The sequence below is a fragment of the Schistocerca nitens genome, chromosome 4 (genome assembly GCF_023898315.1).
Source record: "Schistocerca nitens isolate TAMUIC-IGC-003100 chromosome 4, iqSchNite1.1, whole genome shotgun sequence".
NCBI lineage: Eukaryota > Metazoa > Arthropoda > Insecta > Orthoptera > Acrididae > Schistocerca > Schistocerca nitens.
The window spans coordinates 301,413,730-301,557,908 of NC_064617.1; the positions used below are offsets into that span (position 1 = coordinate 301,413,730).

General features: G+C 40.1%; 1 protein-coding gene across 1 annotated transcript; it reads right to left on the bottom strand.

Moving 5' to 3' along the window:
- Positions 1-859: 859 nt before the first annotated feature.
- LOC126251530 (histone-lysine N-methyltransferase NSD2) lies at positions 860-116,527 on the bottom strand. Its single transcript, XM_049952024.1, has 19 exons — positions 116,243-116,527; positions 115,231-115,923; positions 108,943-109,085; positions 96,138-96,244; positions 95,916-96,057; positions 82,194-82,402; positions 69,646-70,721; positions 68,858-69,088; positions 68,644-68,775; positions 58,065-58,221; positions 57,794-57,944; positions 45,977-46,111; positions 45,753-45,898; positions 44,269-44,420; positions 43,887-44,043; positions 40,331-40,547; positions 14,110-14,281; positions 5,997-6,151; positions 860-3,356 (listed from the first exon to the last, which is right to left on the bottom strand). The coding sequence occupies exons 2-19, from the start codon at positions 115,877-115,879 to the stop codon at positions 1,785-1,787; spliced, it is 5,703 nt and encodes a 1,900-aa protein (XP_049807981.1). The 5' UTR covers positions 115,880-115,923; positions 116,243-116,527; the 3' UTR covers positions 860-1,784.
- Between the last annotated feature and the right edge of the window lie 27,652 nt (positions 116,528-144,179).

Genomic DNA, 144,179 nt, shown 5'->3' on the forward strand with positions numbered 1-144,179 from the left:
TCACTCACCCAATTAATGATCTGCTCAATGCAACTTTCCAGGAACACGTTATCTCCAACCATTCATGTCTCCACCTGATCTGAAGGCTGGTGCAACTATTGATCAAGTCTTTTTATGGATGTAGCATCTCACTGATGTCTCTGGTGCTCTCTTCCACTAACAGTGTAAGCAGTTGTTAACAATAAAATCTACATTATTCCTTTCTCTGCTGTCCGAGCACCTCTACCCAAGTCCCATTCCTAATCCATTACACATGGAAACATTTCTATATTTATTTCTTATATTCACACTGCCAGATTTGCACCTTGGGGCCAAAACTGGAATTAATTTTTTTTCCCAGTGTAAATCAGTTCCACATTAGTGCACTGCATATCTACCATGTTTTGCTGCCGTATGATAATTACAGCCCACACTTGACCTACGTGAGTAGCTGCACTTTAAATATAATCGCGTGAAACATTCGTATACCCCAGAATAAACTGCCACTTCAGTGTAACAGAATCCACAATGCTCTAAACACAATAGCATGTACGCTTCAGTTCACTAGACCCCACTGTTTCACACATTCCAGTGGGCAGGACGACATTAATACGACAACTAGTTTTACTCCCACCCAACAGGACAAACAAAATGACATCATGCAATCATTATATGGACTGAAGTATTTTATTAGGTGACATAAGCAAGAAAACTTCTTTCAATATACAGTAAATGGTTTTCGGATCGTAGTCATAGCAGCCTGATGACGTAGAAGAAACAACAAAGCTGTACCTAGGTGGATACAATAACATTTAAATAAGACACATACGAATAACACTTTCTGACATAATTTAAATGAAATGGTAAGTCAAAGACAAAATTCGGAGTGCTAAGACATTTAATCTTGTGAAGTACCTGGCATGCCAAATGACACACCAAGCAACTGGCCAAAGGCGAATGGAACAGTAAAATATGCTGTACACTAATATGTTCATGAAAATACATGACACATTTGATTCAGTAAGTATTAATAGAATTTACATAAATCAAGTAACATTAAGCAGAAATCATAGTTTCTATAACAAGTATAGCACAAAGCAAAGAATAATAAAAATCATTTTCAGAAACTTTATTTCTGTATTAATATTCAGTAGTTCATTGGAATAATATTTGTATTTGATGAAATTTTTGGCTAAAATTTCATTAAACAAATTGTGCCATATATATATGTACAACAAAAAAGAATCGAGACTAAAAAGTAATCATAACATCGCACACAAATTCATAAAAACTAAAAATTAAGAAATGTCAAATGTAAATATGTGAGATGTGTGTGGATGCTTGTAAATGATTGAAATGGAGTTGATTACAAATGATGCTAATACAAAATATAGTCACTTTTCATAAACTAATTGCACATGCAGTGATGACAGCAGAATACGAGACCAATTTTCCAATGTCAGTTTTAGCAATGGCAGTCACATATGTTTAAAATTCATTTCACACAATTTTTGGTTTCAGCTGAAAAATTGTTGAACACAACTGGAAATCTTCACACAAGGAGGTCGAAGGTAGTACGCAACTAACACATCTATAACACATGTAAATGCAAATTTAATTTTAGGTAAAAAACACACTTTTGGAAGAGGGAGAAAAAGGGATTCTAAAAACCTCTACTACTGACAGGAATGTTATCAATATCTATTCCAATTGGTTGTCAATTCTGTTGTCAAAAACAAGCCAATAACAACTACTCACACTAATATTCTCACCCATTAGTATAAAATTCACAGAGTCAATGAGATTCAACCATGTACTGGTAATAGTAACGGTGATATGCAGGTCCTGTCTACTTTGTCTACTATTGATTTGTTTTCTAAACTACTTCGTAAAACACTAGCCTCTTCTGAAATTTCTGTTTCCATGCTGCCATCTAAATTGCTTCCAACAATTTTTGCTCCCTTTTTTGATTTAAAATGTGCTTCTTTTGACCACCTCCTTCTTTGTTCCGCAGGACTGCAAGATTTTAACTGGAACCTTGTTGCTCCTTGCAATGGCTTTCTCAGTTTTGGGGTTTTCTGGGCAGGAACATCCTCAAAATCATCATAAAACCGATTTGGTATCCTGCCACGCTTTTTGGACGGGTGCTCATCACATTTATCAGGAGATACATCATTAGCAGTTACCCTAATGCCATTCTTTTTAGCAGTATTTGTCTTGGCATTGCTGGATGTTTTACTGTCATCGGATCGAGGGCTAATCAATTCTGCTGTTTCATCTTCATTAGCAATATTAGGTGATCTAACTGTTCCACTGCCTGGTAATTTCTTCCTTGCGAGATTTTTTTTTTGGTCTGCTGTTGCACCTGTTTCCACAACTTTACCTGCTACATGACTCGTCCCATTTTCAGCTGTATGGCTGTCCTTATCCTTTGCTCGCTGGCCACTTAAAGTTTCCTTTGGCTTCAAACTTTTATTCCTTGAGTCTGTTGCTTGTAAACTAACAGGAGATCGTTTTCCTTTTGCAGTTTCCTTCGATAACTTCGTAATCCCTTCACACTGCTGCTCGAGATCTGCACTGCTTATGGTAGTCAACGACACTTCTGATTCAACTGCACTCTCTGAAGCATTAAGTTTTTTTGAATCACTAGTTATTTCAGGTTTTAACAAAAACTTATCTATTGGTCCTTCCCCTGCAACATGTTTTCTTGGTCTGCCCCTTTTTCGAGGAACTGAAACTTGTTGAATAACCGTTGTATTGTTTGTAGTATGCGCACTTTTCTGAGACACATCAGAGACTCCTGGATCATTTACATTTGGTGTATTAGCTAAACTATCACTTCCTTTAGTTTGTTCCAACACCTGTTTGGAAGAACTTTTCTTACCATCACTCTCAGAAAACACTTCAGTCTCATCACCTGAGGATCCAATGCCACTTTGCCGAGTTTCCTTCTGGTTTCTTTCACTGTTATTATTGTAGCTTGTCTTCCTTGTACCAACTTGTTTGTTTAAAAAGGATGTTGAATTTTTAGTATCAATATTATTTACACCTAACAAGTTTTGTGCATTGTTGCTGTTCACTCCAATGACACTACTTGCTGAAGCCTCACTGTGTGTACCACTTTTTGAACTATCTTTTTCCACATCACTTTGAATGTTCCCAGCACACGACGAAGTGCTCTGCAATTCATGCCTTTTTACTGACTGCTGTTTGTCAACAAAACAACTCTCAGCATTTCGGTTCTTCTTGGGGTCTTCAGCTGATTTTTCACTGTTACTGGTTTGTTTCATTACTTTATTCAATGGTGACTTCTGATTAAGTTTTCCTGATGAGCTTGCTGCAGTCTTATCAACTGACTTTGATTTGGAGCTGCTGCCCTGAAATCAAGCACAGGAAATGTTTAAAACATAATTAAGAGGCATATTTCAACCAATATTAACATAATTTTTATGACTGACATGTGGCAGAAATGTGGTATTCACTAAAGGTGGCCAGTTCTGAATTATCAAAAATCTATTTTTTCAGTTGCTTCAGATAACAAATGTCGATATGATATATAGCAGTCCCTTCCAAATTGTTGAAAAGGACAATGAAAAGAAAAACACAGGGATATTTCTTATCTTTAAATGTCATGAACGAACCCTCACTTTTTCTGTGTTACATTTACGTGCTTGCATAAAACTTTGACCTCTGTAACGTGAAATTTTTCTTTAAATTTGTCTACATAATGCTTTAGACAAAGTAAAATCAAGCAATCACAACATTTCGAAATGAAGTTGCAGATAACTGACAAATTTATGAGGAGGCTAACTAACTTCTCTAAGTTTCGAGTTGTGCTATTCTTTTAAAAGGACGGGCACAAATAGTTACCCCAAAACTTTTTGGGAAGTTGTTTGTATTATCTCCTGATATTTCGCCCTTTATTCTGAGCTTTTCCTGAAGAAGACTCCAAGATTAGGATCGAAACTTCAGGAAAGAATAACAGAAGAAACAATGATGCAACATCAGTTATCAAAGTTTTATAGGAATTGAATATAATAGAGGGAAACATTCCATGTGGGAAAAATATATGTAAAAACAAAGATGATGTGACTTACCAAACGAAAGCGCTGGCAGGTCGATAGACACACAAACAAACACAAACATACACACAAAATTCTAGCTTTCGCAACCAACGGTTGCCTCGTCAGGAGAGAGGGAAGGAGAGGGAAAGACGAAAGGATGTGGGTTTTAAGGGAGAGGTTAGCTTGTGTGTGTGTGTGTGTGTGTGTGTGTGTGTGTGTGTGTGTGTGTGTGTGTGTTGTGCACACACACACACACACACACACACAAGCTAACCTCTCCCTTAAAACCCACATCCTTTCGTCTTTCCCTCTCCTTCCCTCTCTCCTGACGAGGCAACCGTTGGTTGCGAAAGCTAGAATTTTGTGTGTATGTTTGTGTGTCTATCGACCTGCCAGCGCTTTCGTTTGGTAAGTCACATCATCTTTGTTTTTACATATATTTTATAGGAATTGGTAATAAATACAAAACACGCAACTAGTCAGTGACTTCATTCTACAGTATCTCATGCATGATAAAGAAATAAGCGAACTAGTTTCAATAATTTGTATAATTGTTTTGTATCCGTAATTATTTTCTGTTTATGACAATTTTGTCATTCTCTATTTTTGATTTATGATAATTTGAATCTTTCCTATTTTAAATTATGAACAGTATAGGACTATCAGCATTATATCTCTCTTCATTTGATACAGAAAATCTGACTCCTAACTATTTCAATAAGGAAACTGGCCACTATGACACCTCTCCTCTGCTAAGTGAAGCAGAAAGCATATTAGATGACACTTATTTGTATGGAAGTGATGGGCTAGCAACTTATACTCACAGCACCATCATTTTGTATGTGTGTTCCTTTACTTTGGTCAAAATAAAATTATAGACTGTCTTCAAAAACACACATGCACTGTGAACAATGAAAAAGAGAAAAATCTGATTTGAAGAATACTAAAGAAGACTGTAAAATACTGAGAGATTTCCTTCCAGTACATTCAAATAATGCTATGCATTGAAACAGCATGCATGCACTGTGGTAATATTTTAATATTTAAGCAAGTGAAGATAAAAACTGAACCAAAAGTGAAGGTAGATTACCAATATACTTTCCGGTAAATTCATTTTTTACTTTATGTGTTTGAGCAGTGAAGATTCCTGCTTTCCACAACACACAGTAAGAGTTTTCCATTTTTAACAGTCTGATTTTTGCACAAAAAATTAAGCACACGGATTGGCAAACATGACAGGAGAAAATACTTACCACTGTTCACTACATTTTTGAATTAAAGGGCATAAGATGGTCACACATGTAAGAAAACCAAATAAACATGCCATATAGTAATATAGTTACATGAATAATTCAGTAATGTGAAGTATTCATTATTCCAAGTTTTGAAATCAGCCAATAACAACAACTTATAGTGAAACTTCCTGGCAGATTAAAACTGTGTGCCAGACCGTGACTCGAGCTTGGGACCTTTGCCTTTCGCGGGCAAATGCTCTACCAGCGGTGGTAGAGCACTTGCCCGCAAAAGGCAAAGGTCCCGAGTTCGAGTCTCAGTCCAGCACACAGTTTTAATCTGCCAGGAAGTTTCATATCAGCACACACTCCGTTGCAGAGTGAAAATCTCATTCTGAACAACTTATAGTACTATCATTTTACAACTACATCAATTTTTGAGCTCTATACGAGATAAATTAGATGTTTTAATCGATCAGCACTACTAGCAATTATGTCTAGAAGAAAGAGTGGAAATACTGTACAAATTTCAAAACATATGGGCGACTACCACCGATTTCAAATTATAAAACTTGCAAGACAAATTTTCTCTCACATGACTAAATACACCCGCCCCCCTCCCAACTATATTACAACATTACAAGCTTCTTACAAAAGCAAATTTGTTATTCTTGTACCCTGTCAATGATCTTCACATATACAACAACAATATAGTTATTACCTTATCATGATAAGGACAAAGGTAGCCTCGCTTCCCATCAGGTCGAATTCTCCCCTTAGCATGCTGTATACAAAACGAGTTTGTACACATGTTGCATTTCTGGACAGTTCGTTTGTTGCAGATGTTGCAGTAATGCCACGGACACACCCATTTCTCTGAAACAGTACATATTAGTTTGCATATCTGAAATGGCTTAAGCATTCTTTACATACAAAAAAGTACCACACACATCCTTTTACTTGTTCATAAATCATGCAAGTCCAGTGGGGTGATAAAGAGGTTGTCATGTAATGCTCTGTAGCACAAAAGGTGCAACAAAAATTGAATTTTACTACTTTACCAATCCAAAGAGACTTACATTTTTCTTGTTAGTGCAGAGCCATCAAGATGGAAATAGTGACCCAAGAAAATATGTAGGTACAACATATTTAGAACAGAGAGATCAGTGCTTTGTTCACTATGATAGTTTAAGAATATGGCGATAAGAGGCAACATCTTGTCTCAATAAGCTTCCAACACATAAAGAGGCAACAAATGCCATTCACCTACTTGAAACCATCTGCATGCTTGAACACAATCAGCTGGCTTAGTTCACAGGTACTACACTTTTGAGGCTCTAGGTTGGTTGTTGGTTGTCTTTGGGGAAGGAGACCAGACAGCGAGGTCATCGGTCTCATCGGATTAGGGAAGGAAGTCGGCCGTGCCCTTTGAAAGGAACCATCCCGGCATTTGCCTGGAGCGATTTAGGGAAATCACGGAAAACCTAAATCAGGATGGCCGGACGTGGGATTGAACCGTCGTCCTCCCGAATGCGAGTCCAGTGTCTAACCACTGCGCCACCTCGCTCGGTCTTGAGGCTCTAGGGTCTATCAAAGATTAATAAGAGAGTGGTCCACTTCAACCTGGCAGCAAAATGGGTAGTCTGACATACTATCCTGTGAAATGACTGCTGTTGGTGTGAGCTTCTGTGAATAATAAACTCTTGAGGATTTTGTACGTTACCATTCAATTTGGTACTTTGACCACCTTTGGTATTTGGAAAGATTTTGCAAATTGTCAAAAGATGTGTCCTTCTACTAGAAACCCTTCAGAAACAATAACTGACTAAACAAAAAACAGCTTCTTGTGAAATTGCACAAAGTAACATATGGAGCTGGTGAGACTGTCTATCAGTTGATTTGCGGAAGTTACTGCAACAATAAAAGCTAGAGATTGCTGTTATGCATATTTCTTGTATGGTTGCCTAAATTTTGTACACTATTTGCGGGTATAATGTTGTGAAAAGGGGTGGTGGTGGTGGTGGAAAATCACGTGCTAAGGATTAATGAGCAACTCATGGAACCCTCGCAAAGAATTTGATGATATGTGACAAGTTTACACCAAAGGGGAGATCATAAACACACAGAAAGTGCTGGAAACAGTTAATTCAGCCACTTAAAGTAACAAAACACAATACTATTCTTTGTTCCTGTTACACAAAGAAAACTGCCACACATCAATCCTGTGCTAAGTCTATGTGCAGTGAACACCAAATCAAACAACACCATCGTTCCTAACAGCAGGAAGTCAAATCATTGTGTTTCTTTTAACAAATAACATAATTTGTACTGAATAAAATAAAAGTTTGCTGTATTAAAATACACATGCACTATCATTTAAGTAATTTCTACATAATTCTGCTTAACACACAGATGTGGCAAATGTCGATTCCTGTAACGACCAAAATGACTTCTGGCTGTGAGGAAAAGCACATTAATGCAGAGAGAGTATGGACACAGCCAATATTGACACTGGTTAGGGCCTGTGGAGAGGAGAAAAAAAAATTGTGATTGTCTTGTGCTGCTTGGAAACAGAATGCAGTACTGAGTACACCAAGACTCCCTCCTCCTCAGACTCATTACCAAACAGGCTCCTCACATATGTGTAATAGATAATTCAGTTAATATAGACATTAGATATCATCTCAGTGAGACGGGAGATTTGGGGCTGGGTGTGCTTAAATAATGTTTACTGATGACTACAAATAATGAAGCAACAAGAGAAGTAAAAACACTATTTTGTGCCTTTGAATGCAGCAGCTCATCTGATTATGTTTGCCATCTTTCAACAGAACATGCTAGTATAAAGACATCAGAGATGAGAACTATTGCTTTGAGCCTTTTCCCAGTTAATGCTTGTGCATTACATGTTCCACTACAGCTCACACATCATCCTGATGGAATCTTCCACCCATTAACACCACTGCTAGGTGATGAGTAAGACCTTTTGCAAAATAATGCAATGTAAGACACAAATGTCTTAGTAACATCCTAAAACAATTTACATGAGTAATGAATCAATGCAGTTCAGAAAATGTCACAAAGTAAACATTAACTCTAGATATATCGAAACACAAAAGTACAAAAAGAAATTCTGAATCAAGTGTTCAAGGGATGAACTTCTTATCATCATCATCATCATCATCATCAAACACAACAATAACAATCATCAAACACAACAATAATAATCATCTTTCCTTGGAACCCTCTTGATTGTCTTCCCACACTACAGACAGTTTGGTGCAACATTTAATGAGTTGTTGTTCTTGTCTGGCATGTTCCATGTGCATGAGTTGTTGTTCTTGTACAGCATGTTGCATGCTCTACGTCAAAGGCTATGAGGTACTCTATTGTTGGCCTAAATATGAACCAAAGCAAACAGTACTGTACGACACTCATCTTCTAAGGCGTCTCAATATTGTAAAGTGGTAACTGGAATGCAGATAGACCCTCACTCCCCTATTAGCAGTGTATGTGGGGAAAGAGAGCACGATGATTATTTATTGAGATAACTCACCCGCTCAGTTTTAAAATATGTCTCTCTTCTGATAAGTGGATCTGTACAACTCAATCCCACACAGGTTACAGCAGTGCAACAAAGCACAGTACAATATATGCATCAAAATCCACCTTTGTATGATGGACATGGGAGCTGCAAGACGATATCAGTGAACCACCTCATCTTGGGTGCAAGGAGCTCAAAGTATAAGGAACATACTGTCTCCCTATTAAGCAGTTATAAGGGGGAAAGGTGAAACATGATACATGCTATGTTATCAAAAGTATCCGGACACACACACACACACACACACACACACACACACACACACACACAAAATTCATTTTAGGTGCATTGTGCTGCCACCTACTGCCAGGTACTCCATATCGGCAACCTCAGTAGTCATTAGACATCTTGAGAGAGCAGAATCACTGTATCAGTACTGGTTCCTACTCATACCAAAACACCAGCCTTAAAAATTTCCAGCCCTGCAAGTGGGGCATCATAATCTGGAAACAATACTTGGGCCACTGAGCTAAAATGATTATCTAAACTAGTTGCATAGACGTTATCTGTTACCTTTACTTTCAGTGTGACCATCAGACCTGAGATCACACGACCATTTCCTGAACATCAAATATGATGTGACTGACTTCCTCAAATGTTCCTAATTAGTGTAACGCTTTCTGCAGCAAGGAGACAGTAAAATTAGCCCAGCAACTCCTATTACATTTTTCCTCTGTTCAACAGGCCACTTAGTCTCCTCAGCTAACCAAGTTCCATGAAACCTGTGTGAGGAGAGGGGGAGCCCAAGTCCATGTACATTTGCACATTTACTCAAGTTCCTGTAGGTCCTGAGTCAACTTACTTGTGTTTTTAGCGGTTTATTAAACATATGCAAGTCAATAAACAATTTGTTTGGGGAGACAGTCATTGTACAGATACAGTTTAATCCATCGGTACCACTGTGTCAGTCACATCTGTGGAGGAGTTAGAGACCGATGCAATGTCGCATTTCTTTCGACAGACGAATGTTTAAGGCACAGAGCACGCTCATATTGGACGAAGCAGTAGGGGCAACACTGAAGGGGGGCATGTGGCCACAGTTGTAACACGCACTGTTGCTGCTATGGCTGTAACCGATGCTCACCCGTGCAATGCCGAGTAGGCAGTTGTACTGATGCTACAGCTTCCCCATCATCCTGAACAGCTGCACTGTGCCTAACAGGGTTTGACTGAGCAAGTTCTGATACCTCCCCCACACACCAATGCGATCGCCTTGGCCTGTGAACTTCAAATGACTGTGCTTTATTGAGCACATCCGTTACCGTCGGATTCTCACACTGAAGTGTTTTTTGTGGACTTCCCTATCCCGGGCTAGACAAGTAATAACACTGTGCACGTGATCAGTTTAAGACTTTTGATAGGTACTGTAACAAATTTACAATGGTGGCTCAACCCATGTAATTCTGCAGTCCAGGCTTTTTAAAACTCACTTGGGCCTTTCTGACAATGGGTAAAATTCTACATGCATTGCAATGACATGTGTTCTGTTGCAGTAAGAGGTCGAGAGACACTTGCACACATCATCAAACAATAAGCTGTCCAGGTCTTGGAAAGGCGCAAGTTGGCACAACTAACAAATGAGTGGTGAAAGCCAGAGAAAAAATAAAGCCCTACACAGGTGTGCATCACCCACGCAAAAAACCTGGAAATGCTGGTGTAACCGTTACTTGTAGGAGTCCCAATCTTCAGCGGATTCATCATATACCCGAAAGGGCAATGGTAGCATTGACAGGAGACTAGCCTCCCGTGAACATGAAGATGCCACTTGACAGAGCGGCTGCTGTTCTGTGAAAGCTTTCTGCTGGACAGTAACAAGTTGGAGTATTTCTTTCATCGAGATGTTTGTCAGGTGACTTAGCAATGACATTAACACATGGAGAAAATGTAACCCTCACTTGTTGCCAAGTTTGCTATAGCTAGATCAAACAAGATTTGTGGAACACAGTACTTTACAGAATAACACATAAGATACAGTGTAGTACAGGTTGTGTGTAGCACTGAAAACCTCGACTAGACAACAGTAACGCAGGTTACAGAAATAGGCCAAGCACTTGTTTGTGATTGCTTAAATAACACTGTTTCTTTGGCGGCTCACTAGAGCCCACCTGGGATCTGACCAAGGTGGCCTCTGTACGTAGATCTGTGAAGTGCATGAACGTACAATCTCTGAAACTGCATGCATCACGAGTGAAGCTACATGACAATCGCATTTTTTTCTATTTTTATTATTTTTGATCTGTACAAGCTTAAGGGGTTCTGAACAACCCGTATGAGTATCATTCCTGTGAGTTGTGTTCATGTGCTTCCATATCACATTTTATAAAAACTTCCAAAGTTGATAAATTATTACCGGCTGCATAGTAGGAGCATCCATGACAAAAAGGTCTCATCTATTATAGCTACAGTATTTAGTACTGTGACAGCATATAGACGTCATGGAAAAGTCATCTCCAAAACTTCACAGTGGAACAAAAACTGCTTGGTAGAGATACAATTGTAGTACAGAGAACTGTTACTTTTAATAAGACAATTGCTCCTATCAAAATGACAGTTCATCTAACAAACACAGTGGCAATGAAAGCAATGTGACCAGAACTGCATAAGGATAAAGCATTGTAAAACTGCTATTTCCAAACCTCCTGTAGCCAGGTGCACGTTAAGTAAGTGGCCCACTGATCAATGGAAAAATGTAACTTGAGTTGTTGGACTAACTTGACTCTCTCCTTGTTGCACAAAATGTCTTACTTATTATGAACAGCTGAGGAAGTCAGTTGCATCATCATGGATGTTCAGCAAACGGATTGGGCAGTTGCGTAATTTCAGGTCTGATTATTACACTGACAAGATAACGCCCACATAACTAGTTTTAGCTCGGTGGCCCAGGTATTGTTTCATGATGATGTTGCACCACTAATGCTCAGCCCCTGCATGTGCTTTTGCATGAAAATTTACCTTTTTCTGGTCCCCAGCTTGTGACCAAGTGTTCGCTTTGCTTAAATTTAAGCTTCAATCTGCCTCATGTCTGGCCAGTTTTCAGCTGAGTCAGCATTTTATATTGGCTACTGAAGCCTCTCAGCACGTTCTTGGTGCAGCGTTGGCGCACAAATATGAGGACGGATCTGAATGACCCACAGCTTATGCTTCTAAGACTAACTCCCGCTCAGCAGCAGTATTCTCAGAGTCAAAAGAGGGCTTAGCAATTGTGTTCACCCTCAAGAAATTGCACACATTCTTGTATGTGTTCTACATTCCACATAACAATGGATCAAAATCCTTTGGTTGTTCTTTTTAACCCTTTGGCTTCCATGCAGGACAAGGCAGTGCATAATTTGCAGCAGTGGGTTCTCTTCCTGTCCTGTTATCATTATCAGATCCAATACCAGCCCACGGTGCAAGACGCTAACACCGATACCTTACCTTGCCTTCTGACTGAACCAGACCTGGTGTTCGATCAGGACGAGTTGCTTTGTTTCTCTATAGATACTGAGAAACAGCACGTGGTCGACGGTTTTTCCCATCACTAATGCCGCCATAGCATAGGCTGTCACCATGGATTCGGTACTTAGTCAGGTGCTGTCTTTTGTGCAGCACTGTTGGCCAGAAAAACCCTCAGTCCTTGCCTCTGACCCCTTGTGTAATTACTTTTCCTTCCAGCTTTGCCTTTCAGTGTTTGATGGGGTTCTTTTGTTAGCTACAGAGGACACTCACTGCTCCCCGGGTTGCGATTCCCGCTACTTTACGCTATAATGTACTGTTGTTTCTGCATGTTTGCCACTGGAAGACCTCTTCAAAATGGTGCAAATGGCTCTGAGCACTATGGGACTCAACTGCTGTGGTCATAAGTCCCCTAGAACTTAGAACTACTTAAACCTAACTAACCTAAGGACATCACACACATCCATGCCCGAGGCAGGATTCGAACCTGCGACCGTAGCGGTCGTGCGGTTCCAGACTGTAGCGCCTTTAACCGCTCGGCCACTCCGGCCGGCCGAAGACCTCTTGCACCAAAGCTTTGGCTCACTGGCATGTATATTGGTCGGATACAGATGAAGACATTACACGGCTTCTTACCACTTGCACTCACTGTGTTCAGTAACAAGCAGCCCAATGGGCACCAGTTTCTCCCTGGCTGACGCTGCAGCTCCTATGGAAATGTCTAAATATAAATTTTGATGGGTCCTCCCAAATAAGTAATGGCTCATTTTAGTGGATGACTATTCCAAGTTTCCCTATGTGGTGTGTTGTCTGTCCATGTCCGCAGCAGCCACATTTTGCCTCTGTCTCATAAGATTTTTGCAACTGAAGGACTTCCATATACCGTGGTTACTGATAACGGTCCCCAGTTTGTTTCTCGAGAATTTGCAACTTCTTGGCAGGCTGATGGTGTTTACCATCTCACAACTCCCTCTGTTTCATCCTCAATCTAATGGTGAGGTCAAACACTTGGTTCGGACGCCTCAAACTCAGATGCAGAAGTATGTATCGAGCAGGTCCCCAAAAACTGCCATTTTTTTTTTTTTTTACCTTTTCACTCCAGTGAAGGACAAGAGCCTGCCAGAGTTGGTACATGAACACCAACCATGGAGCCTCCTTCACCTGCTGCATACAATGCTGCCCGCCACACACTGCAGCAGCCGCAATTGTCGGGCGATGAAATGGATGTCCGTGTCGTCACTAGTGTTTTCCATGGCTCATAATCTCAGTTCCTTGTAAAATCAGTGCTTTTTTCGACCGTACCTTTTTCCTGTACTGTGCATTTTTCTGTGTGCATGTAGTTTTCTCACCCCCTAGAAGGGAGGAGTGGTGTACCTTCACACATGACACATGCAATTTCAGAGATCATGTGTCCATACAGTTCCCAGACCCGATTACAGAGGCAACCTGGGTCGTTCCCCTGGAGCACCCTGGTGAGCCACCAAAAAATAGTATCATTTAAGCAATCAAAATCAGTGCCCAGCCTATTTCTGTGACCTGTGTTACTGTTGTCCAGTCAATGTCTTCAGTGCTATGCACAACCTGTACTTCACTGTATCTTATGTGTTGCTCTATAAAGTGTTATGTTTCATAAATCATGTTTGTTCTTGCTATAGCAGACTGACAGACAAGACATTATATACAACAATTTCATTGTTTTAAAAACAATCCCAACCACAATTGAGAATGTACGTATTGACATTCATTCCTGGCATTAACTACAAAAAATAATGGAGTTATTTAACTTCATACTTACTGTTATGAGGGTGAGAAAGACTGACACAGTCTTTGTGGTATGCCTTTGGACAGGTCTTGTGTTCACATACGATGAGGTCTCCAGCATCACCACAACTGAAGCAGATCTTTTCACCCCTCACTCGTTTCTCATCTGCTTTGGTTGGCCGAGGCCTCTGCTCTTCTTCTGCAGGCTGCAATTATGCAAATAATATGCATTATTATTGCAGGCTAAATCAAAATCTTATGTCTCACCATTATTCAAAAGAAGTGTCACTAAATTTTTATATTTATATATTTATTATTTACATTCATTCATTCAAAGATTTCCAAAATCAGTGTTATGTGTTAACAATAATGTATCTCCTCCACAAAGATACTGTAAATGTAACAATAACAACACTGACTCTATTGCAGCATCAGTCTCAGGCAAGCCATCACGGTTTGCAAAAGGATGACTACTGTGGGTTTAAAAGGACATTGTGATTGTATAAGTCCCTTGGTGCCCTGCAAATTCATGTAGAACCACGTTGAATGAAAAAGAATTGTCAGCTCCAGGGTATGTGATTTTGTCATCGAGGTTGACAATTTGGGTGACAGCAACTAAAGTCAGATGGTTACAAGTGAGATAAAACCCAGGTAGCTAAGAACTATAGCCGGTCACTGAAGTATAATGCAAGAAGAGTCATCATAGTCAGTACCACTAAAATGGGGAAAGAAAATAAAGACTGTATAAACTAGTTACCCAGTAACTTAAACTGTTAGATAAATAAAACACATACTTAAAAATTTAAAAATGCATGACAATGCAGAAGTAGAAAGTAGCTGGAGGCTACTCAGAGCACTTCTATGGTGAGAGGACAGCCACCACGAAATTCAGAAGTTTGGCACTAAAATAAAGCTGACATAGCATTCTGCAATGCAACATTCCACAGTAGCAGTGAACTAGATAATAACATGTTGTAACACAATTGTGCACTTCAGTGGCCAACTACATGTCACAACACAACTGCCTGGAGCAAGTATAAATGCTTTCCATTCGGCCATTAGCAGTACTTGTACTTCTGACTAAAGCCAACATTGTAACATTCTCCAGGCCAGTCACCGGTCAACTGTTTGGCCAAGCAGATACAGCTGCATCAAGCAGCAGCATCGAACTGGCACCACTGAGTCGAGGTCATCCCCCAGATGCCATAGCCTGACACCCCAGCCAGCCTCTGAGCGTCCTGGGTTCTATGTGGAACATATGCGTGTCTTTGCCAGCCAGTTGCGGCTGCCTGCAGTATAAACAATTCCGGCCCCAAGCTTGCGAGCTGCTGAGCTGACTCCAGTCTTGCATCTGCAAGGCGATGCACGCCACTGTTATACTGCTGTATCATTCTGTTGCGTAAGCCTACCCACATGCTGCCTACTTGCCACAGCAGGCTCCTAGAAGCAGTGATACACTTCCTGTATGTACCCAATGATTACTAAAGGATGTTGTACGCACATCAAAAAAAGTTTTGCATCACCCTGGTTCCCAGAGCTCCTGAAGATAGATGTTGACTGTGGATATTGTACCACAGACATAGTCCCTTTGACTGTACAGAGATGTCACTAAACCTGCCCAAAGATGTAAACAACCATGCATGAGCAGCACATGGAGGTGGTCCGACAGCCGATCAGTTCCAGTCATTCCACCAGGAAGAAGGTACACGGCTCGTGTTGTCTGTAGTTCAACCATGCCTAGACAGTCAATACCACAGTTCAATTGTGTCCGCATTGTTACTTTGTGCCAGGAAGGGCTCTCAATAAGGGAAGTGTCAAGGCATCTCAGAGTGAACCAAAGCAATGTTGTTTGAACATTGACGAGAGACAGGACCTGTCGAGGGCAAGCCTCGCTCAGGCTGCCCAAGGGCTACTACTGCCTTGGATGACTGCTACCTATATATTATGGCTCGGAGGAACACTGACAGCAACGTCGCCATGTTGAATAATGCTTTTCATGCAGCCACAGGTCATCGTGTTACGACTCCAACTGTGCACAATAGGCTGCTTGGTGCGCAACTTCACTCCCGACGTCCATGGGAAAGCCCATCTTTGCAACCACACCACCACGCAGTGTGGTACACATGGACCCAACAACATGCCAAATGGACTGCACAGTATTGGCATCACGTTCTCTTCGCCAATGAGTGTCACATATGCCTTCAACCAGACAATTGCCGGAGACGTATTTGAAGCAACCCGGCCAGGCTGAATGCCTCAGACACACTGTCCAGCGAGTGCTCCAAGGTGGAGGTTCCCTGATGTTTTGGGGTGGTATTATGTGGGGCCAACGAATGCCGCTGGTGGTCATGGATGGCACCATAATGGCTGTACGATATGTGAATGCTATCCTCCATCCGATAGTGCAACCATATCGGTGAAGCATTCGTCTTCATGGATGACAATTCGCGCTACCATTGTGCACGTCTTGTGAATGACTTCCTTCAGGATAAAGACCTCACTCGACCAGAGTGATCAGCATGTTCTCCAGACATGAAACCTATCAAACATGCCTGGCATGGATTATAAAGGGATGTTTATGGACGATGTGACCGACCAACCACTCTGAGGGATCTACGCCGAATCGCCATTGAGGAATGGGACAATCTGGACCAACAATGTCTTGATGAACTTGTAGATAGTATGCCATGACTAATACTGGCATGCATCAATGCTAGAGGACATGCTACTGGGTATTAGAGGTACTGGTGTGTACAGCGATCTGGACCACCACCTATGAAGGTCGCAGATAGACACAACAAGAAGACTTTCACAATAAAAGCTTTCAACCATTGGCCTTTATCAACAATACACACATGCACAACTGGAGCCTCAGGCAACTGAAACCACACTGCGAGCAGCAGCACCGGCGCATGATGGCACTGGCGACTGGGTGGGGGTAAAGAGGCCGAGGTGGGGAGGGGGAGGAATGGTATGGTGACAGTGAAGTGCTACAGGTTATACGGAGGGCAGGGGAGATGTGGGGAGGGGGGCGAAGTAGCGATTAAGGAGAGAAATAAAAAGACTGGATGTGGTGGTGGTGGTGGTGGTGGAGGAATGATGGCTGTGTAGTGCTGAATGGGAACAGGGAAGGGGCCAGATGGGTGAGGACAGTGATTAACAAAGGGTGAGGCCAGGAGAGTTAGGGAACGTAAAATGTATTCCAGGGAAAGTCCCCACCTGCGCAATTCAGAAAAGCTTGTGTTGGTGGGAAGGATGAATATGGCACAGGCTGTGAATCAGTCATTGAAATGAAGGATATCATGTTTGGCAGCTTTTTCAGCAACAGGGCAGTCCACTTGTTTCTTGGCCAGAGTTTGTCAATGGCCATTCATGCAGACAGACAGCTTGTTGTTTGTCATGCCTACATAGAATGCAGCACAGTGGTTGCAGCCTCGGTTGTAGACCACATGACTGGTTTCACAGGTAGCTCTGCCTCTGATGGGAAAGGTGATGTTAGTGACTGGACTGGAGTGGGTTGTGGTGGGAGAATGTACGGACCTAGATTCAAGACCTGTCCCACACATCCTCCCACCACCATCTACTCCAGTCTCGTCACTAACATCACCTACCCCATCAAAGACAGGGCTACCTGTGGAACCAGTCATGTGGTCTACAAGCTAAGCTGCAACCACTGTGCTGCATTCTATGCAGGCATGACAAACACCAAGCTGTCAGTCCACATGAATGGCCACCGACAAAATGTGGCTAAGAAACAAGTCGACCACCCTGTTGCTGAACATGCTGCCGAACATAATATCCTTCTTTTCAATGACTGCTTTGCAGCCTGGGCCATATGGATCCTTCCCACCAACACCAGCTTTTCTGAACTGTGCAAGTAGGAACTTTCCCTGCAATACATCCTACGTTCCCAATACCCCCCTGGCCTCAACATTCATTAGTCATGTCCTCACCCATCCAGCCCCTTCCCTGCTCCCATTCGAGCACCACACAGCCGTCATTCCACCACCACACCGTGTCTTTCTCTCCTTTCCCACTGCTCCCCCCCCCCACATCACCCCTGCCCTCTGTCTAATCTGTAGCACTTTACTGTCCGCAACCCCCACCCAGTCGAGACTCCTATCGTGCACTGGTGCTGCTTTAATCGTGAAAGTCTTCTGCGACTCGGCATCTCCGCTATATGGCAAGTAGCAACTTTCCTTCTCATAATATTGTTGCATTCCATCCTGGATTTTCCATGGTTTGATTTCAGTCTACAAATGAGATTGCTTCCAAATCACTTGTGCGATCAGTTCTAGGGTACTGCTCAAGTGTGTGGGATCCGTAGCAAATAGGACTAACAGGTTTGTTTAATCCATGGGAGTGTGTCACAGAGATACTGAAGGAACTGAAATGGCAGACACTTAAAGACAGATGTAAACTATCCCGAGAAAGTCTATTAACAAAGTTTCAAGAACCAGCTTTAAAAGATTTCTCAAGGAATGTACTATAATCCCCTATGTATCGCTCACATAGCAATCGTGGAGGTAAGATTAGAATAATTACTGCATGCAAAGAGGCATTCAAACAGTCATTCTTCCCATGCTCTAGATGTGAATGGAACAGGAAGAAAGCCTAATAACTGGTACAATGGGAGGTACCCTCTGACATGCACCTCACGGTGGTTTGCAGCGTACATATGTCGATGTACAAACCCTAGTAGAAATCCTTGGACACCACATAACATTTTGAATCTGATAAAAGGAGAAAATATCAAAAAGCATAAAATGAAGCACACAAACGAGAATACAGATGTTTAAAGAAGAAGATTGACAGAATGTGCAAAATGTCTAAGCGAGCCTGTAGAAGCATATATAACTAGGGGAAGATAGATACCACCTGTATGAAAATTACAGAAAACTGGAGAAAAGAGAAGCAGTTGTATGAGTATCATGAGCTCAGATGGAAAATCGGTACTAAGCAAAGAAGGGAAATCAGAAAGATGGAAGGAATACACAGGATGTCCCTCCTAACAGTCACCAGGCGCATTTTTCTCTTGTGTTTCATTGTTTTGTCGTTTTGTTTTTGGAATGTATACCCCAAACAACTACTGCTGATCACATCTTTCACCTGATGGCCAGACACACAAAATTATTTTTAAAGTGGAATTTTTTGTGACCGTTCGATCCCAAATTACTCCCATGCAATGTGTGTTTTATCAATGCGCGTTAAAAGGGACAGTAAAACCTTAAGAATAACCATAATCCAGCAACAGCAGCTCCGCCCTGTCCTGCGCTAACTGCTACTCGCGTACAGAAGCACTGCTCAGTATTTTGCAATCCCTGTTAATACACATCGATAAAACAAATACCGGTATTACATTAGACTAATATGGGAGCACTCGATTGAATGGGCACATAAAATTCTGCTTTAAAAATAATTTTGTTTGTAACTGGAAACCAAATAATTTTGTTTGTAACTGGAAACCAAATAATTTTGTTTTTAACTGGAAACCAAATAATTTTGTTTTTAACTGGAAACCAAATAATTTTGTTTTTAACTGGAAACCAAATAATTTTGTTTTTAACTGGAAACCAAATAATTTTGTTTTTAACTGGAAACCAAATAATTTTGTTTTTAACTGGAAACCAAATAATTTTGTTTTTAACTGGAAACCAAATAATTTTGTTTTTAACTGGAAACCAAATAATTTTGTTTTTAACTGGAAACCAAATAATTTTGTTTTTAACTGGAAACCAAATAATTTTGTTTTTAACTGGAAACCAAATAATTTTGTTTTTAACTGGAAACCAAATAATTTTGTTTTTAACTGGAAACCAAATAATTTTGTTTTTAACTGGAAACCAAATAATTTTGTTTTTAACTGGAAACCAAATAATTTTGTTTTTAACTGGAAACCAAATAATTTTGTTTTTAACTGGAAACCAAATAATTTTGTTTTTAACTGGAAACCAAATAATTTTGTTTTTAACTGGAAACCAAATAATTTTGTTTTTAACTGGAAACCAAATAATTTTGTTTTTAACTGGAAACCAAATAATTTTGTTTTTAACTGGAAACCAAATAATTTTGTTTTTAACTGGAAACCAAATAATTTTGTTTTTAACTGGAAACCAAATAATTTTGTTTTTAACTGGAAACCAAATAATTTTGTTTTTAACTGGAAACCAAATAATTTTGTTTTTAACTGGAAACCAAATAATTTTGTTTTTAACTGGAAACCAAATAATTTTGTTTTTAACTGGAAACCAAATAATTTTGTTTTTAACTGGAAACCAAATAATTTTGTTTTTAACTGGAAACCAAATAATTTTGTTTTTAACTGGAAACCAAATAATTTTGTTTTTAACTGGAAACCAAATAATTTTGTTTTTAACTGGAAACCAAATAATTTTGCTTTTAACTGGAAACCAAATAATTTTGCTTTTAACTGGAAACCAAATAATTTTGCTTTTAACTGGAAACCAAATAATTTTGCTTTTAACTGGAAACCAAATAATTTTGCTTTTAACTGGAAACCAAATAATTTTGCTTTTAACTGGAAACCAAATAATTTTGCTTTTAACTGGAAACCAAATAATTTTGCTTTTAACTGGAAACCAAATAATTTTGCTTTTAACTGGAAACCAAATAATTTTGCTTTTAACTGGAAACCAAATAATTTTGCTTTTAACTGGAAACCAAATAATTTTGCTTTTAACTGGAAACCAAATAATTTTGCTTTTAACTGGAAACCAAATAATTTTGCTTTTAACTGGAAACCAAATAATTTTGTTTTTAACTGGAAACAAAATAATTTTGTTTTTAACTGGAAACAAAATAATTTTGTTTTTAACTGGAAACAAAATAATTTTGTTTTTAACTGGAAACAAAAAATTTTGTTTGTAACAGGAAACAAATCTATGTTTTCAGTCCACTCTGGACGTCGCCTGAAAGCCGCCATTCGCTTGGGCTGACACCAGCAATATACTGCACAAAACTGCAAATACCTGGCTGAACATAAGAAAAAATGAATACGAGTCAATACAAGAGCTATTAACTTGTAAGCAATATTAATAGAAAAGGATGAGGATTGTAGATGAAGATGAGATGCGAGATACAATACTGTGAGAAGAATTCGACAGAGTACTGAATGACTTAAGTCGGAACTACTGATATCCTAGGGAGAGCCAGCCATGACATAAGTATCACATCTGAAGTGCAAGATGTATGAGACAGAGGAAATACCCTCAGACTCCAAAAATACTTAATAACTCCAATTACAAAGAAATATGATGCCAACAGCTGTAAATATTAGTCAACTATCAGTTAAAAGCCATGGTTGCAAAATACCGACTCAAATTATTCACAGAAGAATGGAAAAAACTGGTAGAAGCCACCCTCAGTGAAGCTCAGTTTGGGTTCCACAGAAACTGAGGAACACATAAAGCAATATCGTCCCGATAAGTTAGCTTAGAAGATAGTTACAAAAAGGCCAACCTATGTTTATAGCATCTGTAGACTCAGAGAAAGTTTTAGACATGTTGACTGGACTACTCTTTCAAATTTTGGAGGCATTAGGGGTAAAAAAAGGGAAGGGGGAGCAAAAGGCTGCATACAAATTGTATAGCAATCTGATGGCAGTTATGAGAGTGGATAGGCATAAAACAGTGCTGAGAAGGGAGCGAGAGAGAATTTTAGCATATCCCACGTTATTCAATCTACACATTGAGCAAAATTAAAGAAAACCAAGAAGGAGAAGAAATTAAAGCTCAGGGAGAAGAAATAAAAACCCTTGTGTTTGTTGATGACACCGTAATAATAATACTATCAAAGACAGCAAAGAACTTAGAAAATCAGTTGAACAGAATTTATAGTGTCTTGGAAATAGGTTGCAAGATGAACATCAACAAAAGCTATCAGAGAATTCAGTGCATATCTTGATCTAAAAATAACTCTAATTACAGGCAGATGTGCAATACACAACCCACTATTCTGTTATAAAATGTGCCACGCCAGAATAAATCTGCCACATCAGAATAACGTAAGAATGCTTTGTACAGTTCAAGTCAAATGCTGCAGTTAAAAATCTCAGGAACTAATGTTGGTTCAAACCCAAGATCCTCTGGTCAGCATTCCAGAATGCAACCATATAGCCACCACCTGATAATGACAAACTGCCTTGCAAATGCATAGTTGTCTTCTTCACTAATGTGTGTGTGCAGTTGGCATAGCAATTTAAGAACTTTATTGGTAGTTAGGAATTTAATGTGAAATTACTGCTATTCCAGCTTATGAGAACATTTTTGTAAGTGTTCAATTGTTATTGGCTGCTGCTGAACTCTGTGTACTTAATCTTTTCACTGTAAACATTTCTTATTTCCCTTCTTATGCTTCCATTATCTATAAAACACCTTAAACCAATCACATTAATTGAAGTCATGTCCAAAAATTGTTATGTAATCAGTCATTATCTTGCACTCATTAATTACATTTATGATAACCTTATAGGTCTAAAAAAATAGTTAGAGCTTCAGAATTGTGCAAGTGACATATTCAAATATTTGCTTAAAATACTACCTTTTAACCCATATTTTAACATAACACAAGCACTGTTTTGTAATGCCACTAGGTTGTGAACTGACAATTGCAGCTGAACTTTACTTGATATGCAAACTTTTGCTGGTCAAAGATGATCCTGCTTCATGCCGACAAACTACAATTTACGTTTATAGCATGGGGATTTAAGGTTGGTCTGACGTCATTTTCTTTGTTGACACTTTTACGGTGGAGCCAAGCCTTGGACTCCAATGCGACAATGTTAATGCAGGGGTCAACTGTGTTATACAATCAGCCATAAAAATAGGAGATGGATTTTACTATTTGGGGAACAACATAAATGACAATGCCCAAAGTAAACTAGACATAAAATAGAAACTGACAATGGCAAGAAAAGCATTTCTGAAGGGAGTTGTCTGAGGCACAGCTCTGTAAGGAGATGAAACCCGAATGACAAGCAGTTCAGACATGAAGATAACAGAAGCATAACTAATGAGGGGGTACTGAAAAGCTTTGGGGAGAAAAGACATTTGTAGCATAACTTGATTAAAAGAAGGGATAAGTTGATGGGACAGGTTCAGAGACATCAGTTTAGTACAAGAAGGAAGTGGTGGGTAAAAATTGTACAGGGAGTCCAAGAGATAATCACAGTGGAGATGAAGAGGCTTGCACGAAGTAGAATAGTATGGAGAACAGCATAAAACAACAACCATCACCACCACCAACACCAACACCGACACAGACACCAACATCATCACATGCTTGGCTGTGAACTGAGTCCTGAAGTACACAAAGAAAAAAAAATCTTGTTTCCTACGCCTCGAATCAGTTGAAGAAAGCAGAAAAGAACTACTCTGCAACAGAGAAAGGGAAGCTGATTCTCATACACAGTATTATTTAATTTCAATGTTTTACATTATGAGTAGGTTCCACCAATGCATAATGGCAGAAAGCACAAGCAGCTAATGAAGATTGTACACTATTTGCAACTCAACAACAATTTATTGTCTATGACAATGTGTTAGGTAAGTAAATAAAACTCGGACCTCATATTGAGGTCCCATCTACACTGCAAAATTAAATATTAAAGCAGGTGTGTGATCACATATTAGCAGAGCATGGAGAGCACAAAACACCAAATTACACGCAGCTGAACAATACTGATAGCGGACATGTACGCAGGTCATAGGTCAATTCATAAAGAACTAAGTACTATGTGTGCAACAAGCTGAATTAACGTTCAAATTTCAGGCTTGCAGCTGGTTGTCAATTCATTGCATGATATTTTAAAATTCATACCAAGGTGAATAAATTCATCAGTGTATTTCACGGCTGAGATTACTGAAAGCTGTAAACTGTTGGAGGTTATCAAGTTGGACAACTTAGGTCCTTTTGGGTGAACGCCGATAGGGAATCTTCGTGTGTTGATGATAAACCATTTTTCACACTATGTAGAAATGACAGCCATTACAAATCAGCATACGCCATGATTACTAATCGATTATTAAAGTTCAGTACTCCAGAGACCTCGATTATGACCCAATGCAAGAATTTCATGTCGAAACTAATGAAGCACGGAATTTGTAAATTAAAAACAAGCATATTACACTCACTAGTACATGGAAGAATGGAACGAGTTCACGGGAATGATATGAAGGGTCTCAAGTCACTTTGGGAACTGCCTTCATAATGACTGGAATATGCTGTTACCTTACATTGTTGTGGTTTACAATTTGAAGATTCGTAAGAGTCTATGACTATAGAAAGTAGTGTATGTATGGAAGATGCTTCTAAAATTTGAGATATGACACCCATAGTGGTGGAAAAACAGTGCATCAGTGCAGAGTTTTGTTAAGACCTTAAGGATGATATGGCGTCAAGTGCAAAAAGTGAATACCAAGACCCTAGAATGACAGAAGCACATGTTACATAGGAAGACAAGTTACCTAAATACCATGTAGGGCAGTGGATAATGTTGACGAGCCCCTACAGCCCAAGGGGAAATATTAAAAAAAGAATGCTCATTATCAAGGCCCCTAAAAAGTGTTCAAGACGACATTGCTGGTAAACATGAAATTAAAACTCTCAACCCTTTCAGAGTATGCTGTAGGCATCCATCTCAAAAAGGGCGGAGGAGGTAAGAAAGGAAAAGTGGCATGAAGAAGTGAACAAGCCACTCCAGCAGTTGATAATACTTACTTTGCCAGGTGTGTTAAGACCTAGAGTTAGGCCAGGAGAGAGAGAGAGAGAGAGAGAGAGAGAGAGAGAGAGAGGGGGGGGGGGTGAACAATTTAAATATTTGAAAGAGACAATAACTATGTTACGAGGACGAAAGAAAATTGAATGAATGTAAGGCAGGTATCATAATAGCCCAGTCAGTGGCATTATCATTTATTAAGTGAAAAAGAGCACACTAGGATACTCTTGCTTTGTGTTACAGCTGTTCTGTACTGCCAGTGTAGCTAATTCTTGGAACACTGGAAGAGGTCAACACAAGAAATATACACCAGATATATATATATATATAATAGAGGGAAACATTCCACATGGGAAAAATATATCTAAAAACAGAGATGATGTGACTTACCAAACGAAAGTGCTGGCAGGTCGATAGACACGCAAACAAACACAAACATACACACGAAATTCAAGCTTTCGCAACAAACTGTTGCCTCATCAGGAAAGAGGGAAGGAGAGGGAAAGACGAAAGGATGTGGGTTTTAAGGGAGAGGGTGAGGAGTCATTCCAATCCCGGGAGTGGAAAGACTTACCTTAGGGGGAAAAAAGGACAGGTATACACTCGCGCGCGCGCGCGCGCGCGCGCGCGCGCGCGCGCGCGCACACACACACACACACACACACACACACACACACACACACACACACACACACACACACACACAGACACCTGTATATATATAAAAAACATGAAGGCAATGCCAACAGAATAATTTAAAGAAATGACATTCTGGGACTACATTTGTCTTGGTAACAAACGTAGGTGGTTAATGTTACAAGATCACCGATTAATGTAGGTGCGAGATTAGCCACTGCAAATGTGAAAAGCTGGTACATTAATACATGGTGTAACCACCAGAATGTTGAACGCAAGCATGAAGATGCATTGTGTTCTATAGATGCCAGATATCAGTTAGTGGAACAGTGTACCACGTCTGTTGCACTTGGTTAGTCAATACAGGAATGGTTAATGTTGTTTGTGGATGACGCTGGAGTTGTCATCCGATGAAATCCCATATGTGCTCCACTGGCACTGGAGACAGATCTGGTGAATGAGCAGGCCAAGGCAACATGTCGACACTCTGCAGAGCATGTTGGGTTTTACAGCGGTATGGGAGCAAGCACTTTGCTGTCGGAAAATACCTCCTAGAATGCTGTTCATGAGTAGCAGTACAACAGGTCAGAACCACACTTATGAACAAATCTGCAGTCAGGGTAGGTGGGATAGCCACGGAAGTGCTCCTGCTCCCCAGACCACAACTCAGGTGTAGGTCCAGTGTGTATAGCATGCACACAGTTCGGTAAAAGGCCCTCACCTCCCTCCTCCTAACCAAAACAAGGCCATCACTGGCACTGAGGCAGAACAACTTTCATCAGAAAAAACAACAGACCTCCAACCTGACTTCCAATAAGCTCTAGCTTGACAACACTGAAGTTGCAAATGGTGGTGTTTGCAGGTTAGAAGAATGCACACTCAGGGTGTATACGTGGACAAGGAAAAAAAATTCCCGGATTTCCCGGTTAAAAACACTTTCTCCCGGGTGAATACATACTTTTTCCCTGTTAACTTTATATTTTCTCTCTGAACTGTATAAGTCCTTTGAATAATTATGGTTTTATACATGGGAATAGAATTTCCCGGCGCTTTATAAAACTAAACGCAGGGGAAAAAAACGCGTTTTGGAAAGATCTTTGATGTGCAGCAACATGCACGCTGCATAAATTCGTATAACGAAAGTATAAATTCGAATTCCACCAAACACAGCATGTTACTTTCCGAAGCATTGAAATCAATATTGCGATGCGCTTTTGTAAGCCAGTCATAGCTCATGTCACATGATCTCGCCAGCTGATGACAGCGGGTATTCAGAGCTTAGGACACGTGATGTAGTCAGCCAATAGCAACATCACCGTTAAGTAGCGCAAACACACAAACAGAAAAAATTAATGGTTTAAATTAATATACATAGTGTTGCTACACGAAACATATAATATTGGTCTGTCAGATTAATACGCTGCAAGAGAAGCTATGCTTTCACATACAATGTTGGTCTTTTATGGGCGTATTACAATTTACGATATATCACACAAATGTGATCGTAAAATTTTTAATAACGACTTAAATGTCTGATCTTCTGGGCTCAAAATTCATCTAAATGGCTCGTCATCAAAGAGTTGATTTTTAAATGAGAGTCAAACACTCTGTGATTTAAGAAATTCTTCGTACATTATTGCACATAGGTCCGTTGTAACTGCCAGAATGGTACTTTGATGGTAACGCTTTTCAAACCACCATTCGGAATATTTTCCCGTGACCTGTTAGAAATAGGTTCATTTCCGCAGTTGCCAGAGAGCGACAGATGACAGGCGTCACCGCGCTTGTGCAGCTACGATGTTGCAGGGAGCCCGTATGTTCATACGTGTAAAACATTAAAAGATCATACATTATGTCATAGAAGAAACAAGACATCAGAGGATACTCCAAGAGCATCGGAATTTCGAGACCCACACTAAAATGTGCACATTTAAAGTGCACATTTGTATGTCCATATTCCCAGTTAAGTAGGCCACAACCTGATATTAAGCTTTTCAATGTGGTTTTCGGGATGTAAATTTTCTTGGAGTATCAGTACTGTGTTCTCTCATGTTTGGTTCTTTATTATGGTATAATGATATATGTGCTAGAAGTTGAAAACGTGCACCTGAAATGCAGCGAACACTGTGTGGAATTAAAAAGAAAATTTCTATAGCGAACCGACAAAAATAACTTCATTGTTCTGCAAGGCAATTAATGCTTGACTGTCAGAAAGGTGGAAATCAGAAATCTGTTTTGTTTCCTTTTGACGTGAGACCAGTAAACGAAGAGGAAACAGCAAAATCACTAAATGTAAACACGGGTCACGTGAAGACTACCCACTACCCCACTGTAACTCAGACTGCTCTGCGCATCAGCCCCGCATGTACGATATTTCCGAACCGGTGCAACACTCCGCCACTCCCTCGAGCGTTTGAGATAGGACATCAAAAATTTAAAAAAAAAAAAAAAAATCGAATTTTCAAAAATATGTTCATTTTGTAGCGCACATCTTTAAGAAGAGTCTGATGCATAAGACATGTGTTCGAGGAAATGTAAGACATGTTATTTGGTCTTAAGTGTGCCAAAGGGCAGTGCCTCGCCTCCTCACACAGCATTTTTCTATCGCACGACACTGTACTTCGCTCTGTGGAACTGAAACGTGTATATTTTGTAATGGATGCCATCAAACCACATTCAGGACAGTGGAAATTAAAATGTCCTGTGGTGCCTCTCCTGCTTACAATTGGCCGGTTTGACATCCTGCCCCCCCCCCCCCCCCCCACCCCTAAAAAAAAAAAAAAAATAAAAAAAAATTTAAAAAAAATAAAATAAAATAAAAAAACTCTTCAGAAAATTTGCACTCTTTATTCCCTATCAGCTAACAACTTGCTGCTTTGTGTGACATAAAATTAAATATAGGATACATAAACCCAGTAAAGACATGAGACAAGCAAGGCAATACACATTTCTTCAATCCTTAGATCCTAGAATTTTTTTCTCTCTAATCTTGCTACAGCTTTACATGGCGTCCTTTCCTTTCTGCGAAAGAATCTATTACCTCATCAAAGTTCGTCAAATGTTTTGCTACATGAAAAGTCGAAATGTCGTTGTCCAATACTGTAAAAGCTGTTTATGCAAATAGGACCCAAGACTGGTGTGGTTTCCCGATCTGATTACGTCTATTTTGTCACTCTCTGCTAGATAAAACAAATAGGCCTTTCTAATATTGCAACAATTGCAATACACACCAAATAAACGAGACTGTTTTCTCACAAACGGTCTTTTATGTAACGACAGAATATAATTCATAAAGTACCAATATCAAATGCATATTAGGCCTAGTACAAGCAAAAACTCTACAGTTTCTCAAGTATGAGATCGAAAAGTAGTAGTACGAAATTTTTATACAAACTTGGAATCGCCATATTGTTCAATAATTTATGTGATGTCCACGTTTCTTCTCCCTCCTCGTTCTAACAAACAGTCTTGTTATCACTAATTCTGTAGCTATTCCTGCCAATGTCAAAGCTTATTCGCAGGTTAACTCCCCTAACTCTGCCAGAATCACCTGTTTAGTTATCCCGCGATTATTCTCCGGTTAGGCGTTGCTACATGTTCGTACAACGCTTTTTCCGCGCTTCTTCCAGAATAGAATTTAAAGCGGCTGCTAGCCAGGGACTGTACAACTGGCCCTTAGTAGTATAGTGATCTGGCCAAAAATTTTCTGGCAACATTTCATTTTCTTAGACACACCGAGAAGGTAATACGTAATCTTTCTTACCTGTTATTCGTTTATTTCCACTCCCATAGTCTGAATCTATGGATTTAGCTAGTAATTATAACAACGCTCATCATTCGCTAACCCGATCAACCACACAATCAGACAACGGTTGGCATTCATCCGTTTGGCCTTACTCCGCTCAGCTCGTAGGCCTATAGCCCCTTTTGTCTGTAGGAAAGTTTGTTTCTACATGCGACGAGGATTCCCCTGACAGAGACATCATGTACACTATGCACGCATTCACAAATCAAGTTACGATTCATTCAGAAATCAACTTAGAATGTGTTCAAAAACCGACAGGGATGCGTTTCAAAGTCATATGAATAATAAAAGATTATGTGACTTACCGAACGAAAGTGTTGGCAGGTCGATAGACACACAAACAAACACAAACACACACACAAAATTCAAGCTTTCGCAACAAACTGTTGCCTCATCAGGAAAGAGGGGAAGGAGAGGGAAAGACGAAAGGATGTGGGTTTTAAGGGAGAGGGTAAGGAGTCATTCCAATCCCGGGAGCGGAAAGACTTACCTTAGGGGGAAAAAAGGACAGGTATACACTCGCACACACGCACATATCCATCCACACATATACAGGAATCCACGTGGAATGTTTCCCTCTATTATATTCATATGAATAATCGATAGACTAACATGTGCTGGATGCTAGTTGCTTTGTGAAACAAGGTTTTTTTCCCTCAATAGTATGAATTTGCCCCCCACCCACCTCCTAGAACTGGGCATGCTGCGCATGCAAGAATCTGGCAGCTTGGGCGCTCCACTAAAATTTTTCCCGGTAGCATAGAGCCACTTGCTGCGACTGCTTACACAGCCAACAGCCACATTTCTGAAGCCAGAAGTGGGAGAAGGTACTAGTCAACTGCACACGCGCATGATCCCGCTTGTAACTGCGAAAACGAATCTAATGTAAACAGTTGTGACGTCACTCTCATCGGAGGCAATTTGTTGTTACGGAACATTGCATAGTCTTCCTAAAGCCTTTGACACATTTTGCTGTTGGCAGACGCTTGTATGAGCACTGTGTTTTGTTGCTGTATATGGCGCATTTCCTTTGCAATTTAAGTTTTATTTTTGATTTTTCTCTCGTTCATGTTTTACTGTTGTAGTATTATTCTGAAATAGCGGTATACAGTAATATCCTTTGTTAGAGTATCGGTTCTTGCCAGTCAATATTACAAAAATTTAACTGAAAACAAAAACAATGAAAATTTCCCGGAATTCTAAAAAATTCCCGGGTTTTTTTCCGGTTTCCTCCCGGATGAAAAAATTCTCAGGTTTTTCCTGGATCTCCCGGTTGCCCCGGGTCGTATACACCCTGACACTACAGAACATCTGGCTTGGAGCTGTGCTTGAAATAACCAGTTTAAAACAGTTTGTCGTGTCACTGTGGTGTCAAGTGCTGCTGATATTGCTGCTACAGATACAGTACAATGAGCAAGAGCCAAATGCAAAATACAATGGTCTTCCCTCTTGGTAGTGCCACATGGCCGTCCAGAGTCTGGCCTTCTAGTGACTGTACATTCTTGTGACCATCACAGGCAGCTCGTGTACAGTGGCTAAATTCCTGACAAGTTTTTCTACAGAATCACAGAAGCAACATCCAGCTTCTCGTAACCCTATTACACGAACTCATGCAAACTCAGAGAGGTGTTGATAATTTCGCCTTAAAGACATTCTTGACTAACATCAACTCCCTATGTCCAGTCTCAAAGGTAACTAACGCCCAAAAATGTTACAGAATGTATTTAAAGCAAATCTTATTTGCCTCATCATAGTGGTGCTACTAGCACCACTTTTATGCGACTGACGTGAAATCTGAACAGATATCATCTTTCAGATGTACAAACAGGCCTATCTCAGCTCCTGCTTGGTATTGCTTTTTTTTTTTTTTTTTTTTTCCTGTAGGCGTATTTTAGATGCAGACTGTTGACACAAGGCCTATTCCATGTATTTCAGTGTAATTATGCAGGTTTTAAATTTATATGAAACACTAGAAAAAGAAAGTAACCTACAGCTGGCATGTAGTGTAGCACTGGAGAGAGAGAGAGAGAGAGAGAGGGGGGGGGTAGTTGAATGGTTTTGGTGGGCAGTGATTTTTGCACATGTTCCTTCCAGGATGGGGCAGAAAGAAAGCAGTGATCTGTGCTCTATCATTAAGATGACAGCAGAAGAGCTGCACCAATGTGGAGGGAGCAGGTATGATATTTCCCCGCCAGGTGGTCCAAATTCTCATGGGGACATGTGAGATATGACTATTTCTCGTGGATTGGTTGGTTTAAAAGGGGGGGGGGGGAAAGGGACCAAACTGCAAAGTCATCGGTCCCTTGTTCCCAGAAGAACACTTACCCATGGGAAAGAAGAAAACAAAGAAGACATATGGCGCAATAACAAGAGACAGGAAGAACAGAAGGACAACAAACACTACAATGGACAAAACAGGACAAGAAAAACCACAGACACACGCAAGAAACAGGGAGAGGAGATTAAAAACAAGAAAGCAGATTACCATGGCTGGCTGACCATGAGAATAAAAAAGGAGAAGCCAGCAACTCTGCAAAACATTAAAACCTACATCCTAAAAGTCCTAGGGTGGAGGACACAGAGGGGCAAAGGACATGTGCTAAAACTCAGATCAAATGATAAAACCCACACTCACAAATAAAACGTAAAACTAAAGCTGCTGTTGAGGCATTGTTGGAAAGATGAAAAGATGAAAGTCCACCACAGAGCGCCTAAAAGTGGGCAATCCAGCAAGAGGTGGACGACCGTCATTTGGGAGCCACAGCGACACTGAGGTGGGTCCTCGTGACGGAGGAGGTAACCATGTGTGAGCCACGTATGGCCAATGCAGAGCCGACAAAGGACAACTGATTATCAGAGACAAGCCTGCAGGAAGACTTAAACACATTCGCAGTCTCCTTAATGACATGCAGTTTGTTGTGCATACTGTTATGCCACACCGTCTCCCAGAGCCGAAAACCTGGCGGCATAAGACAGAATGCAGGTCAGTTTCAGAGATGCCCATCTCCAGGAGCGGTTTCCGGGTAGCCTGATTGGCCAGCCTGTCAGCAAGTTCATTGCCTTGGATTCTGACATGTCCTGGGGTCCACACAAACACCACTGAACGACTGTACCATTCCAGGGCAGATATGGACTCCTACATGTTCACTACCAAAGGATGCGATGGTAGCACTGGTCGATAGCTTGTAAGCTGCTCAGGGAGTAAGAACAGAGAAGAAACGACTCACCAGAACAGGAACGGATGTACTGAAGTGCACGAGATATGACCACAAGCTCTGCAATGAATACACTGCAGCCAGCGGGCGAGGAATGTTATTCAATATGGCCTCTGTGGGCATAGGTGAAGCCAACATTACCATCAGCCATCAAGCTGTCGGTGTAAACAACTTCAGAGCCCCAGAACACGTCAAGAATCGAGAGGAAGTGACAGTGGAGCGCAGCTTTACAGAGCAATTGTTCAATCCCGCCTTGACTGTGGGAGTCTGGTTTATGGTGCCCTCAGCGTTGCGTGTACTCAACCCAGTGCACCACTATGGCATTCACCTAGCAATGGGAACTTTTAGAAGGAGTCCCTCCATTTCGGATGTGATGTGCATAACTGCTCACCATTTGTGTTGCACACATTTGCAGTTCTCCTGAGAATCCGAATTACCGTCTCCTTTTCCCGCCCTTGGTACGGAATCAGTGAAGCTCTCTAAGCCAGAGAAACCCAAGGATCAGCAAGAGAAATCCAGAAAGAAGACCCCAAAAACCATGGGAATTGCAGTGGCACCCACACTGCCGCTGTCTACAAGCTCTGTGCCTGAGGATGAGGTGAAGATTCTGGTGTCTGCTGAGGACCTAGATCTTGCCAGACCCTGAGACACAATGGATATAGCCTGTTCAGGAAATATGTCAGTGGGAGCAGGTGGCCCTGAAGTGTAGACCGCCTCATTGAGTGTTTCGTAACATCCCAGTCTCACAATCACTTCTTCCTCCAGTGGAATTGTTTCGTTTTTTTCCACCACCTGGCTGAGCTACGGCAAGTGTTAAGCATTACACCTGCTTTCTGCATGGCCCTCCAGGAAACCTGGTTCCTGGCAATGTGGTCCCCTGCCCTTCACAGCTATAGGGGATATTACAGGAACTGTGGCGAATACAATAGTGTGTCAGGTGGAGTTTGCGTGTATGTCCTGAACTCGATATGTAGGAACCTGTGCCCCTTCAAACCCCTCTTGAAGCTGTGGCTGTCAGGATATGGACGACGCAGGAAATAACTGTCTGCAATGTATATTTGCCTCCAGATGGTGCAGTACTCCTGAACGCATTGGCTGCAGTGATTGATCAACTCCCTAAACCTTTCCTACTATTGGGAGATTTTAACGCCCATAACCCCTTGTGGTGTAGCACCACGCTTACTGGCCGTGGCTGAGGTGTCAAAAATTTACTGTCCCAACATGACCTCTGCCTCTTAAATACTGGGGCTGCCACACATTTCAGTGTGGCTCATGGTAGTTACTCAGCCATTGATTTATCAATTTGCAGCCCAGGACTTCTCCAATCTATCCACTGGACAGCACATAACAACCTGTGTGGTAGTGACCACTTCCCCATCTTCCTGTCACTCCCCCAGTGTCATGCCCACAGAAACCTACCCAGATGGGCTTTAAACAAGGCAGACTAGGTAGCCTTCACATCAGCTGTCACCGTTAACTCTCCCCCACATGGTGCCATCGATATTGTGATTGAGCAGGTCACTACAACAATCGTTTCCGTGGCAGAAAATGCAGTCCCTCATTCTCTAGGGTGCCCTCGGCGAAAGACAGTCCCTTGGTGGTCAAAGGACGTCACTGAGGCAATTAAAGAGTGTCGGCAAGCTCTACAGTGACATAAGTGGCACCCTTCCATAGAGCACCTAATAGCCTTTAAGCAGCTCCGTGCTCATGTCCACCTGCTCATAAAACAACAGAAACAGGAGTTTTGGGAGAGGTATGTGTCGACTATTGGGTGCCATACTTCACCTTCCCAAGTCTGGACGAAGATCAGATGTCTTTTTGGGTACCAGACCCCAACAGGTGTCCGTGGCATTAACATCAACGGCGTGCTCTCTTACGACACAGATGCGATTGCTGAGCACTATGCTCGAGCCTCTTCATCAGAGAACTACCCCCATCCTTTCGCACCCTCAAACGGATGGAAAGGCAAGTCCTGTCGTTCACTACATGCCACAGTGAACCATATAACGCCTCTTTTACAGAGTGGGAGCTCCTCAGTGCCCTTGCACATTGCCCCAATACAGCTCCTTGGCTGGATCGGATCTGCAGTCAGATGTTTCAAGATCTCTCATCTGACTACAAGCAATATCTCCTTGTCATCTACAACCGGATGTGGTGCGATGGCGTCTTTCCATCGCAATGATGGGAGGGCACCATCATTCCAGTGCTGAAACCTGGTAAAAATCTGCTTGATGTGGATAGCTATCGGCCCATCAGCCTCACCAACATTCTCTGTAAGCTGCTGGAACGTATGGTGTGTCGGCATTTGGGTTGGGTCCTGGAGTCATGTGGCATACGGGCTCCATGTCAGGATGGCTTCCAACAGGGTCGCTCTACCGCTGATAATCTTGTGTCCCTCAAGCCTGCCATCCAAACAGTCTTTTCCAGACACCAACATGTGGTTACCATCTTTTTTGACTTGCGTAAAGTGTACGACACGAACTTTCAACATGATATCCTTGCTATATTGTGTGAGTGGGGTCTCTGAGACCCGCTCCCAATTTTTATCCAAAACTTCCTGTCACTCCATACGTCCCGTGTCCAAGTTGGTGCCTCCCATAGTTCCCACGTATTCAGGAGAATGGTGTTCCGCAGGGCTCCGTATCAATTGTATCTCTATTGTTAGTGGCCATTAACGGCCTAGCAGCAGCTGTAGGGCCGTTAGTCCCCCTTCTTTGTATGCGGATGACTTCTGCATTTCGTATTGCTTCTCCAGTGCTTCAGTGAGACAAAGGAGTCCTCATCAGGATCATACTGCCTTGCATTGTATTGAGACTTGGAACACTTAGAGACTGCTGGTATTTGATCACCAACAAGTGATGACGAGGTACGCTTCATTGCGTGTCATCCACCCTGATTCCATCCACTCCGACCAGGGGCCCTTCCCACGGGTGCCACCCACTCACAGCAAAGGCCACCTGGCAGGATGGCCATTGCTGGGCGTCCCGATGCCCCAGGGTGACGGACATCTACTCCTTGGCATACATGGGGAGTTAACGCCGCAGGCATCAGCAGAGCGATCCCTGTGTAGTTAGGGGGCTACAATCAACAGGGTACATGGCGGCCCCACCACAACGGTCTCGCTACCATACTGGATATGAGGTGCAAAGCATTCCATGGTCATTGTCGGCACAGATAACGACATTGCATAGTGGGTGGAGGAAAATGCACCCAGGAAGGTGTCCTCACCCAAGAGATGGAGGATGAGCGGGACTGCAATGCCACGACGAGAAAGTGGGCTAAAGATCTCAATGCACGATGGACTCTATGCACCATGTAAGGCGCCCTTCTCCAATTGGCTCGCTCTTCAGGAAAATTTTGAAATATGGAGGTCAAACCTTACAGGGGACCGTCACACGAAGGCCGAAAGGTGTGAGATTCCTTTTAGTCACCCCTTAGAACAGGCGGGAATACCTCGGGCCTATTCTAACCCCCAGGCCTGCAGGGGGGTATTTCTCGTGGAACAGATGTGGGAGGATGCAAACTACATATCCTTACAGCCCACCTACTTATTTTCATAAAGTAGGTCCTCAGTGGCTGTGTTTATTGTATGACTCGATCCTAGTGATCACTGTCTTTTGTGAGCAAGGAAGCTCAAGGGGAACAGAACTATCTAAATTACCAAACAATGGGGTATTGTTCAACGGGACTGTGTGACATCTCGAGACAGACTTTTCGGCTTCCTGCGACAAGAGGCTATGACCCAAGACAGACTTTTCGGCTTGCTGCGACAAGAGGCTACGACCCTCAATCTAATGTGTCCTCTGCTGCATCTACCTGACAATCCTTTTTAATTGAAAGGAGGGAGGGCAGGGGAGGGACAGGGTGGCACGGAAGACAATAAAAAACCTGAATAATACAACTGATACCACTATGCTTGTTTCTCTTTGAAAGTTCATAGCTGCACTGAATGGGCGCGTCAGTGCAGAACTGGTGTCCCAGACCATGTAACAATACCATGTTATTTTAGTAGCTCACATGTTCAGCAACAGCCTGACATTCTCCAAAAGGGGGATGAAATGTTGTGGTGCAGGGTGTATACATGGTCAAGAAAACAAAATCCTGTATTTTCCCAGTTAAAAATACACTTCTTTCCCCAGGTGAAAAAACACTTTTTCTATGGTGAAAATTCACTATAACCAGAGTGAAAGTACATTTTTTTCCATGTTGAGTGACAATACACTTTCTCTTGGTGCTAAAAAACTTACAAATCCTTGAGTGATAATGATTTAATACAGCGGCGTAGAGCTTCTCACCACTTTAGGGGGGAGGGGGCGTTTTGGAAAGATCTTTTATGCATGGCAACATGTACACTGCATATCTTTGTATTAGGGAAATATAAACATGAATTCCATCAAATACAGCACGGTAACTTCTGAAGCACTGACATCGAGATTTCAATCCATTTTTATCAGCCAGTCACAACTCATGTCACATGATTTGCCAGCCAATGGCAGCAGATATTTAGAGCATAGGACATGGGATGTAGTCAGCCAGTAGCAACATCACTGTTGAGTAGCGTGAACACACGAACAGGATAAGTTAATGGTTTAAATTACTATACATACAGTATAGCTACAAGAAAAGCTAACCTTTTACATGTAATGTTGGTTGTCAATAATTTCTAGCTGTTTTTTCAGTGGGTGTGGTTAGGCTGGATCCTAATAGCACAGCTTAAACTGTAGAAGCTGAATATTTCTGACAAGCACAATTATAACTTTCACTGCCATGCATCGAACATTTAGTGGGTTACCTAGCTGAATAAATGTTCTGTCAAGCACTTCACTTCAACTTATCCTCAGAAAACCCAATTATGTGTGAAACTGCTCAAGAATTCACCTGGCACAGTTCTAAAAGTATAATTATACTTCACGCCATCATTATCGCAAATTAGTAACCTATGAAAGAACTAAAATAAATATGAAAACTAACCTTGAAGCTTGACCTCTTTTATCGCGTGATATCATTTAAGGTACACCAGACACAAATGTGCCAGCAACTTTTAAATAATGGCATAAATGGCTGGTCTTCTGGGCCCAAAATTTTTTTAAGTGGCTGGTCCTTAAAGTGTTCAGTTTAGAACGAGATTCAAATGCTTCGTTATTTGAGAAATTTGTTGCACATTCTCACACTTAACACAATTCATCTTACCTAAAAGAAAATTTACTTTGACAATGTTTCTCACACCACCACTACACTTCTCAAACCACCATTTGCAGTGTTTCCCTGCGACCTATTATAAATGTAAACAGACTTTGTTTTAAACCTTTTAACATATTTTGCTATCGGGCGATACTTGTGTGTACACTTTTGTTTAGTTGCTGCAAATGGTACATTCTCTTTGCAACTAAAGTTTTATTTTGGTCTCTTGTTTATATTTTATTGCTGCAGTAGCACACTATAGTAAATTTTTTTGTTAGATATCAGTTCTTATCAGTCAAAACTACAAAAATTTAACTGAAAACTAAAATAATGAAAAATGCCCAGAATCCTAAAAAATTTCCGGGTTTTCCTGTATGAAAAAATTTCCAGGTTTATCTCTGATTTCCTGTCTGTCCTGGAGCGTATAGATACTGTGGTGTCAGAATCTCATAAGCCATCACAATTAGCAAAGGGGTATGCAGGCTAGCCTCGTACAAAATTCAGGCATAGCATTCTGGAATGTAGTATTCCACAGTAGCAGTGGACTGGATTGTGTTTTAGCACAATGCTGAGCTTCTTTGAGCAACTAAACGACCGGAAGCAGACTCTTGTCACAACACCCCCAGATGGAGCGAATATAAATGGTTTCCATCCACCCATTAGCAACACTTGCACTAGGACTTTGACTTCCAATTTCTACTGGTTCCATGACAATATTCCATAAACTGCAAGCCACCGTACAGTCCATGGCGGAGAGTACCACCACCAGCCATTTCCTTTCCTGTTTCACATGCAAACAGAGCATGGGAAAAACAACTGTCTACAAGCCTCCATATGAGCCATACTTCCTTTCAACTTAACTTCGTGGTCTTTACGTGAAATGTATGTCAGGGGCAGTAGGATCATTCTGCAGTCAGCCTCAAATGTCAGTTCTTGGAATTTCCTCGACAGTGCCTCATGAAAAGATCATCATCTTTCCACCTGGGATTCCCATTTGATTTCACGAAGCATCTCTGTGATACTTAAGTAATGACTGAACCTACCGGTAACAAATGTAGCAGCATGCCTTTGACCTGTTTCAATTTCTTTCTTTAATCTGATCTAGCGGGAATCGCAAACAATCTAGTAGTACTTGAGAATGGTTTGCACCAGCATTCTATATGCCATTTCTCTTATAGATGAGCTACGCTGTCCCAAAATTCTTCCAATGAAATGAAGTCTACCCCTTGTCTTCCCTACTACCTTACATGCTCATTCCACTTCATATCGCTTTACATATTTAACTGATGTTACTGTGGCAAGCAGCATCCCTAATCCTGTATTCAAATGTTACAAGATCTTTTTCTCTACTCATCGACATTAATTAATATTTTTCTACATTTAGAACAAGCTGTCATTCATCCATGTGTCATTAGTCAAATGTTTGGTCAAGCTGATATAGCCGTATTGAGCAGCATTATCACCTAGGCGAAGCTGCTGGTCTACAAACTATCACAATTTCAAACTGGTACCATTGAGGTGAAGCCATCCCCTAACACTCCAGCCAGTCTGAGATTATCTTTTGAGTTTGACATGGAGCATTTGCATGCCCTTGCCGGCCACCTACAAATGAACTAGTTCAGCCATAAGCTAACAGGTTACTGAGCTGAGTCCACATCACTAACATCACCAGCCATTGTTACATCATGGCAGCACTCCATCACCTCGGCACTCGCATACAGCTCCTGCTAGCTATGGCTGGCTCTTTGATCAATCTTTGACCTCCTGTATGGAAGCAATCAATTATAAAGAATATTGTCATTGAGTAAGCATTCTTGACTCTGTGCTTGCCGTGGTACTGAAATATCCCATCCCACAGATCCTGCACATGCCATTCTGAAGCAAATATGGCCATCCTGCAAGTACTGGTGTCGGTGTTGATTCCGCATTCCCGATACCATTACAGCTTCTCATTTAATGATAAGTGCAAGTAGGACAATATAACCTTCTATGAACAGCTTTAATTAATCTGTTTTTTAATTATAAGCATTTGTGGACTATTTGTTTCCCCACAGCACAACAGTTGAATGAGGCTACCATTTGCTTTGTTGGCTTGTAGACCTTAGAAACTTTTTCAGTCGTATTGGGTGACAGAGAAAGTTGCCTCACATCGTGAAGTAGGTAATGAGTTTTGATGTGCTTGGACGAAACAGTATACTGCATACTGGTCTGAAAGACATGTTCTGTCCACTTATTTCGTAGGCATCTATCGACTATTGCAAAATTAATAGTGTCGCACATTATGTATTTGTAAATTATAAAAAGAAATTTGTCAGACAATAGATCTTTGTGCTGTAAAGAAACAAGCATTAATGTTCCTGAATGAATTCACATGGATTAAAAGTGATCTCAATATGATCATTCCACCTCTCACCACGTGTACGTGAGAGAGTACTTTATCACTTCCACAGGAAATCATGTTTTTCGTAACTTGAACTGGCAGTGTCATTTTGGTGACAATACTTTTTTTTGTGCACATACTGCTCTGTAAAACAGCAGCAATTAAAGCCCTTTTCTCAAGACCAGTCTGTTAGCTACAAATACTAAATGACATTTCACATCATTTCATGGTGGTATTAGTAACAAAGGAAAAATAGAATACTTTATTGAACAATAAAGACATAATTTAGTTTTTTTTCCTCACCTTGTTATTATTGGCCTTAACACCAATGAAACCACTGCAGTTTGGTGCTCTGCACATACAGGGTTTCCTGTCTGTGCCAATTGACTCCAGATTATAATTAAATGTTAATTCTGTATTTGCAGGAATATCTTGCAAAGCAAAAAGACCCACTCTTGTATCGCCATTTACTGTCCATTTTTGAGTTTCACAATTTGGCTGACAGGAATGATTCATGAACCTATAAAACACATATTTAATAGATAAAATATTTTTGCATTCAATACAAAATAGATAGTGAGAGGTATGGGGAATAAGCAAATGGATTGCATTAATAGGCAAACCATTAACACCAAGTCAGTTGACAGACTACTGTATTCATACATCAAATATGGTCAGCAAATACATTACTTCTACAGTTCACTGCTGAAAGGCTCCGCAGTGTGTTTTATTATTATTATTATTATTATTCTTTCTTTACTTTCTCAGACGTTAAGTCTGGTTAAGAATGGAAAGTGACGCGGACCTTGATCAAGCGTCACATCCTATTAACTGTACGGTATGTGTTATATTGCATTTAGGAACTTTCGGGTAATTGAACATGTATCAATAATTACGGATTTCTGTAGTTGTATATATATGGTTGGATGTAGCTGTATTGCATTGATGTACTGGTGGATATTGTGTGGTATGACTCCTGTAGTTGATAGTATAATTGGTATGATGTCAACTTTATCCTGATGCCACATGTCTTTGACTTCCTCAGCCAGTTGGATGTATTTTTCAATTTTTTCTCCTGTTTTCTTTTGTATATTTGTTGTATTGGGTATGGATATTTCGATTAGTTGTGTTAATTTCTTCTTTTTATTGGTGAGTATGATGTCAGGTTTGTTATGTGGCGTTGTTTTATCTGTTATAATGGTTCTGTTCCAGTATAATTTGTATTCATCATTCTCCAGTACATTTTGTGGTGCATACTTGTATGTAGGAACTTGTTGTTTTAAAAGTTTATGTTGTAAGGCAAGCTGTTGATGTATTATTTTTGCGACATTGTCATGTCTTCTGGGGTATTCTGTATTCGCTAGTATTGTACATCCGCTTGTGATGTGATCTACTGTTTCTATTTGTTGTTTACAAAGTCTGCATTTATCTGTTGTGGTATTGGGATCTTTAATAATATGCTTGCTGTAATACCTGGTGTTTATTGTTTGATCCTGTATTGCAATCATGAATCCTTCTGTCTCACTGTATATATTGCCTTTTCTTAGCCATGTGTTGGATGCGTCTTGATCGATGTGTGGCTGTGTTACATGATACGGGTGCTTGCCATGAAGTGTTTTCTTTTTCCAATTTACTTTCTTCGTATCTGTTGATGTTATGTGATCTAAAGGGTTGTAGAAGTGGTTATGAAATTGCAGTGGTGTAGCCGATGCATTTATATGAGTGATTGCCTTGTGTATTTTGCTAGTTTCTGCTCGTTCTAGAAAGAATTTTTTTAAATTGTCTACCTGTCCATAATGTAGGTTTTTTATGTCGATAAATCCCCTTCCTCCTTCCTTTCTGCTTAATGTGAATCTTTCTGTTGCTGAATGTATGTGATGTATTCTATATTTGTGGCATTGTGATCGTGTAAGTGTATTGAGTGCTTCTAGGTCTGTGTTACTCCATTTCACTACTCCAAATGAGTAGGTCAATATTGGTATGGCATAAGTATTTATAGCTTTGGTCTTGTTTCTTGCTGTCAATTCTGTTTTCAGTATTTTTGTTAGTCTTTGTCTATATTTTTCTTTTAGTTCTTCTTTAATATTTGTATTATCTATTCCTATTTTTTGTCTGTATCCTAGATATTTATAGGCATCTGTTTTTTCCAACGCTTCTATGCAGTCGCTGTGGTTATCCAATATGTAATCATCTTGTTTAGTGTGTTTTCCCTTGACTATGCTATTTTTCTTACATTTGTCTGTTCCAAAAGCCATACTTATATCATTGCTGAATACTTCTGTTATCTTTAGTAATAGGTTGAGTTGTTGATTTGTTGCTGCCAGTAGTTTTAGATCATCCATGTATAGCAAATGTGTGATTTTGTGTGGGTATGTTCCAGTAATATTGTATCCATAATTTGTATTATTTAGCATGTTGGATAGTGGGTTCAGAGCAAGGCAGAACCAGAAAGGACTTAATGAGTCTCCTTGGTATATTCCACGCTTAATCTGTATTGGCTGTGATGTGATATTATTTGAATTTGTTTGGATATTAAGTGTGGTTTTCCAATTTTTCATTACTATGTTTAGGAACTGTATCAATTTACGATCTACTTTGTATATTTCCAATATTTGTAGTAACCATGAGTGGGGTACACTATCAAAAGCTTTTTGGTAATCAATGTATGCGTAGTGCAGTGACCCTTGTTTAGTTTTAGCTTGATATGTCACCTCTGCATCTATTATCAGTTGCTCTTTACATCCTCGTGCTCCTTTGCAGCAGCCTGTTTGTTCTTCATTTATAATTTTGTTCTGTGTTGTATGTGTCATTAATTTCTGTTTAATGATTGAAGTTAATATTTTGTATATTGTTGGTAGGCATGTTATGGGGCGATATTTAGCTGGGTTCGCTGTGTCTGCTTGATCTTTAGGTTTCAGATAAGTTATTCCATGTGTAAGTGTATCAGGGAATGTGTATGGGTCTGCAATGTAACTGTTAAATAATTTAGTTAGATGTGAATGTGTTAAGGTGAACTTCTTTAGCCAGAAATTTGCTATTTTATCTTTTCCAGGGGCTTTCCAATTGTGAGTAGAATTAATTGCTTGGGTGACTTCATGTTGCAAAATTATCACTTCAGGCATTTATGGTATCATCTTGTCTGTGTCTGTTTCTGCTTGTATCCACCGTGCATGCCTGTTATGTTGTACCAGGTTTGACCATATGTTGCTCCAGAAGTGTTCAATGTCTGTTATGTTTGGTGGATTGTTTATTTTAATGTGTGTGTTATCTATTGTCTGGTAAAATTTCTTTTGGTTTGCGTTGCATGTTTGGTTTTGTTTCCTTCTATTTTCACTTTTTTTGTATCTTCTGAGTCGTTTGGCTAATGCTTGTAATTTCTGCTTCTTTTCGTCTAATTGCTCTGTCGCTTCTTGTTGTGAGATTTTACCTAACCTTTTTCGTTTTTTTTTCCGAGATTTCATTTCTTATAAATTGTGTTAGCTGTCCGATGTCTTTTCTCAGTTTTTCTATTTTGATCTGTAGCCTGTGTTGCCATGCTGGTTTTGTGGGTTTCTTCTGTGTGTTGGTTGGTTCTGATCTCTGCCTAGTGTGTATATTAAGTGTAGTGAGTGCTCCTATATAAACCAGTAGTTGTAACTCTTCCATAGTTGTGTTTTCATTTATTTTGTTGTGTATGATTGTGTTGATAGTTTTTATTGTTGTTTCGACTTGTGGGTTATTTGGTGGTCTATGCAAGAATGGTCTAATGTCTGTATTTGTGTCTTTGTATTATTATTATTATTATTATTATTATTATTATTATTAAAAAATTGGTCATATTTACATCTATTGTACATGTTATTGTGTGTATAGTACTAACCGCGCAACATTCCCTTTGGGTCCAGCATCCAAGAGCCTATCTTTGTCTATAATAAGGAAGTAAAAGTTCTCATCTTTTTCTTCATGTTTGCGTTGGATTCGTCGACGATATTCTTCCTCATTTATCATTTCACCAACATATTCAATAACAAACTGTCCTGGAAACGGTAAACACACAAGAGCATTAATTTATGAGGAAATAATTTGTGCTTAAACAGTACAATTTGGTTTCTGAAATATTTTGAAATATTTTTACTATCATCCCAAGTATCCCTTGGAAATCAGGTTACAACCACATTACATTATCAGATAGCAGAAATGAGTTTAAGAACTAGTCATATTTCTTATGGATGTTATGTTAAACAAAAGACACCTTCACTGACCCTTTTTGAGATCTGTCAATGTTTTGAGGCCCCAACCACGATCTTCAGTGAGATATGGTTGCAGTTCAGGGTATTCTCTCTTCTCAAAACACTGATTGCCACAACGATCACCAGCTCTGCACACCAATGGTGAACATTCAACGAGTAGTATCCTATGCACAAACACAAAATTTTAGTATAATACTCCAACTCCTGACAGCTGATATCATCACATAATGCAAGAAATGGACACTGAGAACCTCTCCTCGTGTAACATGTCACATGCAAATATAATAGTTCCAAAGTAGTCATAAATGAAACTAATTTACAACAGTGACAGGCTTCGCCTGCCAACAAATGGTCCAACAAAACATAAGCACATACTGGAGAAAGAAAATATACAACTTCCAAAAGAGGGTCAAAAGTAATGTGCATCTGGATTAAAGGCATTATGGGCAATGCAACGGCTGACTGGCTGCTGGCACGTAATCAGGCTGTGAAATGGTCACGATGATTCCGAGCTCAGAAATTCAGAAGCACTGATAGTGCTGTCAGCACAGCTCTGCCATAGTACACCAGGGTCTGGCAAGCTAGTGTACCACAGGTAGGGTAGTATGAGGTCTTATTGAGACATTTGAGTTCCTGGAACATCAGTACCGTGGCCTGAGTGAAAGAATATCTCATCAGTTGTCAGGCGGTACTCAGTGGACTTTACTTTTGGTGATTTTCTTCTTGTAATTTCTTTTTAAGACACTATCTATTCCATCCAATTAATCTTCCAAGTCCTTTGCAGTCTATGACAGAATTACGTCATCAGCAAAGAATCAAAAATTTCACTAATCCTTGAATTTTAAATTCCTTTCCAAATTTCTCACTGGTTTCCTTCACAGCTTGCTCTATGTACTGACTGAATAACATTGGAGATATTCTACAATGCTGTCTTATTCTCCTCAACTAAAGCTCCAATAAGGTCTATTGCTCTATTATATGCCATCTATATGCAACGAGACTAACAGAAGAGATGAAGTGTTAGCAAAAGGAAGGGTGCAAAAATCACAAGTTTATTTCTTGAAGGCTGAGTAACCACTATGTTGAGAAATTTTAACTGTCATGTGCTTTGCAAGAGATGATGTGCATCTCACAAAAACCTAAGAAACTCCAACATATGGCTTATGGAGTGGGTACTATGAACATTCGTCAGCTTACTAGGCATCACTGACTGAAGCTAAAATTAGACAAACAGCAGCTCATATCAAGTAATCCTACTTTTTATGGTCAGCTATGAATGAAGAAAGAGGAAACCTTAATATATTTTTCAGTTAAATATATCCCTCCTCCTACACTTTACAGTAATTCACAGGGTACTAATGTACACACCACTACCTTACTTGTTCTGAAGGAAAGGCTCTCAGTGTAGCAAAAGCATCAAGGTCTTTTTTATACAATGAATGTACCAAATGTTTTAATTAAAATTTGGCTCTACCACTGTAGCCATGAGTACTCACCTGTTAAGACAATCACTATCTGGACCACATGGATTCTCAGATTTAGGATCACAATCACAAGGTGTCATGTTTGATACATCACCTTCCATATGCCGCACATTACCAACTGGTTTATTGGTTTTGATGCGAATATATGATGGTGGTTTCTAAAATTAAAAACAATCTGTTAGCATGTAAGATAGGAACAAGTGCTTATCTTAATCTTACTAAGCACAGCTACTCACAATGGATGGTCTGACTTTAGCATCACGAGCCTCTTTTATTTCCACATATCTTTTAAGAGCATCTCTTGCTTCCTCCAGTGCTTTAAAAAAGGTTGTGTCTGTTTTGGTTTTGTTTACAGATGAGTGTACATCATCCTGGAAAACACACACAAATAAACTGACTTCAAGACTGAGTGACAGACAGAGACAACTTTTAATTGGATTACACAGTACAGGCAAAGCAGGAGGCTTATGCCTGTGAAACTAACATTAAGTATTTTCCCAGTCATTTCCATTTGTTTATACAAAAATATAACACACATAGCAAAAACAAGAAGAAAAGTGTGAACAAATATGATTGATGGATCTCAACAAATCACCCCTAGTAAGTAATTTCTTTTAATAAAAATTATAGTTCGACTTATTTTATATTTTACCTATTAGCAGTTAATTTCTTTGATGGTTACAATACTTCACTTTGTTTATGTTTATGCCAGTAGGCACAATAACATATTTGCTAAATCAATGAAACAGTGGCAAAAAGGGTTTTTTTCAAAAGCGAAGAAAATATTACAGCAATAAATTCCACACTTCAAAATACTTCATCCTGCAAAATTCACCTTTATTTACTTATTTATTTTTACAAATTATTCATGCTGCTAATGGCATTAGTAAGAAGTGATATTACTCTTGTTTCAAAATTTGTCATTTGTTATTACCAAAACAGCAACAGCTCATAAGGTGACCAAGTAATTTGTCTACAGTGAGCATTTACAGAAACAGTGATGTAAAAAAACATGGCAATTTCACACAGAAATTTTTGTTGAATGGGTTTTGTAAAGGTTTAACTCTGCAGCAACTATCTCAGGGACTTGAATCATTTCATTCAACCTTTAGTAATCAATCACCTTCATAAAAGCAATATCTTTAAAAAAATCTCTTTACTGTAGTTTAAATTTCTCACCAATAGTGCAATATTTCCACACATCGACCTGTTTCCTCTAAAGCAATGTTTGAAATTTTATTATCACTACATAAAAACTGCTGTCATGAAGTCAATTGCTGTGGTGTGCCTTGCACATATTATAATTGTAAATATTATAACTCGAACATTATGTTCCACTTAAGTTTCTCCATTACACTGCAGTGTACACTGTTGATACATGTCACACATTAGCACAGATTTTGGCATTATTACACGAAACTGCTAGATAATATTGACAAGATTCAAGACAAAGTTACCTTCAAGGAACCTGCAAATTTTATTCCAGGTTTTCCTCCTGCTAAAGCACAAACTACTCTCTAAAATGTTTTAGTGTAGATATGAAAAAGAACTTCCAACCCTTATACCTCAATATGTTCTGAAATTAAAACAGAATCAACAAAGCAAATTAAAAGTTACTTCTTTAGTGTTCAGGTAAATATTTTAAGAACCACAAGGCTGCCCCGATGTGAATACTGTTCTCAGGGATGGGATGAGTTTGTTGCTGTTTCTAAGTGGCTGAAAATCATTAACTGCTGTCGAGTCACTGGAAGCTGCTTAGAACAGATGTGTTAGGCTAACTACTGAGAGTCATGTACTAGGAAATTGCTATCCTCTCCTCTGGATGAACTGCAAGATTTATCACCTCTCACCCATATGACTTATTTGTGTCACCGGTAGATCTAGGGGCCATACACAGGGGAGAACGGATCAGGGCCAATTTGGGCCATTATGCCCATCCCTTAACCAACAAATTTCTTCTACTTAAATTGAAACTGATCCAGTGAGGCATGCTTCACCTGTTGGGAAAGTTGATGTGACCCTTGATGCTGGAAAGCAAGAACAAAAGGGTAGGGAGGTCGATTAACCAAGATACAGCAGTTGTCCTTCAGGAGGGATTTTTGCAGAAGAGCCTTGAACTTCTTTTACTACTTTCTTTATTATACCTTCCAACAGAAGACAACAGTATATACTGTTTAAAACAACATTTGGCTCCCACAGTAGAACCAGCATAATTCTGAGTGTATGAGAAATTTGTTTGCTGAAAGTGGATAATCTGCCTGACCATCTAGTTGATGGGTAAATATAACTTCCCTCTGTACGTATGTATTACAGAAATAGCTATTCACTTATTCTCTCAGAATGTCATATTGATCTAGTAAAGAGTAATATGGGTATTTGCATACCCAGTATAACCTCAATGACTGCCTCTTCAAGCACATTCTTCTAGAAGTACATTAGTTTTAAGCATACAAAAATCAAATATATTATTTTCTGCCTTTCTGTGTTTTGCCATAACATAAGAACACATGTGAAGATAAAACATTTTGTACAGCATGGGGCCAAGCTGTTTATTCAAGCCAAACCTATAAGATACAGGATTAAGTTTTGGTGTGGAGGGCCAAGTAAACGATATTTGACATGGCTTGAACCATACCAGGATGCTAGTACATTACCAGAAAAATATATATTTCCACAAAAATATGCTGACAATGGCCTTGGTTACAGAGCAGCCAATCAGCCAATCAGCTGGAAAAGCTACCTTGCAGATTGTATTTATTTACTTCATTTTATCTACTATGAGCCAACAGAATTATTACAGGTTGTGATCTACAGAAGGGGGCGGGATACAGAGACAGTGACATTAGACTTCAGATCTGACAGTTCAGCCAATATGTTAGTAGCTTCATCAAATGGTGACAGCATGGTGACACAGTCAACAAACTTTGATGCTATGCAAGTTGTCCAGTAATGTGACATTCACATCAGCAGAAAAGATGGACAGCAACTCAACCACCAAGAGTCATTTACCACTACAAGTTTATGGGTGAAACTGGTAGAGCTGAGCAAAATATTTCACTCTATAGAGTACCTATCAGGGGTAAGAAACGATACTACACATTTTGTCAATGCGATCGAGCACACCTCATGACACTTATGGTGGTAAATTGGACCACAAAGTATTTTGTCGAATTGTCACTGCAATTCTGGAATTAAACTGGCTTGTTGCTATGCAAAGAGAATGAGCATTTAAATCACAAATTGATTTTAGACACTATAAACTGAAACATTACATCACATATTTGCCACTAGATCCTGTTTCAAAAAATATGTTAGAAAAAAAATCTGCAAGACAGTGTAATGTACCTTGTTTCATACTCGTCCATACAAAAATAATAAATTAGTGACATTGTATTAAGCGCATGTGTATATACGACTGAGGTCCTTCCAGAAGGACGGGAAATTTTTCAAAAACTATGGAAATAAAAAATGTAAAACAACTGTATAAATACAATTTTTACTATGATTAAGTGATAATTAAAGTTTTATTAAAATGGAAACAAAAAATAATTTAGCCTTATCTGGGTTTATCAATGGAGGTTGAGGGTTGGTCCCCAGAGGTTCCCACTAAATGGGCCATATAGGCACTAAACATCAGAGCCTGCTAAATAGAAGGTTGTCTGTTGCATGCACACAAGGGTTTTTAGCTTAGGCGATCCTCCAACCAATCCTGATAATGACTATTGCCTGAGCCACCAAAGTACTAACGTAAGATTGTCCCCCCCCCCCCCCCCCTCCCCAATGGAACTGTAAAAATTCTAGTGCTTAACTGACAAGCAATTTGCAAAAAAGTCGGTTCAAAGCAGTCCTAAAGAACAGTAGAGATCAGATTATACTATGTACACAAATCTGGCTAAATCCTGAAATCTAAATCAGTGGGTTTTATGGAGTAAATCTACGCGCATATTGAAAAGTTAGACCAATGGGAAATGTAGATGGTGTATTTGTCACAGTAAACACAAGATGCAAATCCATTAAGATAGAAACTGAAGCTGCATGCTAGATGGATTGGGGAAAACTTAGTATTAAGGGTGCGGTCTTCCTCATAAACCACCAGACTCGCCCTTTGATCTAACCAAAAACTTTTGAGAGAATGATAGTTCACTAGCAAAGGGTGTATATGTGAACAAGGAAAAAAATTCCCAAATTTTTATCAGATTTCTCGGCTAAAAATACACTTTCTTGGGTGAAAATACACTATACCCCCTGTGAAACCACATTTTTTCCATATTAAATAACAATATGTCACTGGACACCTGAGGTAGTCAGCCAATACCAACATCATTGTTAATTAGCGCGAGCACACAAATTGGAAAAAGAAAATCTAAGCTTTCACATATAATTTCTTACTTTTTACCAAACAAAAGCGCTGGCAGGTTGATAGACACACAAACAAACTCAAACATATACACAAAATTCTAGCTTTCGCAACCAACGGTTGCTTCATCTGGAAAGAGGGAAGGAGAGGGAAAGATGAAAGGATGTGGGTTTTAAGGGAGAGGGTAAGGAGTTATTCCAATCCCGGGAGCGGAAAGACTTACCCTAGGGGGAAAAAAGGACAGGTATACACTCGCGCGCGCGCACACACACACACACACACACACACACACACACACACACAAGCAGACATTTGTAAAGGCAAAGAGTTTGGGCAGAGATGTCAGTCGAGGCGGAAGTACAGAGGCAAAGATGTTGTTGAAAGACAGGTGAGGTATGAGCAGCGGCAACTTGAAATTAGTGTACTCTTTGTCTTTAAATGTGTCTGCTTGTGTCTGTATATGTGTGGATGGATATGTGTGTGTGTGTGCGCGCGAGTGTATACCCGTCCTTTTTTCCCCCTAAGGTAAGTCTTTCCGCTCCCGGGATTGGAATGACTCCTTACCCTCTCCCTTAAAACCCACATCCTTTCGTCTTTCCCTCTCCTTCCCTCTTTCCTGATGAGGCAACAGTTTGTTGCGAAAGCTTGAATTTTGTGTGTATGTTTGTGTGTCTGTCGACCTGCCAGGACTTTCATTTGGTAAGTCACATCATCTTTGTTTTTAGATATATTTTTCCTACGTGGAATGTTTCCCTCTACTATATATATATATATATATAAGAGGCATATGATGGGAGGCTAGGCACGGCAGACAAAAGGCATGCGTATCTGCTGAGGGGAACATCACGCTGGTATCATAGCAGTAGTTCAGCAGCTTCTGTACAGAGACTCTCAATCGGGCTAGTGTAAAAGGTGCCACTGGCCAAATGGATTCCACAAGGGTGGACTGTATTAAGACAGTGTAAGATGGACGGACATGCCGATGAATAAACACAACACCCAAAGTCTAGTTTTGAATGGACTAGGGATTGGTACAAATGGAGGATTGTGGTCCAATCCGCTCCCCAGGAAGTTCCACTTACAACACATAGGATACTGAGCGACCGGGTACAGCATAAGACACCTGGGAGGATTGAGAAAGCTTTCTATCACGCATGAACCCAGGAATTTCATAGATCAAGCAAACTTAAGAGCAACAGGTCCAACACATTAAGATGGTGCAAGACACTGATTGCATCACCAGAAACTCATAAAAACTTTTTTTTCAGTCGAAAAGTGAAAGCCATTGTCGATATTCCACAAGTAAAGATGATCGAGACTTCGTTGAAAATGCCGCTCAAGAAGACAAATCTGTGGAGAACTGTAATAGATCACAAAGGGAGGTGGAGATGAATGGCGGGAGACAGGTCATAATACGGTTAATGACTATAGCAAAGAGAATGATGCTCAGGACAGAGCACTGAGGCACCTCATTCTGCTGGATGAGGGTGTCCGACAAGGCTGAACCTGTGCATATCTTGAAAACTCCGTCTTTTAAAAATTCACGAAGGAAACGAGGCAGGCAGTCTCGGAAGCCATACATGTATAGAGTACAGAGGATACCAGTCCTCCAGCAGGTGTTGAAGCCTATCTTCCAATAAAAAAACTTGGCCACAGTCTGTTATTTCCGCAGAAAACCATTCACGATGTGGCTGACAAAGTGACGAGGAGCCACCATACCAACTGGCCATGAATCATATATTCCATCACCTTGCAAACACACCTTGTGACAGAAATGGGGCGGTAGCAAGAAGGAAGCTGTTTGTCCTTACCAGGCTTTGGTATTGGTATGACAGTGGCTTCAAGCCAGCATCTGCAAACCGTGCCATCTGCCCAAACGTGATAGTATGCATGAAGGAGAAAGTGCTAGCCCGAGTGAGAAAGGTTCTGCAACACCTGAATGTGAATATCGTCCGGCCCTGGGGCAGAAGATTGGGATGAGGTGAGAGCATGATCTAGCTCCCTCACAGTAAAGGTGACATTGTAGCATTCACGATTCTGAGAGGAGAAGGATATCACCCGAGCCACCTCCACTTGTTTCTAAGGAAGGGAGACAGGTGATAGGGGGTGGAGTTCGAAATCTCTGCAAAATAGCAACCCAACATGTTGGAGATAGCTACAGAGTCCACAATGACATCACCTGCTATGGTCAGGCCGGAAATCGAGGAATGGACCTTGGTCCCAGGTCAGAGGTTGCCCTCATATGACATAAGAGGGATTGGAACTGTTAAAAGAACTAGTAAATGAAATCAAACTAGCTTTTTTGCTATAATGAAGAATGCAACGAGACTGTGCACACAAATGTTTGTAACAAATACAGTTCGCCATTGTTGGACGACAGTTCATGCGGAGAGCAGGTTTCTGTGCACAAATTGTGTCGCAGCAAGCCTCAGTCACCAGGGGACCTGGACACCATGCAGTAAACATGAAGTGCGAGGTATGGAACATTCAGTGGCAGTAAGGATAACATTCATAAGGTACTCTACCTGGTCTTCATAACTGGAGAAATGTTTGTCGAAGGTCACCAGGGAGGAATAAAGCCTCCAGTCAGCCCTAGAAACCTGCCACTTGAGGTTACAAGTAGTAGTTGGGGTAGGAGTCAGCAAACACACGGAAAATGGTTGCTTGAGTGCATGTCAGAGAGAACGGACCACTCGAGATGACGGGTAAGCTGGGCAGTGCAGAATGAGAGGTCCAAATGAGAACAGGTGTGCGTGGAGTCTGAAAGGAACACGAGTGCTCCAGTGTTAAACCAAATGAGATCAAGCTGACTGAGGTCAACCAAGAGGGCACCTCTCTGACAGGTTCTGGAAGAGCCCCAAAGGGGGTGGCGTGCACTGAAGTCACCGAGCAGCAAAAAAGGGGTGAGGGAGTTGATCAATCAGCTGAAGGAAGTCTGCCCTGGTGACATCGAATTACGGAGCGATGTAGATGTTGAAAAGAATAAAGCTGAAGTGAGGAAGGATAATGTGGACTGCAACAGCTTGCAGCCAAGTGTTCAGTGAGATGGTTTGGCTACGATCATCATCCCGGATAAGCAGCATTACTCCCCCATGAGATGGAGTGCCGTCTTTGGGGGGGGGGGGGGGGGGGGAGGAGGTCAAAGCTGACCAGACGGAAATGCGAGAGGTCAAAGTGGTTGTGAGGTCACAATTTTGTTCCTTGGAGGCAGAGAACAAGTGGGCGCTGGAGAAGAGTCATAACAGAGATTGTAGAGGAGGGAACAAATGAAGCGTAGTCACCTAGGCGGCTGCCGAGTGCCATCCTTCGGAGACTTATTGGTACAGGGCGCAGATGCTGAAAGGTCCTGTTGCATAAGATCTACAGAGGTGTTGGCATTCTCACTGGGTCAGCCTGCGGATTCCAGGGCAGAAAAGCAATAGGTGTTAAGCACTGGCGAAATGGAGGTCAAACAGATGAAAGTATCACATGGCGACGCAATTAAGGAGGCTCTCCGAGTCAGGGAAAGAGAAGGCCATTTGCCTTTGATTTCTTAGAGCCTTTGTGGTTGGCAGATGAAGACTCAGATGTTTGCTGGCTGGAGGGACATAAGTCTTCACAGGAGTATTCCTTTATCTTTTCAGCCTGTTGGTTGTGTAGCAGGTGATTTCGTCGTTGGAGGAGAAGATTTGGTGACTTCTTGTACAGCTGGAGAAGGAGACAGGGATGCTACCGTGATAATGGGCAATTTTACAACTGGAGCGCTGAATTTGAGGTCACAAGTCTGTGTGGCCATGACCTACGTGGAGCGAGGCATGGCAAGTACAGTACTGTGGTAAGTGCCAAGTGGTAAAACACATGGCTTTCAACTAGCCAACAACTTGTTGGCTAGTTGATCCGGATCTCCTGGATGGCCCATTCATCGAGATACATGGGACATTCTCGGGGTGAGGCCGCATGGTCACCACTTCAACTGATACAGTGGAAATGGAAATCAGCATACGGCATTGTGGGCCGGGAGTCCGCCACTTGGGGAAGTTCTGCCCGCAAGGGCAAGTACTTACTGCATTTGATGCCACATTGGGCGACTTGTGTGTCGGAGATGGGGATGAAATAATGATGAGGACAACACAACACCCAGTCCATGAGCGGAGAAAATCTCCTGCCCCAGCCGGGAATTGAACCCAGGCCCCTTGGCGTGGCATTCCACCATGGACTGACACAGCGGAGAGGAGGCAGCAGGCAATCGCCCTTGTGAGCATCCCTACAAGTAACACATTTGGTCGTGTTTCAACAGGACATGTGAGTGTGACTAACGCTGAAACTGGTAGCAAAGCATTGTGTTTGGAATGTACGCCGGACCGTGATGACTTCATAGCCTGCTTTGAAATTCGATGGAAGCACTGCTCTATCAAACATGAGAAAGAGTGTGTGTCGACACTAAGGTTGCCTAAACCTTTTGCATTACTCAATGACCTGGAGTGACACCCAGATCAGAGAGATAAATTTTGATTTCTCCCAGGGTCAGAACACTGAGCAACCTAGTGTAAACAACACCACATGAAAAACTCAGCATTTGCTGGGCCTTGACACAAACAGGATAGCCATGGAGGAGCAAAGCTGCAAGCAATTGTTGAGCTCGAGCATCGCAATTGGTCTCCTATAGCAAAGTTTCATTATATAAACTAGAGCAAGTATTTCACAGGACCTGCAAATACATCAACATGTTTCTGAATAATAAAGGGATTAACAGTAGTAAAGGACTGACCTCCTTCCATATGTGATACCATGAGGAACTGAGGCACCGCTGGGAAATTCTTTGAATCTTTACCCTCATTCCGTTTACGTTAACATTTAGTAGATGGAGACTGACATGGTGATCGGGTCATTGCCAGAAAATCCCCCATGATTGCCAACATCTCCGACGGTGGTCTCCTTCCAACTGGTGGTGGTGGTGGGGGGGGGGGGGGGGGGGGGGGGAACGGCTTAGAGGGGGCTCACCTGCCTTAGGCATTTGTTCACATCTCAGGTCACACCTCCCGAACTCCTGACAGAGGGACCAATTGACAATTTGGGGAGGTAACAGCTCAGGCAATCACCCCTTCGTGGGCCTAGCCTGTACCAGGGGGTTAAGAGTGAACCCTATCTGTTGACCCTGCGGTCGGGAATTGCATATTACCCAGTCACATTAAATGTCAAACGCGTGGGCCATCCTTCACACAGGGAGAAAAAAAAAAGATGAACCTAAAATGCCAAAGCGGAGGAAGGGTAGGAGATGGAGAACGAAGAAAGAAAGAAAGAAAGAAAGAGAGAGTTGAGCAACTGTTCTGGTGTCAGGCTATTAAATCTTCAGAACACATTCCCAAAAATATCCCCGACATGTTCCCCCCAAGCGACAGGAAAAAGAACAGCTGGAGAATGGACATAGGTGCCGCAAAGTATGGGGACCTTTGGTAGCCAAGCACAAACCCACAAAAGAGTGGTGAGCCCAGGAGAGGGAGGGAGAGGGGGACGGGGGGTTTCGCATGTGTGACATATACTCCAGACTAACAGAGGATACTGAATGGGTACTATACATAGTCACAGCCCTGTCTGAAGCGCAGAAGAGTGTAGTGGAAATGGTGAAAATTTTGAACTGGTACACTCTTGCAGATATATGTTAATCATGCTGCGAAAAGCAACTTCTAAAGTTTCAGGAACTAGTAGTTAAGTGATGAATCTATAAGTAAATTGTACTAGTTATAGAATGCAAGCAAGCTCTTAAGCAATCGTTATTCCCATCTTCCTTCCTACCTTCCATACGCAATTGGAACAGGAAGAATTCCTCACGTGCAACAAGAAGCATTCTCTGCCGTGCACTTTACAGTGGTTTGCAGAGCATAGATGCAGATGAGAGTGCTTACAATTACTTTGCACAATTTTGTCATGGTCGTACTTCCTTTGACAATAAATTTTGTTCATTTGTTACAATAAACTTTGATATTATGCTCAACAGTCCTGCAGAAGGTAGGTGTATGATTTACCCTGAGACACGCATCTAGGTGTATCGAAGATTGAAGTACATTCAATTTTCCACAAACATAAAACTGCGAAGATCTGCTCCTGATGAATTCCACGCAATCTGGCCAAAGCTTGAATGCATGCTCCTGTCGGCTGGTGTAAGAAAACAAAATATCCATATAAAACACCTTAATAGCAAACTAAACTTGGGGACATTCATATGAGCCAGAAACTCAGCAGCTATCAACTGTATGGGTGCTTCACAATGAACCAAAATCAAAGGAAGTGACAAATTCCCAAAGCACTTCTATGAAAATGACTGCCAATTCTCAAAGCACTTCTACGAAAATAACTGAATTTTACTTTAGTTGTACTGGACATGTCAAACCCATTATTTTAGATGTTCAAAGAAAAGTTAATGCTAAATGCTATGCTACAATTTGCTTGTCCCAAGCTTCAACAGGGAAAAAAGTTGTTATTCTTCATCATGACAATACTTCTGTCACACACAACATGACAAGGGATTGATTATTGGATGCAGAAAAACATTAATGCAATGCCTTGTTGTCTGTATTCACCTGTTTACAGATTAACCACTTTTTGTTCCCTTATGTTAAACAAAAGATGTGTTGTCATTTTCGTCATCTTAAAAAGCTGTGGATTTCTTCCAAAATAATCCTTCAAGTACCAGAATTTGTTTGAAAGTACGTAAAAGTGTATAAATTTGTAAAATTAATATTTTGAGAATCTGTACTAAAAAAAATGTTTGGCTGGAAATAAGAACACTTCCGTCAAGTTCATTTCTTGTGAAATAACTGGTTTCTCTTTGTAAAAACTTAAAAGGTAGTTTTCATGTAAGAAAAGCAGACTGTTAATGGGAGTATGTGAAGGTGAAATTTTACTGAATTAAAAACCACTTCTAGCTTACAGGCATATCACAAAACGCTGCAGGAACAGCTTATCTACCAGCACCAGAAGGAAACAGGCACGGAAGTTGAGAGACATCCATACTGCAAAAATTAACCCATTTCCATTACAATTTGCTTACATCACAGCTGACCATCTGATCACTCCAAAACAAAGCTCGCAACCCAAGTCACTTGTTAATCATCAGACTATTTTGGTTTGGTATAAATGTTCACATCACAGTGCTCAGGAATAATATATAAAACAATAAAATCAGTTACATGCTTTTATACACTAAACAGTTATTCATGTATTGCTGATACCTATTCACATATTATTCCAGGAAACATTTTGGAAATTTTTAGTTTTTTAAAGTTTCCGGTAATGGCCTGAACTCTGTCACAATATTTTCGCAGAGTTCATGACTACATTACAGTAATCATTAATTACTATGAAACGGTATGCAAGACACATTGCAAGGAGCTCACACTACAAACCAGTGGCGTCTTTCATATTTATTGATACTCTGTCATTACTAGACTCTTTTCTTTATCATACTTAAAGTTAAGCAAACAATAGAAACTCCAGGTAGGAAAATCAACATCATTTTTATGGTAAGTAGCAATGTGTCTTCTCCTACAAAACAGCAATAGCAATGTCTTTTCCTACACTGTTATTACTTAAATTAAGCTTTTATGATCACCCTATTTCATAATTTCTTCCACACCTCTTCAGACATTTTTGTCTTTATGTCCAGATTAAGTTCATTAATGCGTTTGGAGTTTTGTGTTCCGACAACGCAAATACTTACACCATCCTGATATAAAAAGACACGACCTCTGTTCACCCAGAAATGATCATTTGATCCAAAGAATTTCACACAGAATTCACCATAAGTGTGAGGTATTTTGTTCACATTTTCAGGAACTTCACTTGGGAACAGAATCCTTGCTGGCCACCACCTGAAATGTAAACATGATTTAGTAATGGTGGTTTCACTTAAGTACACAAGACTTATTTAAATTAAGGCAGTATACTCGCCACAAGAATGATCTGAGTAGTAATTATAAGATGAAGTATACCTGTAATGACCTAGTTTCACCCACACAATTTCTCCAAACAATGGATATCTTCCAGTTTCACAATCCTCACATATGAAACTGCCTTCTGGGGGTGATATTCGCAAACAGTCTGCGTGAAATGAAGTTGGACATAAATCACAGCAAATTAGGGACCCACCTGAAAAGATGTGAAATAATGTAATTTATTAAAAATTATGCCATATGTTAAGGAACACATTCACAAATCTGATACAAAAAAAATGAACATATACTGCACTGAGGAGTTTTATTTATGTAAAGAGGTCAACACTTGACTTCAGTAACAACAGTACAGAAAATAAAAGTCATCTGTACATATATTTTAATAAAAAATGTAGTTGCTCATTTGTTCAATACAGCAGAATACAGATTTTTAGAACAGGAATACATTAAGTGATCATGAACCATTTCGGTGTGTCAGTATACAAATTCAAATGTCCACAATTCGATCTTCAATTAGTTCATTTTTTCTGTCATTTATTGCTCAGTAGTGATTTGTTAACACAAAAAATTCTGAATTCCACCATGATTGGAAATTCATATTATGCTGTAGGTCTCTCTCTAACCAACTGGGTAAATCACTTCAAATGTCAGAGTAATCCAACGGTACACCATATCCCACAGAACCATGCCTAATAACACACTGTGGTTTCCAAACCGCCTTTCAGATTGACACCTTTACCTTACTTTCAACTACCGTATTTACTCGAATCTAAGCTGCACTTTTTTTCCATTTTTTGTAATCCAAAAAACCGCCTGCGGCTTAGAATCGAGTGCGAAGCAAGCAGAAGTTCTGAAAAATGTTGGTAGGTGCCGCCACAACTAACTTCTGTCGTCGAATATATGTAGCGCGACAGAGGCATGCTTTGTAGGCACAAAGATAAATACTGGCGCCAAAACCTCTGTGTCAGTAAATAAATTTAAAAAAAAAAGAAGAAGGGTGGAAGACGAGCTTTTTGTTCTCCGCCCCAAGTTTCAACCACTGCATTTTCATACATTATCCAACGAAGTAAATACAAATTCCGTATTGTTCATCTTCGAATGTAGCAGAATTTCAATGTACTGCGAAAATCAGACTGGCAAGACTGTTTGGGATGTTTGTCAATATGGCCAACTCTACATTCTGAATTTTTTCCTACCTGTGAGAAGAGATGGTTGCTAATAGGAACTTTCATGTATTGTGAATCACATGCAGTATTCTCTTCACCATAAGAATAATACGAATATAAACATTTTGCCATGTATTGTTTCGTGTTTGCTGCTATCTCATTTAAATCCTGTCTGCCCAATAAACTACGAAACTAGAGTGAGACAACAGCAAACGCGGAAGAATATACGTATCGTGTCATGTTTATATTCTTATTATTCTTATGCCTAGTAGTGATACAGTCAGAAATGAAGCACGGCAACTGACTAGATTTATAAATCTAAGATGACTAATTTCTGTGCAGAATTTGATGTACTAAAGAAGCGGCCGCAAAGATTTTCAAACGGAGAAAAATTTTCGCCAACTCTCATTCAGAAAATGTTCTATCATACACAGTCTATTATTTGGTTCTTGTTGATCATTATCAAAGAAAGCAGCAGTGTAAGTAACAACAAATGAGTCTTTTGCCATTGTTTCGCTAATGAGACAATTCCTCTCTTTTTATTGTAAGCGGTGGTAGCGCGTACAAAAGCAAGCCATGCCGCTAGCGGCGACAGGTCGTAAACACGCACTATCAGAATGCGACGAACAATGCATGACAGTACAGTAATGTATTTTCAGCTTAGAGTGACGTATACATCTATAACAAAGAAAACGGCACTTATCAGATCGAAGCAAAATAAGCAATCGATTCAAACCAGACGAAGCACGTGAAAAAGGAAGGGTACTCGTATAAATACGGACGGAGTGTGTGACGCATAGCAATGGCTACCTGATAAAGCTTAACTGCTAAGCTTACGACTCGAACCAAACTACTGTAGCTGTAGCTGTAGCTGTGTCTCGTATGACAATGGACCAACTTTGTTTCGATTTGGAGGTGCGGCCTAAAACTTTTCTCTCCCCTTGAATTTCGAGTCTCATTTTTCAGGTGCGGCTTAGATTCGAGTAAATACGGTACTTCTGTTTTGAGAAGTGTCACAGAAAACACTAGTGAATTTCAGTTCTCACAATTACAAAATCTATGAATCAATAACACATCCAAATGCATGCAACAAATATATTGTGATTGGGTGTGTAGAAATAAATCAAAGGCTTAACCTGAAAATACTGCTCACCCCAACTAGCACACCTGTCACAGCTGCGCTGCCAGTTACACAAGAAAATCCCATGACTTAAAACAATAATGCAGGAGTTAAGTTCTCATATGACATACAAAGTTGCAGGTTTGGGTCAGTACTCTGTAAATTTGTGCTGTGTGTTATTGATGCCCAACAATACTTGGCAATGCTATTGTTAACTTGTAGCAAATCTGCCAAAAGTAACACACATGTTTATGGTAAAATACTTGGGGCATTCCCTTGTACCAGTGAGAATGACTGCTCCTACAACTCATGGCCGATTTCCAAATCATTATAATGCACTGCAATGACCTACTAGAATGCTATTCTAAATTTCCAAGTCATTATAATGCACTGTAGTGACCTACTAGAATGCTATTCTAAACTGCAGAGAACGAGCACTAGGCATCAATAAAGGGATTACCAAACCCAATGGTTACAGGATTCAACAATTTCTTTCTTCTGGTAACTTCCTGAAGAGTGATTGAGTGGGAGAAGAGGAGAGATGGGGATAGGAGTAAGCAGAAAAAGAATCACTGTGTGTGATACTTACAGCCAGAAAAATACACTCACTGACAAAATAATACATGCACTGAAAAACACTTCAGGAGTTGTAAATTGAAAATATCCGCAGTCCACATGTGTCTTTGATTCATCTGCATTTTATCAACCTTTTAGCAGATTGAATGGTTATTATACAGGCTTTTATGACAAAAGCAATGTGCCTACACACTCTTCACAACTACTCTTTTTGATAACTCTGTTCTCCTCTATTTCCTTATTTCCAAATGTTGGAAACACCCTGCTCCTGTCAAAAGTCCCCCCTCCCCGCCATGTGTGATACTTTCCCAGCATCAACATAAAAAATGACATTATTTCCACTCTCCGTAAAGAAGACACTAAGTTGCAGAGAGGTACAATTACAAGACACTCGCATGTAGCTTTCGGCCACAGTCTTAGACACACACACACACACACACACACACACACACACACACACACACACACACACACAAGCAAGCAAGCAAACCTCATGCACACAACTGCCAACTAAAGCATCTCGGGCTGGAATGCAACATCATGTGGGATGCAAGCAGCAGTTTGGAGAGGGTGGGGAAGGGGAAGGGGAAGTAGCGTCCAGATAGAGAGAGAGAGAGAAATGCTGTCTGGTAGAGTGTGCAGGGACTAAGCTCCAACAGGCACAGTGTCAGGCAGCTGTGGGGCAGGGAGGTGAGGACAAAAGAAACAAAAAATTAAAAGAGCTGGGCAAAATGGGCAGATGCATTGGCAGAGGGCTGCAAATAAACAGGGTGGAAGACAAGAATGGGGAGGAGATGACAGGACATAGACGGTGGAAACTGTTGGGTGGAGGGTATGGGGACAGTATGTTACTGTAGGTTGAGGCCAGGATAATTGCGGAAGCAGAGAATGTGTTGTAAGGATCTACATCTACATCTACATTTATACTCCGCAAGCCACCCAACGGTGTGTGGCGGAGGGCACTTTACGTGCCACTGTCATTACCTCCCTTTCCTGTTCCAGTCGCGTATGGTTCGCGGGAAGAACGACTGTCTGAAAGCCTCCGTGCGCGCTCTAATCTCTCTAATTTTACATTCGCGATCTCCTCGGGAGGTATAAGTAGGGGGAAGCAATATATTCGATACCTCATCCAGAAAAGCACCCTCTTGAAACCTGGCGATCAAGCTACACCGCGATGCAGAGCGCCTCTCTTGCAGAGTCTGCCACTTGAGTTTATTAAACATCTCCGTAACACTATCACGGTTACCAAATAATCCTGTGACGAAACGCGCCGCTCTTCTTTCGATCTTCTCTATCTCCTCCGTCAACCCGATCTGGTACAGATCCCACACTGATGAGCAATACTCAAGTATAGGTCGAACGAGTGTTTTGTAAGCCACCTCCTTTGTTGATGAACTACATTTTCTAAGGACTCTCCCAATGAATCTCAACCTGGTACCCGCCTTACCAACAATTAATTTTATATGATCATTCCACTTCAAATCGTTCCGCACGCATACTCCCAGATATTTTACAGAAGTAACTGCTACCAGTGTTTGTTCCGTTATCATATAATCATACAATAAAGGATCCTTCTTTCTATGTATTCGCAATACATTACATTTGTCTATGTTAAGGGACAGTTGCCACTCCCTGCACCAAGTGCCTATCCGCTGCAGATCTTCCTGCATTTCTGCTACAATTTTCTAATGCGCAGTTAAGAAAAGTTGGTGGTGAAGGGAAGGATCCAGATGCCTCAGGTAGTAAAGCAGCCACTGAAATCTGACATGTCATATTCAACTGTTTGTTGTACCATGGGGTGATCTACTTTGCTCTTGGGTGCAGTTTGGCAGTGGTTATTCATCCTGGCAGACAGGTGGTTGGTAGTCATACCAATATAAAAAGCTGTGCAATGATGGCAGCAGAGCTGGTACCGTATTTACTCGAGTCTAAGCCGCACTCGAATCTAAGCCGCACCTGAAAAATGAGACTCGAAATCAAGGAAAAAAAATTTCCCGAATCTAAGCCGCACCTGAAATTTGAGACACTAAATTCAAGGGGAGAGAAAAGTTTTAGGCCGCACCTCCAAATCGAAACAAAGTTGGTCCACTGTAATATGAGACAATTTAGGTCGAATGACTGACGATACAGCTACAGTAGTTTGGTTCGAGTCGTAAGCTTAGCAGTTAAGCTTTATCAGGTAGCCATTGCTATGCGTCACGCACTCCGTCCGTATTTATACGAGTACCCTTCCTTTTTCACGTGCTTCGTCTGGTTTGAATCGATTGCTTATTTTGCTTCGATCTGATAAGTGCCATTTTCTTTGTTATAGGAGTATACGTCACTCTAAGCTGAAAATGCATTACTGTACTGTCATGCATTGTTCGTCGCATTCTGATAGTGCGTGTTTACGACCTGTCGCCGCTAGCGGCATGGCTTGCTTTTGTACGCGCTACCACCGCTTACAATAAAAAGAGAGGAATTGTCTCATTAGCGAAACAATGGCAAAAGACTTATTTGTTGTTACTTACACTGCTGCTTTCTTTGATAATGATCAACAAGAACCAAATAATAGACTGCGTATGATAGAACATGTTCTGAATGAGAGTTGGCGAAAATTTTTCTCCGTTTGAAAATCTTTGCGCCCGCTTCTTTAGTACATCAAATTCTGCACAGAAATTAGTCATCTTAGATTTATAAATCTAGTCAGTTGCCGTGCTTCATTTCTGACTGTATCACTACTAGGCATAAGAATAATACGAATATAAACATGACACAATACGTATATTCTTCCGCGTTTGCTGTTGTCTCACTCTAGTTTTGTGGTTTATTACGCAGACAGGATTTAAATGAGATAGCAGCAAACACGAAACAATACATGGCAAAATGTTTATATTCGTATTATTCTTATGGTGACGAGAATACTGCATGTGATTCACAATTTATAAAAGTTCCTATTAGCAACCATCTCTTCTCACAGATAGGAAAAAAATTAGAACGTAGAGTTGGCCATATTGACAAACATCCTAAACATTCTTGCCAGTCGGGTTTTCATAGTACACTGAAATGCTGCTACATTCGAAGATGAACAATACGGAATTTGTATTTACTTCGTTGGATAATGTATGAAAATGCAGTGGTTGAAACTCGGCGCGGAGGAAAAAAGCTTGTCTTCCACCTTTTTTTTTTTCTTAATTTATTTACGGACGCAGAGGTTTTGGCGCCAGTATTTATCTTTGTGCCTACAAAGCATGCCTGTGTAGCGCTACATATATTCGACGGCAGAACTAAGTTGTGGCGGCACCCACCGACATTTTTAAGAACTTCCGCTAGCTTTGCACTCGATTCTAAGCCGCAGGCGGTTTTTTGGATTACAAAAACCGGAAAAAAAGTGCTGCTTAGATTCGAGTAAATACGGTAAATGGCATGGCAGCTTTCACAGGTGGCCCCGCCCCTGATGGGGTACGATAAACCTGTGACAGGACTGGAATAAGAAGTGCTGGGTGGGTAAATTGGGCAGATTTTGCACCTGAGTCTTCCACAGGCAGGGGGTTGGGATTGGGAGTGGCACAAGGATGGACTAGGATGTTGTGGAGTTTGAGTAGACAATGGATCATCATTTTAGAAGGGGTGGGAAGTATCTCGGGTAGAATGTCCCTAATATCAGGGCACAATGATAGGTAATCAAAGACCTGCGAAGGATATGGTGCAGTTGTTCCAATCCGGGGTGGTACTGGATGACAAAGGGGACACTCCTTTGTGACTGGTTTTTGGGGGTGGTGGGAGGATTGGAGTTGTGAGGGGAAATGGCATGGGAGATCTGTTTGCGGACTAGGTCTGGAGGATAGTGCCTGTCTGTGAAGGCACTGCTGAGACCCTCAGCATACTGAGCTAGGGAGTTTTTGTCACTGCAGATACACCTTCTCCAGATAGCCAGGCAATATGGAAGGGATTTTTTTGTATGAAAGGAATGACAGCTGTCAAAATGCAGATACTGTTGGCGGGTTTAATATGGACAGAGGTGCGGCTGGAGTCATCAGAGAGGAGGAAGTCAACATCTAGGAAGATGGCACACTGGGTTGAGGAGGACCATGTGAAGCAGATGAGAGAGAAGGTGGTGAGGTTGTGAAGGAACGAAGATAGGGTGTCTTGGCCCTGGGTCCAGATCATGAGGATATCATCAATGAATCTGAACCACACTAGGGGCTTGGTGTTTTGAGAGGCTAGGAAGGTCTCTTTTCGGTGGCCCATAAAAAGGTTGGCATAGGAAGGTGCCTTGCAGGTGTCCATGGGTGTGCCGTGGATTTTTTTATACACCATCCCTTCAAATGAAAAGTAGCATCCCATATGACCTTGCATTCCAGTCCGAGATTCTGGAGTTGGTGGTCCTGAGCGTGAAGTGTGCTTGCTTGTGTGTGTCTCTTTACTGACTAAGGCTATGGCCGAAAGATACATGCGAGTGTCTTTTAATCATGCCTGTCTGCAAACAAGAAGTGTCTTCTTTATGGTAAGTAGCAATCTATCTTTTCCTATGGTGTTGATATTCCTACCTGGAGTATCCATTGTTTGATTATTTCCAGTCTGAACTCTACCACTGCAGTCACACATTTCATTACAACTATACCCGGGCCGCTGAAACATTGCACTTGACATTTGCTTATGAAGTTGGCAGCGTAACAAGTGAAGAACGATAGGCGCTAGGCGTTCAGCGTGGGGCGCCAGCCAATCACAGCGCAGTGAGCACTGCTGTTACTCACGTGCTGTGACGTCAAAGTTCCCGCGTTGCCGGCTTTGTTTAGTGAATGTGTATACAACGTGAATTGTATGTTGTTTACTGCGTGTTTTCGTTGTACTGTGTGCTATATCGTTGTGACTTTTGTTACGTTGTGAGTGTACATACTTGGAAAATGCCACCGAAAAGACTTCGTTCACCTAGTGACAATTCTTTGCGTCGAAGGGTGCCGCTAAACAGCCAGGCACTGGAGTTACTACGCAGAACTCTTGAGTTTTACGAGCAGGAGAAAAACTACGTAAGCATTCATGGACAGCGATCAATTCCTGCCAACAAAGTGGTGGAACGTACGTCGAAAACTCTTGGTATTAGTGCAAGAACCGTAGTAAGTAAGGGAGTATTACTACAAAACTTGGAAGATACTAGCCGTAATGATTCCGAGCTGTGTGGATCAAATAATACATTTTTATCAACTCCGGGAAAGAAGAAAAAGCGGTATAGTCCTATCACAGATTCAGAGTCTTTCCAGACTGATGCAATTCGTAGGCATGTTTATGCTTACTACAGCAGGAAAGAGTATCCAACTGTAGCTAAGTTATTAATCTCTTTAAAAGAAATTGAACTCTTCAGGGGTGGTAAAACATCACTAAAAATTGTACTAAAAAACATGGGTTTCTGTTACAAAACGCTAGACGGACGCAAAGTACTGTTAGAGAGGGCCCATATTGTTACCGCTCGTAGCATTTTCTTGCACAAAATTGTGGGAAGAGACATTCATTCCATAATTTGGCTAGACGAAACGTGGGTTAATGCCGGGGAAGCTGTCAGTAAATGTTGGACGGATAACACACCCAGCAGTAGCGGCCATCAGCAGACGGGAAGAGGAGCTAGATTAATTGTGGTCCATGCAGGCTCCTCCAGTGGTTTTGTCCCTGACGCACTTTTAGTTTTTAGATAAAAAAAGACTGGTGATTACCATGAAGATATGGATCACACACTGTTTGTTGAGTGGTTTAGGAACCTTTTAAAACAATTTCCTGTCCCTACAACAATTTTAATGGACAATGCTCCATGTCATATCATTCGGTGATACAGAACAAAGCCCCAACCACAAATGATCGGAAAGAAGTTATGGTGCAGTGGTTACAGGCACGAAATATTGCAGCGGATATGAGTATGACAAAGGTTCTGTTATATTCTCTTGTTAAAGAAAATAAGCCTACGACACCTACATATGTAGTAGACGAAATTGCCAAGGAGCAGGGTCATACTGTAATAAGGCTGCCACCATATCACTGCCATTTCAACCCTATTGAGTTAATATGGAGTGATGTAAAAATGTATGTAAGGAACAACAACAAGTCCTTTACAATAACAGAGGTGGAAAAGCTGTTGCGTGAAGCTCTTGTGACTGTGGATGCAGCCTCATGGAGAAAAAAAAGTAGAGCACGTCGAGAAGCTTATACGAGCAGCACAGACAATAGAAGGCATTATCAGTGGCCATGAACAATTAATGATTTGTCTTGCTGATAACGATGATGAAGACGGTTTTGGCGATGAATCGAACAGAGACGATGGCGAGCTGGATGGAATTGCGCCATTATCGCTGTAAATTGGTGAGTGAAAAATTACTAATATTGGTTATTTATTGCAATCTCGGTTATTATTTATTTCGTAAACTACGTACATTATTTATTTTAAAGTACCAGTCGTCAGATGCTTGTTTTTTGTATTTATTTGCTCCGTTATCGAAAGGGTGCGCATTGTTATGCTTTTACATGCATTATTATATGGTTGTTTACTTCCTGTCATTGTAGTACAACTAAAAACGAGTTTTTATATACACTGTAATTGCTCAATCGCTTGCATTTACGAGACGGGACGGAAAACTGTATCGTCTGCTGTGTGTATAGAGGCTGCTGTTGCAACATCGCTATTACAGTATAGCCAACCTAACTGGACAAAAAGCGAACTGTCAAGTGCAATGTTTCGCCAGTGGGGGTATAAATAGAGTTAAAATTTCATCTGACAGCCAAAGCAATGACAGCTGCACACAAATCATTGCTAAACACAACTATATAGCGGTAGCAACCAAGGACATTAACAACTGCCCTTCAACTGATCTTGCTATTTTTAGAAAATACAAGCGGTTACTGATGTCTCTTGGTGGCCTCTTTCCTCTTGACTTCTTATGCTTGAGTCTACCTGGCCTCTGCGTAAATCTGGTCCTGTTTACAATTCCCGCCTATTAGAAAGATAATTTAGTGTAGTTGATATGTAATTAAAATGTTCCAGATAATTTCAAATTTCATATCAATGCACTTTACACCATGTATTGATGGAATATTTTTTTAAGACAAAATAGCTCTGTAACATCAATAATTTTAAGTAATTTTGACTGGATCAAGCAGAAAATGAGGCAATTATCATTCAGCTTTGGATTACTTCAATCAGTATTTCACAAACAAAAAATTTATCAAATTATATAAGCTTCCATATATTAATTCATGTATTCATGTCGATCTTTTCCTTTCAAGAGATCAATATAGGAGGAAGTTAAACTGTTTCTTTGCTTACCTAGCATAATCTTACAATAACATGGAATGGTGGAATATTTATGACAACTGGCTTAGGATTGCTTGTGTCACATTTCAGATGAGTACAAGTCTCAAAATACTGTTCATAATTTGCATAACACATTACCTAGGAGTTAGGTAAACTTCTGTCCTTTCCCCAGATACATTTACACAGTTTACGGAGTTTCACAGCATGTTATGCCCACCAGCAAATGAAAAGAACACTTTTTGTTTAGATTAGTTAGTACAGGAATCTTATGAAAAGGAGGACAAAATACGATTCAATTCCAGAACTCCGCCTTGTGGTATTATGAACTGTTTTTGCAGGTTTTCAGAGTCTTGCAGTAATACTAATAGAACAATGCACAATTTCAATTAGTGGTACACATCACATTGTTGCTTTACAACTAATACACCTATTAAACTTCACTACTTTTTTTGTTTGTTTCCTTACATCATTACTACTTACCCATTGAACAAAGGAAGCACCATGCGGTGTTAAAATGAGGAATTTTTGCACCTTTGAGTGGCTGGTAATGACGGGCACACAATATCTGGGTAGCTGACAAAACCTCAGATCCAGCAGGCACACAATAATCACCTGAGGGGAAAAAAAGCACTTCATTCAGTTAATGTGGAAAAGTAATGCAAAACTGATCCAAAAATCAATGTCAATCACAAACCTGCATGGTAAGCTGTTGGGCACCGAATACAGCGAACCATTACCTCATTTGTGTAACGTCCAACAGCGTTACGAGGATCATCAGAAACACAAGTGTGACATTTATGCTGTGGACAGACGAGATTAACAGATCCGTTGGGACCTTTGTTTTTATTTTTCCTTGATATGCCATTTGTTGTAGCTTGTGGCCACAATTTCAAGCATTCTGTATGGTAAATTTTGTTACAATGTGCTGTAACAGAAGTTACTGGGTGTAAATATTGCACAATGGTTTCCACATTCACAGTTAATTATGACAACTGAAGAGTTAACAGCATTACTAGAAATATTACTATTTTTCAACAGACAACACAATATGCTTATAAGTTTGACAAAAGAGCCACTGACAGCTTTGAAATGAACTGATTCTTTTTCTGAACAAGATTACATGAACGCAGAAGAGTATGTTTTGTCGCAAATGCTTTCAGTTCTACCACATCTATTTTCTTACACTGCAATTTTACAATTCCCTTGTACATAACAAGTCACATTACCTTCATGAAATCACATCACTCACCCTCAAAACCAAGTAGTTCTGAGTAATTTTTTAAATATGAAGCAGCTGTTTTGCAAAACAAGTACACAAAAGAGATTCAATATTTTTGAAGAGCAAATTGTAAATTAGAGAGCCAACAAATGTTAACTCACATATACCTTTCCATACAAAGAACACATACAAATTGTAAAGACAGCAATGTGACTGGAGAATTTAAACATGTTATTAGGTACTAAATAAGAAGTGACACTTACCCACAGAACAATACTGTATCTCTGATTCTTGTTGTTCACTCCCACAAACAAAACATTTTGGTTTAACTCCTTTCACACATTCATGACAAATGAAGTTCATCATAGCTTCTGCTTCCTTCTCAGCAACATTTTTCTCACTAGCGTTATCTCCCTCTTCATTGCCATTAGATTCTTCACTACTATCCCCATTGGGTGTTTTCGATTTCTTTTTTCCATTTCCTTCAAGACTTTCCGAAGTTGCATTTGAGTCAAATGCATTACTTACTTTAGAGTTCCCACTTGTATGAGATTTTTGAGGCTGTTTTGTGTTACTACCCTTTCCTTTTTTGGGTTCTGCAGCTGTGAAATTGTCATCAGTACTGCCTCCAGCAATAGTATGTTCCATTGCACTACCAGTAACAGAATCGGCCCTCTCAACTTCTTTCTCAACTTCTTTTTTAATCTCATTTACTTCTAACAACTCAGAATTCTTATCATCTTTTGCGGTGGCTTCTTCTAAGTTATCAAACTTTGTTTCCACATCAGTGTCTTCATTTTCTACAATTTCTATTTTAATAGTAATATTAGTTTTCAAACTGCCATTGGTAGCTCCATTGGTAGTCAGTCTGCTATTTCCAAACTGCGATGTACCTTCATTCTCTTTGTCACTCTTACTGTGTTCATCCACATTATCTGAAGATGTTTCTTTAGTGGGAATAACTGTCTCAATGGGTTCAGTTTTGATTTTGATAGCTAGTTTCCTTGGGCGGCCCTTTTTCTTCTTCTTAAAAAATCTCTTTTTATCATCTTCAAGTGTAATACCATCAGCTAGGGCCTGTGCTCTACTTAGCTCAATCGCAACACATTCTGGATGATAGTAATTCCCACAAATGCCACGACATTTGAAGGCATTCCCTGATTTGAGGCACAACAAACATGCTTTGTCCCGACGTACACCACGGAAAAGGCATCCCCCAGTCGTGCGTGCAACATCTGTCTCTGGACCTGCGGAACCACTCTCTGGAGTGCTTTCACGAGAACTTTGAACGGACTGTTCAGAGGAATCTGTTTTCCCAGAGTCAGCACTGCTTTCAGACCTGAAAAAATAACAATTTCAGTGTACAATAATCAATAACAATCAAAACTACAATAAAAATATTCAAATTAATGAAACATAATTTATCTTGGAAAGTAATATCTCGAGTAGAAGTGAAGGACCAATGGGCCAGTTGCTGAAACAAGGATGGATACTCACTTGAAGCATTCACAAGCAGTAAATTCAACTGAAATCTTTAGCTTTTGAATGTTAAAAATTTCTTTACAAGGATAGTGATTTGTCTGTTTGTTTTGGTAGCTAGTGACCGCTTGTTGGCATTAGTCAGCCAGTCAGGCAGCAGCAGCCAGCCAAGACAGAAGCAGCAACAGGGAAGCAACCGATTTTGCGACTTTTACAAGTTCCTAACGAGGAGCAAATTGTATAATTTCATCAGTGTGCTTTGATAGTTTAGTTTCTGGAGTTTCTGCGTGTTAATCTGATAGATAATAGCCACACTTCTTGCGTTTTCGTTTGAGTCGGAAAGTAAACTGATTTTGTGACATATTACAGGTTCCTAATCGGGACAAATTTCACCCGAGTGCTTTGGTAGTTAGGTTTTTGAATCTCTGTGTACTAATCTAATTTATTAGACACAATTCCTGCATTTTTGTCAGCATCTACAGTAGAGTTCCATAGTACTGTTGATAGTCCATTATCTGGGTAGTTTATTTTTCCATGGTCTTTAGTATGTATAGGGACTGTGATTGTTGTATGTGGATGCAAGCCCAGTTGGTGACACTTCGCTCTCAGATCCAGGTTGTGATGGCTTCAGTTACACAGCTTAAAGCTGCAGTGGATAGGCACCCCTGTTGTGGGCCAGCCGTGGAAATCCCACGGACATCCAGCACATCGAACACCTCCGATTGGTCCTCACCGATGGCTAGGCCATTTACTGCTGGCACTGAGGTTGACTCCTCAACCATGGTCAAGTGGGAGGTTGCCCGGGGCGTAGCAGGTGGTGAAAGACTTCCCAGGGAGCCACACATAAGGCCTGCCCAGTTAGTCTGACAAACAGGTTCCAGGTGTTGTCTGTGGCTGACACTGTTGCTCAGCCAGATGCTGTTGTCTGTCCTCTTTCAGAGAAAACCTCTCAACCTGCAAGATCCAGAAAATCACAGAGGGTGGGATTATTGACAATTGGGGGTTCCAACGTTAGGCACGTTATGGGACCCCTTAGGGACATGGTTGCAGAGAGGGGGAAGAAAGCAAATGTGCAATCTGTGTGCATACTGGGTGGAGTCATTCCAGATGTGGAAGAGATCCTTCCGCATGCCATGAAGATCACAGGGTGCAGCCAATGTGGGTACCAATGATGTGTCACTTTGGATCGGAAGAGATTCTTTCTGGTTTCAAACAGCTAAGAAAGTGGTAAAGGCTGTCTCTTGCTTGTGAGATGAAAGCAGAGCAGACCATTTGCAGCATAGTTGACAAGGACAGATTGCGAAACTCCAGTACAGAGCCGAATGGAGGGTCTGAATCAGAGGCTCAGATGGCCCTGCAACCGTGTAGGCTGCAGATTCCTCAACTTGTGCCATAGGTTGGTTGGGTTTTGAGTTCTGCTGAATAGGTCAGGAGTCCACTACACGCAGGAGGCAGCTACACAGGTAGTGTGTAGTGTAGTGTAGCCTGGGCAGTTTTTTTTACATTAGAGGGTCTCAGGAAAACACAGAAAGGGCTTCATTAACAAACGGTGCAGGCCAGACACAGGAAGAACGTAGATACAGTAACCATCGATATAACAGTTGTAAATTGTCTTAGCTCCAAGCGCTAATAGAAAGCACTGATGTTCACATTGTTAAAGGCATTGAAAACTGGCTAAAGCCAGAGATAGGTTCACTCGAAATTTTTGCGAAGAATCTAGCGGTGATCCAAAACGACTGACTAAACACAGTTGGCGGGGGCATATTTGTTGCTGTTAGAAGTAGTTTACCTTGTCGCAAAATTGAAGTGGATATTCCTGTGAGTTAGTAGGGGCAGAGGTCATTCACTGTTGGCAACCGGAATAAAATAATAATTGGATCATTTTACCAACCTCCCAATTCAGGTGATACAATTGCTGAAAGGTTCAAAGAAAACTCGAGTGAGAGTTCAAACACGTACCCGACTCATACAAATATAGTTGGCGATGACTTCAATTTACCCTCAATATGTTGGCAAAAATACATGTTTAATTAGAAAACTAAAAATATACCTATTCAGAAAAGCAGAGAATTCACTTGACGCCTTCCTGAGAGACAACTCTCCACTCCTACCAAATTAACAAAGTAAGTGTAGACCAGATGTGGTTTGAATTCAAATAAATAGTATCAGCAGCAACTGAGAGATTTACACCAAGTAAATTAACAAACGATGGAGCTGATCCTCCTTGGCACCCAAAATAAGTCAGAACCTGTTGCAGAAACAACGAAAAAACATGCCAAATTCAAACACATGCAAAATCTCCAAGATTGGTGATCTTTACAGAAGCTTGAAATTTAGCATGGACTTCAATGCGAGATGCTTATAACAGTTTCCATAATGAACTTAAGTCTCCAAACCTGGCAGAAAATCCAAAGACATTCTGGTCATACGTGAAGTATGCTAGTGGCAAGAAACAATCAATGCCTTTTCTCTGCAATAGCAATGGAGATACTATTGAAGACAGTGCTGTCAAAGCAGAGTTACTACACACAACCTTCCAAATTGCCTTCACAAAATAAGACGAAGTAAATATTCCAGAATTCGAATCAAGAACAGCTGTCAACTTGAGTAACATAGAAGTAGATATTCTTGGAATAGTGAAGCAACTTAAATTACTTAACAAAAGCAAGTATTCTGGTCAGAATCATATACAATCATTCGCTCGACGAAAGATCCGTACCCAAAGACTGGAAAGTTGCACAGATCACACCAATATTCAAGAAAGGTAGTAGAAGTAATCCACTAAATTACAGGCCCATATCATTAATGTCGATATGCAGCAGGACTTTAGAACACATATTGTGTTCGAACATTATGAACTACCTCGAAGAAAACGGTCTAGTGGCACACAGTCAACACAGATTTAGTAAACATCATTCTTGTTAAACACAACTAACTCTTTGCTTGCAGGAAGTGTTGAGTGCTATCGACAAGGGATTTCAAACTGATTCTGTATTTCTGAAAGGCTTTTGATACTGTACCACACAAGCGGCTTGTAGAGAAATTGCGTGCCTATGGAGTATCGTCTCGGTTATGTGACTGGATTCGTGATTTCCTGTCAGAGAGGTCACAGTTTGTAGTAACTAACGGAAAGTAATCGAGTAAAACAGAAGTGATTTCTGGCATACCCCAAGGTAGTGTTGTAGACTCTTTGCTGTTCATTATCTATATAAACGATTTGGGAGACAATCTGAGCAGCCGTCTTAGGTTGTTTGCAGATGATGCTGTAGTTTATCGATTAGTAAAGCCATCAGAAGATCACAACAAATTGCAAAACGATTTAGAAAATATATATGTATGGTGAGAAAATTGGCAATTGACGCTAAATAACAGAACATGTGAGGTCATCCACAAGAGTACTAAAAGGAATCCGTCACACTTTGGTTGCATGATAAATCAGTCAACTCTAAAGGCCATAAATTCAACTAAATACCTAGGAATTACAATTACGAACAATTTAAATTGGAAGGAACACACTGAAAATGTTGTAGGGAAGGCTAACCAAACCTGCATTTTAATGGCAGGACACTTAGGAACTGAAATGGATCTACTAAGGAGACAGAATACACTACGCTTTTCCATCCTCTTTTAGAATACTGCTGCGCAGTGTGGGATCCTTACCAGATAGGATTGATGGAGTACATCGAGGGGTTTAAAGAAAGGCAGCATGTTTTGTATTATCGCGAAAAAGGAGAGAGAATGTCACTGACATGATACAGTATTTAGGACGGACATCATTAAAACAAAGGCATTTTTCGCTGCGGAGGAATCTTCTCACACAATTCCAATCACCAACTTCCTCCTCTGAATGCGAAAATATTTTGCTGATGTTGACCTACATAGGGAGAAACCATCACCTTGATAAAATAAGGGAAATCATAGCTCGTACAGAAAGATATATGTAATCATTCTTTCCATGCGCTATATGAGACTGGAATAATAAGAGAATTGTGAAGGTGGTTTGATGAAACCTCTGCCAAGCACTTAAACGTGATTTGCAGAGTTCCCATGTAGATGAAGAATAATAGTAAAAAGAATGACATTCAAAGCTCAAGAACAACTGACACAAGGGGGGGTAAAGAAATCAAATTTATTATAAGAACTGTTCACAGAGTAACCATGCAAGTCTAAGAAAACATTATTTTCCCAAATTACGTGTCACACACATTGGTTCATTTCATGGAATCACTCGTTCGCCACATCTCCTGATGCTTAAAAAGTAGAATGGTCATGTTTATTGCAAATACTGTCAAATGTCTTGTTGGTAATGTGGGATTTAAGACTGAGAAAGAATTTCCTGTTTGGCAACTCCTACTTCACTGAAGAGTATTTTTACAGAAACTCCAGCTTACTGTTTTGTCATTACATTGTTTTGCAATTTAATAAAATATACATTTTTGATGATTTTCCATATCCCTCAGATTCATCCCTATGAGACCCATGGACCATGACATGACAAACTCGATGCGATTGAAAACATAGGGGCATTTAATACTTTTGGTTGCTATATCTCCTAGTTTAAAAGTAAACCAGTGCCAATTAACAAATTTCTTTTAGTGGACAACCAGCGACAAAATTATAGACACTGTCTAAACACGCTGTCCCGATCTATTTCTGCATGCTGCATGGAAAACGGAAGGCAAATGTATATACAGACATGAGAGTGATTGGTTGGTTGGTTGCTTGGGGAAGGAGACCAGACAGCGTGGTCATCGGTCTCATCGGATTAGGGAAGGATGGGGAAGGAAGTCGGCCGTGCCCTTTCAGAGGAACCATCCCGGCATGTGCCTGGAGTGATTTAGGGAAATCACGGAAAACCTAAATCAGGATGGCCGGACGCGGGATTGAACCGTCGTCCTCCCGAATGCGAGTCCAGTGTCTAACCACTGCGCCACCTCGCTCGGTACATGAGAGTGAATCCTATAATATACTAATGCTGCTGATAGAAACTGAAGCCTGCACTCACATATGCACTTCCAAGTAGATGTGAGAAAAAAGACAGTTTGCACCTGTGCACTTCTCAACTTCCACACAGCACCAACCACGTAATTTTGAGGAACTCAAGGGTATAATACAGCAACTTGGCACAAAGATAATGTATTTTAAGCAAGTTGAGTCAACGGCAGCCTTCTCTCTCTCTCTCTCTCTCTCTCTCTCTCTCTCTTTGACACACTGAGGACACAGAATTCAGCTGAATTAAATTTGAAAATTTCCCTTAAGTATAAGAGGCGCTAAAATTTATTGTACACTCCTCATCTACAAATGAGCAAGCATGTGTAAATTTTTTGTAGCCTTGCTATCTATAAATGAGCACATATACATGTACAATTCACTTTCTTACAATTTTAATAAGTGTGTGGGACAAAAAATGTTATTTATATGTAGACGGTATTCAGCGTATGTAGAGGTATTTGTTTCATTTTTTATTTGTAGCAAATAATGAAAGTAGATTATTAATTCATTACAATTAAAGCAGTGTTTTGTACCTATTTAGAAATGTTGAGAAGCGAAGCTGCAGTAATCAAGGAATGTAATAAAGAAAGGTGAATAAGTCTGACTTGGACAAATGTTGTATGTTTTTTCTGAAAATTCAAAAAGAAGAGACTTACTAAAAAGCACATCCCCATTATTTTAATTCTGACTCAACGATATCCAGAATTTACACCACTTTTATGGGACAGACATGCTGAAGACTGAATCTGCAAGAAGTTAGCAAATTCAGACTACACTGTCATGAATGGGAGCATTACACTACAATGATTTTAGGCTGAGAAACTGAACCACTTAAAAATAATTTTGCGATCATTTCAGGTTTTATAATAAAACTGAAGACTGGTTTAAAAATTTTCTTTCTACCGTGAATTGACAGAATATTTAAAAGTGGTACCGAAGCACTGTGATTCAGTGGTGCACGAATTTCGTGTACTTAACAGTGATGAAACATCAACAATCAGTAGAAGTCTGATTAATGCATCCGGAAGTTGTCAAATGCTTCACTGTATGAACATTAAACAATTTTAAAATCATTAATATTGCATTTGTGAAGTACAAAAGAGTGAGTTTTCATTGCAACATAAATAATGCATCTCCAAGACATTCAATAGCGAGAACAAAAAGTAAGAACCATTGTTCCCCAATATTTTCTAATAACTAGTAAATAAGAAGACTTTCTGGAAATTTAATTTAATTTTGAATAGTATTCAGCGATGAAGAATAAAAAGTTGAAAGTCGATAATACATACACTATAGAAGTGACAGGTGTGCAGCTTGTTTTCCGGGGAGAACCCAGACAGCGAAGTGGGTGTGCTCAACCAGCCTAGCAGTGATTCGCACTCAGTAATTGCAGTCAGCAGTTCCACACATTTGGGGAATTTGGCATAATGGGCCTTTGGTGACGATCAAGCACACGTAGTCTTACAGGGTGTATACGGGGACAAGGAAAAAAAAATTCCCGGATTATTCCTGGATTTCTCCCGGATATCCCGTTTAAAAATATGCTTTTTCCCGGGCGAAAATACACATTTTCTGTGCTAAGTGACAGTAAGTTTTCCGTAGATTTTCCCTCGGAACTGATAAACTTATCACTCCTGTGAATGGTTAACGTTTAATACTCTCGCATAGAACTTCCCGGAAAAAAAAGAAAAGACGGGGCAAAGAAGTTTTGGAGAGACTTAAAAAAAAAAGGAGAGAAGATTTGGAAAGACCTTTGATTTGCAGCAACATATACGCTGCATATTCTCGTATTACAAAAGTATAAATTCGAATTGCACCAAACACAGTGTGTTAGTTTCCGGAGCGTTGAAACCGAGGTTGCGATGTCCTTTTGTAAGCCAATCATATCTCATGCCACGAGATCTCGTCAGCCAATGACAGCAGCTATTCAGAGCATATGACACATGTTATAGTCAGCCAATAGCAAGATCACTGGTTACGTAGCGCGAACACGCAAGAGGAAAAGTTAACGGTTTACATTAATGTACACAGTACCGTATATCTACAAGAAAAGCTAAGCTTTCACATGTAATATTTATCTTTTTTGCGTGTGTTATACTTTAAGACACATCACACAAATGTGCCAGTAAATTTAAAATTATGACAAATGTCTCGGCTCAAAATTCTAGTTAAGTGGCTGGTCCTCAAACTGCTCAGTTTCAAACGCTCTGCGATTTTGATATCCATCCCACTTTCTCACACGTAACAATTCATCTTGCGTAAAAAGATATTTACTTTGAAAGTAACGCTTTTCTAACCACCGTTCACAATACTATCCGGAGACTGTTAGAAATAGGTTCTATTTACCAGTTGCCAGAGAGCACCAGAAAACAGGCATTATTGTGCGTGTGCAACTCCAGTAGTGTAGGAAGCCCGTATGTTCGTGTGTATAAAGCACTAAGAGAGCTTACATTACACCATAAAAGAAACAGTGCATCAGAGGATACTCCAAAGGGCATCGGAATTTCGTAAACCATACTAAAATGCATAATTTGGCTTAAAGTGCAAATTGGCTTTTTCCAGATTCACAATGAAGTAGGATAATTCAGCTTGAAGTGCAAATTGGCTTTTCCAGATTCACAATGAAGTAGGTCCCATCTGATATTAAGCTTTTCAGTATGGTTTTTGGAATGTAAATTTTCTTGGAGTACCATTGCTCTACGATCTTATTTTTGGTTCTTTATTATGGCATAATGTCATATATGGCAGAAGATGATAATGTGCACTTGAAATTCAGCGAACAGTTGGAACTAGCCAATACTGTAGAATGAAACACTTCATTTCAAATAAAATGATTGCCCCAGCTGAAAGATTAATAAAACCAAATTTCTTCAGCAAACTTGCAAAAATAACTTCACTGTTCTGCAAGGCGATTAATGCTTGACTGCTACAAACTTGGAAATAAAATCAGAAAACTGAAATTAATAATATATTTTTGCCCTCTGTAATTATGTGAATGTATTTTAATTCACTTGATAGCTCCCGGCCACAGAAATCCGTTTTGTTTTCATTTGACGTGGGAGCTGTACACGAAGAGAATCAGCGAAAGCACTTAACATAAACACGGGTCACGTGGAGGTTAACCCCCTCCCCACTACAACTCAGACAACTCTGTGCAAGCGTGAATCTGGCAGCTAGGGCGCGCGAGAAAAAATTTTTCTCATTTGCATCTGGCTGCTTGCTGCTACTACCGATACAGCTAACAGCCAAACTTCAAGTAGCGGGAAGCGGGAGAAGGTACTGCTTATACGCGAGTCAAATGCACATGCGCAACAGACCGCTAGCAATTGGTCAAACGAACCTAATATGTACAGTTGTGACATCTTGCTCATAGCAAGAAGAATTACAGTCTGCGCCCTACGGCCTTTGACATATTTTTGCTATTTGCAGACGCTTGTGCGTGCACGGTTTTTTGTTGTTGTAAATTGCACATTTCCTTTGTCACTGAAGTTTCATTTTTTTCCCTCTCGTTTATATTTTATTGCTGCAGTATCATTCTCCAGTAACACGATACAATAACATTCTTTGCTAGAGAATCAATTCTGCAGTCAAAATTACAAAAATTCAACTGAAAGCTAAAACAATAAAAAATTCCCGGAATTCCGAAAAATTCCCGGGTTTTTCCCGGTTTTCTCCCGGATGAAAAAATTCCCGGGTTTTTCCCGGAACTCCCAGTTGACCCGGGTCGTATACGCCCTGTCTTAACAGATAGGCAGCAAATGCGCCCTTTATGAACTCTAATTGGTATTCAATTTATCAAAAAACAATGTGTTCTGCTCAAATAAGGTAATATTCATCATACAGTGGATTTTCAATTCCAATTCACACAGTGACCTTGAAAGGTGAATTCCAATTTATATAGTGATCTTCATTGGTTTTTGAAGGATTATGATAAAAAATATTCACTATTACAAGGTGTACAACTTTTCTTTTGCCGTTTTTTCCTCAACATTTGAGGCTTTAATGAAACAAATTGGTTATACATGTCTCATTCAAAGCATTTTCCGTCGCTGGCCACTACTTTTTCCTATCTTTCAGGCAAGGTACAAATCCCATGTAAAAAGATTGTTCATCTTTCAAAACAATCCACGAATCGATCCAATTTGTGACTTCTTCATGAGATCGGAAGTGCTGGTCAGCCAGGCCATGCGCCTTGATCTAAACGGGTGATAGTCAGAGGGAGCAATGTATGGAGAATAGAATGGGAATATTTCACCTTTCCACAATTACATAATACACGCAAATTCAGCAAAATATGCATCCCTGAAAGACTGATGATATTGTTTCTTAGTTGCACTCTTCACGAAAACACTAAATCGCACACAAATTCGTCACATAGTTGCATGCATACCAGAACCGCAACAAACACTGCATAAACAAAGCTTTCCCGCTAACATGCAGTTGAAGCACAACACGTAAACACTAAATCTGACTTCAATTCGTCACACAATTGCATGAATACCAGAACATACAGCATACACCACATAAAAGCAAGCATAAACAAATCTTTCCCGCTAACATGCAGTTGAAGCACGAAGAGTATGCAGCAATAATCTGCGAGATGCGATTATCGATACAACATTTGATCAACTTATACCAGCGGTGTTTCAAACACACAGAGTTAATGACAAAAGCACAGTGATATTCTGCAAGAAGGGATTATCGATAATATTATCGGTCAACTTTCAGTCGAATTTCAAATACTCGCATCTCAGAATAGCAGCTATAATTCAAAGTCAAAACTGAAACGCAATATGAAAGCACAGGGTGGAAACAAGCCCAGGAGTTGAAAAACCGGAAGAAAAAAAATAAAAAAATAAATAAATAAAAATAAAAAATGTTCATCTGGAGAACTGGAAGGGAAGAAGACACAAGAAAAGTGGAAACGAAACATTACAACTGACCAGACAAAATGTAGGGTAAAGGCAGGGAGAATCTGGCAATGTGGAGGCAAGGTCAAGGCCTCCATAACCAACATCTATGCAAATTGAGAGACTCAAATTCCAAATGAATAATCAAGGATTTATACCCGAGACGACAAACCACTTTTGCAAAGAAAACCAAGGACAAGCGTAACAATGCGAGGGTCGTCCACTAACACTCGAGACACGGAAGCTGGAAGTGCGAAGGGCCAAAAGGCAGGGGGAGATCAGCAAAATATGGGTCACCATGAGGAGAACCCTGCGACTACAAGGGGCAAGCAGCTCATTGCAGAGTAAAAAACCATAGGTCAACCTAATATGGCCAATACGATGACAGCAGAGGGTAGTAGATTCCAGCCGAGGCAGAAGGAAGAACACCACATGGTTGGAGTCTCCTTGATGGTGCAAAGTTTATTAGAAAGAGGGGTAGCTTCCCAAGAACTGGCCCACGATTGTGCAAAAATGGATTTGATGTAAAGCCACAAATCCATTCTCAGAGGTGTCGCATAGAATGGTCAGCAAGTTCATTACCCAGGATATCAACGTGGCCAGGAACCCAAAGGAAATCAACCAAGCAAGCAGCATCACCAAGATCAGCAAGAAGGTCAGGGTTGGCAGAGACTGAGGGGTGGCGGCAGAAACAAGGAGCGATAGCCTGAAAGCCACTCATTGAGTCTGTAAATAACAGAACTTGGGTGAGTGAGGACCATTTAAAGGAACAGAGGGCCTCATAAATTGCCATCAATTCTGCAGTAAACACTCCATGCATGGCGCGCAGGGGATGGTGCCCCATACCAACTGAAGACTTGAAGGCATATCCCACATGATTGGCAGATGTAGAGCCATTGGTGTAAAAAACAATGGCACCCTGAAAAACTGCCTTATTCTTAACTTCCTATCCGTTTTACTTCATGGATATATCAGAAGAAAATTTATTTGAGGAAACTAATAAATTATGAGACAGAACTATTCATCAGTACTTACCTATGATAAATATGTATTAATGCCAAAAGACACATATAAAATTAAAAGTGACATCACTATCCTAGCTTTCGGAACTGTTAGTTCCTTGCCCGGTGAACAGAGGAGGACAGGTTGGGGATGACTGAAAAGGACACGTGGGTCACTTAGACCCCGGGATGAGAGGGACTCACTTTTGAAGAGGATGTAGGTAGGCAAGTAGGCATGGCATGGCATGGCATGGCATTACATCGCAACACACACACACACACACACACACACACACACACACACACACAATGAAAGAGAGAGAGAGAGAGAGAGAGAGAGCTTAAAGATTCACACCCCGGCTTAGAAGCAGGTTTTTTTCCCAGTAACAAAGTCTCTAGAAATAGGATTACTTTTTGACTTGAACTTACTTTGTTTTTGTGCTTTTCTTCACACTTTTCGGCTTTTTTTCTGTGATCTGCTTCAGTTCACCAGATTCTGCATTTTTGTCATCGGCTGAAGATTCTTCAGATCTGTCATTCACTGGGAAGTTTTTCACTGAATCCGGAACTGTACTGAGACTACTATTTGTGTCAGATGTATCATCAGATGTACTGTCCGGTGTTTTATCTAGTTTTATCTGTTGAATATAGAAAGCAGTTTTAAATCATCGTACATGTTTTGATAAACAAACTGAGTATGAAAACTCTCTCAAAGGAATAAATATTAAACTGCTGCAGCGCATGTAAAAGAAATTAAGAACTCTCTCAAAGGAATAAATATTAAACTGCTGCAGCGCATGTAAAAGAAATTAAGACAGGGAGTCATTTGTAGCTGCCATTGCAATGGGTTAAAAAAACTAGTTTCCTACTGAACTGGCTCCAACTCATAAAATGAACAGTTAAATATTCATTACTGTAGGAACTTTTATATTGTACAACATACCAGAAAACAAAGTAGTATTGACACATACGCTACTCTTACACTGCCAAACATCAACTGGAAAATGCTATGACCAGGAAATTACAATAACATAAAAACAGTAATATTAGATGTCTTGTATGGTTGAGATGGACATAAGCGCAAAGAGAGGGTGAGTGGGTGGGTGTGGGTATGAGGGAGAAAGGTACTTTAGAATGTAAGATGAGAGGCACATTGTACATAGCATGTTTCCCATCATCTATCTTGAACAACATCATTAACAGCTTTCTAACTTAACATCTAAATAATCTCTTTTCCTATACATTGCCAAAACAAAGCACTCAAAAGGTAAGAATGATTTCATCTATGCTCCTGGCCATTAAAACTGCAACACCAAGAAAGTGACATGCAGAACACATCAAATTGGCATGAAAATAGCTTGTGGTAGCTTTCTCGCTGTCCGCGCACATGGGGTCCCGGGTTCGATTCGCAGCGGTCAGGGATTTTCCCTGCCTCCCGATAACTGGGTGGTGTTGTGTTGTCTTCATCATCATCATCATCATCATCATCATCATCATCATCATCATAAAACATGTAAAATATGTACAAGAGCCATGAGGGAACAATAAGAGTGGGCGACCAAGAACAAAGTGCTTGGATAAAAAAGAACGTAAGGGATGTAGTCTTTCAACACTACTGTTCAATTTGCACATCAAAGAAGCAATGATGGGAATAAAAGATAGGTTCAGCAGAGGAATTAAAATTCAAGGTGAAAGAATATCAATGATGCAATTTGCTGATGGCATTGCTATTGTTAGTGAAAGGGAAGTGAGGAAGAATTACATGATCTGCTGAATGGAATGAACAGTCTCATAAGTACAGAATATGGATAGAGAGTAAATCGAAGAAAGACTAAAGTAATGAGAAGCAGCAGAAATGAGAGCAGCGAGAAACTTATCAGGATTGATGGTCACGAAATATATGAAGTTAAGGAATTTTACTACGTAGATAGCAAAATAACCAGTGATGAACGGAGCAAGAACATCAAAAGCAGACTAGTACTGGCAAAAAGGGCATTCCTGGCAACAAGAAGTCTATTGGTATCAAACATAGGCCTTAATATGAGGAAGAAATTTCTGAGAATGTACGTCTGGAGCACAGCATTGTATGGTAGTGATACAGGGACAATGCGAAAACTGGAACAGAAGAGAATCAAAGCATTTGAGATGTGGTGCTACACACAAATGTTGAAAATTAGGTGGACTGATAAGCTAAGGAATGAGGAAAAACAAAAACAGTAGAGAAAGCCAGAGATTGGAATACATTCCGCAAACAACTGAGGTCATAGGTTGCAAGTGCTACTCTGAGATGAAGAGATTGGGACAGGAGTGGAATTCGTGGCAGGCCACATTAAACCAATCAAAAGACCGTTGATATAAAAAATAAATAAATAAATAAAACACACTTGTGATATGCAAGTGATTACGTTTGCAGTATAACCATGAAAAAATAGATACGGGTAACACCACCCACACTGTGTAAGTAAAGCTTATGCAGTGGGTTCCTAATTCAGAAATCAAATTTCAATTATGGTTGCTTGTAAGAAGATTGTGTTATGCCTCACATAACAAAGATACCTCTACCATTAAGTGTCAGAGTTTGATAGCAGCAGCACCATAGCCTACCAAGACTGTGGTTTATTGATCTATGATATGGCTCAACATGTTGGTTGGGATGCCACAATTCATGGAATTAATGTGTTCAGGAAGGACGTACTCAACGCCATGCAGGGTCTCAAATGGCCCAAACAACTACCGTCAGAGAGGACACGCAGAATTTACAACCACATCACATATTTCAATACATGAAATAGGATTGTTCACAGTAAAGCCAGGATCCACACATACAGTGCAATACTGTCTGGAACAGCATGAACAATCAACACTGCAACCATTTTTATGGCTTCCCTTGATGTGACCACAGACAGAGCTGCATCAACAGTGGTGGTCTCCAAGACAACACTGCGCACGTGCGCACACGCACACACACACACACACACACACACACACACACACAAAGTAGCACCACATCAACTTCTTGGAAATGTCACTGTTCTGCATATAGTATCACAATGGACATACAGGTATTTATGTGTGGAGGCTCTTGAGGAGCGAAAGTTTCCAGATCACATTCATCATTGTCATATGGGGTCAGCACCTGAAGTGGTAGGACAAGGGTGCCATAGGATACACAATTCACTCACCCCTTGTATGTATAGCTGGTAATCTGGACAGCAGCTGTTACATTTCTGATGTGTCAAGGTTAGTAGCTGTGCCCTATCTCTAATTTCTCTTCCAACAAGATAACACAAAATCATGTGTTGCCCACATCGAGCTGACCAAAATCAATACAAAAGTGTTAGGCTCTTGTCTTGGCAAGCACACAGACAGTTGTCTTGGTCAGTACATTTCTTAGTCATGTCACACCCATTGAAAACATTTGGTCATCACTTGCCAAGAGATGGGCACACCTCTACTTGGCAGTTATACACAGATGAACCGTCACAGTATGGAATGACCTACACATATCTGTCATCCAAGCTCACTTCAACTATGTCCAGTTGGGTTACAGTCAATGCTGCCAGAGGTCACAGTTCTGTGTACTAAATATCACACCTGTTATGAACACAAATCATCTACAAAATTTATAATGTATTCTTCCAGCTATACAGCATACATACAGTAAGTAAAATTTTGTTATTCTCTATTCTGCCTAATGTTTCAGTTGTAATGGTCACCACTGTATTTCCACTGGTGTGTAAATTCCATTTGGTCTACATTTGTACGTAGTTTTAGATTGTCCCAATATTTCTTTCTATTACTTTAACTGTAGCTCATAATGGAAATGAGGCAGTATGAATGACAGACTTAAATGTCACTTCTACATCTACACTCATGCTCATAAATTAAGGATAAGGCTGATACATGGTGAAACAACGCTCTGGTGGGCAGTTTGCAGGCATAATCACCTCGGGGTATGACCATGCGGTGCATTTGACCTGCGGTCGTCGCACGGTGGCACTGGCAGCAGTCCACATACACAGAGGTATGTTGGTGCATGTCAGAGCATGGTGCAGCGAGTAAGTGTGCAGACATTTGCAGACGTGCTAATGGTGACTGTGTGTTGAAAATGGCTCAAAAAACATATATTGATGACGTTATGAGGGGTAAAATACTAGGGCGACTGGAGGCTGGTAGAACACAGCAGGTCGTAGCACGGGCCCTCTGTGTGCCACAAAATGTGATCTTAAGATTATGGCAACGATTTCAGCAGACAGGAAACATGTCCAGGCACTACAGTGTGGGACGTCCACAGTGTACAACACCACAAGAAGACCGATATCTCACAATCGGTGACTGCAAACGGCCCAGAGTACTGCAGGCAGCCTTGCTCAGGACCTTACCGCATCCACTGAAACAGTTGTCTCCAGACATACAGTCTGCAGGCGACTGAACAGACATGATTTATTCGCCTCGAGACCTGCAAAGTGCATTCCACTGGCCCCTGGTCACAGGAGAGCCCATAAAGCCTGGTGTCAAGAACACAGTACGTGGTCATTGGAGCAGTGGTCCCTGGTTATGTTCACGGACGAGTCCAGGTGTAATCTGAACAGTGATTCTCGCTGGGTTTTCATCTGGCGTGAACCAGGAACTGGATACCAACCCCTTAACGTCCTTGAAAGGAACCTGTATCGAGGTCTTGGTTTGATGGTGTGGGGTGGGATTATGATTGGTGCACGTACATCCCTGCATGTCTTTGACAGGGGAACTGTAACAAGTCAGGTGTATCGGGACGTCATTTTGCACCAGTATGTCCGCCCTTTCAAGGGTACAGTGGGTCCCACCTTCCTCCCGATGGATGATAACGCATGGCCCCATTCAGCTGCCATCGTGGAGGATTACCTAGAAACAGAAGATATCAGGCAAATGGAGCGGCCTGCCTGTTCTCCAGACCTAAACCCCATCATGCACGTCTGGGATGCTCTCGATTGACGTATCGCTGCACGTCTTCAAACTCCTAGGACACTTCAGGAGCTCCGACAGGCACTGGTGCAAGAATGGGAGGCTATACCCCAGCAGCTGCTAGACAACCTGATCCAGAGTATGCCAAACCCACTGTGTGGCCTGTGTACATGTGCATGGTGATCATATCCCATATTGATGTCGGGGTACATGTACAGGAAACAGTTGCGTTTTGTAGCACATGTGTTTTGGGACAGTTTTCTCAACTTATCACCAATACCGTGGGCTTACAGATCTGTAATTACTATTAAAAACAGTCTTGATCACGATTTATTTAACAAGGTGACCAGTTTCGACCACTACTGTGGTCATCTTCAGACCACTGAGTAGGAACCTGTTGGAGAATCACTGATATCTTCTGTTTCTAGATAATCCTCCACGATGGCAGCTGAATGGGGCCACGCGTTATCATCCATCGGGAGGAAGGTGGGACCCACTGTACCCTTGAAAGGGCGGACATACTGGTGCAAAATGACGTCCTGATACACCTGACTTGTTACAGTTCCCCTGTCAAAGACATGCAGGGGTGTACGTGCACCAGTCATAATCCCACCCCACACCATCAAACCACGACCTCCATACAGGTTCTCCAACAGAAAGAGGTTCCTACTCAATGGTCTGAAGATGACCACAGTAGTGGTCGAAACCGGTCACCTCGTTAAATAAATCGTGATCAAGACTGTTTTTAATAGTAATTATTTATAAGACATTGATCACTGCTGTTCCCATAATGCATTCAAAAGTAATTACAGATCTGTGTCGTGTGTGTTCCCTATGTGCTTATGCTATTAGCGCCAGTTTTGTGTAGTGCCACATTGTGTGGCACCACATTCTGCAATTATCCTTAATTTATGAGCATGGGTGTATATCTACATGTATACTCTGCAAATCACTGTGAGGTGCATGGTAGAGGGTACGCCCCACTGTACCAGTTATTCAGATTTCTTCCTGTTCCATTCACGTATGGAGCATGTGAAGAATGACTGAAAAGCCTCTACGGCTGCAGTTATTATTGTAATCTTATCTTCATGACCCCTTTGTGAGCGATACATAGGGGGTTGTAGTATATTCTTAAAGTAACCATTTACAGCCAGTTCTTGAAACTCTGACAACAGATTTTCTTGGGATGGTTTACGCCTATCTTCAAGAATATTCCAGTTTAGTTTCTTCAGTATCTCTGTGACACTTTCCCATGGATTAAACAAACCTTTGACTATTTGTGCTGCCCTCCTCTGTGTACATTCAATATCCTGTTAGCCCTGTCTGATACAATCCCACACACTTGGGCAATATTTGAGATTGGTTGCACTAATGATTTGTAAGCAATCTCCTTAGTAGACTGATTGCACTTCCCCAACATTCTACCAATAAACCGAAGTCTACCACCAACTTTATCCACATTAACCTATGTCATAATTCCATTTCATATCCCTACAAAGTGTTACACCCAGATATTTGTATAAGTTGACCAATTCCAACAGTGACTCATTATTATAGTCATCGGATACTATGTTTTTTTGTTTTGTGTAGTGCAGAATTTTACATTTATGAACATGTAGAGCAAGTTGCCAATGGCTGCACCACATTGAAATCTAATCAAGATCTGACTAAATACTTATGCAGCTTCTTTCAGATAGTACTTCATTATAGGTAACTGCATCATTGGCCAAAAACCCAATTTTACTACTAATATTGTTTGCAAGGTCAATAATACACAACATGAACAGCAAGGGTCCTAACACACTTCCCTGGGTTCACACCTGAAGTTATGTCTACATCTGACAATGACTATCCACGCAAGATAGCATTCTGTGTCCTCCGCACCAAAAATTCCTTGATCCAGTCACAAATTTCACTTGATATCCCATATGATCATACATTTGACGAAAAATGTAGGAGTGATAACAGTCAAATGCTTTTTGGAAATCAAGAAATACAGCATCTACCTGACTGCCTTATCTTATAATTGGCCTTTGTTTTCTGCTGCTTCAAACTTTATTGCAAATCATTTTTGGGAATGAGATGTTCACTCTGCAGCGGAGTGTGCGCTGATATGAAACTTCCTGGCAGATTAAAACTGTGTGCCCGACCGAGACTCGAACTCGGGACCTTTGCCTTTCGCGGGCAAGTGCTCTACCAACTGAGCTACCGAAGCACGACTCACGTCCGGTACTCACAGCTTTACTTCTGCCAGTACCTCGTCTCCTACCTTCCAAACTCACACTCCGCTGCAGAGTGAAAATCTCATTCTGGAAACATCCCCCAGGCTGTGGCTAAGCCATGTCTCCGCAATATCCTTTCTTTCAGGAGTGCTAGTTCTGCAAGGTTCGCAGGAGAGCTTCTGTAAAGTTTGGAAGGTAGGAGACGAGGTACTGGCAGAAGTAAAGCTGTGAGTACCGGACGTGAGTCGTGCTTCGGTAGCTCAGTTGGTAGAGCACTTGCCCGCGAAAGGCAAAGGTCCCGAGTTCGAGTCTCGGTCGGGCACACAGTTTTAATCTGCCAGGAAGTTTCATATCAGCGCACACTCCGCTGCAGAGTGAAAATCTCATTCTGGAAACATCCCCCAGGCTGTGGCTAAGCCATGTCTCCGCAATATCCTTTCTTTCAGGAGTGCTAGTTCTGCAAGGTTCGCAGGAGAGCTTCTGTAAAGTTTGGAAGGTAGGAGACGAGGTACTGGCAGAAGTAAAGCTGTGAGTACCGGACGTGAGTCGTGCTTCGGTAGCTCAGTTGGTAGAGCACTTGCCCGCGAAAGGCAAAGGTCCCGAGTTCGAGTCTCGGTCGGGCACACAGTTTTAATCTGCCAGGAAGTTTCATATCAGCGCACACTCCGCTGCAGAGTGAAAATCTCATTCTGGAAACATCCCCCAGGCTGTGGCTAAGCCATGTCTCCGCAATATCCTTTCTTTCAGGAGTGCTAGTTCTGCAAGGTTCGCAGGAGAGCTTCTGTAAAGTTTGGAAGGTAGGAGACGAGGTACTGGCAGAAGTAAAGCTGTGAGTACCGGACGTGAGTCGTGCTTCGGTAGCTCAGTTGGTAGAGCACTTGCCCGCGAAAGGCAAAGGTCCCGAGTTCGAGTCTCGGTCGGGCACACAGTTTTAATCTGCCAGGAAGTTTCATATCAGCGCACACTCCGCTGCAGAGTGAAAATCTCATTCTGGAAACATCCCCCAGGCTGTGGCTAAGCCATGTCTCCGCAATATCCTTTCTTTCAGGAGTGCTAGTTCTGCAAGGTTCGCAGGAGAGCTTCTGTAAAGTTTGGAAGGTAGGAGACGAGGTACTGGCAGAAGTAAAGCTGTGAGTACCGGACGTGAGTCGTGCTTCGGTAGCTCAGTTGGTAGAGCACTTGCCCGCGAAAGGCAAAGGTCCCGAGTTCGAGTCTCGGTCGGGCACACAGTTTTAATCTGCCAGGAAGTTTCATATCAGCGCACACTCTGCTGCAGAGTGAAAATCTCATTCTGGAAACATCCCCCAGGCTGTGGCTAAGCCATGTCTCCGCAATATCCTTTCTTTCAGGAGTGCTAGTTCTGCAAGGTTCGCAGGAGAGCTTCTGTAAAGTTTGGAAGGTAGGAGACGAGGTACTGGCAGAAGTAAAGCTGTGAGTACCGGACGTGAGTCGTGCTTCGGTAGCTCAGTTGGTAGAGCACTTGCCCGCGAAAGGCAAAGGTCCCGAGTTCGAGTCTCGGTCGGGCACACAGTTTTAATCTGCCAGGAAGTTTCAAATCATTTTTGGTTAAATTTTTGGAATAACTAACCTGTATGTCTTCCGTTCCTCAATAACTAATATATCAATGTTCTTTATGGCCTTAAAATTTTATAGTACACACAAAAATATGAAACATATTAATCTCCTTCACTATTTTATTAACAAATTTAAATGGAATACTGATTTTTCAAATAATTGTCATCTACTTCCCTATTTCCTATACTGACTGTTTAAATAAATCCAATTAATGTCAACATTACAAGCTCACGTGCTCAACATTAAGGGGGGGGGGGTCGCTGTAACAATACTGACAGGGAGATAACCCCATCCCCCCCACACCACCTTTACCCCTTCCCTTTGCATTTTTACACATTCCAAACAATTTATTCTTTTCTAACTGTTAAATGCTCTCTCAATAGTGTTTCATTACTTCTACTTACTACACTGAAGAGCCAAAGACACTGGTACACCTGCCTAATATTGCATAGGTTATCTGCGAGCTCACAGAAATGCCGCAACATGACATGGGATGGACTAGACTAATGTCTGAAGTAGTTATGGTGGGAATTTAACAATAAATCCTGCAGGGCCATCCATAAATCTTTAAGAGTACACGGGGGTGGAGATCTCTTCTGAACAGCATGTTGCAAGGCATCCCAGATATGCTCAATAATGTTCATGTCTAGAGAGTTTGATGGCTAGCAGAAGTGTTTAAACTCAGAAGACTGTTGAAACTTCCTGGCAGATTAAAACTGTGTGCCTGACCGAGACTTGAACTCGGGACCTTTGCCTTTCGCGGGCAAGAGCTCTACCATCTGAGCTACCGAAGCACGACTCACGCCCGCGAAAGGCAAAGGTCCCGAGTTCGAGTCTCGGTCGGGCAGACAGTTTTAATCTGCCAGGAAGTTTCATATCAGCGCACACTCCACTGTAGAGTGAAAATCTCATTCTCAGTAGACTGTTACTGGAGCCACTCTGTAGCAAGCCTGGGTGTGTGGACTGTCACATTGTCCCGCTGGAATTGCCCACGTCCGCCGGAATGCGCAATGGACACTAATGGATGCAGGTGATCGGACAGGATGCTTACGTACGTGTCACATGTAAGAGTCGTATCTAGACATATCAGGTATCCCATATCACTTCAACTTCACTCATCCCACACCATTACAGAGCCTCCACCAGCTTGAACAGTCCCCTTCTAACATGCAGGGTCCATGGATTCATGAGGTTGTCTCCATATCCGGACACATCCATCATGTTTCCAGTCAACAGCAGCCCAATGTCGGTGTTAACAGGCCCAGGCGAGACATAAAGCCTGTGTCGTGCAGTCATAAAGGGTACATGAGTGGGCCTTTGACTCCTAAAGCCTGTATGTTGTTTCATTGAATAGTTCACATGCTGATACTTGTTGATGGCCCAGCACTGAAATCTGCAGCAATTTGTGGAAGGGTTGTACTTCTGTCACACTGAACGTTTCTTTTCAGTCGTCGTCGGTGCCATCCTTTTAAGATCTTTTTCTGGCCGCTGCAATGTTTGACATTTGATGTCTGACCGGATTCTTGATATTCACGGTACACTCTTGAAATGGTCATAAGGGAAAATCCCCACTTCATCGTTATCTCGGAGATGCTGTGTCCAATCACTCGTGCACCGACCATTTTCAAACTCACTTAAATCTTGATAACCTGCCATTGTAGCAGCAGTAACTGATCTAACAACTGCACCAGACACTCGTTGACTCATATAGGCATTGCCGACCACAGTGCCATATTCTGCCTGTTTACATATCTCTGTATTTGAATACACATGCCCATATCAGTTTCTTTGGCACTTAAGTGTAAATGGTGAAACATTTTTAGCCCTCAGCCTTGTTGATCAATAGTGAAATGGCAATTAAAGATCCAATAATAATAATAATTTTGTGTGGTTCAATGATGTGGTGCAAGCCTTTCAATTGGATGACACTTCAGCAACTTGCCTGTCCCCCTATCCGACCTTAGTTATCAAACTGGGTTATGAGGACCTACACTTGGACATGAAATATGAACCATATGCTGTCGCTAGAGAATCTTCACATTACTGAGAGATGGATGTTATGTTAAAAGTAGACTGAAAGAACCCATGGTCTGACAGGGATTCGATCCCGTGACCTTTCAGTTTCCGGGCACTCACTTTATTCGGGTCTGGTGGTCTAGCACTAATCAATGGCTGTGACATATTAATTATATGAAATATGTACAGACAATAAGAGCTTAATGCAAGAGATTTTGTTTGTTTTATGGCATTTAACACATTCCTCAAGTGCATGTGACCTTCACAATTGACTTGTCCCCTTCTGTCAACAAGGATCTACCCTTCTAGTAGCAGCCATAGCTTGATGATCAGTTATATGGAAAAAATAATGTCTTGTTAGAATGAAATGAATTGCCCACAACACCAACCAGCTGTCAAATATTGTTTAGAGTTGTTTAAAAATATTGTGATACAATTAGGTGCTAAAAATGCAGCACTTAAACAGTCTCTATGGAAGATAGATTTATGCTGCATATTAAGTTAGATTAACAGAAATATTTCACTAGGCATCTGAACAAAAATACTCGTTTTTAAAGTGTACTGCTTGACTTATCCATTCCTTTGTTGAATTTTGATGCATCCTGTAATAATGTACTATCAACTAACAGACAATGTTAATCAAGCTAAATAATATTTAAAGATCATAATCTAAAATGAAAATAGAATTACAGTAATTAATGTCTGATGAAGAGTGAATTTTTGCAGCAAATATCACAAACAACAAATTAGTATCCAGTAGCAATGTTGTAAAGACTGAATTATTTATTACTAACGCAAGCTGAATTAGTCTAAAGTTATGCTGAGGCAATTCTACACTCTCTTTTACATTAACTCTGGCATTGGGTAGTCTCCCACCTTAAATCATAATCGCTCTGGCCACATGAGCAAAATTTTCATTTTGGAAGGAATCAATGAGTGACTCTGTATACAATGTTTAGCAGCTTGGGTCGTTCTACTGAGTATACCCACATGGTTCATTTATTGGTTGGGTTATAAAATTATTCCAACGTATTTTCCTGTCCCTATTCCAGTCTGTATTGAACACGTAACTAAGTCTTTAAATATTTTTGAAATAATTACATTAATAAAAAAATTCAATTTTTCTGTTATAAAGTTGAAAATATTACTGGAAAGTCAATTACTTTACTACATTAACACTTGAAAAACTTTTTAATATTTGTCCTATAACAAGTCACTGTACAGTCATCAAAAGAAATTTATATTTTGTTGCAACCAAATCTAAAGACCGCAAATGTTTTGCAGTTCGTTTACTGTTCGATTGACTAGTTAGGAGAGTCGATTTTAACACAGTGTGGAACCGTCCAGTCCTTAAACTGTGTTTGTCAAAGTCATAAAGATCTCTATAAATCATAGTAAAACAAGATATATTTTTGGTTTAATAACATAAGAAATCTGGAGCCACAAAGGAAACTTGGCAGGTGAACAAAACAGTATTTCAGGAAAACTGTGAACCCCTAGTTGCTCATCTACCTAGACGACTGCTTTTTCTAGAGCAAGGGATGAAACAACTGCTGGGAGATTGAAAAGGCAGCTAGGAAATGTTTAATAGCCATTCAGATTTCAAGTTTAACAATATATTAAAGATACTGTGAATCTGTTCCTATCTGGGATCAGTGTCATAGCTTGTTACTGCTTTCTAGCACCTATCCAGATTCTTCCTATTTTTTTTTTTTTTTTTTTTCCTTCTTCTCAGTGCAGTCAAGAGAGAGTGTAACACCCTCCTCATTATGCTACGTGTTTGAAAGCAAGGGCTGTTCTGATACTTGGAAGTAATAAAACACTTCCACAGCATGAATTAGTTTACTTTGTGAAGAATGTTTCCGACAACAGAAGTAACAAAGATGTCCAAAGCAGAAAACACACACACACACACACACTTAGCTTGGAAATATGCCAATGTCACTCCAGTTGCAGTTCTCTTGGTTACGTTATCAAAATATTTCAGGGCATTTTCCTCTCTACAACTTCTGAAGCTTCATAATAGATGGAAGAGTACCAACAAATCTCAAAGAAACAATTGTGAATTGGAAAGCGAAAAGGGGGCCACTTGTCAGAGAAGTACAATTTTCAGTATAAGCAAAAACTTTCAATAATGTCTGAAATATCTATTTTTGTTTTTTTGTACATTGTAGAAATTTACTTCATTCTGCACATACTCAAATCTACTTGAAAGTTGTTTGAATCCACCAGAAGTCAATAATATCATTAAAAGCAATCAATGTCAGTCTTCTGAAAAAGAAACACTTATTGTTATGGAGAAATAGAACTGGCCCGACAAGAAGGCCCTTTTCTAAATCTTACAGTTGTGTATGCAATGCTTCACAAAACACTACCTCCTAAATATTATTGGCATTTTAAGGAGCTCAGCAGCTTTGTATGAAAGAAGAATGTTTTATGAATATAATAACACCAAATAAGACAAGCGGTCCGTTTTTATACGAGACTTATAAATGCCTACAGATGTCACCAATTTGCAGTTGGAGGCCCTAAAATGGTAGCTGACAGCTGGGATGACTGCAGCAACAAGAACCTACACTTAGAAGACATGTTAACACAACTGTTGCTGCTAGAAATCAGGAAGGTGAAGTTGCTATCAATACATATGACAGGCCAAATGTCTTTAAGAACGGTACTTCTAACATAACCAAGCATATCCATTTTGAGTTTATCACCAGCTCCAAATGTAGAGTACACTACAAAATGAAAATTGATGGAAATCAGCTTGTGCACCACATCTTGCCTCAAGAAAATGGATGTGTTGGGTTTCCCAGTGCTGTAATTCCACAGTGAGGACAACAAAACAAAAAGATTATCTTTTTGAAAACATCAGGACTATTACAAAGAGGAATAAAAAGGTGTTCTGTGTCCTTAAGCAAAACCAGAACCTCTAGACAGTGATAATGAGGATCCTGAGGAAGAAGCTTACCAGCCAGATATTCCAGAACCAACAAAAAGGAGGTGAAAATGCTGTTTGTGGGCAATCTCCAAACCTTCAGACGCAAGAATATTAGAAATGGAAAATCAAATCCACTAGCTACTATAAAACATAATATCTCAAAAATCTGTTCCTTGGGATTTTTTGAATTCAAAATTTTTGATTGCAATATATATGCAGAATGTGTTTCTTAAATCTGTCAAATTAAACAGTGGTAACAAACTGAAACATTACTAAACATTACCTCAAACCATCTATTTTCCATTGGCAACATTCAACCGGCCAAAATTCAAATTAAAAGTTAAAAAAAAAAAATAGAGAAGAGGTCCCTTTTCGCTTTCTGTTTCACAATTGCAATAAATCAATGACTTGCATGCGCTAAATACTTTTCAAATAAATGACAATCATTACACAACTGACCTTCTTTACAGGTTTTCTCAAGTCTTCTTGAATGCTTAGCTTTCTCTTCTGCTGCTTTGTATATGCCGGCGAGAAATTCTCTCTGTCTTTAGTTTTCTGTGGCGGTGGATAATTTTTAGCAAACGTTTCTTGTCTTTCCTCTCTACAAACACATAATTAAATTACATTAAGTGCAGCAAAGTAATACTATACATTACTACAGAATTATTAATCACAACAAACCTTGTCATATCAATCATCTCATTTGCCTCCTCTGCTGCAGACAAAAATTTTGCTCTTTGGGATCGTTTCACATGAAATGCAGACATCATTTTTGGATTCTTTCGTATCTGCAACAAGAAAAATGCATAAATATCACTATTGCTAAAAGACACTAACACAGTAACAACAATAAAGAGACCAAGTACAATCTCATACTGTCCAGTAAGTCTCCCATGAACCTGGTTTCTGGGTGACTTTTCTGCAACCCTCCCCAATTCCTAAACCTCACCAGTCATTTTACTTCATCCCTCTTCCTTCCCCTTCTGTCAGGAGGAAGAGCTAATGGCTCCCACAGTTCACAAATTTCCTTAACTTTTCGGATGTTTTTTCTTGTGCCACTGCTTGCTGAGAAAATTTCTTATCCATCCAATTATATTATCAAAAATTGCTTATTTTCATTGCTATAGTAACTGTGTAACAATGACTGTAATGTTACAGATGACAGTGTTACTAAGCATGGCTACTGGACACAGTTTTCTTGCACCAAGATGATTCTGCCCAGAACATGAATCAAGAATAGCTACCTTGGAAGCAGATCCTTCAATCTAGTGAAGCAAATTAAGTTAGTTAATGAAGGCAAGTCACCCAGTCCAGATAGTATACCAATTAAGTTTCTTTTGGAGGACACAGATGAATTTTTAGCAATAGTGTACTCTTGTTCACTCAAGGAAAGATCCGTACCTGAAGAAGGAAAGTTGCACACAATATACCAATACACAAAGAAAGGAAATATGGAGCTGTTTCGTAAAGTATTGTCTCTAAACTTTTATGTGAAAACTCTTACAACTTTTACAATACAATGAACATAATTAACATTCTACATCTTTATTCTTCTTGTCTACATATTTATTTCCCAAAATAGTCACTCTGACGATGAACACATTTTTCCAAACGAGACCATTTTGCTGGTACTGTCACTGTACATTGTGTGACTTACCTGACGGAGCCACAACCTCACCTCTGCTTGCACCACTTCATCACTATCAAAGTGAAGTCCTCGATGGCATTACTTCAGTTTTGGGAACAGATGAAACTCAGATGGGACTAAGTCAGGACTGTAAGAGGAGGATCAATAATAGTGAAACCAAAGTGTCCATTTCCTGCAGATGTCACAGTGCTCGTGTGTTGTCTGGTATCGTCATGCAGATGGAGAGGATGCTCCATGTGTGGACGAACTCTTTGAATTTGAAACTCAATTACAACACGCCATTTCCCAAGTAACAACATAGTTATGTCCCATACTGCTGTGTTTCATGCTACAATTTAGAGTTCTCTAGCACTAAAGGGCTGCATAAAGACGTAGAATGTTAATAACATCCATTTTATTTAAAAATCTCTTAACAGTTTTCACGTTGAAAATTTGGAGGCATTACTGTTCAGCATGTCCTCGTAGACATAATCTGTTGAATTATAGACCCATGTCATTGACACAGATTTGTAATAAGATGCCACAATTTACTGTATTCCAACAACAAGAAATACCTCAAAGAAAATTATCTACTGACATATAACTAGCATGTTACAGAAATTATCTTACTTGTGAAATGCTACTGGCTTCTCATTCACACAGTAATGAGTGCTGTCAACAGGGAATCTCAAGTTAATTCCACTTTGCTAGATTTCCAGAAGGCTTTTGACACCACTCCTTACAAGCATCTCCTATTAAAACTGCATGCCAAAAGAAGTTTGTTCCATTTGTGCTACAAGATGATTAGTGATTTCCCATGAATGGTCATACTTCATGTTATGTCCAATCGATGGAAGGAAAGAGAGCTAAAACCACAGACTTCCCCTCGGGGAAAGGTCGAAAAAATACACCACAGAGACAGCAGAGGTCACAAATCAAAGATTAAATGTTCTTCGCCATATTGCTACAACAGACAAAAAATAAATGTGGTCGACAGCCCACACATCATTCACTGAAACGGCCAATAGCTCTGACAACAAACATACACTGGAACACAAACACTCAAAACAAGGGCGTTCAGTCAGGAAATGGCGAATCTTCAAAGGTTGATGACAATGAACACAAAGTGGTGGGGGATTACCACTAAACAATGGCCAAATAAGAACTGTCCTAAACATGCAACCTAGCTAAAATGATCTCCTCACGACGAGATAAGGTCAGCCAAGCCACTAGGAGAAGTTTAATTCCCCAGAGTTTGTTCCCTGAAGGGAAGACCAGTAGCGATGCCAATGACACCACCTGCCAATAGATGGCAATGTGAAGATCATCCAAACAAATGGAAGAGCTAACAGGCTGAGATAGGAGATTATTTACAGATGGTGCTGTCATTTCCTATCTACTAAATTCATCATAAGATCAAAACAACTTAGACAAGATATCTGCACGGTATGACAACTGACACTTGCCCTGAACAATGAGCAGTGTCAAGTTCTCCATATGAGTACTAAAAAATGCTAAATATCTAGTGATTACAATTAAGAACAATTTAAATTATATCCATCATATAGAAAGTGTTGTGAAAAAGGTGAACTAATGACTGTCTTTTACTCGCAGAACACTTAAAGGATGCATCCAATCTACCAGAGAGACTGCCTACACTGGGGTTGACAGACGATATCAAAGATGATCTAAGAGCAGCAGCTCGCTTTGTAATACCACAAAACAAGGGAGACAGTGTAACTGATACGATAAGTGAGTTGGGGTGACAAATACTGAGACATAGATGTTTATCACTGCAGCAAGATCTTTTCACAAAATGACAATAACCAACTTTCTTCCCCAAATGTAAAAACATTTTGTTGACTCACACCTACACTGTCAGAAATGATGATCATGATAAAATAAACAAAATCAGAGCTCAAAGGGAAAGATGTAGATCTTAATTTTTCTTATGTACTGTTTGAACATGGAATAGCTGAGAAAGTCTGAAAGTGGTTCTAAAACTAGTTTCTCAAACTCTTGTGTGAAGTGTACAGTGATGATGGGCATGTACACAAGAGACAAGGCTTTGTTGTATGAATCTATTTGAGCTTTCTCGAATCAGTATCTAAAACTTTAAGCCTTTTAGGAAGGATTGCAACAACTGTTGAGAAAGTGACAACATAAACCCCAGGTACAAAGCTGCCATAATACGATGTATAATTCAATAACTTTGTTCCTAGAGTTACAATGAGTGAAGTGGTGGGGGAAAGACATCACCTAACACAGCTGTTTCTCAGCCTACACGTACATGCTATGTTGCCTGTTCTGCAGGCACAGGCAGAAGTGCCTTGCCATGTGCTGCATAGGGTGGGAGGGAAGGGAATGGGAGGCGAGGTGATCATGGTATTGTACACATTGCCATCCCTATAGTTGCTGTAGTCACCACCACCACTTTCTCTACTACCAAGAACAATTGTGATTACAGCCCACAAGTACCCCCCCCCCCCCCCCCAAGCACAACTATCAATCAATGAGCAAGTGGCACATTGTGTACACGCCAGTAACTTTGCTCCCTAGTACTGACATCTGTGAATCAACAACTAATTTTAATCTAAGTATACAAACTAGTGATGTCATAGGCCACTGTCATCCACATGGTTTGTTTAAACAACAATGCTTCATATATTGCTATCTCAAGCCTACTCTTTTGAAGGTCTTCCCCATTCCATCTGACGACATTGCAATAGCAACCATTAAATGATTCATCCACCTATCATGTAGACAAGAGTTAAGGTAGGTATTGACAAAAGACAAGCAATTAATAAGAACTTAATTTGCACATTGTATCAACAGTAAACTATCACTATACTGCTTGTATTGTACTGTATTAAACCGGGAACCTAGAAATGACAGAGAGGCTTCATCCTGCCATAACCCTCAGTGGTTCACAATCTCACAAGAGGCCACAGCAGTCCACCCACCCCACTGCCACCCCATACCAAACCCAGGGTTATTGTGCGGTTCAGCACCCAGTGGACTGGGAGGGCACCAAGCTTCTTTCTCAACATGCTCCATTTGGATTCCATGTTTCCATTAAATATAACAGTACAAAACCCCAGCATCATGGTAAGCGAAGGAGATAGGCAAGGTGCATCTGCAATGGGATCAAGTGTAGGATTTGTCCAAATGATGGTTGCTGACGAGTGTTGAGGTCGCCATGCACAAATGCACATTTCAGTCAAAGGCACCAATATTTCAGGTAAACAGTCCTGTGGCATTCAACGGAGAGCTGGGCCAGTCATGATGTGGTTTGGAATCATGTTCAGATGTGTGACACCAATCATCACTACTGAATGCACGGTTATGCTGCAGGCTACCCTGCTTGCACATAGAATCGGCACAGCTCGATGATGATGATGATGAAACTGGCCTCCTGTTATCATCACCTTTACCGTGCAACATTGCTGCTTGAACACCACCACGTGCCAGTTGAGGATATCAAGCTGGTTTGTGTTAGGAGCAGGAACCATTGCCGGCCATCCTGAAATTTGAGCTGTGGTTGGTTGCTTCTTGGTCACTATCAACACTGCAGTCAAGCAGATTATTCATAAACATTTTCTCTAACAACATACACAGAACTTACTGTCCCTTTATACCTATGGAAATAATTCCAATAGTGCAAACTATGAATAATGATATTACACAGACACTTATCAGTTTTTGACAGTATGGCTATCTTGGACAAGGGGCATGAAGACTATTTCACTAAAAAATATCAGTTTTAACCAGAAAAATATCACAACAGAACTCAACATATGAAAGATTTGGGACAGGGATTAGACATAAATAAAACTGACACAATATTACCTCACAGGAAATATGAATTATCATTACTCCATCCTGGATCATCCCTTGTTTAGAATAAGGAAGGTTTATTGTGATGACCTTAAAACGATGTCTGTAACTGTCTGAAAAAGTGCTCCAGATAATTTCTGAGCTGTTGAAAGAACTGATGGAAGTATCCATAGTGTGAATGTTTTGCATTCAAATGCGCATTTCATACCACTTCCTCTTTCTCCTCACCAAGAACCGTAATTTCTGTCATACGTAAACATTACAATGTGCAACCAATGTGCTGTGCTTGTTCACTGCACAGAGCAGATGCTGAAAATTCATCTTCATCTCATATTAGAGGTAGCCAAATGGAAGATAGTAGGTGGCAGTCAATGAACAGCTGTTGGCTAGATAAATCTTAATGCCACTCACATTCAAATTAATGTCTTTTCTTCACATTTTGCTTCTGCTGTATATTGATGTTCCTATTATACACAGGATGAACCAGAACTCCAGTAAACAAACAAAGGCTGTTCAGGGACACCTACCGAGTATTTTGGTACAATATATACACCGCTCCGACAGCTCTTTGCAGAGTAATAGTGTAATTATGATTGATTCAGTTTATTACTGCAATCACCCCTGATTCTGTGAAAATACCTTCACTAAAGTGGAAATACCTGTAATACCTGATTACAAAAATGTACATTACACAACACTGAATGATGCAACCACCCTCAAATGAAACTACTGTGATGTGGCTCCCACCACTGCTGGAACAGTTGAGTATAGCGTTATCGTGCTACTCTTCCACTGCTTTCAGTGACCCAATACACGAGGTACATATCAGCCAACTCTTATCAGTAAACTTATCCATACAGATCTTGACAGAGTGCTCAACTTCACAGAGCATTTTCTAAGAACTGTCACTAAGATGACACGAAGAAACATATTGTAGAAACTTTGTGGTACAATGTGGGTGTCATTGGCTCCAATACTACGAACTTCTTGACTGGTGTTTCCTGTGGCAGAATACTGTACTGCAGTCTGGATCAACAGCCCGTACACTACACCTGTTGAGTCACAGCTCAACCTTATGTGCGTAATCATAGGAACAATCAGACACACTCCAATTTTCTGGTTGCCTATTCTCAGCCATACAGCTCCCTCATTTTTGTGTTAAGGATATGCTCTCAAATGGGAGTTTACAAAAATAACTGGCAATCCCATCTCCCCGTACATGACATTCCTGCACTCAATAAAAACAGAACTCAATCTTGTCACCCAGCCCAGCTCTACAAGATGCAATTTTTTTTTTTAGGATTGTGTATCACATTTGTACTTTTTATACTGACATGTTATTAATGATTCTGTCTGAAATACAAATCTTGGTTGTGGTAATAACATGATATGAATCTCTAAGGAGAGGATGGCTCTTTCCTCATTTTCTGCTTTAGCTGTTTACAGACATTTCTGTTATTGGTACACACAGCACATTTGTACTAGAAACACCAAGATATGGGAAAAGCAAGACTCAAATTTAAATTATTTACTCTACGAATATTTTTCCTTGCTAACCAAGTGTTTTTGTTTGAAGATTCATTTCATTACACTCTAGCACCTGGTATGTTAAAATTGTTAAGTTAAGCATTTAATATTTCCACCGAGAAATAAAAAATCATCACCGAGAAAAAAAAATCATCAGTACATCACTGACTACACAAATCAACTGCTCCTCCATCATAGCTTTCCATGACTGTTCGTGACAGGTGCTGGCAAATTAACTTCATGGTTCGAATGTGGATGGCCCCTCTTAAATTTTTACTTTTTATCCCTTATGAATCCTATAACTGGTGTAAGATGATGCAGAGAGCACAGTTTTCATTTTACACCACTGGAAATAATGTGCTCAGCTAACAAGGCGAACTGCTACAGCGCAAATACTCCAAGCAAAAAGCAAGATAGCCGTGAGGGCTGAGAGGTGTCAGCAGTGAGGCTGCAGCGTGTGGGAACCCTAATTTTTGGGCTGTACAATATTGGGAGAGGAGTTTCCTAACTATTGTTTAGCTCTACAGTGTTGGGTTCCTTTTCAAGACATGGGTACATAAAGTCTACCTTGTCAGGGTGTATACATGGACAAGGAAAAAAAATTCCTGGATTTCCTGGTTAAAAATACACTTTCTCCCGGGCGACAGTATATTTTCCCTTATCAATCCTTTGAATGGTTATGGTTTTATAAATGGGCATACAATTTCCTGGCACTTCAGAAAACGAAACTCAGGGAAAAAGATACGTTTTGGAAATATCTTTGATGTGCAGCAACATGTACGCTGTGTATTTTCGTATCACGGAAGTATACATTGGAATTCCACCAAACACCGCATGTTACTTTCCAAATCATTGAAATCGAGATTTCAATGCACTTTTGTAAGCCATTCGTAGCTCATGTCACGCGATCTCGCCAGCCAATGACACCGGATATTCAGAGCATAGGACACGCGATGTAGTCAGCCAACAGCAACATCACTGTTAAGTAGCATGAACACACAAACAGGGAAAGTTAATAGTTTAAATTAATATACATAGTGTTGCTACAAGAAAAGAAAAGCTTTCACATATAATATTGGTCTCAAGCTGCAAGAGAAGCTCAGATTTCGCATATACTGTTGATCTTTTTTGTGCTTGTTACACTTTAAGGTATATCACACAAATGTGCCAGTAAAATTTTTAATAATGACCTAAATCTCTGATCTTCAGGGTTCAAAATTCTTCTAAATGGCTCATCATCAAAGAGTTGATTTTTAAATGAGAGTAAAATGCTCTGTGATTTAGTAAATTCATGGCACATTGTTGCACATAGTTCAACTTATGTAAAAGGATATTTACTTTGAAAGTAACACTTTTCAAACCACCATTCACAATATTTTCCCGCGACCTGTTAGAAATAGGTTCGTTTCAGCAGTTGCCAGATAGTGCAGATAACAGGCGACACCGTGCTTGGGTGGCTATCATGACGTAGGAAGCCCATATGTACGTACGTGTAAAACATTGAAAGATCATACATTATGTCATAAAAGAAACAAGATATCAGAGGATACTGCAAGAGCATTGGAATTTCGTGAACCATAATAAAATGTGCACATTTAAAGTGCATACTTAAAGGGCACATTCATATGTCCAGATTCCCAATGAAGTAGACCTCGACCTGATATTAAGCTTTTCAGTGTGGTTTTTGGAGTGTAAATTTTCTTGGAGCACCAGTACTTTATTACATCATGTTTGGTTCTTTATTATGGCATCATGCCATACATGCTAGAATATGAAAACGTGCACTTGAAATGCAGCAAACAGTTGAAAGTATCCAGTACTGTGGAATTAAACATTTCGTTTCAAATACATTGACTGCCTCTGTGGAAAAGGTTAACAAAAGTCAAATTTCTTTAGCAAACAGACAAAAATAACTTCACTGTTCCACAAGGCGATTAATGCTTGACTGTCAGAAAGGTGGAAATAAAATAAAATCTGAAACTAATGACATATTTCAGCCTTCCGTAATTATGTGAATGTGTTTTAATTCACTTGAGAGCTCCCAGCCACAGATATCCGTTTTGTTTTCATTTGACATGAGAGTAAACGAAGGGGAAACAGCAAAATCACTAAATGTACACAGGGGTCACGTGGAGACTACCCACTATAACTTAGACTGCTCTGCACATCAGCCCCGGATCTACAACATTTGCGAACCTGGTCAATGCTAAAAAAAATTGAATTTTCAAAATATGTTCATCTGGTAGTGCACATCTTTCTGAAAAGTCTGAAACATAAAACATACGTATTCGAGGAAATGTAAGACATATTATTTGGTCTTAAATATGCCAAAGTGCAGTGCCACAACTCTTCACAAAGCATTTTTCTACCGCACGTCCAAACTATATTCAGGAGAGTGGAAACTGAAATGTCCTGTGGTGGCTCTCCTTCTCCCAGTCGGCCGGTTTGACAGCCTGCCCAAATTTAAGAAAATCTCACAATTAATAGAGGATGGGATTATTTGTAATCGAGAGAACAAGAACTCTTCAGAAAATCTGAACTCTTTATTGCCTATTAGTTAATAACTTGCTGTTTTGTGTGACATAAAATTAAATATAGGATGTATAAAATCAACACTGACAAGAGTTAAGCAAGAAATTACACATTTCTTCAAACCTTAGCTCCAAGCATTTTTTTCTCTCTAATCTTGCTACAGCTTTACATGACGTGCTTTCCTTTCTGCGAAAGAATCTATTACTTCATCAAAGTTCGTCAAACCTTTTGCTACATGAAAAATCGAAATGTCGTTATCTAATACTGAAAAACCAGTTGGCGAACGTAAAACTGGAGGTAAGTTTCAGAGGCAGAATTCTTCGTCACAATTGGAACCCAAAATATCTTGGTGTCATCCTGGATCGTACACTATGCTTCAAACAACACCTTCTTAACTTAGCTCAAAAGCTGAGGACTCTAAACAACATCCTCCACAAGCTATGCGGAACTACCTGGGGATCTTCAGCAACCACCCTGCGAACTTCAGCTCTGGGCTTGGTATACTCAAGTGCTGAGTATTGTGCACCTGTTTGGATGAATAGTCATCATGAAAGGCTTGTTGATACCCAGCTGAATACGACAATGCGCATAATATCTGGCACAATCAGATCTACTCCAGTTTATTGGCTTCCACTGTTAACCGGTATAATGCCTCCTGATCTATGCAGATGTACTGCCCTTATGAGAGAATTCCACAAGATCTGCAGGAATTCTAACCTACCCGTGCATAGCGACCTGCCACTTTTAAATCGCAAGAGACTGAAATCACGTCATCCAACTCTTTGCGATGCTGCTGACATGGTTGCTAAGAATTTCAAACCTCTTGAAGAATGGAAAGGTCGGTGGGAAGCAGTGACAGATGTGCACCTGCATAACATCTTCTCAGGTGCTAAACTTCCAAGTGGATTCGACTTACCACGCAAGACCTGGTCTACTCTCAACAGAATCCGTACCAGCCATGGGTGATGCAGGGATGCTCTCTTTAAGTGGAAGAAGCTGCCTGATCCAGCTTGTGACTGCGGGGCTCCATACCAGACTGTTCACCACATTGTCAGTGAATGCAGGATTCGAGCCTATCATGGCGCCAAAGAGGACTTCCTGCTAGCAACTCCAGATGCAGTGCACTGGATTGAAGGACTGGATATTCAGTTGTAAAGACAAACTTAAGTTTCTTGTGTGTCAATATGTACATATGTATATGTAACTTCATGATATGTCTGTATTAGCCATACGCTAAATAAATACTGAAAAAGCTGTTAATACAAATAATACCCAAGACTGGTGTGGTTTCTCAATCTGATTACATCTCTTTTGTCACTGTCTGCTAGATAAAACAAAATAGGCCTTTCTAATATGGCAGCAATTTTATAACACACCAAATAAATGAGACTGTTTTGGCACAAATGACCATTTTTATAACACGACAGAATATAATCCACTAAGTACCAATATCAAATGCCTATTAGGCCTACTACAAGCAAAATGCTTTATGTTAGGAAATAGTTACACATTTCATTCATACGAACCAGCTTCTCAAGCATGAGATCGAAAAGTAGTATTACGAAATTTTTATATAAAATTGGAATCATCTTATTCTTCCATAATTTGTGTGATGTCCCCATTTCTTCTCCCTCCTCGTTCTAACAATCTTGTCATCACAAATTCTGTAGCTATTGCTGCCACTGTCAAATTTGTTTGCCGATTAACTTCACTAACCCTGCCAGAATCACAGGTTTAATTATCCCACGATTATTTTCCGGTTAGGCATTATTATGTGTTCGAACAACACGTTTTCCACATTATTTTCAGAATAGAACTCACGCGGCTGCTAGACGGGGACTGCACTACTGGTCCTTACTAGTGTAGTGATCTGGCCAAAAATTTTCTGTCAAAATTTCATTTTCTTGGATACACTGAGAAGATAGTACATTTGAATCCCTTTATGTACCAGGATTAGTCTCTTCATTCATTCAATAGAAGAAAAAACAAACAAGCAATCCACAACAGAAAGCAAATTGGAGCACACAAAGCATTTGGTAGTGGCTACAGCACAACTGCTTGCTGCGCTTGGCAGGGGTAGTTCAGGCCTGACCTCTAACAGTATCTTAGGCGACAACAGTTCAAAACACTCTCCACCTAAAACTGCCACAATACAGTGTCCGCATAATAACAGTGAACTTGTGTTTTTGTTAATTTCATGAGTCTTTCCATTCCATACTCCCCTTCAAACAATGGAAACTCCAGATAGGAATATCAACAACACAGGAAAAAAAACAGATTGCTACTTACTGTAAAGAAGACACATTAAATTGTGCCTGCACAATTAAGAAACACTTACGTAAAGCTTTCAGCAACAGCCTTCATCAGCAAAACAGGAACATGCACAATTCATAAATACAACCAAGCACCTCTCGCACACGTGACCTCCAACTCCACCATCTCAGGACAGAACTGCAGTCACGTGTGCATAAGGTGTGCTTGCTTAGTGTATGAATGGTGTGCGTTTTTCTTTTGCCGGTGAAGGCTGTGGCCGAAATCTTTATAAAGTGTCTTTTAATAGTGCCTTTCTACAGCGTAATATGTCTTTTTGATGGTAAGAATACTCCCCTTCAGTCTAAGCCCACATATTGCTCAGGTATATGTATGGGTTGCAAAACATTTTTGAAGCAATTTATTTAACACTCTGCTAAAGAATGACAAATTACATACTTTATGCTAACTGATATTTTAAGTAAGTTTCTTTAACATAGTTTTGAATTAAGCCATGGGGAAAGGAGAATTTCTCAGTCAAATAATTTTTAACACAGGATGAAGTTCATTCACTGCAACTGAAGGCCAGAAATGTGGGAAAGAGCAAACAACTTCATGATGTTTTGCAGTATACACAAAATAGTACACGGAAATGTAAAAATTATGTATAATATGATTTACAAGACAGAACAGCAACACTATGGTACAATGCCAATGACATTTGGGATGTGTTAAGAGTGAAAAAGTTAACGGGGAGGGAGGGGGGGGATGTGATGATTAATGGGAATGAGGTTAAGGTGGGGGGGGGTGGGGGGGGATGTGAGGGTAAATGGAAGCATCCGATTCCACCCATCTGCTTTGTCCCATGGCGTAAGGGTGTTATGGTGTGTGATGTCATTAAGGCGCAGAGTTTATGAGTTGGTTGTGTTTGTAGACGTTGTCTTGTTGTGTTTGATGGAGCCCCCCCCCCCCTCTCTCTCTCACCGTGTGTGTGTGTGTGTGTGTGTGTGTGTGTGTGTGTGTGTGTGTGTGTGTGTGAAGGGGCGTGCGCGTATTGCTTTTGTTTTTCGTAGTTGTAGGTGTTGGTTTTTTAGTATCAATAGCTATAACCATAGCCTATATAGGTCAAGGGAAATGACCTATTCTAATTTTCGTAGTTTTATGTATAGGTACTGGTGTTTTGGTATAGTCAGCTGTGATGAAGGGCAATGTCTGATTCCAATTTCCGTAGTTTTTGCTGTAGGCATTGGTATTTTGGTATCATCAACTGTAATTGATCAACATAGGTCAAGGGAAGTGTCTTATTCCTGTAGATTTTGTAATTATCTTTATTTTAGGACAGAGATGTTATTGTCTTTATACGTATATTCGTGTTTATTGCCGTGTGTATGTAGTAACATCATTGGCGCAATATTGGAGATGCTTAGAATAGCCATTTCCACCATATTGATGACGTCATGTGTCAAAGCAGTACGGGTGGAATCGGACACTTCCGTAATCCATATATACCATAATATACTGTCCATAGTAAACAGCAAAGGCAAACATGAACATCAGTCAGTACTTCCATTTATCTGTAAAACAATACTAACTGTAATGGTTGCAGATAGCTAAACTCTATGTAATAGAATTTTGCCTACAGGTGTTGCAGTGTTGCTTCATTTCTTTTCTACCCTTAATTAACTAAACAATATATTCTTATAATGGACTCACCTCAGCCAATTCTTCATTATTAGCCTCCACAAATGTAAATGAGCTGTAGGGCACAACAGATGAGTATGGCAGCCAGCTATGTCTTCCCTGGTCTTTGAAAAACTGAACATGCAAATGTGGCTGAGACAGCACACGTCCAATGGCTGAAAAGTTGATTAATTATAATACAAAGGACAACAACATACATACAAAGTGAATGAATGACACTTATACAAACATGCAGTTATTCAATGTCTGGCTAAAATGCTTATTACTGTTTTAACATACAAACCTGTGCAAATGTGTACACACATTGTAAGTCTGACCTGGCATGGGAAAAACATTACAAATAAATTAACTTTGTGCAATTTTTTCCTTAGTAAAGCATTCGACCAACACTAGCACTATCCAATCTGGTAGTCTCGAGATCCGTGATCAACATCACAAAATACACAGCCTGACCAAAAATTACCTTTAAGAAGTGAAACTACAAGTACAATCAATAGAAAAACACAAAAATAGATTACAACACATAACTTCTATAACAATAACTTCATGCTTCCTGGCGGAAAAAGATACTGTTTCTGGAAGTTGGATATGAAAGGGGGTTGTCAAGAAATGTGTGTGTTCCAGCAAACAGTACTTGGGATTTGCACCTTGGTCAGCATTTCTGTCCCTTATGTGAACAGTTTTCTGAATTTCACAAAAAATTGTGATTTAGCAACTGAAGGTTGGAGGAAATTTTGCAGTGATCATGGATTGCATAATGTGAATGAGAAATTAATCAAAACATTTGAGGAGACTGGTTCAGCCCTGGCCAAACCAAAATCCAAGTGATCAAGGCCATAGTGAACGGGCAACTATGTGGAGTGTGTAACTCAATCTGTTTGTGATGATCATAACATCTCCATTCGTAAGCAGGAGAGTTCTTTGTGTGTGCACAAATCATCATTGCACCGAATTCTGCAGAAAGACCTTACACTGCACCCTTACAAAATCCAACTGACGCAATAATTAAAGCCTCAGGACGCCAGACAGAGGCTGCAGTTCATTAATGATGTGACTGAGTGCCCTTCATTTAACATCTTGTTCTCTGACCACTCTAATTTTCACATGAATGGTCGCATCAATAAGCAAAATTGCCACTACTCAAAGGCAGCAAATCCTACACAGAAGCATGAGAAACCCCTTCATTCGCCAAAAGTTAATGTATGGGCTGCAGTGTCGGCTTGAGGAACAACAGCCTTGCACTTTCTCGATGACTAAAGCAGTTGTGCAGTTACAGTGAATTTGCAACATTATGTGACAATGTTGAAAGACTTTTTGGTGCCTGAATTGCACAACTTTCTTGGTTATAGCTAACAAACATGGTTTCTGCAAGACTAAGCCGCAGCACACTTGTCCAACGCATCTATACTGCGAGTTCATGGAATTTTCCCTGGCAAATTGATCTCCAGGAGTGAAAACGTGGCAACCACACAGTCCAGATTTGAGCCCTATAGATTTTTTCCAATGGGGATATGTCAAATCTATAATGTATGTCAATAATCCGACCTCTGGAGCAACTGAAAGAAAATATCCACAGCAATATGGCAGACGTGCCAGTGTCTACATGCTGAGTCTTCATACAAAATTTTGTTCACAATTTAAATGAGTACCGTAGGCATGCTGGATTGCACTTGAATGACACTGTTTTTAAGAAGTACATTCCTAAACTGTATATTGCAATAATATATAAAAATTTCATGATAGACTTCAACCTCTATTTTATTCTGAGACACAAAATACAAACTTTCTATTGGGACATCCTGTATGACCCTGAGATCTACTACTGTTTTACATTTGTTACTGGACATTTCAGTTGCTCACAAGCTGTCTTGAATATACAGGGTGTCCGAAAAGTCTTTCCCCGATTACGTAATTGATAACTCAGACTAGAAGTAAGATACAAATTTAAACTTGTGTCGAATTGTTTACAGCTATCAAAGTTTTTTTTTTTTCTGTTTTAGGTTTGCATCACGTAGCAACTGCCCAAGAAGCCATGTTAACCAATCAGGAGAAGGCACAGTGTGTCCTGTGGTACCATGAGACACGATCACCAACCACAGTGCAGAGACACTTCCACACAACATTTGGAAGGAATCCACCTGATGTCAAGAGCATTAAAGCCTGGTATGAGAAGTTCAAGAACACAGGATCAGTTGCTGACCTTCCGAGGTCTGGTCGACAGAGAACCTCAGCAGACAGGGTGGAAGCTGTCAGGCAGTCTTTTCAGCTAAGTCCGAAGAAATCTGTGCGCAGGGCCTCACGTGAATTACAGATGCCAAAAAGCTCTCTCCATGACATTTTACACAAACGTTTATTGTTTCGTGCATACAAAGTGCAAATCATTCAGGCCTTACTGCCCAATGACGTCGATATGACTTTGCAGTCAAAATGCTATCACGCATTGAGGACAATGATGGTTATCTCAGACGAGCTGCCTTTTCCGACAAAGCGACCTTTTTTGTCAGTGGAGTAGTGAATCGCCATAATGTGCGCATTTGGGGTTCACAACCCCTTGGTGAGGTCATGGAGTGCACCAGCGGCAGTCCAAAGGTGAATGTTTGGTGCGCGCTATTGCACGATCGAATTATCTGGCCATTTTTCTTCGCTGAGGCTACCATCACACCTGCAGTGTATCTGGACATGTTGCAACTGTCTGCTGTTCCTCAGCTGCTTCAGTATCACCCCAATGTCTTGTTTCAGCGAGACGGTGCACCGCCTCATTGGGGTTTGGACGTCCGTGCCTATCTCGATATGACCTTTACTGGGCGATGGATTGGTCATGATGGGTCAACGGTTTGGCCTCCACGCTCTCTTGACGTAACCCCATTAGACTTCTTTTTATGGGGTTATGTCAAGGACAAGGTCTACCGAACATGTGTACCAGATCTTGAAACCCTGCGGCAACGGATAACCACAGTTGTTGAATCGATCCCTCCAGTGATGTTGGCTAATGTGTGGACAGAAATTTAATATCCCCTGTATGTGCTCATGTGGAAGCTTACTGATGTATGAAAAAAAAACTTTGATAGTTTGTAAACAATTAGACACCAGTTTCATAATTGTATCTCACTTCTAGCCTGAGTTATCAATTTATGTAACTAGGGAAAGACTTTTCGGACACCCTGTATATCAATGATATCCCAGACAGTATAAGGCATGAAGAAAAAGTTCTTTTTTACTGATTACACCAACATCATAGTCACAGATAAAACACCTATCTCCTATTAGAGAAAGCAAATGAAACCTTAAAGGATGTTCAGACATATAATAAACTAACAAAGAATACCAAGAAAATAGTATGCAATTCAGAATGAAGAGGGAAAATAATTTTGTCACATTAAGTGTAGATGATAAGTCTACAAAATGTGAAACAAACACGTGGTTTTTACGGATGAATACTGACTGTCTATTAACTTAGAATTACTACAGAAAGATGTTGGCAAAAAGAATTTCATCAGCATGTTTCACTCCTTGGGTTCTGTCATAAGTTTGTAACAGCCAATTTCATGTGAGATGTAATGCCTAATATCCCTACAGACACTCATTTCTTTGCTATGGGATTCTTTTCTGGGAATCAAAGGCACTACAGAAAATGGCTGTAATATAATTATAACTAGAAGTAGTAGATGGGTTCATCGCAATGAACAGTTAAAAAAATTAAAAAACTGGGTATTCTTACTGAGCCATGAGAATGCATCTACCAATCTGTTACCAATATCAGGTAAAACAATAGATCTTATTTTACTAATATTCCATACTTTAATCACGGAACACGAGCTAGTTTAGACTTACGTTTAGCAATGAAAAACAAACATCTAACTTTATAAACAACATTTTCTATCTAATAATAGATGTTAACATAAATTGCCCAAAGAGATGAATTATATTATTAACATGAATCTGTTTAAAAATTCAGCTAATGCCTCGATAAGTAATGCATACTTCACAATCAAACACAGAAAACTGAGAACAGGAGTTAACAACAAAAGACGAAACTACAACACCCTGCTACATTACAATGCAAGTTCACTATGTAATGCTTCTACAAGAAAAGCAAATGCCAAATACATAGTGTATGATAGTAATGTCCTTTTATTCTCTTGAGTTCAACATCTCTCTCATTATGGGAGGATGCATACTCAGGTTTTCATATGGACTGGGGGGAGGACATGAATATGTTCATGGGGCGTAGCAGTATGTTTAAGGACCTGGGGCCAGTTTTATAAACTGACTGGAGTTAACGCAAGGGGAATAGCAGTGTGTTCAAAGTTCAGGAGTTAACAGTGGATGTCCTCAATATGTACAGCAATGAAGAGCAAAACTATGTTTATTATATAACTTATCTAGACCAAACTGTGTGTGTGTGTGTGTGTGTGTGTGTGTGTGTGTGTGTGTGTGTACATCAAGGAACACAGTATAATACTTACAACCGAATGAGGCAGTGGTTGTTAAAGACAGTGACCTCATATTCAAGACGGAGTTTACTTTGTCCAGCCATTCTTATACATGTATGTTAGAAATATATATTATGCATGGGTGTAAATTTTGGAGCCATTTATTTTCATTGTATTTTGACAAATTCTATATTATTGAGCCGTGATCACTGGATGAATAAATAAACTGGATTCTAATAATGGGTTGCAAGTAATCTTACCCCTGTCAAATGAAGTTTAGCTGTGAAAACTATAATTAATAGTAGACGCCATAGTTTGCCAGTTATTTAACAGATTTCTACATCTAATACAAACATGAATACATAGGGTACTGTCAAATAATCATCAATATGGTGTTGGAAAACCATTTCAAATAGCCACCTACATAACGCTCCAAGTGAAACTCCAACTAGGACACTGGACTCTCATCTGGGAGGAATTTGGTTCAAAATCCCATATGGTTCAATGAATCCCATCATCCACATCCTTTTTTCTGTAAGTTCTGTTAATACATTATGGTGAAAAAGGTTCATTTCCTTTAAACAGGATATGGCTGTATTCTTGGCCAAATAAAGTTTATGCCCCACCACTAATGACCTTATTTATGTGGCATAAAATGGTAAAATCTTTATGGCAGCAACGGACTAGTGTGCTGATGTCACAACGACCAGCCATGAAGTAAAAAATTAATGTTATTCCTGCTCTATGGTTGACACATTATTGTTTATATCCTTGTCCACTCAGTAAATTAATTATCCTCATAAAGTGAACATTTCATAACAAAATGTTTGTGTTAATATGAACATCACATAATTGCGAGCATTCAACAGTTGTTGCCAACATCAGGAAACTATAAGGACACTGCCGTAAGTAACATTTAGAAGACAAAATATTAACCTCCTTTCCTTTTTTTTTTTTTTCCTTCCGTGTAAATAAACAGTTCAGTTTGCATGGTATAGGCCTACTTAATGTAAATAAATCTGGAGGACAAATTATTGTGTAAGCTGAGAAACACGTTAAGACAGAAGACTAGAATGTAGTTACGAATCACCTGCAAAGTCAACTCTGCAGTGGAACACTAACACAGCCTCAGCTGCCATTCAAATACTCTGTTTAGTATGCAATGGGTGGCTGGAAAGAATAAATAAACAACAAAAGATACATCACAATTTTAGATCATGAGGAAAACAATAGAAATAAGCTTTCAATGAATCAGAGTAAAACTCTTTATCCACATTTGCAAGAAACCCCATAAAATGGTGTTCACATTACTTTTTTTTGGATTCAGAGTGTACGACAATCTATTTGTTAGATTACAGATGAAACCAGTAGAAAGATGAGCACCTGATTACTACCCACTAACCATGGCAATTAACTACTTCATAATAGTACTTTTTATAATGAGGTAAACTTGGTACACAATATGTGCAGCAGTAAGTTTTACTTTGGAATTTGCTATTTATAGGTGAAAAAGTTTTGATTTAACTTGCAGTATATCATTTACATCAGTGAAAAGATAACGTGGTGGTGATGTTCATCTGATTTTTTTCAAATACAGATGAAACAAGTAAGTAATACATTATTACCACTACACTGCCAACCTCATTAAAAAGTTGGATACTGAACTAATGTTAAAGAACTACAAATTTGAACATAAATGCTAACAAATTATCATACAAGTGACTGCTAAAACAACACTACTTATAGTAGTTCCATGATAACTAGGTTAAAACAGAAATTAGAGATTTAAACCACACTCTTGTTACAATCTGCAGCCCAGTCAACTGCAATTAACTGACAGAATCAAACTGCAACTGAAGCACCTTACCTTTATTTTTTGTGAAGCCTTGCAACTCCCTGTCCAAAGTAATAAGTGCTGGCCAGAAAGGGTAACCATACACACGGGCCCATACTAAGTCACCAGCTTCCCAGCTAGGTGGTTCACATCCTAACTGACCCACAGGTTTTATCACATATTCCTTTACCACAAACTCAACCTTTTCACTATTTGGCAGCTCCTGATCTACCTGTTGATCTGCAGTGTTCTCTGAAATATTGTTACTTCCTCTCCTTTCTGCATCTGGGCTTGAAAATGGTGAAACACTGGGGCCCCTTAGTGCCTCTTGAAGCTGTCTAGCTTTCTGTCTTGCGCTTAAAGCAGCATTTCGGTTCGTAGCACTTATATTTGCATTGTTTGGGCTTCGTTTCGGACTTTGGCCAAACATCGCACCTACTTTCCTGTCAGTCATTAAAAAATCGTCGGATATTTTTGGTTTATGTGCACGACCGTAGCGGCTTTTGCTACGTGGAGTTGTTATTTCGGTGTTGCTAGCGTTAAGGGACTGCACTTCATTATTAACCTCACTGTCTGGTTCTTGTGTTAAATCTTTTTCGTCATTCTCTGCTTCCAAAATATTTTTGTCCATTTTGTTCCTTTCTCCCAAAAGTATTGTGCTGTCGTCAGAACTTATTTCCATGAGATAAATATTGTTTTATAAAGCGATTAAGTCTGCAACAAACTCTGAAAAAAAGGGGTACGTTAGTTTCAGTACAATCACTTCATTCAGCGCCCCAACAACATTTTCAAGTCAAACCACAACAATAAATTTATCTAAAACAACTCCGATCAGTCACATTTTGCTGTAGGTACTACGTAAACACAGTAAAACATAAAGGTTAAGAACATGAATGTGGTACTGCACTATATCATTTAGCAATGTAAACATCTTCAGTCATGTATTGGAACGGCGTTGCGTGCTGCAGTATATGTATTCATGCCATTTATAACAGTTTAGCTTTGATAATATACGTACATAATGGGACAAATTCATTTAACTTACCTAAGCATGTAAGAACTAACGTAAATATAACTGAACCCCTATCTTTTGCGGGCATCGTAGTTGCTACCATCCAACAGCACACCCAAACAGAAACACAAAGCACTAGGCTACACAATGATGGATAAACTAATATTCGTAACAAGTATTACATACTAGGCAGAAGCTGTGAGAACGCTTACTTCTGTCGCAAATCTATACAGTTAGACTCCTCACCACTAGCAACAACCCTGTTCACGTACACAGCCTCTTCTGGTGTCCATTGCTTTCCCGCGAAATTTTGATGCAATTTTATTGGTGAGTTTGAAAGTGATTTCTGCTACGTACGCCGGTATTATATTATGATGTTTAAATAGTGCTAATATTTTGCTAAATATCAGCCGGCGCACAGAACAGACGCCTTCATATACCTAAGTAGTTACAATGTACGTATTTGGAATAAAACAATTTCAGATGGTTGCCACCAGCGAACTGCAACAAACATCACTCTTCAGCTGAAACTACTAATTAGTTATGTGACACTAATAAATTTAATCGAATTCTACACCTAAAATGTTCAGAAAGTGAGACATATTTTAATTTTGTTTACCTTCACTTTTACTGCAGTCAGAAATACATATAACTGATGCAAGGTAGATGGCTTCAGTGAAGAGACAAAATTTGTTGTGAGCAACTGCATTACCTGAAAATAAACTTTTCACGCCTTATTAAAATCAATAAATGGCATTTGATCGCGCGACACAAGTGATTTCATACAAATAATGCGTCTTGTTACTGCCAATCAATGTACACATATTTAAATTTGTGCAGAATTGATGAACTGGTTGAACAAAAATTCAGAAGATAAAATAACCATCTGTTGTCTGTTTCTTTTTATCATTCTCGTTACTACTAAGAAAATAGCGTAAAATGTGAAGAAAATGATAGTAATTTGTAGATACTGACGCCTGATCATTAATCCAACGTTAGTGAATATGTTGCAAAGCTTTGTCTAATTTGGTGACATTAAGTTTTCATGGGAAGACGAAAACAATTTAGTTTTTTATGGAAAGACGATAACAATTTCCCGGTATTGCAAATTTTCTCCGGTTAGGAAAGTGAATATTTCATTTATCAAATGTAACAGCAATGGCAGATAAAATGTGGAGAGTATGTCTATTGAACTTTCATGAGAGAGTGGCCTCTAACGCAGCAGTCCGAAACTCGAAGTAATCCAATCCGCTCGCCGCAACTTATGATGGTAGGAGCTAGGGCATTTAATGTGCATGTATATATGGGTATTATACTGGCCGCAAATGAGAGGTGCTCGAGATTGTAAAACAGGAGAGAATTCCATTATTGGAACATTCATAGCCAGACTCTAAAGAAAATATGTTACAGTTGGGCAAGAGTTTTGGCAAATAGAGCGAATGAGACTTTTCGTTGTTCATTACTGGACGGCAAGAATCTTACAATTTACAACGCCCTGTTTCTTCCACAAACTTCGAAACCTAACCTATAAGGAAAATTTACCACATGCTGGATTGATCTAGGAGCTTCCCAAACTGGCAATACTCTTACATTTTTTTGATAGTGTGCTACTGCGCTTGCAGTTAGTTGTACCAAAAAGAAGCAGCTATCCAGCTGTTATCAACGTATTCATTCAGTAAATATTAATTAATAATATTGGTTTTTTGTCCATCTGATTTAACAAATGCATTACTTTTCGATGGGGTACAATCTCTTACATAAAACGTTCACAGTTAACATAAGCATTTCATATTCTTTTGATCTTTTCATAAAAACATGCTTGTTTTATTTTTCGTATGATGAAATTTATCATCAACAGTTCCTGATGAACATAAGCAGAATATGTTATTTTCAGTACCTCAGCTACACAGGCAGTGGTAACTCCTTATGAAGCATGTAAGACCCCCCTGCCTAAGCTTTGACTGGAATTAGAGAGGAGGAGGAGGAGGATTAGTGTATAACATCCCATCGAAAAAGAGGTCATTAGAGACGGGTAATTATAGAGAAGAGCTCTATACAGATCTTGAGTTAGAACTTTTATTTATTCATTTAATTCATCCACATTGTAGATTTTTGGATACAGTATAAAAACTGTCAATGAATGTGTGCACAAACATGATGTGACACACACAAACTTACTCTTACACACAGTACAGAAAATCTGACAGAAATTTTTCATTAAATAAATAACTTTTTGTTTTACTGTAAAATAGAAATACTTATGTCATTTGGGTAACAAAAGTCATTTTGCAAGATAATCTTTGAATGCTGATACTGCCATCACAGTCTGAGTTTAGAGATTTTTGGTGTTGTGCACAGTACATATTATTGCAGAGTTGTCCCCTACACTATTCAAAATTGTTTGATATTTGTAGATAAGTTTCCATAATTATTTTTCTTTCAACTCAGTCTGAGAACAGTTTTATACCCTTCAAAGTTTTGCTTACTGCATTGATGTTTTCCAGCAAAGTTCAGCATCGCCATTTTCTTACATAACCTTAAAGAATACTTTAACTTATTTGCTAGTTCACAACAAATGTTTCCCAAACAATGTTTTTTATGTAAATGGGGTAACATAAGCCACCTATAAAATCGTGGAATTGTGACTAAACACAAGTTTCCTTGATTTTTGAAGAAGCCTACTGTTAACTTAGATGAAGAAACCATCAATAACAAATAGTAAATGGGGTTTAAAGGAGCAGAGATTGTGCCTTTGCATTGGCAACATATTCAGTAGAGGCTTCCAAGTAGTAAATTGGAAGAAGATCAAAATTTGTATTCTTGCATTATCAGGCTTGTCATTTGAAGATTTTCTTCAAGAGAGCAGAAAAATAGAGACATAACCTATAAGAACAAAGAAGAAAAGGGATCTGAATATTCTAGCTGAAAGAAGTGTTGAAGCACTTGCGAAGCCCAAGGCTGCAGCTTTGAGCCTGAACCAAGATCTTTGAGAAAGAAAAGAAAAAATGCCAGTAATTTAAATGCAAGTGATGACGATGGGGAGTTTCCAGTAGAAATGTTCTACACTATTGTAAGAAAAAAATAAACTTGAGGAAGAAAGCTTAAGAGCAATTTTTTTTGGAAAGGTTCCAAATTACTGTGAAACAGTTTTGTGTTCACAATAATGGATTATAAGATGATTACCCATTGTCAGTGCCATGAAGCCTATAAAAGTTTGTGCGGGACATTAAAGAATCCCTTTTGAATTTAAAGAGTAGGCTTTAACAAGCCTACATTCTAACAAAAATCTTGAGCTTCCTAGCTATCAAACTTGATATGAAAAGTATAAAACTGAGAACTATAAGGACGTAAAGCACATTATCATTGATTTTGAGGCCTTAGATATATGGATGCTCCTGACACCTGTTGACCCTACGGGATCCAGCTTTATTTATATTTGTAGCCCCGCACTGTGTATATGATCATTCGTAAAAAGTTGTCTCACTGATTTCTCAGATATTCATTTCCATATGGGCCCAAAGAACAAACTATAACTTCGTTGCTCTGCACTGTTAAATTGTTATCTAGGGTACAAAACATAATTTAGTGTCTGTATCATGTATGTAGTGGTAATAGTTCATAATCAGAGCTGTATCAGCAGTTTTATCTGAACCTCAATCCTCAGAATAACAAGGACCATGAAATGTTGGTAGCTGCCTTTAGTATCTGTCCTTTATGTTCTGATTTAGTTTCACATAAATTACAAACTTTGCAACTGTAAAAAGACACTATTGTCACTAGCCTACATATAGAGATTTTGTGAATTAACATTAATAATAAATATAATCTTAAATTAATATTTTATAACAAAAAGTGGGTACATTATTGTTTCATAGTAAGTATAGGATCTTGAGGCTGCATAACAAACAATTCAGACTTTTGTAACTGTTTGTTTGTCCATAAATTTGATCTTCACAAACATCTATTTTTCTCAAAACTTTATCTCTGTTTTGTGGGCCCTAATAGTTCTCAGTGACTCAGTTGTTTTCAATTTTTTTCATCATAATTTGTGTTTCAAGCAATTGGTATATTTGGTTTAGCAAAGTGTACAATAATTTGTTATCCTAATCCGAGCAAACTTGAACAAAACATTGAATTCTAACCACTGGTCTTTATTACCCCATATCAGCAGATAACTGTATCCAACATATTTCCAGTTTATACTTTCTGTCATACATGTTCTGAACATTTTGTTGTATTTAAATATAAAATAGAATTTCAATTAAATCAGTTGCTCTCTAAAGTAAATAGTTTTTGAACATTAATTATTTAAAGTTGTATATGGCTTAAGTAGCCCCATTTTATTGTACCAATAGAATAACTTGCACTCTTTGTGGTATCAGATTTTACATTATCTTTTTTGACGTCTGTTGTACCTCTCATGTTATAAAAATTCTGCTACTGGATAGAAGTAGTGAATTAATAAAAATGGCTTTAGGACTTTGCAGAAACATTAGAATGGTGAAATAATGTATATCTCTTGAGGAAGACTATTGTAAATCTGTATCAGACTGTTTTTGTTGTTTTTTTTAAACTGATATCCTTACTGAGCGGACATAGAACCTTTCTTTTTTGTGTGTATCTTATTTAAGGATATTAAAATTTTTACATATGTCTTTTAAATAGTTTCTAACATGTTTACAGGTTTATAGTATTTAGATGCAAGGGAGTGGGAATGTTGACACCCTTTGAAAGAGGGGCTTACAATACTCTGTTTACCAAGCATGTTGCATTGCTCTTACAGCTCTTTTCCGAATTAATAAACAGACTGAACTATGTGGTGTATCGCTTTAGTATATAGTTCTGTGCAGCAGTCTGCTGTGACATTGGGCATAGTACACAATTAGGGCAGTGTGAAGACTAGATCTAACAGAAAGTAAATGTAGACACTAACATATCTTAATTATGTTTCCCTTTATTTTGCTAATATGCGTATGCTGCTTGAAGTCATCTTGAGCCCAAATGACTAAACTTTTGTTTCTAGAGAAGATAAAATCTGTTGATGTTTATTGTCACTCTGGTGTTGCATGTGTCATTTTTGTTCAGAACTTTATGAATGTTGTTTGTTGGTGTTTATTAATAGCCTATTCTTTTCAAACCACAATTTAGCTGGGCTGTAGCTTACTTGTGTTAAAAGGTGGTGGGCTTCCTGCAGTAATGGTACTTGTGTCATCTACTATGTATATGTGATTCAATGTTCAGATCCCCCCCATGAACCATGGACCTTGCCGTTGGTGGGGTGGCTTGCGTGCCTCAGCGATACAGATAGCCGTACCGTAGGTACAACCACAACGGAGGGGTATCTGTTGAGAGGCCAGACAAACGTGTGGTTCCTGAAGAGGGGCAGCAGCCTTTTCAGTAGTTGCAAGGGCAACAGTCTGGATGATTGACTGATCTGGCCTTGTAACAATAACCAAAACGGCCTTGCTGTGCTGGTACTGCGAACGGCTGAAAGCAAGGGGAAACTACGGCCGTAATTTTTCCCGAGGGCATGCAGCTTTACCGTATGATTAAATGATGACGGCGTCCTCTTGGGTAAAATATTCCGGAGGTAAAATAGTCCCCCATTCGGATCTCCGGGCGGGGACTACTCAAGAGGATGTCGTTATCAGGAGAAAGAAAACTGGCGTTCTACGGATCGGAGCGTGGAATGTCAGGTCCCTTAATCGGGCAGGTAGGTTAGAAAATTTGAAAAGGGAAATGGATAGGTTAAAGTTAGATATAGTGGGAATTAGTGAAGTTCGGTGGAAGGAGGAACAAGACTTCTGGTCAGGTGACTACAGGGTTATAAACACAAAGTCAAATAGGGGTAATGCAGGAGTAGGTTTAATAATGAATAGGAAAATAGGAACGCGGGTAAGCTACTACAAACAGCTTAGTGAACGCATTATTGTGGCCAAGATAGATACGAAGCCCACACCTACTACAGTAGTACAAGTTTATATGCCAACTAGCTCTGCAGATGATGAAGAAATTGAAGAAATGTATGATGAAATAAAAGAAATTATTCAGATAGTGAAGGGAGACGAAAATTTAATAGTCATGGGTGACTGGAATTCGAGTGTAGGGAAAGGGAGAGAAGGAAACGTAGTAGGTGAATATGGATTGGGGCTAAGAAATGAAAGAGGAAGCCGCCTGGTAGAATTTTGCACAGAGCACAACTTAATCATAGCTAATACTTGGTTTAAGAATCATGATAGAAGGTTGTATACATGGAAGAACCCTGGAGATACTAAAAGGTATCAGATAGATTATATAACGGTAAGACAGAGATTTAGGAACCAAGTTTTAAATTGTAAGACATTTCCAGGGGCAGATGTGGACTCTGACCACAATCTATTGGTTATGACCTGTAGATTAAAACTGAAGAAACTGCAAAAAGGTGGGAATTTAAGGAGATGGGACCTGGATAAACTGAAAGAACCAGAGGTCGTACAGAGTTTCAGGGAGAGCATAAGGGAACAATTGACGGGAATGGGGGAAAGAAATACAGTAGAAGAAGAATGGGTAGCTTTGAGGGATGAAGTAGTGAAGGCAGCAGAGGATCAGGTAGGTAAAAAGACGAGGGCTAGTAGAAATCCTTGGGTAACAGAAGAAATATTGAATTTAATTGATGAAAGGAGAAAATATAAAAATGCAGTAAATGAAGCAGGCAAAAAGGAATACAAACGTCTCAAAAATGAGATCGACAGGAAGTGCAAAATGGCTAAGCAGGGATGGCTAGAGGACAAATGTAAGGATGTAGAGGCTTATCTCACTAGGGGTAAGATAGATACTGCCTACAGGAAAATTAAAGAGACATTTGGAGATAAGAGAACCACTTGTATGAACATCAAGAGCTCAGATGGAAACCCAGTTCTAAGCAAAGAAGGGAAAGCAGAAAGGTGGAAGGAGTATATAGAGGGTCTATACAAGGGCGATGTACTTGAGGACAATATTATGGAAATGGAAGAGGATGTAGATGAAGAGGAAATGGGAGATACGATACTGCGTGAAGAATTTGACAGAGCACTGAAAGACCTGAGTCGAAACAAGGCCCCCGGAGTAGACAACATTCCATTGGAACTACTGACGGCTTTGGGAGAGCCAGCCCTGACGAAACTCTACCATCTGGTAAGCAAGATGTATGAAACAGGCGAAATACCCTCAGACTTCAAGAAGAATATAATAATTCCAATTCCAAAGAAAGCAGGTGTAGACAGTTGTGAGAATTACCGGACAATCAGTTTAATAAGCCACAGCTGCAAAATACTAACACGAATTCTTTACAGACGAATGGAAAAACTAGTAGAAGCCGACCTCGGGGAAGATCAGTTTGGATTCCGTAGAAATACTGGAACACGTGAGGCAATACTGACCCTACGACTTATCTTAGAAGGAAGATTAAGGAAAGGCAAACCTACGTTTCTAGCATTTGTAGACTTAGAGAAAGCTTTTGACAATGTTGACTGGAATACTCTCTTTCAAATTCTAAAGGTGGCAGGGGTAAAATACAGGGAGCGAAAGGCTATTTACAATTTGTACAGAAACCAGATGGCAGTTATAAGAGTCGAGGGGCATGAAAGGGAAGCAGTGGTTGGGAAGGGAGTAAGACAGGGTTGTAGCCTCTCCCCGATGTTATTCAATCTGTATATTGAGCAAGCAGTAAAGGAAACAAAAGAAAAATTCGGAGTAGGTATTAAAATCCATGGGGAAGAAATAAAAACTTTGAGGTTCGCCGATGACATTGTAATTCTGTCAGAGACAGCAAAGGACTTGGAAGAGCAGTTGAACGGAATGGACAGTGTCTTGAAAGGAGGGTATAAGATGAACATCAACAAAAGCAAAACGAGGATAATGGAATGTAGTCGAATTAAGTCGGGTGATGTTGAAGGTATTAGATTAGGAAATGAGACACTTAAAGTAGTAAAGGAGTTTTGCTATTTGGGGAGCAAAATAACTGATGATGGTCGAAGTAGAGAGGATATAAAATGTAGAATGGCAATGGCAAGGAAAGCGTTTCTGAAGAAGAGAAATTTGTTAACATCGAGTATAGATTTAAGTGTCAGGAAGTCTTTTCTGAAAGTATTTGTATGGAGTGTAGCCATGTATGGAAGTGAAACATGGACGATAAATAGTTTGGACAAGAAGAGAATAGAAGCTTTCGAAATGTGGTGCTACAGAAGAATGCTGAAGATTAGATGGGTAGATCACATAACTAATGAGGAGGTACTGAATAGGATTGGGGAGAAGAGGAGTTTGTGGCACAACTTGACCAGAAGAAGGGATCGGTTGGTAGGACATGTTCTGAGGCATCAAGGGATCACCAATTTAGTATTGGAGGGCAGCGTGGAGGGTAAAAATCGTAGGGGGAGACCAAGAGATGCATACACTAAGCAGATTCAGAAGGATGTAGGTTGCAGTAGGTACTGGGAGATGAAGAAGCTTGCACAGGATAGAGTAGCATGGAGAGCTGCATCAAACCAGTCTCAGGACTGAAGACCACAACAACAACAACAACAATGTTCAGATTGAAGTAATTAATGTATATAGGGGGAAAAGGATTGGTCCAAGAATGGATTTTTGAGAAACACCTTTTTTAACAATTTTGTTAGCTGACAAGCATGTCTTAGTATTTTCCTTTAGTTCATGTTTTATTTCGGTTTTCTGCTTTCTGTTTCTCAAGTGGGAGGTGAGCTGTTTAAATTAATGTCTCTACAGCAATACACATTGAGCTTTTGTTTTTAATAACACACAGGAATTCAGTACAAAAAGCAATCCTCATTGTTTACCTGTTAGGTATGGCAACCAAGCTGAATTTTTTGAAACATAAGTTACTTTTCACAGTTAATTAATGTTAGTAGAAAAAGATCACCCACAGTAAATGTATGTCACAAGATATTCATGAATACAGATCATAAAGCAGCATGTAGAACATAGATGGACTTGTATATATCCAACAACAAATAATGGATTGCTACATATGGCTTTGTACGTATGATTTTGTATGTATTATGATTATATTTTGTAAAAATAAAACTATTGCTTTGATAGGAAGAGAGTATTCTAGCTCTTTTATCTTTTCTGCAACACACTATTGTTATTCATAACTAACAGGCAATGAAATTGGAATAAATGAACTAAAATCCTTATACACTCCTGGAAATTGAAATAAGAACACCGTGAATTCATTGTCCCAGGAAGGGGAAACTTTATTGACACATTCCTGGGGTCAGATACATCACATGATCACACTGACAGAACCACAGGCACATAGACACAGGCAACAGAGCATGCACAATGTCGGCACTAGTACAGTGTATATCCACCTTTCGCAGCAATGCAGGCTGCTATTCTCCCATGGAGACGATCGTAGAGATGCTGGATGTAGTCCTGTGGAACGGCTTGCCATGCCATTTCCACCTGGCACCTCAGTTGGACCAGCGTTCGTGCTGGACGTGCAGACCGCGTGAGACGACGCTTCATCCAGTCCCAAACATGCTCAATGGGGGACAGATCCGGAGATCTTGCTGGCCAGGGTAGTTGATTACACCTTCTAGAGCACGTTGGATGGCACGGGATACATGCGGACGTGCATTGTCCTGTTGGAACAGCAAGTTCCCTTGCCGGTCTAGGAATGGTAGAACGATGGGTTCGATGACGGTTTGGATGTACCGTGCACTATTCAGTGTCCCCTCGACGATCACCAGTGGTGTACGGCCAGTGTAGGAGATCTCTCCCCACACCATGATGCCGGGTGTTGGCCCTGTGTGCCTCGGTCGTATGCAGTCCTGATTGTGGCGCTCACCTGCATGGCGCCAAACACGCATACGACCATCATTGGCACCAAGGCAGAAGCGACTCTCATCGCTGAAGACGACACGTCTCCATTCGTCCCTCCATTCACGCCTGTCGCGACACCACTGGAGGCGGGCTGCACGATGTTGGGGCGTGAGCGGAAGACGGCCTAACGGTGTGCGGGACCGTAGCTCAGCTTCATGGAGACGGTTGCGAATGGTCCTCGCCGATACCCCAGGAGCAACAGTGTCCCTAATTTGCTGGGAAGTGGCGGTGCGGTCCCCTACGGCACTGCGTAGGATCCTACGGTCTTGGCGTGCATCCGTGCGTCGCTGCGGTCTGGTCCCAGGTCGACGGGCACGTGCACCTTCCGCCGACCACTGGCGACAACATCGATGTACTGTGGAGACCTCACGCCCCACGTGTTGAGCAATTCGGCGGTACGTCCACCCGGCCTCCCGCATGCCCACTATACGCCCTCGCTCAAAGTCCGTCAACTGCACATACGGTTCACGTCCACGCTGTCGCGGCATGCTACCAGTGTTAAAGACTGCGATGGAGCTCTGTATGCTACGGCAAACTGGCTGACACTGACGGCGGCGGTGCACAAATGCTGCGCAGCTAGCGCCATTCGACGGCCAACACCGCGGTTCCTTGTGTGTCCGCTGTGCCGTGCGTGTGATCATTGCTTGTACAGCCCTCTCGCAGTGTCCGGAGCAAGTATGGTGGGTCTGACACACCGGTGTCAATGTGTTCTTTTTTCCATTTCCAGGAGTGTAGATAGTAGAGTGATGGCAGTTCACGAATTTGATGAGAGTCATGTAATATTTAACTATCAGCCTGTCTCCCTGCTGATATTTCCTCCAAAAATATTTCACGTGATAACATATAACAGCCTATATGAACACTTAACACAAAATGGCTTACTGACACCCTTCCAGTTTCGTTTTCACAAAGGTCTCTCCTCAGGGGAAGGAATTTTCAGTCTTACAAAAGGTGTGTGTTGAACTGTAAAGTTGGGACTAAAGGTTTTGACTATGTGAAACCTAACACATTACTATATGAACTCCTATACATTGGCATCAAAGACCAACCACTACATTGGCTAGAATCTTACATAACAGGAAATAAAAAGTCACCCTAACAAGTGCAGGTGAAACAATAAAACAGGAGTTGGGAACTATTAACTATGATGTTCCTCAAGGTTCAATTCTTGGACCATTGATCTTCTTAGTGCATATTAATGAGATATCAGATTCAGTAAATAATATGGAAAGTATAGGAATTTTTGCTAACAACACAAGTACCTTGATCAAAGGTGTACAATCCTCACTGCTGATTACAGCAAGTATACTGATGGTGCACAGCAAATAATCTATGATTAAATCTTTCGAAAATCATTCTAACGCCATTTCAGACAGAAAATAACAAGCTACAAGTTCCTGTAATAGATATCAGTAGAGTGAAAATTAATGAAACCTCAAATATAATGTTTTTAGTCATATTGATGGATAATAATTCATGTGGGAATGAACATATTGAACATGTACTCAAGAAAGTAAGCTCCACATGTTTTGTACTAAGATTATTTTACCCTACGTTGACAGGGAAACAATTGCATATTTCCTTTCTATGGTCTTGAACTATATTATATTCTGGGGAAATGCTGCAAAAGTGGGAAAAGTTTTTAAACTCTAAAAACGAGGTTTGAGGCTGATCTGTGGTGTTACAAATCAGACATCTAGTAGGCAGTCTGCACAAAGGCTCAGTAACTCTCAATATAGTGGTTAAAGGAATTATTCAGTCTGATCTAAGGATTTACAACAATCTCCCATTGAATATAAAAAATAGCATTGACAACCTTTATATAATCGAGAGTAAACTGAAACAGTTCCTCCTAAACCATAATGTATATACTTTAGGTGAATTTCTAGAGCCATAAATTAAATAAAAGATATATCATATTATAACTAATATTGTAACGTTTCATGTCAAGTTATACACTATGTGATCGAAAGTATCAGGACACCTGGCTAAAAATGACATACAAGTTCATGGCGCCCTCCATCGATAATGCTGGAATTCAATACGGTGTCTTGATGACAGCTTCCACTCCCGCGGGCATACGTTCAGTAAGGTGCTGGATGGTTTCTTGAGGAATGGCAGCCCATTCTTCATGGAGTGCTACACTGAAGAGAGGTATCGATGTCGGTCGGTGAGGCCTGTCACGAAGTCGGCGTTCCAAAACATCCCAAAGGTGTTCTATGGGATCCAGGCCAGGACTCTGTATAGGACAGTCCATTACAGAGAAGTTATTGTCGTGTAACCACTCCGCCACAGTCCGTGCATTACGAACAGGTGCTGTATCATATTGAAAGATGCAATCGCCATCCCCTAATTTCTCTTCAACAGTGGGAAGCAGGAAGCTGCTTAAAACATCAATGTAGGCCTGTGCTGTGATAGTGACATGCAAAACAACAGGGTGAGCAAGTCTCCTCCATGAAACACAAGATGACACCATAACACCACCGCTTCAGAATTTTACTGTTGGCACTACACATGATGACGTTCACTGGGCATTCGCCATACCCACAATCTCCTTACACGAAGTGAGGCGTCCTTTGGCTTTTAGTGGCGTGATGTGTCGCTTATGAGCAGCCGCTCGACCATGAAATCCAAGTTTTCTCACCTCTTGCGTAACTGTCACAGTACTTCTATTGGATCCTGATGCAGTTTGGAATTCCTGAGTGATTGTGTGGATAGATGTCTGCCTATTACACATTACGACCCTCTTCAACTGTCAGCTGTCTCTGTCAGACAACAGATGAGCTCAGCCTGTTCACTTTTGCGCTGTACACGTCTCTTGACGTTTCCACTTCACTATCACATCGGAAACAGTAGACCTAGGGATGTGGAAATCTCGCGTACAGACGTATGACACAAGTTACACTCAATCACCTGATCACATTCGAAGTCCATGAGTTCTGTGGAATGCCCCTTCTGCTCTCGCACGATGTCTAATGGCTATTGAGGTCACTAATATGGAGTACCTGGCAGTAGGTGGCAGCACAATGCTCCTAATATGAAAACGGTATGTTTTTGTGGGTGTCCGGATACTTTTGATCATATAGTGTATAATATTGTGCACCTTGTATGTACATTGTTTCCATTATTATTTGCATGTCTTTTTTCTCCATGTAATATTAGATTACTTGACTTGTGTTACCTTACAGTATTACCTTTGTACAGAATGTAATATAACATAACCAAATAAAAACCAACTCAGTCAAATCAAATCAGATTTCCTTAGTAAAACCATACGTAACCATACATACCACACCCATGAAATATCAAATTGACAGTGAGAGTTCCAGAAGAAGCAGGCAAAAGTTTTTTAACAAGCCACCAAAATCAATTAAGGAATAAAAGGAATTATTTTAAAAAATCACTTAAAACTTATCACAAAAAATGTACTTAAAGTATTAGTGAGTACTTGAAACGAAATTAAATGTTACATTGTAATAGAAAATATACAATAATATTTTATGTGTCTCCAAAGTGTAATCATATTTACTTTCACTGTACATTTATTGTATTTACATTGTGTTTAAGCCTTCATGCTATGTAGCATGTTAAATGCAGTCAGAATAAAGATGTTAAAGCCATCTTAGCCTGACTCTGCATAAAATTGTATGACACACCCATTACTGTCAGCTGAAAATTATCAGCTAAAATCCATAGTAAATAACAAATAAATACATATATAAAAATTAAACTGATAGCCTTCTTTAAGTATGAACTCATGTGGATAGTAATTATCTGATTTTTATATACAAGTACACTTATGAGCCACTGAATTAGAGCCACTTACCAAGTAGCCCACCCAAAGAGGGAAATCCTTAACAAGACAAATCTACTAGCATCTTTACTGAGAACATACATTTGGAACACACATTGTATAGAAGCCATTCGAGGACTGTGAGAATGCTGGAAACAGAGAGACTTGACGTTTTTAGGATGTGGTGTGACAGAAAAATGTTGAAAATGAAGCAGGCTTACATGGTAAAAATATGAGGAGGTTCTCCAAAGAATTGGCAAAGAAAGAAACATAGGGAGAACAGTGACTAGAAGAAGACACAGGATGATAGAAGATATGTTAAGAGATCAGGAAATAACTTCCATAGCACTAGAGGAAGCCACAGAGGGTAAAAACTATGGGGGCAGAGAGACATTAAGATATATTCAACAAATAATCTAGGACATTTCGTTTAAGCACTACCCTGAAAAGAAATGGATGGCAAGGAGAGAAAGCTGTGGCAGGACACATCAAATCATTGTGAAGCCTCATGTCCCCTCAGTAAATAATAAACAAATCTACTAGTGATTTAGAATCTCTTCCAGTCTTCATAGCATCAACAACAAGGACTCTTTGAGCCACCAAAAGTGTTGGGGAACCATCCTGCTATAGGTGAAAACATAACCAGCCCCACAACGCATGGAGGTTAATAAGAGCTGTAACTAAGGCACACCCTTGATGGAATCTCAGATTTCTTGAACTTAGGTCACAGGATCAAGAGGGTCACACAATTAGACTTTTTTTGTACGTTGTTATCCTACTTGTATATTTTTATGTTAATGTTCTAAAAGTTCTATTAAAATTGTAATGTCTAAGTGACAAGTAAATTCAATTACAAATTTTCATGTATATGTATTTTAAATTTTAATGTTTATTGACAAGTCCTATGTCATTTCGATGATGTACTACAAGGACGCTAATAAATTGAATTGAATTGAATTGAATCAAAGTTCACTAAAGTCACTGAACTTTCATACAAAAAAGTGCTGAATCTGTACCAGATCAGAGTATGGTAATACGTGTGATGTGGTGTTCCTACATTAGAGTGTCTGACAGAAGCATAATTTGTATGTTATTGCAAATTAATGTATCACCAATAAAAAAGAAGCATATTTACAAGTATTGCAGAAAAAGTGCTTTTAATTTTGCAGCTGTAGTATTATCAATTTCAGTCATCAGTCGGTTAAAAAATCAATAGCTGAACAGCAAGAATATGAATGATGGATTCTGTGAATGTATTATTATTTGAGAAAAACAAAGCGAAAAATTATAAAGTATGGCCTTATTTTGTAAGCAATCAGACAAAAGAAGACATTCATAAAATTTTTGAATGTGTCATCTAATACTAAATCTCAAAGTGAAACACTAGCTGACAAGCACAAATCATTTGAACATTCCAAGATTAAATGAAAACTCTGATATGAACTAAAATTAAAACAACACTTCGCACATACAGTAAGAGTGTATAATAAATAAATTTCGACTTCTGAAATTATGAAGCTGTAGTTCCTGTGATGGAGGAAAAGTATACTCAAATCTTTGACTTGCTAATACTCAGGAGTCATATAAACTGACACACACACACACACACACAGAGAGAGAGAGAGAGAGAGAGAGAGAGAGAGAGAGAGAGAGAGAGAGGAGGAGGAGGGTGGGAGGGAGGGAGGGAAGGAGAGAGTGAGAATGTTAGATACTGCTGTTAACTGTCATAGTCCGATGGTAGTGTTATGGCCAAAGATTGTTTGGTGTTCTTCTGAAATTCAGTGTTCTTGCTCACGGAGATTGAATAATCAACTACTAACAAATGAATTATGGAGCCGAAGAAAAAGTATTTCCAATATTGATAACAATGAATTCAGTCATATATTGTAGGAACAAAGAAATATGTACATATATTACTGAACATCATCTTCCCTTTTTTAAAGGAGGCTGGATGTAATCACAGTAACAACTATAATCATTGAATAATGTAAGTAATTTCAATACAGATTCAGTGAGAGTGTAGGAAGAGCGTATTTAATGAAAGTTTCTAAGAAATTTTTAATTGTAAATGTAGTATTCTTACTGGCAGACATACACTATGCGATCAGAAGTACCGAGACACCTACAAAATAATACATGCATTGTGATGCCACCTACTGCCAGGTACCCCATATCAGTGACATCATTATTTATTAGACATCGTGAGAGAGCAGAATGGGGTGATGCGCAGAACTCACGCACTTCAAATGTGATCAGATGATTGGGTGTCACTTGTGTCATACGTCTGTATGCGAGATTTCCCTACTCCTAAACATCCCTAGGTCCACTGTTTCCGATGTGATAGCGAAGTGGAAACATGAAGGGACACATATAGCACAAAAGTGTACAGGCCGACCTTGTCTGTTAACTGACAAATACTGCCAACAGTCGAAGAGGATCGTAATGTGTAATAGGCAGATATCTATCCATATCATCACACAGGATTTCCAAACTGCATCAGGATCCACTGCAAGTACTGTGACAGTTAGACAGAAGCTGAGAAACCTTGGATTTCATGGTCCAGCAGCTGCTCATAAACCATACTTCACGCCGGTAAATGCTAAACGACGCCTCGCTTCGTGTAAGGAGCGTAAACATTGGGCAATTGAACAGTGGAAAACCGTTGTGTGGAGTGACAAATCACGGTACACAATGTGGCGATCCGATGGCAGGGTATGGGTGTGGCGAATGTCCAGTGAATGTCATCTGCCAGCGTGTGTAGTGCCAACAGTAAAATTTGGAGGCGGTAGTGTTATGGTGTGGTCGTGTTTTTCATGGAGGGGGCTTGCACCCCTTGTTGTTTTGCATTGCACTATCACAGAACAGGCCTACATTGATGTTTTAAGCACCTTCTTGCTTCCAACTGTTGAAGAGCAATTCGGGGATGGCGACTGCATCTTTCAACACAATCGATCACCTGTTCGTAATGCACGGCCTGTGGCAGAGTGGTTACACGACAATAACATCTCTGTAATGGACTGCCCTGTACAGAGTCCTGGCCTGGATCCCATAGAACATCTTTGGGATGTTTTGGAACGCCGACTTCGTGATAGGCCGACCGACATCTATACCTCTCCTCAGTGCAGCACTCCATGAAGAATGGGCTGCCATTCCCCAAGAAATCTTCCAGCATCTGATTGAACGTAAACCTGAGTGAGTGGAAGCTTTCATCAAGACTAAGATTGTGCCAACACATATTGAACTGCAGCATTACCGATGGAGGGCGCCACGAACTTGTAAGTCATTTCTTGCCAGGTGTCCGGATTCTTTTGTTCAAATAGAATACATATGGACAAAGATGAGCCAGCATGTTTCTCACAGTAGAGTAGTGCAGGAAGCTACCAAAGACAGCATGAGTGGGCAGACCCATTGACTCAGATGTTTATTTGCTGGTGGTGACAGACCAACGCAGTCAGTTCATTTGCTGAGACTGAACTAACAAGGACATGGAATTTCCATCGTGCTGCTCTCTTGGTTCTGCATGCTAGTTGGTTTGATCATTCACGCTAACCGCATTTGTGCTTTATCCACGTTAGTCCCTACACAATGTGGTGATACTCTGCTCCCCATGGACTGGCTACACCTTGCATTTTTGCTTTTCCAGGGTTCAAGTCGGCTGGTTTCCTAGTTGAGCAGCTACTATCAGGTAGAATAGTGACATTTGCGCTTAACAGAACAGTTTAGAGACGTTGTCATGCCTGGGCACATACAAAAATGTTGAAGCAGAATGTTCTCACACATGTGATGCTTTTATTTATTTATTTGAAACTGTTAATTTGTGGGCGTCATGGACCTGACACTTATGCAGTGCCAGCAGAAACAGTTAGACCTCCAGAAGCAACAACAACAGTTGCAGCAGGTGCAGATTCAGTAACTGCTCAAACAGAATGCAGGACCGATCCGTTTTTGCACTGTACTAGGGGAGGGCTAGGCTCCTGCAGTGAAGCCTTCTCCCCTGCCACCACCAATGCTGTTCACTGTTCTGATGAGTCTATGGAAAGGTGGGATAATTAGCTACACTTATTCTTGCTGTTCTGCCAGGTAAGGTGCCTTGTTAATCCAGCTGATAAAGTGGCCTTGGCATTGTCCACCAGTGTGGGATTGCATGAAATCGTGCTAAATTTGAAGCACTCTACTGAGCCCAGAGAAATTAGCTTTGAGGAACTCTGTTGGTTGCTCACACAGTAATTTAGACTTCAAACCCAATGGTGGCAGTACGCACGCAGTTCAACCAGCGCTACGAGTGCCTTAGGCATATGCAGTCTGGATACCAACCTGCAAGGTCTATCACACAAGCGCCAGTTTGAATATCCCCATTGTGCTACCCCATATGCAGACTCGCTAATTAGAGATGCAGCCATCTGATTAGCACCTGACCCTGAGATACAAACTCAGGCGTTGTCCTTCTTTGAGCCTTCTTCAGCAGAAGTTGCCCAGATTGCTGAATCACATGAACTTACAGCACTGGCAAGAGACAAATTTCTGATAAATGGTAGGTGGTAAACAGGTATTGGCGCTCTGTGGGGTGGGCTAGGTGACCTTGCGTTTCACTGAGCTACTGTGTGATGATGCCATTGACCATTCCAGTGTGGTGACATAATAGTGCTGTCTGTCTTCACATGCTGTAAGCTCAGTATGTACAAATAAGTCAAAATGTCAGTGATCCTGATTGGGCTCTCAGCATCACTCTCCTTCTGCTCAATGGACAAGTCAGTGGCCTTGCCCCCAATTGTCATTTGGTGCACATTAGACAGCACTGGGCGTTTGTAGATACCATGTGAGAAGTATTCTGCTAATGTTGGTCGTGGATGGGCGACCAGTTGAGCTTTAGGTCGACATGGGGCAATGGTCAGTCTAATTAACCTAGACACATACTGGCTCTTGGACTACCCTGTGTTGCAACAAACATTCCCATAAGTAGAATCTTATAGTAAACAGCATACACGATGTTAGGGGAAATTCTACATCTCAGCACATTATAAGAATGTGGAACAACAGCTTACATTGTCTGTGATAAATTCACCGTTGCTGCAAAATGAAGCATTTTTGGGCTTGACGCTTTTTCTGTTCCGTTTAGTGTCCCAATCGGTTACGTTTCAAGATTTCGACTCATTAATACAGTTGTACAACCAGTTATTTGACAGTACCTTGGGTTGGTGGGAAAATTTCGAGGCCTATGTCTGCCTAAGATGTCAGCAGTACCTAAATTTTGTCACTCCTACCCTATTCCCAAGGTCAAGGCCGATTTGCAACATTAGCTGCAGCTCGGCATTGTCTCTCCTATTTTATGTATTCAGTGGATCATTCATTGGTGGTGATTCTGAAGTCTGAGGGCGCCTTGCACCTTTCTGACTATTTTAAATAGGCAGTCAACAATGTGTCACAGACTGGTACCTCAGTCCTCATATGCAGGTATTGTTGGCAAAGTTATCAGGGGGCAGGTATTTTTGTCACATCATTTTGTGCAGTGCATACCTGCAGTTGCCATTAGACTCCACTTCTCATCATTTCTTAGTACTCAACACCTCATTTAATCTTTAGCTTTACCTTTAGTGCTTACCATTTGGAATTTCATCTGCTATGGGAATTATCAAAGATGTTTGGAGCATTTGATTAAGGACATTTCTTGTTGTGTCAGCTATTTTGGTGACATCTGGGACATAGGTTCCACACAACAGGAGCATTTATGAAATCTGGAGGCGGTTTTCCAACACCTTCTGGAGTGTGGCCTTCACTGCAAATTCGAAAAAAGTAGTTTTTTATCTGAGGGTGCATTCTTTTCTATCATGGGTTTAGCAATGATGGTATCAACCCTGTGAATGAGCACATCAAAGCCACTGTCAACCTGGCAGCACCCAATAACCTGAAGGAATTCCAGGCCTTTTGAAGCGAGATTTCTTATTATGCTAAGTTTCTTCTGCAGCCTGTGCACATCTTCCAACCTCTTAACTGGCTTCACCAGATGAGTGTCACGTTTATGTAGTCTGTGAAGTTTTATGGGCTATTGAGTCTATCAATCAGTGTTTCTGTTCCTTTCCCTGTGTGGCTTCTTTTACAATTGGTAAGTCGTTAACATTGGCCACAGGTATGTCCCACTATGGCATTGGTGCAGTCCTGTTGCATTGTAGCTCAGATGGCTCCAAGCAACCCATCGCTTATGCATCGAAAAGACTCTCAGTGGCACAAACTAGCGATTCACAGGTGGAAAAAGAGGTGCTGATTATCATTTTCAACATAAAAAAGTTTCATGTTCTTTTGTATGGAACAAAGTTCCTACTGATCACCAACCACAAACCATGAATTTCAGTATTTTATCTCCGTTCCAAGGCACCAGATTGGATATCTTGCTGACTGCAGATGTGGGCGCTGTTCCTCAGTAATTTTTGCTATTACATTTGCAACCAGTCCACTGCATAATACACCAATGCAGATGCACTATTGTGGTTGCTGGTGATACCAATTCAGAGTTCGATCGAGAGGAGGCTCTCGTTTTTGCAGTGGACAATACCTTGCAGTAAACACTGCTGGATTTTCTATTTACAGTGAAGAGGTCATGACCGCCACAGTGGCTGACCCCATTCTCAGAAAATTAAATCAACAGTACAGAAGTATTGGCCTAAGTGAACATTGTCCAGGAATTCTCAGGGTTGTGTGGAGAAGCAAAGCTGTTGAGTAGCCACCTCTCTGGCTTTGCATCCTCACTTATTCCTGATGCTGCATTTGTTGTGCTGGAGTATGCCTAATATGAAGGCTTTGGTATGGTGCCACGTCTGCTGGTGATTGATCATGAGACTGAACATCTTGTGCTAGCTTGCAGAGCCTCTGTGCCGAACTAGATGGTACCACTGTGGCAGTCTTCCTCTTGACCACTCTGTGGGAAGCTTGACGTTATTGGTAGAGCATAACTTGTCCAATTTCCCCTATGTAGCCAAATTGTCCTTCATGACATAGACAGCAACTATCTACGAATTGTCAGTCATTGTCGCTGTTGAGGGCTCCCCCTAGCCTTCACATCTGATAACAGTCGGCTATTTGTAGTGTAGGAGTTTGCATTTGCAATGGTATTCAGCATATGACTAATGCCCCATTTCATTTGGCTTCAACTCATAAGCTGAGTGATTCCACTGAACTTTCAAGACTGAAATGATTAAATCTGCGACTGTCCCATCCCACAACGATGCACTGTCTAACTTTCTGGCTATGTATGGGGTGATGCTGTTTAACAGGTGCAGTCCAGAGGAATTTTTGCATGGACGTCTTGGCTTTGTTGCACCCTGAGTTGCATAGCCCAGACCATTGCAGCCAGCTGCGTTTCACTTGCAGGGTTGTAGGGTTTCGCCAAGCAGCAGGGGTGGTCGATAGGTGGGGTGGTGGGCCACAAAGGTTGGTATTTGTTTGTGGTGGATGTTGGTTGGGAGCAGCTGACTCGTCATTCAAATTTTGTAGAGTCAATGACCCTTTTGACCTGTGACAGTGCTGTCTCCATGTAAGCGGAGTGACCAGGTCAGTCACAGGATTTTCCCACTAGCAGGTTTCCAAATGCGACATTCGCTACTGTTCCCACCACTCCTGCTGATTCCCTACTTCCATCTGTGGAGTCAGGCGCAGGTGGCGATCGCTCCTGCAACTCCCAACGCTGATCCCATAGACTTGGAACCTATGCTCTCCTTTCCCCAGACACCCGTGGATCAGCCTTTGACCCTGTCGATGCAATGGGTCTAGCTGTTCCAGCAGTCTCCACAGTCTTCCACTATCGAGGTGAAGGCAGATTAGTCATTGTTGCCTTCTTCGGCGTGAGACCCACTACCAGGGAATCTTGTGTCTTGTGTCTTTTTTTTTGGGGGGGGGGGATTTAAGATTTTTGCCAACAGACATACATACGGATACAGATGAGCTAGACCGGGTCTCACAGCAGGCTAGTGCAGAAAGCTATCATGGATGGTGCACATGGAGCATGATATGGGCAGATCTGCTACACAAGTTTTTACATACCAGGGGCAATAGACTGGCCCAGTCGATTCTTACACTGAGACTGACTAACATGGACCTGGCACCATATCACATTGTGCTCTTGCTTCCTTGTCGTAGTTGTTTCGATCATTAACACTGGTCATGATGGTTAGACTCTCTCCCCCCCATAGAGTGACCCTCTTCCAGAGTTCCACACTCTGGTCTCCAAGTCAGGCAGCCACTGTTGGTTAGAAGTGTCAGTTGTGCTAACAGAACAGTTTAGGGGCATTGTCACATCGGTACAGACACAGAAATAAATAATTAACTGAGTTGCGGTTTCAAGTTGTGAATTTATTTATGGAAGTCCCAGAATATCTACTCAGTACAAATGTTGTATTTTGGTTTTATAATACTTGTATTTTCTATATCAATGCAGTGGTTGGATAATGTGTTTTAATGTTATGTGACAAACCTAACCAATATTTAATTCTGAAAGTATTTGTTTAGGTAGAATGTAGTCAAAGTTATGGAAGCAAAACGTAAATTTGGATTGCATCTCATTATATTGTAACTAATTTATTGTATTTTGACTTATTACTTTAAGAGTACAGTTATGTATAAAGCAATTACTGAAACATAATATACAGCATTTGTGTAAAAACAAAAAATTCAGACACAAATCTTATGTCAGCTTTATGTTACAAGTTACAAAGGGAGTTCAAAAAGTTTTGCACAGTCGTCTTTAATTTTTTTTATTTTTTTCCAGGAGGAGACTGAAATTTTTTGTAAAAATACTTGGAACATTTAGCTATAAGTTGGTATATAAAAGTATTTTCTTTTACTTACAAGAGAGCCATAATGGACCATGAAGTAAATGTCAGGTTGCAATAATGGTCGGTGATAGAGTTCCTCTTCAAGACCGGTGATGACTCTGCCACATCGCTTCCCAGGAAGCTGCTCTCTGTTTATGGGGAGGACTCAGTGGATCACAGCAGTATCCAGTGGTGGTTGTAGAGATTTAAAGAAATTGATTTATCTCTACTGGACGATCCACGATGCAGTAGACCATCGACAGCAGTGAGTGATGTGAATAAGGAGACAATTGATCAAATCATCCAAAATGACAGATGTGTGACGACACGACAGATTGCTGAATTGACTTGTTTGTCATTGGGTAGTGTGGTATCAGTGGTACAGTCACTAGGGTACAGAAAAATCTGTGTACGTTGGGTGCCTAGATGATTGACAAGAGAAATGAAATCGATGAGGAAGAATGTGTGCGAGGGTCTCATGAAGACCTTTACTGAAGAGTGGAAACAGTGTTTTGACGGCGTCATTACCAAGGACCAAACATGGTTGTTTTTATCTGAACCTGAGAGCAAAACACAATCCATGGAGTGGCCTCATCCAGGTTCAGCTCGGAAGAAGAAACCAAGACTTTCACGAACAGCACGCCAAAAGGTGATGGTCTCCTTCTTCTGTGATCAGTGTGGTGTTATTTTCATTGACTATTGGAACCTGGCTACATTATTAACCAGGACCATTACTGTTTGTCATTGGACAGGCGCTGACGTGCCATCAAGACCCACAGATCACAGCACCAGGGTCAGTTCATCAGACTAAACCATGACAATGCCAAACCCTACACAGCCCTTATAATGCAGGAGAAAATCAGGAAAATGGGTTGGAGAATTGTTCCTCATCCTCCCTACAGTCCGGACTTGGCTCCATCTGATTTTTACCTGTTTGGTCGTCTGAAGGCCCATCTGAGCGGCAAATCATTTGATAGTGAGAAAGACCTTATTTCCTGTCTCAAGCGATGGTGTAAAAGTCAATCCCCAGAATTTTACCAAAGTGCATTTAAATATTTGGGAAGAACATTGGGCCAGATTCGTCACAGCTGATGAGGCTACATTGAGTAGGCTGAGCATATAGCTAAATGTTCCAAGTAAGTTCTCAAAAAAATTCATTCTCCTCCTGCAAAAAATAAAAAAAATGGAGACAACTGTGCAAAACTTTTTGAACGCCCTTTGTACTTTTGAATAATTTTAGTTCTTGACAGTGGCATCACTTATATTATGAATGTTGAAGTAACTGTAATAAGAGTTTATTGTCAAAGTAGATGGTCTTTGTTATTTGTTGAACAGTTTCTAAATCCTGACACTAAATGGAGAAGAAAGTATTATTTAAAGAAGATTGACAAACAATCTCATATTGAAGAAGCAGTAATTATATTGTGTGTACAAATGCAAAAAACACTGTAAACTGTAAATATCATGTCACCTTTGAAACAGGTTAATGGCAGAGATAACGAAAATGATGAGATGATGTATGGCTTGGTAGTACACTTGTAGTCTAGATTTTCTGAAGTCAGTCTCAGGATGATCATGAGATTTTTTTATCTGCCACATAACACAGTTTTGAGCTACATTAAAGATGGTGGATATGGAAAACGCTGAGTTGTAAGTTATTCGATATTCAGCAGTGAATTGTAGCTTAATGCAACTTGTTAACTCTTTGCCAGAGCAAGTTTTCAGATAAATGGAAGACACATGAATACAATTTCCAATACGATTATGTACATTTTATGATACAGGAAAGCTAGTTATGGAGTATCCCATAATAGATACTTTATTATTTTTAGTTTTGTGGATGATGTTTTCAACATTTTTAAGTGTTAGAGGCACTGTTGTTTTAGATAATACCAGTCTACTTTTAAAGGATATAGTGAAGTTGATTAACAGCAACTGCCAACTAAAGGTGCACGAAGATATTTGCAGACAACTACATCGCTGTAAGATAAATGTAGAAAAAAATAAGTAACTAGGTTGTCATCATCTTGAAGAGCGATTTGAACAATACAGAGCTTTACTAGAGACAGTTCTAATGAAGGTAATATGCCCTTGGACTGACTTTGCAACCACTTTATAATGGAGCCCACAATTTGATATGGGTTCCAAACAATGGTGCAGCTTGGCATTTTCACTTTCAAATGTCATTGCCAAAGGACGAAAAAGAGAGCAATATAATAATATAATGTTAGAATTAGGAGACTAGGGCATTGAATTTTACCTTATACAAAACTCCCAAAACTGTAGTTACAAGATGATTTAAAATGGGAGCCATCAGAAGTCATGTCATACAATAACAAAAGTAATTAATGTAGTAGAATGGCTAAAGGTCCTTTGGGGAACAGTTCAAGTGACTATTTCTAGCTTGCACTATAGTGATCGAAGGAGCCAATGTGGTAGTTATGGGAAATTTAAAAATGCAAATTGCTGTTGGCAGAAATTCAAAAAATACAAAATAGTGATGGCAGGAAATTCAAAAATATCTAAGATGTTGCTGGCGGGAAATTTTAAAAATTTAAGTGACAGATCTATCCCAGTTATATTTTGTAAGTCCACTGACACTACAATCCAAGATGGCGCCTTTTTCATAAGTACTTGAATTATTTATTGAAAACTATGTAAAGGTACTGACTTACAGTATTTCGATATCTAAACTTCGTATGGACACAAGGGCAAACACTCATACACACACACACACACACACACACACACACACACACACACACATCTGAGGAAGATTTACTATTACTCCCAGATTGGAGCGCAACTGGAAGGGTGAAGAGAAAGCTTCTGTAAAGGGAGTCACTACTTCAGTGCTGGTTAACGGGCATCCCTGTAATGACCTTGTTAAGTCAGCTGTGCAGAGTTTGTTTCATGCCAGTTGCAGGTGACATATGATAAGACATGCCTCTCCCAAGACTACTGTCCTGTAGAAAAGCCAGCAGCCTAGTGTTGAAATTTCATTCTATGATGGCCCATCATTTTCAGTATGGATTCATGTTTGGGTTCTAAAAATATCAACAAATCCCAAGGTTCATGCTCTTGCAAGTAACAGTTTGGGAGCTATCAGTATTTCATCGAAGTTTCACTGAAATTGAGATTTGATATATCAATATGACTGAAACTACAAACATCATTGGTTTCATTATACATTATATTCGTGAGCTTACTGTCAGACCATAAAGTGTTTTAGTTTTTGTGCAAATAAATTTTCACTTTTAGTAAATGCAAGTCAAAAGTTGGTAATTTTGATAGTTGTATTCTTCTGAAATATATTCATGAGACAGCTACTACTGTTGATGTTTGATATTTTAAAAACATCATCAGATTACAATTTTAGTGTTTTCTCTTCTATTTCTCTATTACATACCAATATAGATATCCAATACACTGTTATTTAAGCCATCATCTTTGCTTATAACTAGAAAACTTTTTTTTGCTTTCTCACTCCATGCTCGTTTAGACATTTCAGGGAAGACATAAAATGTCAAATTGGGATTAACATGATTTCTGACTATATGCCTCAAATTATGTTCATCTTATTTGAAAAGAATAATTGCATCAGCATTATCTCTAACTAACTTTTTTGCAGTTTTGTTAAATTTTTGACATGTAAAAATATGTCTAAACCATAATAGATATCCATAGAAAAGTACACCTTCAAAAATATCCATCGAAAATGGTAGAGCTTCATTGGGTGATTTTACATCTTCCTTACTTGAAAATTTGAGAAATTCAGTATCATTCAAGTGTGCAGATACTTGTGGTAAAACACAGTTGGAAGGACCAGATATAATGCACCTAACTGACTCTGGAAATAGATCACCATGTTTGCAATTTTGTTATTGTAATCCGTTTTCGTCAGTAGTGGGACTCATGGAAAGTTGAAGTGCATGCTTCTTGAATCACATCTTTAAACACACTGTAGCTTGTGGTGCTTCAAATACGTCTTCTAGAGCTTCTTTGTGTGCAAGAAGAAAATCACTTTTCCTTCCTAAGTTCGGATCTGAATCACTTCCACTCTTTAACCTGATTTTCAGTGTGCTGAAATGCATTTTAAAATTGTTTGCAGACTTTCTAATCGATAAACCTTTGGCAACAGCTTGTTTTACTTTTTTCAAATTTTCGATGGTCCTTTTAGCTTTATCTGTCTTCCTTACATTTTTTAACCACACGAAACATAAAAAATGGACACTATTGGTTCATTGATAGCCAGTTCACAGGGTGGCTGCGATTACTCCTCAACCACAGTGACTACTATTATACCAAATGCATGATATTATTCAACAATTTAAAAAATAATGTGCTTAAAATCTTTAATAAACTACTATGTGATTAAAAGTAGGGCTTACCCTGATTATGTGTAATCATTAATTTGTTGGCAGAAATAGTGAAATGGGCAATTAACTGTTATTTATACTATTGCTTTGCTTCCAACAAACACTCAACTCCCTCAACATGCAAACAAAGGCTGCAAAAATAGCCACACTGTGCATACGTAGAAGGCACTCACCATTGTGAATGATGGTCTGTTGACAGGGCGACCACCATTAACCAGAATGCTATTGGATGTTGCAATTACGTTTGGATAAGAGGATGACATTCATTACGGTGGTGCTGTTGGGTGGGGCATTGATGGTCAATTTACAGACTGACTACTGTTACCCTTAGACACAATTGGCTGGGGCAATGAAGGCCAGTTCACAGGGTGACTGCCTTTGCTCTAGATAATGTTAGGTTGGGCAATGATGGCCAGATCACACAGGTTTACTGCCATTACCATGGAAATCATTATGTGGAAATGATGCTCAGCTTACAGCATTACTGCCATTATTCCAGATCTATTGGGTGGAGAGGTGCAATGAAAGGCAGTTTACAGGGTAACTGCCATTCCCCTCATTCATGATAATTACCATTACCCTGAACACATTATTTTATTCAACAGAACAGTAAATTCTTGACAAACAACTATGTACTAGGGAATTAGAGCTTACCTTGACGCCATGTAATCCTTAGTATGTTTGCAGAAACAGTGAAACAGGCAATTATTTGTGATCTGACCTATGGCTTTGCTTACAACAAACATTCTGTCTAGCCAGAATCCAAAGTGTTATGAAACGATTCTGCTGATTGCAGCATATACAGTATGTTCCAGATTTGCTTTGAATGGCATTACACCCTTTTCTCTGGAGCATATCATAATGATGTTATTAAAAGCATAACATTAAATTGACAGACAGCACAGTTACCCTCAAGTACTTCGAATTAAAGAGTAATTGGACAGCAGTCTGTTTTTGAAGATGGAGGGCAGTGGCTAGCGAATGGCTGATAGCCGATAAGCTGTAGCTTGCTCATCACTAGTGTCGTTATATGCTGCCAAGTGGCAGTTAATTTAGCTGTGAAATTGTAGTTATTTGCTATAAAGCCAGTCAATAGACCTGTATCGTTAGTTATGCTGCTTAGAGTAGATGGGATG

Excerpts from the sequence above, each read along its gene's own strand:
- LOC126251530 (XM_049952024.1), bottom strand. The coding sequence starts at position 115,879 with ATGGAAATAAGTTCTGACGACAGCACAATACTTTTGGGAGAAAGGAAC. Across the intron at positions 96,245-108,942 it reads ATAATGAAGAATTGGCTGAG|ATACGAAAGAATCCAAAAAT; the intron begins GTGAGTCCATTA and ends TTCTTGTTGCAG. Across the intron at positions 58,222-68,643 it reads GTGCTTCCTTTGTTCAATGG|GTGGGTCCCTAATTTGCTGT; the intron begins GTAAGTAGTAAT and ends ACATCTTTTCAG.